The 144,179-nt window shown below is 40.0% G+C and overlaps 1 protein-coding gene across 2 annotated transcripts; it reads left to right on the forward strand.

Annotated features, from left to right (window-relative positions):
• The first annotated feature begins 50,238 nt into the window (after positions 1-50,238).
• Positions 50,239-109,069, forward strand: wnt7bb (wingless-type MMTV integration site family, member 7Bb). Of its 2 annotated transcripts, none has more exons than XM_041795612.1 (4): positions 50,239-50,836; positions 64,647-64,873; positions 99,215-99,486; positions 107,403-109,069. In XM_041795612.1, exons 1-4 carry the CDS (start codon positions 50,766-50,768, stop codon positions 107,880-107,882), a joined length of 1,050 nt encoding a protein of 349 aa, XP_041651546.1. In that variant the 5' UTR covers positions 50,239-50,765; the 3' UTR covers positions 107,883-109,069. The 2 variants fall into 2 exon arrangements, with proteins under 2 accessions (XP_041651546.1, XP_041651545.1); XM_041795611.1 differs by lacking the exon at positions 50,239-50,836 and adding an exon at positions 53,119-53,250.
• Positions 109,070-144,179: the final 35,110 nt, after the last annotated feature.

Raw genomic sequence — 144,179 nt, forward strand, 5'->3', positions numbered from 1 at the left:
AGTGTTGCATAGGAAGGATGAATGTGAGTGAGGTGGAAGACTGCTGAGAGTGCATGATGTCGTGAGAGGGAGCTTCACGTAGCTCACACGAGAAAGAGCTACTAAGATGCGACTGTATAGCTTAGAGTGGAGGGTGCCCGAGCGTGGCAGGTTAGCTTGGTTAGCAAAATGTACATGGTAAGAGGCCTGTACCTCTGAATCACGGAGTCATGTCTAGAACGATGTTGAGATAATCATGGAGCTCATATCCATGAGAAGGAATGGCTGAGCAGAGAGTGTAGAGGTCCAGTGAAAAGCAAAGGTGAATTTTACTGGTGTTGATCTTTAAATTTAGTGAGAAGTGGGTGAGTCGGACTGAAATAAGTTCGTGTTCTCTGCGCTACATTGTTTTATAATGGATTAATGGGAAATTGAGCTAAATCTACATAATAACCATTTCGAGGTAATGAGATTAAGGGTCGAGTGGTGAAAGGATGAGGATAAGGATTGAGGGATGAAGGTAAGGGCTGAGGGCTGAGGGGATGAAGGTAAGGGTTGAGGGATGAAGGGATGAAGGTAAGGGTTGAGGGATGAAGGTAAGGCTTGAGGGATGAGAGGATGAAGAATGAATTTATGAGGAACCAAGCAGAGTCGCATGGATGAGTGAGGTGCACTTATATGCGTTGGGTACCAGAAATGGGTTTAGGTAGAGGCATGGTCTTAGTTCCGGAAATGAGTTCATAGAACTACATAAAAATTTGGTGGCGTAGTGCTGCAGAGATGAGAGTGAACGGCAGAAAAGGCTGGTTGTACAGGTGGTGTTTCAATAGCAAGAATGTAGTTATTGATGGAAGGCAGAAATAAAAACATTTGGGTGTTGGGGAAGGGAAGGGGTGGGGAGGGAGGGGTCGATAGGATAAATCAGTAGGAAATGGAGAAGGTTGAGGATAGCCAGCTTGGTTAATGAATTGCTGGAGCGCCTTGAGCTGCTTAGGGGCTGGCTGTGGCAGAGGGAGAGACAGAGCCACGTTGCTGTTAGTGGCTAAAAGAAGGGTAGAGGAAATGGATGATGGATGCAAGGATGTATGTGCACAGGGATTTTGTGAAGCTTGCAAACACAGGGATGAGACCTGTAGTAGCTTGAGAGACACACAAAGGGAGCAGCCACAGGGGTTAATACAACCAGATCACCAGCAGGGGGAGTGGGTGAAGGAGGTTGTGGCTCCAGGGGCGGCTCCGTGACATCACGCTTGATGACTCTCCCGGTGATTGGCTCTGATGAGGAACCGGGAAGTGCGGGAGCCAGGTTGTTGTTTTGGTTTTTATGGATGAATTGATGGAGGATTGTGAATGAGGAGTCAGTTTCGTTGACGAAGATGCGCCATGTAGACTTGAATGACCGGTGGCTGTGATTGAGAGACCATTCTGGGGGAAAGTGATGTACGTGTCCATACCTTTAATGTCTTGGAGTTTCGTGTCGTACCAATGGCGGAGATGAGGCTCGAGACCTGACGGTAGTCGGAGCAAGTATGTTCAGGGATCTTGAGTTGATGTGCTGGGTTTAAGGCGGGCTGACCATGGATGGCAGGCCGGTCCACCATGACTCCTGCTGTGGTCTGAGTCGGGCTGCATTTCTGTGCTGCTTCGATGAGCAGGGGAAAATGTGTTTGGTAGAGATCATCGTATGAATCTTTGTCTGGATTATGCAGATGGAGTTTGGGATCCATGGTGAGTTCTTGTTTTATTAATGTGTTTTGTAGATACATATATCTTTATTTATCATATATTTATTTATCAGCTGTCGAGCGCTTGGGGTTGAGGCATGGTCTGTCTCTTTGTAGACTCTTAGACAGACGGCGTGATGTGGGTTGGCTACGTTTAAGTAGGCTTGTCAGGTGATTGAAGGTGTGGTTTTGGTGTGGCCTTGCTCCCGAACTTAAGCTAAAATAAATAATAACTCCATTTATTAAGAGTTGGGTTGGTAAGAGAAAGTAGTGTGAAATGTCATTGAAGTCTGTGTAAAGTCAACTAGTATCTGGTTTCTAAAAACACGTTAGAAAAATGCTGTCAAGCGGAGATCAACTGAATTATGATAAGTTCAAGGGTTTGCTAGGAAAGTCCCACCCCTTTAGTGCTGCAACACTATAAAAGCGCTGAGCTTGTAGCCGTCTTCAGCTCTTATATAAGTTCTTAGCATCACAGTTTTATTTACTACCTGTGCCTTTATTCCCAGAGTGCGTTTTCCCTGGATGCCAGAATTTCAAAAATCTGAATTTCACTGTTTGACATTTGAGCACATCTTTCTTGTAAGTATGGACTCAGCCCATTCAACTGACACACCCACAACATCCTACAGCGTAGATTATTGCTCAATTTTTCACAATTATGAATGTTAATAAATATGTAGACATTTCTAAAGACTGAAATTTGGCATGTTGTAACCCAGTCTTTTGTTTAATAAACTTAAAATACCAAATTTTAAAAACATTATCATCCGTAATTAGTACATTTTATTATTATGAACTTTTACTATTGACATACACTATCAGTAAAAGACCAACTCTTATAAACGGTTTTTGTTAGTCATAAACTCCCTGCAAGTTTAAGAGATATTTCTGGATTTTTGATGTTGGGTCTTATGAGGTACTTGGCTATAGAAGTAGCATTAGCTGAGCTCGTAGACTATGCAGTCTCTCAACTCATCTGCAATCATAGTCTTATCATCATCTAAATCACTGAATGGACATTAGTTCTTCATATAGATGAAGTTAAACACTAGCATTAAACCTCCTTTTCTGACTGGCATGGATGCCCTTAATGCAAACACTTTCATTTTCTTTGGTCATAACATCCGGAGGTATTACCGTCACCTTCTGTGAATTCTTACAGAAGAATTTAAATTATACAGCAGCTATATTTGCATCAGTTCAGAGGTACCAGCTTGAGAACCCATGTTAATATAAGTTACTTATAACTACAGAGACTAAAGGTTGCCAAAATAATATCATGATGCAGATTTGTAAAACATAAGTAAACATAAAAAGTCAAGCTTTGCCAGGGCCTTTGTCAAAGGGAGAAGAAAATTTTTGAAATGTTGTTTGTTAAATGTAGGTCAGCTTGATCATTTATGGTAGTGAGGGAATTTAAGTAATGACGGGCTTTTGCCATACACCATTATGCATATTTGTGGCACAAGTTCAAACGTTTGGTTTATAATGGATTGTTGGCTGCATTTTTTCAGGCTGATACTCATTTACACAAACAAATTCATCATTATAAGTTGTTTGCAATCATGTGATCCCAAATGTCTGTTGGGGGTCAGGAAGTGAGGGACAGCCATTAGAAAGAATGGGAACTGAGGAAAGTTAGTACTCACAGTTCTAAATAGACCTGTACTCTGCTATTATCAACAGAAAATTTCTACATACATTGAATATGATCTCTACACTTCACAAAAAATATTTTTTACCACAGTTTAAAATGTTTGCCTGGCATGGAGGTGATCAATGTCATAAATCACCCAGTCCTGCAGGCCTAGCGTTGTCTATTCAGATGAAGAGATTCAAGAGTCTAGAGGAGTCTTGTGCTGAGCTAAGCTCGCTGAACCCCTTTAACATACACAAACAGATCATAGTTTTGTCACAAACATGCTTAAATTGAATCTTTCATGTACTATCAACTAAATAAACCTTGATGATGATGAGCCGTTTATGAAAGAGCTTGTGCTTGAAAATGGCTCTTTAATGTTAACATTCATACAGCCAAACTGTTACCAAAGGAAGAGCTGTTCCAGAGCCAACCAACCAGCTCTACTGAGATGAGTCAAAAGATCTGGATTTCTCAAGAGAAGGATTTCCCGTCACAACGAACGAGGCTGGAGGTTTGTGAAACGGACATCAGCTGAGGAAACACGGGTGGATCAGAGTCTAATGACCTAAACCATGACTAAACAGTATTGGACCACTGGACCGCTTTGTGGAAACGGACTAAACGTGAGTGTTGCGGGCCACTGCTTGTCCAGGCTTTATACAGAGGTTTTGTAAATGTCCAAGTTTTTTTTAATTTTTTCTTTTTTTTTATTGCCTGAATATTTCACTACTTTCAGGACACAAAAGTAGCTTATGAAGTAGGAATGGTTTTTATTTTTGCAAGGCTTAAGACTACTGTAAGTGGATGCTGGTATGACATTATTACAGGTAAGTTCTGCCTGTTAGTTTTACTTTTTTTTTTTTTTTTTTTTTTTTTTTTACACATGTACCTTTTGATTTGCCTTGTGATTTGTGATTGGTCAATACAGCTCAGACTACAAAAGGAAATGATAACATTTAACATGCTGAAAATACTGACCCTGTGTACAGATTCTTTTTTTGGGTAGAATCTAACTAGTAGAATCTAACTAGTAGATATTACAAAGAACTCAAAGAAAAAGCAAATTGGGGAGGCATAATAAGGCAACTAATCTCAGCTAATATGGCTTGTGTTACTTTGCAGCTGCTACCTTGGACTCTCTGAGGTTAAGCTGACTAACAGGCATGATTCACTGTCATCATCAACTATTCTTTTATGTCGGCCCATTTACAATGTGAACAACTGAGGCTTCAGGGGGTGCGATCACGTTACAAAAAAAGAAAAAAATGTTTAAATTACTTTCAGTGATAGATTTTTCTAAAAGCCCAGGTTGGAGTTTTTCAGCCACTTTATGAAATACAACACTTGCATTAATATATAAAGACCCAGAGCGGCACCTTTTGCTGCTCAAACACATTAATACACATCATCAGGGTAAAACTATGACATCTAACAAATCTATCCCAGCAGCTAGAAGCAATAGCACCACTCCTACTATTAATCAGATCAGAATATTATTATTAATGCATGTTATCATCACAAGTTGATGCATGTGCAAGGATTCTGCAAAGCCAACATTTCCGAAAGTTTTCCGTTTGCATAATTTATCTTTCATCAAGAATCTAAAGTTCTGTGGTCTTGAATGTTAAAGGGAAACTGGGTCTGCATTAAATGAACGGCAGTGTTTGGAGAGGAACACAATATTCTCTTGAACCAGTTCTGACTGCTTTAACATTTCACAAGCTTATGTTGGAAAGTACTGGCTCTGATACGGTATGTCACTCATAACAGACCACTGCCAGCAGACTGTTAAACTGGGAGGAAATCTCAGGTCTTGGGGTACATAAAAATAATATGATAGGGATCTATAACTCACCCGTGTCAATGCGAAGGTTATTTGTTCCACTCATCAAACTGCAAAGTGACAGGCAGATACTTCAGACACGGAGGTTGCGAAATGAACCTCTCAGCAGCCTCTCCCCCTCCTGTTGGTCAGCTTGTTTTCCATGGGAAGTCACCAGGAAAGTGTCTGAGGAACCCTGGGAATCATCGCACATGAAAATACAATTTTCAAGTTCATTGAAATTTAAGGCTCAGCATAAAACATTGCCATAAAATCAAAATTCAGAGCACTGCAGGACAGTAATGAATTAAGCTTTGTGCATGCTTTCACATTATCATCACTCTTATTTTAGTATTCCAGCACGTTGAATTATTAACACTGACACAGATGTTCTAAACTGAGCCTAAACTGTGTCACTTTGGCAAGGCTTTTCTGAAGTGGCAATTATTTTACAATGTTTTAACAGTTCTTTGGTGAATCAGCAATTAAAGATGGCAATACTGTTTAATTTCTTTGAAGGACTCAGTCAGTAAAGGACACAGCCCTCTTAAGTGGGGTTTCCATCCAAAAGTAATGAACAAATTAAACCGATTCTTAGAAATTCAGCAAAATAAAACAAAGCTAGCAAATTAGTGTGTGTCTTTTAGTATTCAGCAAGTTTGGACTACTGAGCAACGGTCCACTTCTCGAGGTAGGAAGCTGATAACATTGTCTGTGGTTCAGGAGTGGCTCGACACTAGGAACACGACACTTGTAGCCTATATCTTTGACCCCTCTCTGCCTGGTGCCTCTGGATCCACTGACTCCAGCTTCAGTCCACTCCTTGTGAAGCTTCCTTCACTTCTTGAATCTGCTTTGTTCGACAATCCTCTGAAGGCTGAGCTCGTCCCTGTTGCTTGTGCATCGTTTCTTACCACACTTTTCCCTTCCAGTCAACTTTCTGTGAATATGCTTTGATACAGCCTCTGAGCCTTTTGTAGCTTACCCTCCGGATGTAGATATTTCTGATAGTACTCCAACAGAGAGGAGTGGCGTATGAATCTGCAGTTTCTAATAAAGTGTAGCCTCACAGTGTATTTCTTGTTGTAGCATTACTCAGAAGCTTTGTTTAAAAAAGGACTAGTGTGCTAATGTGTATCGATTTCATTATATTGCTTCCAAAATAAATGAATACAATAGGGCATATATTAATAAGAAGTTTCTGTTATACTGTAAGACCAAACAGTAGTAGGTTGTTTGAAAACATAGTTGTTATCTTAAAAATCATTTTAAGTTTTCTTTGTCGTTTCACTGAAATTATTTGACAGCCATGTCTCATGCTGCGTTCCATTTACCTCAGAGATTGGAAGTCAGAACTGGGAATGACGTCACATTTGTCTGCAAAAATGGATTTCCCAGTTGTCTGCGTTCCATTTGTCATGAGTTGAGAAAAAATTAAAGTCTCCATAGTCGCTTATTTTGGTTGGATGCAGAGCAACTCTATAATGTACAAACCAGCTCCAAAGTTCAATTAAAAGAAAAGGATGTAATTTTTTATTCTTACAATTGAAATGGAAACTGTCAAAAGCTTTATATGCTACATGCACAGTATATGGACTCAAAAGTTACCAAAGATACAACAATTAAAATTGAAATAGAATATTATATGAGCTCACTACATGGAACACAAATGAAAACTCTTGACATTAGTGAATCCCTAAATATGTTTATTTAATTTCTAAGTACCCCATGTATATATGTGTAAAGTGTATTAATTCATATATACACGGATGTATCATTTAAATAATCTCTGTAAGTATGCATGTATGTGCTTCACGTATCGCAAAAAAAGTTGGAAAAATGACGTATGCTGTTCTTGCGTTAGCCTGTAATTGTTTTTAGCATCATTGATCAGTTGCTAGCCGATGAACCTTTTCAACAGCACATTGCGCATTACTTCATGTATTAAAAGACAGTTGCTGCACACGACATGCAACCGCAGGGTAGTGCTGTGTCTTCAATTTCTAAATATGCAATGAGACACATTAAAAGGTTCTGAAAACAGGTCAAAATCAAAGTTTTTACTACACTTAATACTTTGTGCCACCATGTTGTGACGTCGATGTCGGGGTACTCTGTGCAAGACCGAGTTCAGGAGTTGTAAATACAACTTGGAGAGATGTTCCATTTGCCACTTCCGGTCAGAAGTCAGTAGAACAAGTTGGAATACGAGTTACGATGACAAATGGAACACAGCATTACTCTGCATAGTTTTCCCAGAATGCCTTGGGCCATCAAACACTTTCGCACCATGAGTGACGTTATCAACTCAGAAATGTCCTGACTGTGGACACCATTCTCAATGTCATGAGGATAAGGAAATTAATTCAGTGGAAGACTACTTTCTTGGTTAAAGTGTACCCTGCACTCTTTCACTGTAAGACTAAGCAACAGGAGGTGGTTCAAAAAATAAGTTTTACTAACATTAAAATCCAAAACAGCTATTTCAACTTAATTATTCTAAATTGAAAAAGCACATTTTTTAGTTTTAAGTAAACAGTACTCAATCACTTAAAGTTTTTATTGTAATTGCTCTCAAACTATCTGACAATTATTCTTTAATCTGTAGAGTTTTCCCAGAATGCCTTTGGGCCTGTGGGGACCAACCACAACATATAGATAAACACAATAGATGGTATATTGAACACAATGGAAGAGGACTTCCTGATTCAGAGTGCACCTTTCATTTATTGGCACTTGTCGTTGCTGGACTTGGCCTGTGTTGAGTGACATAAATGTTAAAATTATAGTGTGATAGAATTAAGGGGAACTGCAGTGGATGAATAACATGAAGCTTTGAGAAAAATTTTTAAGTCTAGGAAAGTTTAATTTAAAATTTAAATTGAGTTGATAGAACTTAAAATAGCTAAGTACCCACTACTACAAAAGTACAGTTCTTTCAGTTACTTGGATATTTTATTTAATCATTTTCCTCTCATTTTTAGTTCTATTAACTCATCAAGGATTGTAGTGTAGATTATATATCTTTACTTGAGTCTACTCAAAAATGTATTTCCACTACTTAAAAACTTTAACATAATCAGTTTCAACAATCATTTTAAGTATGTTTAACTTGCTCAGTTTTACAGTGTAGAAATAGAAAAAAGATGGGAAATTTGAAATAGAAATATAATCTGGCTTGGAGTCTTGACATAGCTAAGAAGTTAAGTGATGATTCACATAAGCACTTGAAACTAGTAATAAATCTTCATTTTTGCACACGGCCAAAAAAGTAATCCAACTTCCACCTACTATTATAGACCTCTCCTTGGAAAAAAAAACACAAGATTTAATAACTTTTGATCTCCATCTTGTCAAGAATAAGATGAAATAATCTGATGTCAATCAGTCAAAGCCCTTTGGAGTAGCCTTTTAAAATGTAGAACCTAGGAATAGGCCAAAATCCACATCATTTGACATTCAACTATAAATTTCCAACTTTGTGTAAATTTTCACCATGATAAAAGACTTTTTGCTAATCTGGGCATGAAACATATCTATATTACTTCTCATTAATATAGCTCAACTGAATAGAGCAGCTGTACTTTATAATGTCTTTTAAATAATGAGGGAGTTTCTGTGGAGCTATTTTGTGATGCACATACAAGGAAACATTTTGTGCAGTCTCAGTGAGTTTTTGAGCGTATTAAAGCTCTGTTCTGACAGAACTATAATAATTTCTTCATTTCCATCAGGACTTTTGCCGTGGTTGGTGCTCATTCTTGCAAAATTCCCACCAGCTTGCATGGCACACCCTCACAAAGGAGCAGTCTCAATATTAACTTTTCATCTTTGTTGATTCAGTCAAAGATACGATCAACAATGTAAAATTTTGGCCTAACAACTTCAAAACAAATGCGGCTCAGCGATTAACCGTCTTTACAAACACAAACCATTCAGCTGGTATTTGGTCTGAAGTGCTCAGCAGGTCATGTTACATTATAATAGGAGGCGTTAAAAAAACACACGACACCCATAGGTTGAGTCATGTGGCGAAGGGTCATCTCAGGTAAGGTGATCACGTGCACTCCCCTGGCACTACATGTCATCCTATTATTGTGAAGGAAAGCTGGCCCATATGCTCTGTTTTGCAAGCAAGTCAGTCCGACACTGACAAGAGTTCAGAAATTCTGTGACACAAACACAGGCCATGAGACTCTCCTCGATTTACCTGTGACCCGTTTTGTGAGGACAAGTCTGAGAGGATGCTGCCAAGTGTTTTTGTGGAGTGTGTGTATGTGGGCCTCGTTTGTTTTCCCTCAGAGCACAGTGATAGGCTTAGATAGGCTGGCAGACGTGCCTTAACAAGATGTGGGGCAGGCCTTTGATAACACACTCAGATGAGTTGCGTATTTTTGGTCATGGGACCGCATGAACTTGTTCACCCTGTGCAGCAAATGAAAAACATTCGGCTGCAAATTCAAATATCAAAAAATAAAGCAGGAAATTTGTTTTGTTGCTGTTTTTATGTGAATGCATGCAGCATGAATAAAATTGAAGCTCAAGCATGTGTTTTGTAAATTTTTTTTGCATACTCTATTTTGTGCACATATTTCCCTGTGAGGCATGTTTGCATGTGTTAGTGCACAAATGGTTTTTGCATGTGGCATCTAATGTTTACCTCATGTGCCCTGGCCCTGTTGTTTGTCTGGGCATTACCGCATCTGATCCCTGTCAGCTCTTCTTGGATCGCCTCCACTCGAGGGTTTTATCCCTCCAGCTGACCCAGAAGTATCTTCGCCGTTTCAGACCGTCTGTTGGACCTTCCCCACAGCCCTGCTGCGGTTCTCTTACTCAACACAGCATGTGTTATTCATCACCGGTTGTCATGAGTTGTCAGAGGCAGCCATGACAAATGCTGCCTTTTTGTTTATGAAACGATCATGTTGGCCCCAAACTTCAAACCATCATTATCTTCCACGGCTGACTGCGCTGCACTTGCAAAAAACTGTAATGTGGGCATGTGGTGCCATAATTCAGGCGAAGGAGGACGTTTAATTTGTAAAAACAATGAAATATAGCGTTCCTAACTATGTGTAAGGAATCCGGGTGTCATATTGGATCAGGAAATGTCAAAACAAATTCCAAAGACTGCCTTTATTTTACCGACATGAGACTGCAAAATCAGACTCCCTGTTTCAAAATGAAGCAGAAAACTAGTCTTAGCAGTTGTCACCTCTTGGCAGGGTTATTGTTATTCTCGATTTCAATTCATTGACCTTTTTCTTTATTGCAGGTAGTTTTCCACCAGTAAGTCTGGATCTACTCAAGATTTGTCTATTAAAGGAAGTGTTGGTTGAACAGCACTTGCTCACTGAGCTCCTGTTTGTGTTGACTTTGGCGCCACCTACGGACAAAAAGCTGAATTTTAATATGTACATGTAAAAAAAATACCTCCTGCTTTTTTTTACCTGTGCCTTTTTTGCTGGGGATAACGTGTAAAATAAAGCCTGTTTCTCCAATTCATTGCCTTTTCAGATGCATACCTCCCAGTAGATGTATGAGGCATTGAAACCAGCAAACGAATCCCTACACTTCACAACAATGGGATTTTTAACATGGGTTGACCATTTTTTCTGGAGTTGGGTCGATAATTATCACAAAATACTTGGCAAACCTCTTACTAAAGGTCCAGCCAGATGAAGGAAGACAAGAGTCTTGAGCTAAGCCTTGTCTTAACTCTACTCCTCCAGACTTTAGCGCCTCTTTACCAGCTTTTCTCCCTCATTTTAGCTTTGAATGGGAAGTAAATTGACCTTGTGGTATAAGCTACCAAGTGTGTGTTTGGGGGCCAAGAGTCCACCTCTTCTTCCTGAGCTGAGCCAAATGATATGGATGTCTCCATAGACTGATTTCCCTCAAGCACAATCAGGGACTGTGTCAAGCTGAGCCAAACTGGACCACTATGTGGAAGGTGACCATTCATGAGCATTGTCTGACTCTACTCCACTCCAGGCTTTAGATGGAGGCCTTTCATCCATGTCTGCCACCATTTTTCTGTGAGCTTTTTATACATTTTGCCTAGCATATCACTACTTTCAGGAGTCCAACATGGTTTTTTTCCCCCCAGTTTATCCAGTTGGCACAGCCATATACAGCACAAACCTTTGGCATTTTGATAGCACTTCTCTACTTGTGATGGGAATTACAGCTCTTTTTAGTGATTGGGTCATTTGGTTCAGCTTATCAAGTGGGGCTTTTCCATTACATTGAACAGCTTGGGTTTATTAAGTTTGACTCTGCATGGCTAATGACCAGGCATTTTGAGTTGATGACGTAAAATGCTGCTCCACTTTAGTTGCCTTTTTAGTTGTCATACAGTTCACGGATTCTTGTGACAGTAGCTCTAGTAGGTGTTCTATGGTACAGGTCATCCGAGGCAACCTGGATGATGTTGTGAAGCCCCTTGTCGTCAGCGATGTCCATGGTCTGCAGTCTCTGGCGACCTATTAGCAATCGCATTAGTTAGCGTAGATGTCATTTTGGGGACAAGTCCAAGTCTGCTGGACTGTGCTGGTGTAGCCTGGCGTTATGGCTTGATCCCGTGTTGTTGTTAGCGTCTTTGCTAATATTAGCAACATTAGCCATCATTGCTTGATCCCGTGTTGTTGTTAGCATCTTTGCTAGCATAGCAACATTAGCTATCATTGCTTGATCTCATGTTGTTGTTAGCGTCTTTGCCAACATTAGCAAAGATGCGCTTTGCCCAGAGGTTGTACTTCAGACTCGTTGTGCTTCAGCGTAAAGACAGTTCATCGCTGCAGTATGTACTAGGGCTGACAGCTTCAATTCGATTGGTCGATTAATTGATCGAAAAGCTTTAGTTCGACGAAGATCACCCTGGTCAGCGAATCGCCGAAGTACCTCATCTGGTGTACTTCAGTGTGATGGGACGTCTTCTGCAAACAATATTCTGTCTTGTCATTAATGTTTTTGCTGGCTTTTGTGGTTTATACAGAGACCTAGGTGTAAGTTTCAGTTAGTTTTAAAACTTTTGAAAAACTCTTGGGGCTTCAAATTGGAATTTTTAAAACATGTACAGCATATCTTCAGTACTATCTCATTATGTAAAGTACTGTTAGTTAACTTGTTGGGGTCAGGGCTGTAAGAAATTGATTGCTTGATGCCAGTGTTGGTGAAATCAAACAACAAAACAACCCCATTGCCCTAATAGTATGTGACCTAAAAGAACTTGCAGCATGAATCAACACTGATGACTGCACAATACTTTTACTGTATATTTCTTACACCCTCCCACTGCTGCCAGAGATGACAAAAATGCATTGTCCTTTTCCAGGGCCCGAACAATCACTTCCTTTGTCGAGGGACGCTCAAAGTTCAGTCAAGGTCGAGAATTTTTTTTTTTTTGGACTGTAAAAAAAATGCACATACAGCAATGTGCAGAAAAAAACTAATTCACAGGAAAGATATTCATAGAAACTCTTGGAGCATGCTTTTCCTGTCAAACCCTTTTGTCAGTAGTTCAAAACAAGCGCCCTATGTCTGTATTTCTTCTTATTTTTGGATCTTAAATGCTCACAAGTCCAGTGGGTTCACTGCCACAGAGTGGTGCTGCAGATATTTCGGCTGCATGGAGGCAATATTGTCCCTCCCTGCATCAGTCCGTCTTCCTTTAAACCCTCCTCTTTCCCCACCAAGGCTGAATCAGCACCCTTCGGTGTTGCTTTGCTATGGCATCACCACAGATTTGCTTTGGTGACCCGGCCCTTGCATCACAGATGGAGAGCTGTCTCCTCCAATGGCAGACACAGATGGGCAGAGTGGGCGGGAAAAAGATTCAAAACAGTGAGAAAATCACCAATGAGAGAGAAAAAAAGTTTTGCTGAAGTGAGATTTAAGGGGAAACAGGCCTAATAAATCAAAGAGAGCTTCTCTGTAATGTTTTGGCTCATGTTCTCATTTTGACGTTTAAAGACATCTGTGTTCACTTTTTGTGCTGTAAAGACCGCAGCGTATTTGTCATGATGAAATACATGTCGAAAAAGTAAATTCTGAGGCTGTGTGATAACAAAACATGAAGAAAAGGAAGGAGATCAGTGTAATTGGCACATGTGAATATTACTCACTGACTTTGTCTCTGACCCGCATGATTAGAATAAAACTAAATGCGTACACGTGCAGCGAGTGGAGGAGTCGAGCAGTTTATGGCTCTGGGCTCTGCTCTGTTCCAAGGTGCAAATTGGTCTGGACGCAGCAAAGATTGATTGTGTACGGGCAGGAAATGTGCTGCACACTCAGTCAGTATAATTTACTGGGTCACAGCAGCTTGATTCTTATCTTTCTCAAAATCTTTGCAGCATTTGAGGAAAAGATAATCTAATTAGTAACAGTATATTTCATGGTAGTTTGCATCGGGAAGCTTGCTGACCAAGGCTGACAACTTCTGATACTTTGTACAGAAATACCAGATTGAAGATTTCTTAGTTAACTTTTACAAAAGAAGCAAATCTATTCATCACAAGATAATTCTCCTATATTTAAAAGAAAATTTACTGTTTTTTATAAATGAGGTACTTTTTTTTTTCTTTTTTTTACATTTGGACTTGCCATTAAATCCCCCATAGATATTTCGAAAAATACCTATTACAACACTTTAAATGCATAACCCAGGCTAACCAGCTACATGAGTACTCATGCCTGAAAAATATTTGATAAAACGACAAACACTGTTCAGAAAAGGAGAAAAAGGCAAAGGTATAAGACTGTGTACATCTTTCCATACAAAAAGGAACTACATATCCCACAATCCTTTGTGCCTTATTTTATTCATTGCTAATGAAAGCTTTTCTAAGTTTCAAACCATATGATAACCCCTTTTCAACAATTATCTTTATTGTGGTGGTTATATTGGAAATTATAATGTAATATGTCAGCCTTCGTTCACAGGCATGGTGGACATTTCCATGGTAGCCAGAAACACCACCAATCAGAGACATTGCTGTGACACTCAAGGATTGTAGGTATTGTAGTATGTTTTGAAAGGGATTGCGAATATACTCTGTTTTTCTTAAAAAGAGATTGATATCATGTAATCTTTTGTCATATATCATTGTTTCACACTCAAGTGGCTAGTAGTAAGTCTAACTCTGACACTTCTGATAAGATGGCTAATGATCAAATCCACTATGGAAAAAATGATTAGGATTTGTGCCTCCACAACCACACTGTTGAGCCCTATTTCAATTCGCATGAACACATGCAAGTTATCTGCATATTTGTCAAAATTTTGGACCATCAACTTTATTACTGTAAACTCTTTTGTTTATTCTATAATTTTTTACTTATTCATTTACTTATTTACTGTATTTCTTTTGGAAATTCTTTGAGAATTAAGTTTGATATCAATGGTTTTACCTGCAAATTCCACATAGCCCCACCTACACTGCATTCAGAGGTTTGTTACAACCAGCGGCGTATGCCATTTCCCACTGGATGTATTTCTGGAGCGATGCCCAGCAGAGAGTGAGTTCATGAGGGTGTTAAATATCCTGTTTTCTAGAAATGCTGTTTGGTTTCATAAAAATTATATGGTTTACACCTCAAAAATGACAGATGACCTGTGTAATGTGACACAGGATGGGATGCAATGTTGATTCAGTGAACAGTCCCCTCGAATACTGTGTTGGTTTAACAGGTACAGTGCTGAATTGGTTCAGGTCCAACTTGACAGAGAGATGTTTAAAAGTAAAAGTTGGTGACTGTGTTACTTTTTGTGCCACCCGACCCTGTGGAGTTCCCCAAGGTACTGTTCTTGTTCCCATTCTTTTCTCCCTACACCTCCTCCCTCTTAACCTTGCAAAGCAGATGGATTCACCCGTTTCCTTGTTTCTTCACTGGCGAATCCATATTGCAAAGCTCCCGTCTGAACCGTCTGGCCCAGTTAGAAAGTGACAGGACCAATCAGCGACAAGGGGCAGTACTTTCAGGCGCGGTGGAGTCGTGACGTAAGCAAGCAACAACAAGAGGCTGGTGCCATTATGGCGGAAGAGATTAGTGTCGATGCTGCTATAGTTTTATCCAAACTTGCCAACATTTCTTCATTAAAAGGAGAACAAAGAACAGCAGTGAGTTGTTTTCTTTTCAAACACAACAAAAGTCATGTACTGACATGTCTACAGTCGCCATGGTTCGCGTTTTGCAATTCTTTATGGAGTGTGCATGCGCATCTCGGTTGCAGCAACGATGTCACGTGTTTTGTTGCTCTGATTGGCCCATAAAGATGTGACAGACAGAACGTTCATCCAATCACCCTCTGAGTTTTTATTCAAAGGCTCTGCCCTTTCCCAAACATTGTATATCGAAGATGGATGTGTGAATGTCTTCAAGACATTAAAGGCTGCATGACCTGAGCATTTTAAATTTTAGTAAAAAGAAAACTGATCATGAAAACTGAGAATGCACCTCTCAGGGGCCTTGATCTCCTATTACCTTATGTTAAAGTCGCAGTTTTCAATCTTGATGTAAAGGTTGACAATTGTTTTGAAAAATAAATTCTGTTTTTAAATCCAGTTTTCATCATCCAAGGCTTTTATCGGAGATTAAATCAGTTTAATCTTTAGCAACTTCACTGGAGATGCTGATGCTTAAATCAACTTAAAAATGAAACGCAACATCATCCTTTAAAAGTTAGTTGCAGTAATCTGATGTGGAGGTAAACACTTTGTCTCTACAGGTGTAGTTGGTTTTTAAGCAGAGTAAAAGTTAGTTGAGTGTTGTGTTAAAAAAGACTGTGACCATACAGGGGAGACCCCTAATGAAATGCAGCATAGTTATTTAAAAACACTGCAAGGTCTGAAAAGTTTTCCTCCATGCAAACCATGGACATGAATGACATGTCCTCACAGGGGAATAATCAGATCGCTCGGTGCATTCATGATTATTATTCAGTTTGTGTAAGTGGCGTGCACCTCTGTGTATTCCAGACCTTTCATGCGCTATGAGAGGGGACAGTTTTGACGATTCATTCCGGTCCAGATCGGCCTCAGATTGTACAATTAAACGACATATTTACATATGTTTGATGTTTAAGTGCTTTGTGTTTTATGTTCAAACAGTAACAGGGTACAGTAATGCATTTTGACTGGAAGCAGTGGGCACAATGTCTATCTTTGATCAGGCTCTTTTTGAATCCTAATCGGGGTACTGTTACTGTACAGTGATACGCCTGGTGGGACCGGGAGCGTGGGGTGTCCGAGCCAGACGCTGTTTCAATCACACGGCAGGGCTGGAATTGGAGGAGATGTGTTCCTCTGAATCTAGAAAGTGGTGTGCAATCAAGAGTCAAGAAGCCCCCCCACCTCCCACCTCTCCTCCTTTACACACTCACTCACACACATGCACTATCCAGTCAGCAATCCAATCCAGTGTAGTGTTGGCTGCAGTCAGGAAGTGCTAATGAAGTTATTAATGATATTCATGTGTGCAGTGGCGTGCAAGCAGAGCCCGGGCCTCCATTAGCCAGCTGGTAGATCTGTCTCAGCTTTAGTTGATGGTGATTAATAAAGTGTGGGAGAGAAGGAGGAGGGAGAAGCTGTTTTCACACATGCACTCCTGCAAATTCTAGAAAATTTCAGGCAGACTGTCCCTGAAATCTCCAAGTTGGTTAACCACTAAAGGAGCGCTGGTTTCAGGAGGCAAGATATCAAAAGAATGATGGGTACAGTACCTTTAAGAAGTTTTCAACCCCTTGGATTGATTTTACGAATCTGTCATGGTCACTATAATTTTGCGCTTTCTCTTTTAAGGTCAATAGGGGGCGTTAGGGCGCCGCCCCCCCCATGACTCTCCAAAAAGAGAGGACAGATCTTAAGTTCATTGAATAATTTTTTAAACATTTACTTTAAATATCAATAAATGTAAATAAATATAGATAAACTCTATCATGCACTGCATCAAGATGATTTATTAAGAGATCAAAATGTACAATGTGCAATAAATAAGTTAATTACGAACGTTCTAAGCCTTGCCTTTACTTCCTGTTCACTTATTTCCTCCCTGGGGCGCAGGGCTCCTGCACCTGGAGCCTTCCATTCACTGCCATTTTAAGGCTGCTCGTGTGCATTCACTCCTCTTCAGTAGAAGAGATAGGAGCCCCCTGGGCGCAACATGACAGCGCCTTTAAGGGATTACCACTAACCACTCGACAGACGCCAACAGGTGGCAGCAGAGAGATACGCTTCATAATTTGAGACACACAGAGGAAGTCCTGCACCGTCGGGGTAAATACTGGCTTTCTGCCAGGTATTGCGCCTGCGTTTGTTGTTTAGCTCATCAAGAGATGCCAGGAAGACAGTGAAATGCAATAAGAAAACTCAGTGGAGTGTTTAAGAATAAGGTGTTTTGAGACGAGGACAAAGAAGAGCTTGGACCTGACTGGCCAGATATCAGGATGAAGCAACAAAGCTGTAACTAATATTAAGAAGTAAGTAAATCAATCAATCAATAATAGTTTAGTGGGTTTAAGCATTTTTGCTGCATTCAGGTCTGGTATATATATATATTTTTACTCAACCAGTCACTATTGAAGCAGTGACTACTTGCACCTTATGCCTTCTGTAAATTTTTCTATTTAAAATAAACATTCAATCGGCTCTTTAACATAATTTTGTCATGTATTGAGTTGATAATGTGTGATAAGTTAAAAATTTAAGTTGACTGTGATAAGAGCTAGCTACATGTGGCTGCTGATGACCTTTATCATAGCCATCTTATTTTAAAATTTGTTCACCAACCAAACAAATGCAGATGTAAAAAAGGCATATTAATATAACTTAACTCTTGTTGTAGTAACATCTTTTGATGTACCTTACACACATAACTTATCAAATTGGGATTTTTTTGTAGCCCCCCCTGAAAAAAATGCACCAGTCGCCACTGCTAACAGGCTAACAGCAACTGTGAGGATACCAATATGAGAGGCCACCAAGACACCTATGACTACTCTGAAGGAGTTACAAGCTTGAGCAGCTGAGATGGGAGAGACTCTGCATACAACTGGTCCCCAGGTTCTTCACAAGTCAAAGCTTTATGGGGGAGTGGCAAAGAGAAAGGCACTGTTGAAAAAACTCATTAAATCTTGACTGGAGTTTGCCAAAAAGCATGTGGGAGACTCCATGGTCAAGTGGAAGAAAGTTCTCCCAATGGTGTTTTTTGGCCAACAAGACGACCACAAACACACCATCTCCACTGTGAAGCACGGTGGTGACAGCATAATGCTGCAGGGAGGCTTTTTGGTAGCCAACCCTGGGAGGCTTGTAAAGGGTGAGATGAATGCAGCAACATATAGGAAAATCCTGGAGGACAATCTTACTCAGTCTGCAAGAGAACTATGGTCATGGAGAAGATTTATTTTCCAGCAAGACAATGACCCAAAGCATCCAGTGAAAACTACACAGATACGGTTCAAAGACAACAGGTGGATGTTACAAAGTGGTAAAAGTCAAAACTTAGACCTCAATCCAAAAGAGAGTTCCTGTGCAACCTGTATAGCTAATGATTGATTTATAAAATCAATGAAAGGGTAAAACATCCACGGGGTGAAATTTTTTTTTATTGGCACATATATAAAAAAAGACATTTGATTCTCCATAGAGAAAGTAGATATATTCTTTTCAAATATAAACATTTAGTGATGAAAAGCTGAAAAAAATTAGATTAAATGAAAATTAAACATAAAAAGAGTTTTTAACAGTAATAATAAAAACAAGCTTTATCTGTGTTTTTGAAAATGGTGCTTGAAATAACCCCAATAACATTGTTGTCAAGAGCAAAAAATAAGCTGTTTGGGATGTAACTATCAAAACTTCACAGTACAATAATACAACAGTACAAGTTCACAGTGATGTTGGCATTTCTTAAACAACAATTTGATGATTCAACAATTTGAATCTTACAATAAGTGTGAAAAAGGTGTGCATTAGGCTATAATGACATTGCCCATCAATGCAACATATAATTAAACGCACAGTACTTACCGTATCGTCTAAAGAGCAAAAAGAAGATATTGGTGGAAAAAACCTTAATGACCACTTTGATCAAACCAGTTGCCTTCCAGTTACAGAGCATTATTGTCATCACCTTGCAACCTTGCTTGCAGTGATATATTTCCTTGGGCCTTCTCACATCAGCTTTTCCTGCTTTCATACCAAAAATTTACCAGGCATATGCTGGTTCAGCTAGTATCCTTTCAGCTACCCCTTCAACGAGGCACAGGATCCAAGGTCTTGCCAATGATATCAAAAGATGTGCTGAAGAGAAGTTGTCACAAAGGAGTCCAGTTTGTGCATCTGGCCATCATCAAGAGTGTAATAAGACCAGAAGGACCAAAAACTTTCGGATGCATGCTCAGATACCGGTAACACCACACTGACTTCCTCAGCGAGTCCATCGCTCCATGCCTGAGTCCGAGTCTGCAGTTGACCTCAGCCTTGCAGTCAGCAGATCAGTGGATTACACTGCCAAGGTAGGCAACCTGCTCTACAACTTCCACCCTCTCACCATTCACAGGAAAAAATCCAGGAGGGAAGAAAAATGTACCTTTTTTGGGGAGTTTCGTGACCTCATCTCTGTGGTTCAAGTCCAGCTCGCACACAGAAATGGTAGTGCCCCTGAAAGACAAAGTAAGTGGGCTCTTCCCAATTGTTATATAACCATATCAATCAGTAATGGATTAGCAGAGTTAGCACTAGCCTCCTGGCTAACACTCTCCTCCTTGGCCTGGCTCCAGTCAGCTTTGGGGCTTAAAGTTTGCTACAGGTCTTAGCATGGCAGTACAGACTGACATTACTGTCCTGACAGTTCATTTGTTCCAGTGACAACATAAATATCACAAAAATAAAGGCTAAATCTAAAGGAAAAAGGGTTTACATTTGGAAACAAGGAAAAGTAAATACATTGTATATTTTTGTTGCTTGGTGAATATTCAAGTTTAAAATCAAAGGAGAGAAAATGAAGCAGGAAAATACAACTTATGAATGCCTAAAAAACTGGAAGTGCAGCCACATATGATATTGTGATGAAGCTCCAAAAAAAAGTGGTAGTTGTTCCAGGTTTGATTATTTGATGTGGTTTAGAATTGTGTTTGTTATAAGTTCAGAGGTTAAACCACACCTATCACGGCAGACTTACTTTTTCTTTCAGGGTTATGTGATCAGATTCTGTGCACCTCATCTGTGCTGGTCTTCTCTGCAGGATTAAAACATCCAGGGTGTTTACAGTTAGCATTTCTAGCCGTTTTCATCGCTCCTGCAAAAGATGGCAGCAATTAAGATGGCGGAGAGACTCAGGAGGGGGACAGTCAGACCCCGACTCCATGCAGGCCAGATCCACTACTCTGGGTTGCTGGATCTCCTCGCTCCCCGCTGCTGCCTCAATGCTTGTGCAACAACTCCCTCTGCTGGGAGTCTATGCTGGTCATATTTAAGGACTGGAGTCAGTTTAATCTGACTTCTGCAATGTTTAATGCCTAAAAAGAGCCGATCCATGGTCAGACTCTCTTTTAGCAACTTTTTCTGCCTGTTTTGTGCTCAAGTCTGCCTCTCTTAGAGTCCATGTCTCTGCAAATATTCAGTATAAACTCTAGTTAAGCTTCTTCCTCTGTACTTTTGTGTTATTTTTGTTGATGGTTGAATAAGGGAGGCAGAAAGTAGAAGCCACAGGCTCATTGTGCTGCATTTTGTGCAGCATACTTTGTCTCCATCTACTGGGAGGACTCGGCTGTCACTTCAGTTTCTCAGTTTTGTAAATGTCTTCTTAGGGCAGCTAAAAAAGGCATCAACATGTGGATATTTTAAAATAACTTGATGTTAAATATGAAGGTTTAAATCATGTCAGCGATTCTCAGGAATACTGGGCAGGAGAGTTACTATGTCAGAGAGAAAAATGATCTGTACATGATAATGAGCGCTGTATAAATTACAGCAAAAATGCTCATTTTTAACAGAATCTTTGAGAGAAATCACACATAGATAATAATATACTAGACTGATCCTTTGACATATTGCTGTGATTTATCATACCACCCACAGACGGGCAGAGATTCCTAAAGACATCATCATTAGAATGGATTCCTGATGACAGCGGTCAAGTTTGAATATCATACCGGAGTGCCAGGATCCAACCACCCCTTTACCACCAGTATATCCCTCAATACATTTAATCGCTTGGTTATGAATGATTTATCTGTCGGACTGCGTGTGGCGCCAGCACTGTGCACGTTTGGGAGCTATTATTCCGTTCAGGCCAAATGATGATAAAGGAAAGACAAATTTATTGCCCTAGAAAAAGAGGGAATTGCATTGTCCACATTCGCCACTTTCTGTGAGTTTTCTGCACGTCTGCGTCTCTGCCAGCAAGCGCTCGCTACAAATTCCACTGTATTCCAGTAAGTGGTGTCAGACAGCTTTCCTGGGCTTAACGGGAAATCTGTCTTTTGGGGTGCAAGATTATAACCTCTGCAAACCGCTGGTCAATGGAAAAGTCCTAATCCACTCAAAAGGCCAACCACTCCCGGGTGTAATATTGGCTCGGGGAGATACGGAGGTAACTGATTCGACCAAAAACAAATAAATTCTGTGAAGAATAAAATAAATTGTCAGAAGAACAGCATGTGGGGAACGGAAGACCATTACACTCTCTTGTTTTCTTACAGTCACTTTTGGTTACGGCTGAGTTTTGGAGGTCAGAGAACGCCGAAGCTGTAGAGTTTCAGATCACTGCAAACCCATTGACATTGCAACATTTATACGTGTTCATTAACTCATTACAAATTAAAACTAGAGTCAGGCTAACATCTTCCATATAAACGTCTTTTATGAGATTATTCCCACTTATAGCAGCCTCTCATCAAAGCCGATAATGACTTTTACTCCCGCTCTCGGCCTAAATTTTATAAGACAGTCCAAACAAAAGAGATGTCTTTGAATCCTCCAAGAGAATGCATGCAGTAAAAAAGTGTTGCACCGCAGCAAAATAAAACCAAATGCGATCCCTTTCATGTCCCTGCAGCTTTGGTTTATGACTGGGTTTATGCTTCAACTGAAAATATCATTGACATGCTGGTGGAGGCTGAGGTAATGGCTCTTCTTCTGTGTCCGCCAGCCGCTGTTGTCATCTTCACCCAAAATTCTGGCACCAAACAGAAAGGCTACGAGGAAGACGAGAAGAGGAAGAAGAAAAGGGAAGGAGACACCAGTTACAGCAGCTACAGTCCAAAATCAATGGATCCCTTAAATGCCCTTTGACTTCTGCTGTCAAACAACCCAGAATGCTCTCTGTTTTCACTTCCAGTGGAGCTCAGCCTGCCTGCAGGGAGCTCTTGGTTTGGCAGCTCAAGCTGTCACTCTTCTTGTCTCCACGGAAATGTCTTCTTCCTCTTCATGCTGAGGGGAAGCTCAAGGGCAGACAACCAGACCGACAGACAGACAGACAAACCGCAGGCAACCCATGTAGCGCTCGCCCTGGAGTTGAAATAGCAGTCACTTCTCACAGGAAGTCATTGCTCACTGGGATGCTTCAGCGCTCAGACACAACAAAGTGGGCTTTTACAGACCCAAACAGGACAGGGAGGAGAGAGCGGGGTTAACCGGAGGCCAGGGGCAGGATGAGAGTTGAAATGGAGAGTGTGTGTTGACTGTGCATGCAAATTGTGTGGGATTCATGACCTTAGAAGAGCCTTGAAAGACGTGAAGTCGAAGCAAACAATCTTAAAAGGCACATGGCCTCAGATGATGTTTTCATTCAACATTTTTGCAAGACAGCCATTTTTCTCTGACGTCAGACTCTGGGTGGGAAGCTCAGATGCTGTTAGCATGCTGTTAGCATGCTGTACTGCTGTATTCTAAGTCATCAAGTCCGAAAGGCTTGACACTTCACCAAGTCTGAAGTGTCAAGCTGCTGAGCTCCAGGAAGTAGCTGGATACATGTCAAAGTAAAACCAGTTTATTACTATGTAATGTCAATTAAACAAAAATATGTGAGGTAAAATATGTGACTGCATAAATATTCACCCCCTTTAAAGCGTCTGACCTAATTCAACAGAGATCAAGCCAATTGGTGCTCATAGTCTCATAAATGGAGATCACCTGAATGCTATGAATGTGTTCCCAGTGATTTTAGTAGGAAGACACCTTTGTCTGGAAGATCCAATCACTGGTTAATCAATGTTCATTGCTACCATTACATCATGAAGAAAAAAGAACACAAGCAACTCAGAGAAAAGATTATTAAAAAGAGTATAAGCCAGGTGATGGATACAAATAATTAACAAGGCACTGAACATCCCCTGGAGCTCAGTTAAATCCATCATGAAGAATTGGTAGGAAAATAGCACACGTGTAAACCTGCCTAGATCAAGCTGTCCTCACAAACTGAGTGACCGTTCAAGAAGGAGACTAGTCGAAAGAGGCCACCAAGACACCTGTGACTACTCTGAAGGAGATACAACTTTTTGGCCATCAGATAAGATGCTTTGTTTGGAAGATACAGCACACTGCATATCATCACAAACACACCATTCTCACTGTGGTATGGGGATCATGCTGTGGCAGCATCATGCTGTGAGGATGCTTCTTGCATCCAAGGCTTGTAAAGCGAGAGGGTAAAATGAATGCTGCAAAATATATGAAAACCCTGGAGGACAATCTTTATCAGTCTGAACTACGGCTTGGGAGAAGATTAATTTCAGTAAGGCAATGACCTTAAGCATACAGCGAAAGCCAATCCAATAGATTATTTGTGGCTGGACTTGAGAAGGGCTGTTCACGCCTGATCCCTGTGCAACCTGACAGAGCTTGAGCAGTTTTGCAAAGAAGAAAGGAGTACAATTACAGTGTCCACATGTGAAAGCCTGATTGAGATCTATGCACACAGACTCAGTGCCATGATTACAGCCAAAGGTGCATCTACTCAATACTGACTTGAAGGGGGTTTATATTCATGCAGTCACTTATTTCACAATACATATTTCTATCTAATTGACATCACTTTGTAGAAATCTGTTTTCACTTTGACTATTTAAGAGGTAACACTTCAATTTTTCAGACCTTTTAAAAATCTCTCAATCTGAAATTGACATCCTCAGAGCAGACAAAACCTTTACACACCCCAACATTTTTAGAAACCCATAATAGGGACAAGAGCCTGGGCCTCAGATTGTGAGTGAATGATGTAAATGTTGAGTATCTGACAATGGCAAAATCCTTTAAAAGCTTACTTATTTATGAGAAAATCTAAAACAATTAATTAAAAATTGTCAAACACATCAGGACATGTTCCAAAGTAAAACACTATATTTGACAGCCTTTCAGTTAACGTTAGACGAAGGCTAACATTAGCATTCAGCCGATTCTAAACTAATATTATAATTGACTGGTTTGCATACCTTTTCTGTTTTATAGCATACCGCCTTCAAGAAGTTATATATGCCATCAGCCACTCTTTATGAACATGAGCTAGGTAGTAACTGAATACTAACATTTAGGCTAGATTTTCATTATTTGATCAATAGGCTGATGACATGAATAATGGCACTTAAAAAGACTATAGATTTCACCATCTACAGCCCAGAATATCACCAAGAGTCAGAGAATCTGGAGAAATCTCTATAAGTAAGGGGCAAGACCCAAAACCAACACAGAAGCCTGTGACCACTGACACCTCAAACAGCACCCCATCAGTCCGTGATGGATATTGCGACATAGGCTTGGAAACACTTCAGAAAACCATTGTCACTTAACAAAATTTGTCACTGCATCCAAGTTAAGTCTCTACTGTGCAAAGTTAAAGCAATATCTACAACATCTAGAAACACTGCTGGCTTCTCTTGGCCTTTGCTCATCTGAGATAGACTGACCTAAAGTAAAAAAGTGTGCTATGATCTAATGAGCATACATTTCAAACTGATATTTGAAATAATGGCTATCGAGGACTCTGGGCAAAAGAGGAAAGGACCATCCAAACTGCTATTATGGCAAAGTTCAAAAGCCAGCATTTGTGATGGTGTAGGGGTGTATCTGTGCCCATGGCATGGGTACTTTGCACATCTGTGAAGGCATCATTTATACTGAGATTTGCACACAGTTTTTGGAGCAAAATACGCCTCCATCTAGAGGACATCTTTTTCAGATGTATAGTGTATTATGAGGTGCAAAATACAACTACGAAAACTATAACCTGTTGATCAACTTAAGAGGGTGAAAGAATTCCACTTTCATTGCTTCAGTTACCAGTGTCTAAGCTCTCCAGGGCTGCCGAAAAAGGCAGTTCAGTCATGCCTGATGCCATATATTTTACTGTTTTATTGCAAAATGTTTTATTTGGAGAAGGCTCTGCTTAAAAGATGCTCCCTGGGTTAGTCAAGCAGCTTGCTTTGATTTTCCAGGGAGTGCATAGCTAGAAACCCCCAAATAGAAAGATATATTTAAGACACTGCTATTGAATACAATAAAATTAGTTCAAAAGCAATTAATCAATAGTAGCATGAATCTAAATATGAGTGTGCAATAGCTTTATGCAATAAAGGAGGAGGCTGGGGTGGAGGAGGTTTAGGCTTGCCAGCATCAGCGTGATGCATCAATATGTATGCAAGCAGGGATCAGTGAGAAGGATGTAACATTTAAATGGACCGCTGTTTTGAGAGAAAGAGATGTGATTGGCTGTGGGAGCTGGGAGGCGATAATTGGGATTGGCCGATCATGGTTGGGTGTATGACTTCTGTCCTGCATGAACTAACTCTAAGCTTCATTCAGTGGATCCGGAGGAATAAAAACAATACCACTTGGGCCTCAAAAACAGAGAGCCTACTGGGCCTCAGCTGAAGAACCAGCAAGAGGATGAGTTCAGGAGTGGATGGCACCCAGGGGTTAAACCCGGGACATCGAGGTTCACGCTGACCCCTCTGGTGATGTCGTGGACTAATCAGCGAAACACTGAGAGAGAAGGGTGCCCACTTGATAACCCATAAGGTGCCATCATCCAATGGACCATTCTGCAAGTCTCATGTATCCAACCAAGGATCCTACATACCAGTTCAGTCCTCAGAGGGTTACAGGGTGATTTTAGGAGATAAAGTGATGCAAAACAGCAGTAAACGTGCTACTGTCCCAGCTTAAACATTATTCATTAAGGCAATATGAGTGGTTGAAAACTGTCATTTGAATGGGTCATGAGTTCTCATCAAGGAGGTGGTGGTAGGAGCAGAACACAACACATGATAACATCTAGGCTTCCAACCCAGATAAACTGTCAGTGTCTTCACACCAGCATCCCCACACTAGTATCTTTAACTTTTATTGTTCCTGACAATTTAAGCTTTTCCGATTCGATCCCAGAACAATTTGAGTCCTAGCATTTCCTCTCCTCTGTTTCCACTGTCCGACCTCTAAGCCCTACGAGAACCTCCCCAACCCAATTTAGATGTCAGATTACTGTTGTGGAGTCAAACAGGCAAAACAAGCCGTGTGTGTGGCTGTGTAATGGATCCATCCAAACATTCCTTTGTGTACTTGAGGCCCCTGTGAGGTTCAGTGTGTGGCTGACACAAACAAAGAGAACCTGTGTTTGACGAGCAGCTCTGATGCCAGGCTCAACCTGAGGCTGCCAGAGAAGCCCAGGACTCTCTGAACCCACCTGAGGATGGGGGTCCAGTTCAGGCGTACAATACAGACACAAATCACAAAATCAGAGTTGTCTCATATGTAGGATAAAATTACTGGTATTATTTACTTATCACTGGAAGGAATAATAATTATTTTAAATTATGAAAGGATTCTAACATGTTGGATGTAAAAAAAGGACAAAATATGAAACTAGAAAAGCACTCGGAGAGCGCAGACCTCCACCATTAGCCCTATCTCCCAATAGTAAAGAATCCTTTAAAAAAATTCCTGGATCCAGGTGGTGATCTGGATCACTCCCAAAATCTAATCAGTTCTTCCTTATGCCATTTCTGACATTTCCTGAAAATTTCATGAAAATCCGTCCAGAACTTTTTGAGTTATGTTGCTAACAAACAAACTAACAAACTAACAAACCCTCCCGATCACATAACCTCCTTGGCGTAGCTAATTAGATGGGAACCCACCATGCCCATTGTGCTGAGGGACGGCAAATTTGAGTCAGGTTGTGTATCTGTATGATGTAATGCTGGTAAATGATGAAACAAAGATATGGAGCAAACGCTCTCCTATTGCTGGTCCCACCCACAGAATTGGCTGGGCCCCTGAAAAAACCCACTGAATGGGCCCTCCCTAGTTGTGATTTATTGATAGTATTATTGCGCATGTGTTGGATCAGTAGCATTGGTGCTAGCATTCTGGCTAACAGTTACCTCATTTTGGAGCAGGAAACTGTGTCAAGCTATTATTGGATTCTGATGTTCAAATGACTTATTCATGCTAATTTTGAACACCTTTTCATCACTGTTTCCGCCTATTTTGCTGCGTTTGCTTCCAAATTAGTTTTTGCCCACTTTTTAACTGGCTTTCACCATTTTTACTGCCCATTGTTGCCACTTGTTTCCTTTCTAAACCTATATTTTCTGCCCGTCCTTTTTATTTTTTTTAACCTTTTTGCCACTTTTAACCAATTTTTGCCACTTATACCAATCTTTTTCCACTTTTTTTTAACTACTTTTCACCTTTTTACAGCCTCTCTTGCCAATTATTTGCCATTCTAAGCCAACTTCACTGCATAAAAAATACAGAAATATCCCTTTATGAGACCTACTTCCCTTTAACCTATGATTTAATAAATGTGTTGAAGGAATATGTGAGTCAGAGTGGACCTTTGTGGATAGTTTTAGAAGGGACATATTATGCAAAAATCACTTTTTCAGGCTTTTCTAACACAAATATGTGTCCCTGGTCTGTCCACAATCCCCTCAAGTACCAGAAACATCATTCCCTCTCCCCCTCTCTTTCTCCTAATCCTATCCTAAAATCCTATACTGAAGTGTTTTTTCAGCAATAAACTTCACAGGCATGTTTTGGGGACCTCTGAGAACAACATAAACTCGTCTTAAAAGGGTAAAATATGTCACCTTTAAGAAAATCCCTCCAAGCATTACGTAAACATGAAGTCCAATGACACGGATCTTTGACTGATGATCTCCAGGATATAAAGAATTCATCATTTTAGTCAAAGTTGACGTCTGTGCAAAATGTAAAGAAAATCCCTTTAACTGTTCTTGAGTTATATGTATTATATCACAATCAAGGGATCAGCATAGGGTTCAATGTCAGTGGCTGTTTAACTACCAACTACCAACATTTTATAATGTTTGTTGTCTTTGACTTTGTTTGAGTCAGTTGTAATTGATGAAATGTTTGTGTGGTGGTTACTGTGATTGTATAGATTGTATTGTTACGATGTAAACTTCCCACCCCAGGGAAAATAGCTAACAGCTGATACTTTAGTTAATAGGGATCCAAAATAAACAAACTAACTAACTAATGGTTGTTTCATTGCTATCATAAAAAGTGCAAAGAGAAAGAAAACTGTCAGCTGTGTTGTATGATTTGTAAAGGTTACACAAAAATAACAAAATGTGCCAGCTATTTCATGTGTCTCAAACCTGTAGGGAGAAATATAACCATTGCATAACCCCAAAACTTGGAAGCACCACAATGTGATGTGAAGGATGATTGGTCGGGCTAATTGCTCCCTTATATCAACAGCACATCTAGCTTGAATATCAGCCGTCCTGAAAAGAGCTGCATTGTAAGGAAACATTTTTTTATACCGCAGTGTATCAGGCCGGGTTATTAGGCCTTAACATTCAGCTGCCAAACCATCAGAGAGCAGGAGTGAACGCCACAGATGGCCTTTACATATTACATACTGAGTGTTTGATGTCAGGATGGTATATGAAAAGATACTCTGACAGTGCCAAAACAGGAAAACCGCCTTCTTATATCCAAACATATCAGGCCATTGGTATAGAAACCTCAATCTGCCAAACGCAATGTTGAAGATAAACAGCATGGCTGGATGGAGGGGAATGGCAAACGCAGAGATGGAGTGGATGTAGGAGAGAAAAGCACTTTTTGAAAAATGTTTTAGACATTAAGCTGATGCAGTCATGGATAAGGATTTATACTCTGATCATTAGCAGGCTAACACATTATAAAAAAATATAATCCAAGTAGCCCTCAGGGCCCCCTCTTATTGAAGCTGATCTGTATGGAGACAAAAATCCCAAACTGATACCGTCACAGAAATGCGTTGAAAATTAGAAAACATTCTAAACTAGTTTTCAGTAAAACCATAGTGGTAGGTCAAGAAGAGGGGCTGTTGTGTAGAAATGTTATAAGTAAGGGGATGTATAATTGCCCATGACCTTTGACCTTAGACTTCCAAAATCTATACAGTCCAACTTAGAGTGAAGATGACATTTGTGCAAAGTTTAAAGAAAATCCCTAAAGGGTACAAAAGATATTGTGTTTACAACTGACATTGAAAGCAATGGATGAACACAAGACCCACTTACCTTGACCTTTTCAATTTAGTCAGATCACCTGTGAGTCTGAGTAACTATTTGTGCAAACTTTTAAGGAAATCAGGCAGACTTGACATTTGTGCAATGTTTGATTTAAAAAAACATCTGCAAAAGTGATAAGAATGTCCTGGAAAGGATGAGATTAGCAGGAGGCCTACAATGATGTTGACCTTTGAGCTATGACCTCCAAAATTCAACCAGTTCATCCTCGACTCGGTGCAATGTTTTGTAATTTTGTAGAAAATCTGTACATGTTTTGGATTGTTTTCATGGTTCTAGTATCAAACGAGTCCACCAAAGAAGTCTTCTGAGAGGAATCAAGGAAAATTGGAGCAGCAATCTGGCATGCACATTGACACAGACAGACAAGCATGCTGCCAATTATGGTCATAAGATATTCTGTGTAAAGTCTTAAGAAAGGGGAAATATAATGCCTCTTTCATGATGAAAAAAAACTATATTTATCACACTTTGCCGTATTTATTTTTTAACATGTTTAATAAATTTCTATTGCTGTAATGTAGGAGTTATGTATGTTTTTCACTTTGCATTTTTTACATTTCGCTTGCATCGGGCCATTTTTCATGATTTAAATTTTCTCATGCATTAGTTCTGTTGATCACCCTTTACATCTGTGAGTGAGTTTCACACATTTTAAACTAATAAAAAGAGTCAAAAGTATTTATCCTTTCCCTGAAAAGTGGTGATTTTGGAGATAGGAGGTTATGCGCCTAATCTAGGTAATTATGAGTATCGGATTGTGACTCAGTATCTGCACATATTCAATATTAAAAAATCGGATCGGGATCGGAGGCCAAAAATGCTGATTGGGACAACCCTACCAAAAACTGACAGTCTTCCCCTGGAGCTCATTTTGGCCCCATTAACACTGATCAGCTGAAATGCTTCTTCTTTACATTGAATCTTAATTTTCCACTAACGACACCAAAAAATGAAGAGCAGAACTTTATGACAATTTCAGAGGGTGATTGTGATGAACAGCTCTGTCAGTGATATTTAATGGGGCAATGGGAGCAAAAAAAACATATAACAAAGTAGGCGTGCACCACTGCTGCCAAGGAGTTAACCACATAACGCAAGCAAGACAGGCAACTGCTGTCATGTCGAAGCACAGCTCTTCACTATCAGTGGAGCCAGCTACTCTTGCTGAGGCATGTTAGGAGACAAAGAAAGTCTTACAGCATGTTTCTCTGCTAATACATCGTAATTATGGATGAGTCTGAGGGCAATCAGGGTCATCTTACAGATACAACCATAATGAAAACAGTATCATATCAGGACTAAGGTAAAGCAATATCCAATACATGGCAGAAAACGGCATGGTCACAATGACAGAGCAATTTTTCAAAGGTTGGTTTTCTGTCACATTTTTCTGGTTGTTTAATTTCTGGTTATACTGCAAACAATGGAAAAACAGCAGTGAAATCAGACGTTTTTTATAGTGTGGCCAAACCGTGGCCTGACTTTTGCACCGTCCAACTTTTAAGTCCTCTTAGCTTCATTTTAAGAGCGTAAAAAGAATTTACAATTTTAAATACTAACAAAAGCATCCAAAGAGAGTGCCAAGCAGCCTGCAACACTGTCAAAAGAAATGACTTATAAGTCAGTTTTTTGATTAAAACTATAGTTTCAATCATTCCCTGGATCTATTTTTAACTTTAACACTTTAGAACCGCTAGGATCTCTGTAAGCATGAACAAACATCAGGTAAAAGTTACCCATTATTAGAGTGCAGTCAAATTCCCAAAGAGCACTGCGCAAGACCAAATAATCAACTCAAACACTGAACAGCTGATAAACCCCACAGAGAGAACAAGATCACTGTTTGGATGATGATCCTTCACATCCACAGTCATCTCAGAACTGATCACTCAGTCCTGACACATCCCCACCCTGAACTTTATGACAATAACAAAAAAACAACCTCTCATCACTGCACTGTTTATAATACACCGCGTTCCACATTATTATGCAAATCATATTTTTCTCTGATTTTCCTAATTATCAATGCAAATGACAGTCAGAATATTTTTCAAGTCATCAGCCATTAGAGCATGATTCAAATGTTTTTGAACAAACTTCATAATGACAAAAATTATTTAAAAAAAAATAAAAACCTCAAAATGCACTGTTCCACATTATTAAGCACAACAGCTTTTTTAAACATTTTATAGGTTGTAAAGAACTGAAAATGGTCATTTGTAGAAACTGCAGCATCAGGGGGTCATATTTACTGAAATCAAAGCTATTTCAATCAAAAACATCTTAACAGGACAAGTTCATGTTAACACAGGAGCCCTTCTTTGATATCACCTTCACTATTCTTGCACCCATTGAACTTGCGAGTTTTTGGAGAGTTTCTGCTAGAATTTTTTTTGCAGGATGTCAGAATATCCTCCCAGAGCTGCTGTTTTGATGTGAACTGCCTCCCACCCTCATAGATCTTTAGCTTGAGGATGCTCCAAAGGTTCTCAGTAGGGTTGAGGTCAGGGGAGGATGGGGGCCACACTATGAGTCTCCTTTTATGCCCATAGCAGCCAATGACACAGAGGTATTCTTTGCAGCATGAGATGGTACATTGTCATGCTTGAAGAAAATTTTGCTACAGAAGGCACGATTCTCTTTTTGTACCATGGAAGAAAGTGGTCAGTCAGAAACTCTATATACTATGCCGAGGTCATTTCCATTTCTGCTTGTGAGCACTGGTTAGGGGTGGCTGAATAGTAGGTTTATACACGACTGCAAGCCTCTGGAGGATCCTACACTTTGAGGTTGGTGGGACTCCAGAGACACCAGCAGCTTCAAATACCTGTTTGCTGCTTTGTAATGGGATTTTAGCATCTGCTCTCTTAATCTGATGTATTTGTCCGTCAGAAACCTTCCTCATTATGTCTTTATCTGCACAAATCCGTCTGTGCTCTGAATCAGCCACAAATTTCTTCACAGTACGATGATCATGCTTAATTTTTCCTAAAATATCGAATGTTTTCATTACTTTTCCAAGGCATTACACTATTTGACACTTTTTGGCAGCAGAGAGATCCTTTTTCTTTCCCATATTGCTGAAACCTGTGGCCTGCTTAATAATGTGGAACATGTGGAAAAGTGCATTTTGAGGTTTTTGTTTTTAAAAAAATAATAGTTATCATTATGAAGTTTGTTCAAAAACATTTGAACTATACTCTAAGTGTTGATGACTTGAAAAATATTATGACTGTCATTTGCATTGATATTTAGAAAATCAGAGAAAAACATTGTTTGCATAATAATGTGGAATGCGGTGTAATACCGTACATCACGTTCAAGGGTAAGTTTCAGGGCAATCAGAGTCACCTTAAAGATACAACCAAAATAAAAAACAGCACCATATCTGGACCTTGGTTAAACAATATGAAATACAAGGCAGAAAATGGCATGGTCACAATGACAGAGCAATTTTTAAAAAGTTGGTTTACTGTCACATTTTTCTGGCTGTGAAATCTTTCAATGTTGTGAATTTAATAAGTTTTGGTTTTGTTATATTGCAACCAATGGAAAACTGGTGAGACCAGGCTTTTTTGACAGTCTGGCCAAACTCTGGCTTCAACTTAAAAATACATTATGAGAAGTGAGAACACTTTACTTTTACTTTTTTACCTTTACTTTTATGTTCTATCCATCCATCCGTCTTCTATACCACTTATCCTGTTTGGAGTTACGGGGGGCTGGAGCCTATCTCAGCTGTCATTGGGCGGGAGGCGGAGTACACCCTGGACTTGTGGCCAGTCAATCACAGGGCTGACATACAGAGACAGACAACCAGGCGTGCTCACACTCACACCTATGGTCAATTGTTGTTTTCTTTACAAAAATGACAAAAGTCTTGTACTGGCATGTCTACAGGTTCGCGTTACGCAGTTCTCTATGGAGTTTTTGTTCAAAGCCTCTACCCTTTCCCAAATGCTGTATATCAAAGCTTTTCCAGATGGATGTGTGAAACACATCGATCTGGCGTGTCAGGTTAGGTTCAAAGATAGGGATAATTTCTTAGAAAACTTCACAATTCTGTGAATTTTATCTTAATTTCAGTATTCGTAGCAACTCTTGGTATATTCTGAATATGGTCTCTAGAGTTGATTGTCTCTTTTTAACCTCTCCATGACTAAGCAAAACTCTGTGTACCAGCCTCTTCCTGCCTGCAGGTTTATCTTTGTGACCGCCATTGTTAACAAAATGAAATACTGCATGACGTTTATCTCTGACTCTGATCGGAATGATAAAACATGATCAGAAATGTCTCAGCTGCATGTCTGACATTCTGCTTGATTTCTCAATGAACTTGGCCTCTGTTGTCTCAGTGCGACCCGAGGCCAAGCCTTCTTGTTTAGTGTGTGCGTCTTTACAAAAGCGAGCGTCACAGTGTACTCGACTGGCGAGGGGACGGAAGCGCAGGCTGTTTGAGCTGGGCGCAGTGCAAACACAGACAGCGTACGGGTCAGTGTGCGAGACAGAGAAGAGAACCAACGACCCGCTCACACTGCAAACACTCCCAGCTGTTCATAGAAAGGTTTGAATGCGTGAGCGCCCGTGCACTTGTGCCCGTCCATAGCTGAGGTCAGATACAAATATGGAGCCACACCTTGAGTCAATGCTCTCTTGTTTAACTTTCACAGGTATGTAAACTCCCTACGCCAAAGCATGCATTTGATGTATCCGCAAAGTTTACCTAAAAAGGAGAGCAAAGTTAATGCCTAATTCAGTTTTGCAATGTTTTCTCATTCATATTCCTTCCTATTGAGGAAAAAATGCTCCAACATTTACTAGTACAACTCAGCCAATGAGGTCACCAATGCATGATGGTTATTTTAAGAACCATAGGCCATGTTGGAGGGCTAAGAGCACTCAAAATGTCATAAAATGAACCTCAAACTTACTGTTTTATGTCATTTATGCTTATTAATGTTCCTTTTTAGTAGTCTTTCTGAAAACAAAACAGCAATTATCCAGCTGAGTTGTTGCTCCTGGACAAAAGGAGCATTCATGATATTCATATTTCAGATGAGATCTCATCCTAAGTGCCAAACTGACGTGGACTCAGACCTTTTCTTCATATCCTCAGGCTTATTAGAGGTCGGCAGAGTCTTGCTCATGTTCGCTTCACTGCACACGCGGGCTGGGGCCTTTGCTGCAGACACAAGCCATATGTCTGTCAGATTTTAATGTGAATGTAAATGCTGCGACTCCATTCTCTGACTGAGGAGACTCAGTGTGGTTAGTGCATTTCTTTACTGTAACATCAGTCTTTTTTGTTGTTTGTTTTCTGGTGATGAGAGTCATTGTTCCGTCTTTTGGCGATGCCTCTGCTAAAGCTTTGCAAACTTGGCTGTTTCCATGAGAGTTCAGAATAGCAGTACCATTCAAATACTCACGAGAAACACTGCACATGCACCGTAATCAAGGACATTAACATCTATTCCAGCAAACAAGTCCTTTGCAAACTGGTGCTTGACTTTATTACAAGGACCTGCAATTGAACATCCTCAGAACATAAAACTCGGACATGCAAGCAATGTAGCATCACTAGTTTTTTACGCCTCCTTGCCAGCGAAAGCCATGGCCAAAGGTATGTGTTTTTATCCAATCAGCCAACTGTCCATCCATCCATTCTTGTTAATGTGATATCTCAACAATGCTTTGAGATTTTCTTCAAACCTTCGGAATCAGAAAAATCAGAATTGGGTTTTATTGCCAAGTACATTTTTACATGCCTAGAATTTGACTTGGGCTTTGGTGCAAAACAAATAACAAAGAATCCATCCATCTTTTTGCGCTTCTACGGGGTCAGGTTGCAGTGGTAGCAGGCTGAGCAAGTCATCCTTCTCCCCAGCGACACTTACCAACTTCTTCTGGGGGATCCTAAAGCGTTCTCAGACCAGACAGGATAAATAATGCCATCAGTGCATTCTGGGTCTTCCCTGAGGCCTCCTCCTGGCCAGATGTGCCTGGAAGACCTCAAAAGGGAAGCACCCAGGAGGAATCCTAATCAGGTGCCCAAACCACCTCAACTGGCTCTGTTTAATGCACAAGTGCAGCTACTTCAGTCTTAGCTGCCTCTGGATGTTGGAACTCCTCACCCTATGTCTAAGGCTTATCCTATCTCATTCTTTAAGTCATAACCCAGAGTTCATAGTCATAGGTGAGGGTTGGGAGGTAGATCAACCCGTAAACGAAAGCTTTGCCTTTTGGCTCAGCTCCCTTTTCACCAGAACAGTGTGACACAACGCCCACAATACTGCTTACGCTGCACCAATCCTGCCTGTCAATGTGAGGCTCCTTTTTACCCCCACTCTGATTCTGTTGTTTTTCATGGACAGTATCTCGAGGCGCAGCCTGGGGAAGAAGGGTTTCTGATTCAGGGACCTCAGAATTCCATCTCTACTTTTTGCAGATGATGTGGTTCTGTTTGCTTCCTCAGCTGGGGACCTCTAACAGGCATTGGGACATTTTGCAGCTGAGGGCAAAGCAGTTGGGATGAGAGTCAGCAACTCCAAGTCCGAGGCCATGGTGCTCTGCCAGAAAACGGTGGATTGCTCCCTCCAGATGGGGGGTGAGTCTCTGCCTCAAGTGGAAAAGTTCAAGTATCTTGGGGTCTTGTTCACAAGTCAGTAAAGAACATAGAGGAAGGTCTCGGTGATGAGGGTCCCAAGGAGGCTGAAAAAGTGTCCCCAGACTAGGGAGTCACAGTGGGTAATGTAGTAGTGACATGGGGGGTAGCATCCTTCCTGAAATCTACAACCATCTCCACTGTCTGTAGAGCCTACAGCTCCAGATTGTTCCGACTGCCCCAGGCCACCAGTTATCTGCCCCCCACCCATAGGCAGACCTGTCCCCATCAGAAATTAGTGCGATACGGGTCATATCGTCCACAAACTTCAGGAGCTTGTCTGATTGGTTCTGGCTGGTCCTGACTGCTCTGCCGCCAGAGACATGTTTCTCCAGTTTCAACTGCTGCTTCCTGTCAAACAGGAAGTCTGTGGTCCACCTGCAGGTGGGGTCAGGCACACTAAACTAGGTGAGCTTGTCCTGTAGCAGAGTTGGGATTATTGTGTTCAAAGCAGAGCTGAAATCCAGAAATAGGATCCTGGCGAAGGTTCAAATGTCCACATTGACTTAAGGGTGAACTCGTTAGGCATGTTCATTTCTTGTTTGTACACATGATATCTAACAAATATTTCAAGGGATTTTCACCAAACTATAAACAAATGTCCACTCAGGGATAAACTGATTTGATTTTGATACTCAAGGATAGATTAAAATTTTGCACACATGCCCAATCCAAATGAAAGATGAACTGATGGAATTTTGGAATTCATAATTTAGAGGTCAGTGAGCCTCGTGTTCAACCCTGGCTTGTAAACACACCAACTCTAGAATACTTGGAGCAATTTTCCTTAAAATTTGCATACATTTCCACTCAGATTGAAGGATAAACTGCCAAGATTTTGGAGGTCATAGGTTGTATTTGTAGGTCATTGAACCCCTGCTCATTGCTTGCTTGTGAATGTGACTTTTATCAAAATTTCTTTAAATATTCTCTCTGACTAAAAGGAGAAGTGATTTCACTTTCTGGGTCATAGTTCAAAGGTCTGGGTAACTGGGCCTCAGGTTCATCCCTTGTTTGTGAATGCTATATCTCAATGCTTTGAGCTATACCGAGGTCAAAGGTCAAGGTGAAATACCAACCACGCCTTTCTTCTTCATGCACAAAAACACTGCTGTTGCTGTCCTTTTATTGGATACCTCACAGAGGCATATCTTGCCAGCTTTTATGCCTTTAATTGTTGACTTTTAAACCAAGTTGAAACATCCAGTGTAAAAAAATGAAGTCAGCGTGGAATTTTAAATAACTGCAGGTCCTTTAGTGTCCACTTGAGGCTGACTCCAAAAGCCCCAAGAGACCCATCAACATCTGAGTGTAACGGCACTTTTTAATGCAGGAATAAACATGTTTACAGCCTGGTTTATGAAAGATTTTGGATTCTATAGTTAATTCTATCATTGGTTCACAATGTAGGGTGGTTATTTCTTTTACTTACTTATATTTTATAGTTATATTAAGGCTAAAAGACCTGAATAAATTTGCATGATTAGGGACGTGATTGATCTGACTGACAAGTGGATTTGTTGAAGCTGTTTGCCAGGAGGTTTTTGGCCCTCATCAACTCCGGTTTATCAGTTACTAGGTTTAACAAAAGTTTATCTGAGACAGCATTTCCAGTATATCAACCATGTGCTTCAAAGTTTGCTACAGGTGAAATCACAGAGACTACAGTCATGTTCAAGTGGGTATTTAATCTTTTAAGCATTTATTTCTGTTGTATTATTTTTTATAAAAAGCACTTAGAGACTTATTTATTGTATGATTTTGTCACATGGCTTTAGAGGTATTTGCAACATTTGGCTGTTTACATTATGCTATGTGATAACCATGGATAAGCTTGTGTTTCAAAGGTCTGGATAGCGATGAAACCAGATTCAAATGGTGAACTCTGGCAGCAATATAGCTTTTATTACTCACAACCAATAAACTCGGTAAATCCTGGTTTACCATCTGAATTTTTCTGACACTTGGAAGCAGGATAACAAAAACAAAAGACCATAAAATACACAACTGGAAAAATTTGGGAAATCTGTGTCTTAATATACTGTAAAAGGCATCCAGCTTCTAGCGTGAGATTAGTGTGTGTAAAACTACAGTGTCAGTGTAAAGCGAACTGAAGATATAAGGGAGGAAAAATAAGGTCATTTCGCTGTCCTGTTTTGAAAAAGTTCTGATGGCCACTCTTTGGTTTGTTCTGATATTGAGCACATGTATGACATTACGTCTGTGGAAATAAATGTACCGAACTACAGTCACATATAATGAACCAGCTCTAGACACATGGCACAGTAGCAACAAATCCTAATCTCACTCATTCTCAGGCCTCTCCAACTTGAAACTGGACTCTTTTCTTTCCTTTAAGCCATTTCTTTCACGTCACAGAGCCAGCTGTTGAGTAGAGCCTACAGTTTTGGCCTGGTGTCCAAGACTGTCAGATTTAGGTAAATTGATCCTGCCTCCCTGTTCTGTCTTGGAGCCCTGGTCTGATCAGGAAAACACCCATGACAGTTTGGCTAGTGGCCTTGCTGAGAAGCGAGCCCCTTTATGAAAATGGCAACATTGCAAATGAGTGTTTCAAGGTTTTAAACATGAGAGAAAAAAAAATGCTGCTGGTTCTTTGATTTTCAGCTCAAACTTTAAACAAGCTCACCAAGTGGTAAAAGCAGACACTGGTGAGGCCAACCCTCAAAAAAAAAAGCTTTCCATGAAGAGGGCATGGCGCAGCATTTCAGCCTGGACTAATCAGCTGCTAAGAAGCAGGCAGGGACACACAAGGACTCAAATGCAAGCACATAAATGAGCAACTCAGGACCCTGATATATCAGTGAGCATGGTGGGGAATTAATCAGATCACAGCCTGTTTCCTTTTCCCCAGCTGTGACTGAGGAGAAGAGAGGGGAAAGGTCAAACTCATTGGTCAGGACAAGGGGACTGGCAGAGTTGGTTTAACATCCGACCTGGAGGTTAGACATACGAGGAGACGGCTGACATCCAGGGCAAAGAGGTCACCAACGCTCTCTGCAGATCCTTCTGTAGAGAGGGGATGCTTCCTTTTAAACAGTGGTTCTCAACTGTTGGGAAGGGGTCCAAAAGTGGGTCATGGAGCTGTTTTAAGTAAGTCATAAAAAAAATGTTTTCACCTAAACCCCTAAGCAGACAACATCCATATACTCAATTTTGAATCAGTATTGTGGTTTTAACTGCTTAATTTTGGTCGTGTTCTCAAGATCTGAGCTTATATACAGTGTTTTTTTGTATATTTACAACAATGGTTCCAATCATTATACAAATTTAAATATTGATGATTTCATTTATGAAGAGTAAAAAGCCATCCAAACTTACTGACCCTATATAAAAAAGTCATTGCCCTCTAAGCCTGAATTTTGGCCCACTTCTTTGCTGAATTGTTTTAATTCACCCACACTGGAGTGGCTTTGAGCGTGAACAGCCTGTTTAAGGTCATGCCACAACATCTAAACCAGCATCAAAGTCTGAACTCAGACGAGGCCACTCCAAAACCCCTTTTTTTTTTTCAGGCATTCAGAGGTGGACTTGCTGGTATGTTTCAGATCATTGCCCCGCTGCACTTGAGCCTGAGGTCAAGAACTAATGGCAGGACATTCTCCTTCAGGATTTTCCAGTAGAGAGCAAAATTCCTGGTTCAATCAATTACGGGAAGTCGTCCAGGGCCTGAGGCAGCAAAGCAACCCTAGACCATCACACTACCACCACCATGTTTGACTGTCTGTTAGTTTTATTTCAGATGTAACGGGCTGCTCCTTCCAAAGGGATCAACTTTTCGCTTGCCAGTCCACAGAATATTTTCCCAAAAGTCATGGTGATCATCAAGATGTTTTTCAGTAAATGTGAGACGAGCTTTTGTGTTCTTTTTGGTCAGCAGGTCTGGCCTTACAACTCTCCCGTGGATGCCCAGTCTCTTTCTTATCGTTCAATCATGAACACTGGTCAGAAGTGAGTCAAGTGAGGTCGGCAGATCTTGAGATGTTGTTCTGGGTTCTTGTGGGATCTCCTGGATGAGTCGTTGTTGCACTCTTGGAGTAATTTTGATTGGCCAGCCACTCCTGGGAAGGTTCATCACTGTTCCAAGTTTTCTCCATTTGTGGATAATGGCTCTCACATTAGTTAGATAGAGTTCTAAAGCCTTAGAAATGGCTTTGTATCCTTTTCCAGACTGACAGACGTCAGTGATTTTGTTCTCACCTGCTCTTGAATTTCTTAGGTCATGACATGTGTTACTTTGTGAGATCTTTTAGCCTACTTCACCTCTTCAAACAGGTTCTATTTAAATGATTTCTTGATTCAACAGGTCTGGCAGTAATCAGGTCTGTGTGTGGCTAATGAAAGCTAATGAGAGAAACACTCATATCATCCCATTTGAGGTTTACTAAAAAACATTCTAAAATTTTTTCAAATCTTTAAATTGCCCTAAAAATTGGGATAGGAATCTCATTTCTTTGGTTCCTCATTTTGTAAGAGCAGGCATCAGGAGTCTCGCATGGAATTGATGCAAGGTATCATGGGGGCCCGGGATGAGGTGGATAGTTTTTTAGACTGAGGGTTGAATCGAGGGCCCACCCTTTTTTAGATTATCAAGACAGGAAACAAAGAGAAAAAGGACCAGGAAAAAAAGATTAAAAGAAAACCATTTAAGTAACACAATTCAAAGGTAAAATAAAACAAGTATTTAAGAAATAGCCATCTAAATGTCGATAAATATTTGATTGCATTCAGCGATTAATCAAATAAAGCCTAAATACTTTGTTAAGGCTGATGAATATAGAAAGGGGGACTTTCTCAAGCGCCTTGTAGCCGTTTCCCCCTCTTGCCTGGGGCCCAGCGTAGATGTGGTGGACCCAGCCCCAGACGCCACTCCATGGTTTGGCACGCTCTGCACTTCAGCCCTCTCACTGTTTCCAGCTGAACCGGCTCCCATGCAAACACATGGGCAGCCGGTGGGTTTTTCTTATTTAGTTGTCGGTCAAGAGCACTTAATAATATTCAAAAAGACAGTGCGACATATCATCCATCGCTAGCCAAAAATACGATCCCACTTCTCCTTTTTTTCAACACTTTCCCCTCTTGCAGATGAAAAGGAACAGATACACAATGGTGCAATCCTAAAAAAAAAAAAAAAAAAAAAAAACAAAGTCTGGCTGACAGTTTAGAAAGTAATGGAGCAGACTGAGAGGAGGGTAAGAGGACATCGACCGCCTTTCAGGAGGAAATATTTCAAGTACAATGGCCTGTAATGCAGCAGAGAGCTGGAGCGCTGATGTGGCGTATGACTTACTCAGATTGATACGTCCTTGCTGACCCAGATGCTCTCATCCCTTCCTCAGCTTTTTGAAGTTAAATAAACAGTGTGTCACAAGATCCTCCACATACCACCCAAGTGCTACAGTGTGTGAGAGCCTCTGTGTGAGTCCGCACCGCTTGTGTCTACGCTTTGATTTGTGGGTCTGCATGAGTACTTTTCTGTAAGTGTGGACGCGGCCAGACACAATTTGTGTGTTAGCGTGCACAGGAATGCGTATGACATGTCTGTAATGACGATGGCGGGTGACAAATAACACTGACGCACACTGTCCCCGGTCTCGATGCTGCTTTAATAAAAAAGACGTTGTCTCTTTGAACATTTTAATTAAACTAAAACAGGACCATCCCCGCCCAGGCCTCCGCGATGAGCTCTGTACATCTGAAGACAAACAAGACCATCTGTTGCAGGGCAGACTTCAAATACATGTCTCTTTTTATGTCACCATGCGCCTGCATGTTGACTTTCATTATTCCTTAAAAATCCATCTGGAATTTTGATGGGCATGTTTTGCAGGAAAAGGCCTTGAAACCACAACGCAGGGATGTCTTGAAACAAAAGGTCTCTGCGGTTTTGTCTGTTTCTCGTGGTCAACAACAGCCCGGCTCTGTGTGCGCGTATGCGCTCAGATAGCTCATGTCTGTAATTTTAGTTTATGCCATCATTATTACAACACATTTGCCATTTCTTCATGCAGTTTCTTGGATATTTATATGCCCTTTAAAGAAACTGATCAAAGCCTGTAAAATTTAAAGAGGAGATGGAGTTCTTTAGATTTTCTGATTCGTCACAGAGAGGAGAAACGTTTTAGGATGTGTATATTTGGATGCAGAAAGATCTTTTTCTGACAGAAATGGGGCCAATTAAACTTGTGAAACTTACTCAGGATCTCACATTTTCTCATGACTGGCAGAGATTTTTTTCATGAGTACATGTTAGTTTCTCCCGTGAACTATAAACATATATTTTTTTTACTTTTCCATGTCTCTTTAGGGCAGAGGTGTCCAAACTACGGCTTGGGGGCCAAATGCAGCCCATGCTCCATTTTTTTATTGGCTCCATCAAATTTTAGAAATAAAATAAAATATGGCGTGCAGTAGAACAAGAAGCTGTACTGTACTTTTTAGTTCAACACTAGAAGGTGCTGCTGTGTTAATTCTGTAAACAAACATTTTGACAAGAAGAATTTGTCCTTGTTTCATGACCAAGTTAGGATAGTTTAACAGGTAATCATATCGACAAGAGAAATAATTATACATTAACCCTGATTAATGTAAACAAAAGGATTGCAGAGTGCTCCCTTGTTTCGCTATCAGCTATCACGTTTATCATCTTCAAGCACCAACCCTATAAAGTTTGGCAGCTTTAAGCAGTTATCTCTTGTTTCAAATGTGGAGATCAGCTGTCAGTGCCTCCCCTCTGCTGCATGGAACATCATTTTCATTTACACCAGAGGTGGATCCAGTGGTAGCCAAGCTAAGGCCCCCCCTAAAACTTGATCAGCTGGCCATAAATCTTTGGCAGTGGTTAGCCGTTTCTTCACTGATGTGGCTGTTATTTGTCTTGAAGCATACTTAACTAATGACCACATCTCAAACTAATGGTACATCAAATTGGTTTTAATAATTTTAAAAAACTAATGCTGGCGTTAAACCTCACAACTTTTCAAGCCCTTTCAAAGTCGCAGACAAAATTCCAAAGTCGGAGAAAAATCATGAATCTTGTTAAAGTTGCAGGGCGCTCCCGCAGTCTGCTCAGATCTGTGCGCTGCTGTCTGTGTATCTTGTCTGTCAGTTCATTCCAGGCTGATATGACACTTACAGTAAAGCTCTAGAGGGTTTTTACAGTAAAAGCTTGATCAGTTTGTTTCTGTGGTTCTGCTTTTTCAAACAGTGCTTTTATTCTGAAGTGTATCCAGGATTCTTTTTTAAACTTCTTTTACTAACAGGTGAAAAAAAAATGTGTCTCAATTTATTTTCAGTGGCCCTAATCCTATTTGGTAGTTTTTTAAGTTTTAAATACAATAAGAGTAAAAAAAATAAAATAAAAAAAACGCCATCTGATCATCCTGACAGCCAGAGTAGCATAATGTAGCCTTGATTTGAGGGTTTTGGACTGGATTATTAAAATAATTTAAGAATAACCTCAGTGAGAGCAAGCCCACTGCCCTTACGAATGTAATTTGTCAGGATCCATGCGGAAAAATTTACCATATTGTTTGTTTGTTTGTTTGTATTTAAAGCTGTAAATGGCCTGGCACCAGCTTACATTTCCAACCTCCTCAGCCCTTATTCCACTTCCAGACCCCTCAGATCCACAGACATGGGACTTCTGGCTGTCCCTCGTTCCAATCATAAACTTAGAGGTGACCGAGCTTTGGCGGTAAAAGCCCCTAACTTTGGAACAGCCTCCCACCCTTAATCAAGTCTGCCCCCTCCGATGACTGTTTTAAGTCCTGTCTCAAAACGTATCTCTACAGTTTGACTTTTGAGTCCGAAGCCCAGTGACCTGGTCTTAATATTTAACATAGCTCCATCAATTCATTATTATTATTATTATTATTATTATTGTTATTATTATTATTATTATTATTATTATTATTATTATTATTATTGTCTTCTCTTAATCTATTTTTTAGATTTTATTTTCATTTTTATTTGTCGTTTGTTTTGTCATTGTAATAATCTGCGTCACCGTTTATAGTTTTTACATGAGTGCATCCTCACTTTTCTATGTGACTCCCTGTCTTTTACAGCACGTTGGTCAGCTGTTGCTGTTTTAAATGTGCTTTATAAATGAATTTGATTGATTGATTGATATTGCTGTTGAATTTAACAGAAATTTTACTTGCTTTTGTTGATAAATTCAAGCAATAGCAGACCTAATCACACTTTCTCTTACCAAAAGACCCCTGCCCTGTAGAAACTATCTATTAATTGTCTTTATATTTTTGTTAATATGAGCCAATCCAATCATGACAGTCCCAGAGTAGACACAGCCTTGCTTGGCCCCCCCTGAGTTCTTTGGCTCCCCTCCAGGGCTGCCCAGACCCCAGGTTGGGAGCAAATGCACTTCACAATTTTAAAATCCAATTTTGTAAACATGGGAGACCACAGACATTAAGACAGTTTCAACTGTTTGGAACATTACAATTCTTGGCCAGACCATGAAACCACACACCTGTTGGATGTTGTAACAATCTCACAGTTGTGATTTCAGAGACACACAATCTGGAAGAAACTCCTGTGATCAAATGTGACTTCAGAAGAAGAACAAATATGAAGGAATATCGATTTTTTTAGCTTGATGTCTAAGTGCGTGTGTTCTGTTTTGCCGTGAGAAAGAAAATACAAAAATTGTTGAAATTCTGGCTGAGAGGAAGGTGTAGTTGTGTGTTGCACATTTCTACAGCTCACAGACAAAGCAGCAATGTGCAACACGGTGATGCTTTCCAGTCTGCTCACTCTCACTGCAGGCAGTGGTGGACTCAGGATGTTTGTGAAAATAATAAAAAGAGCACCTGCTGTTTGTGGTGGGAAAATAGTGCACAAAACACATATTGCATTTATAGTCAAATACAAGGAAACCTTGGTTAGGATTACATTTTTTATATTTATTAAACCAACTACACTACCGTCAAAAAAAAAAAATCAGAAGAGGAAACATTTACTATTTAAGACTGATGAAGGGCTAGGGCCTGAAACGTCACATGTGTTGATAATCGTCATTAAAAAAAACCTTCTGGTGTGCAGACTTAATTTTTCTGTTTTGCCTGTAACATTTACTATTTAGCCACTTATTTCAAAAGGACGGCTGTCAGTTAATTTAATAGAGAGGAACTTATTGTACTTAATTGCATTTTCTCCACAACCATAGAGGGCACTGTGTCAGATGTGTCCACTTAAAGGTAATCTAGAGGACACATTGTCAAATTTTCTCCACTCAGAGGGTAATCAAAAAACACATTGCTATTTTTTTTTTCCACTTTAAGGGTAATCTACCTGCGACCCCCAACAGGATAAGAGGTGTAAAAATGGATGGATGGATGGGTTATCTAGAGGACACATTGTCAAATATTGTCCTCTCAGAGGGTGAACTAGAGGACACTTAGTCAAATCTTGTCCCATCAGAGGGTAAATTAGAGAGCACTTTATCAAATCTTGTCCACTTAGAGGGTAGTCTAGAGGACACTTGATCAAAGTTTGTTCACTCAGAGGGAAATCTTGAGGACACATTGTCAAATTTTGTCCACTCAGAGGGTAGTCTAGAGGACACTTTATCAAATGTTGTCCACTTATAGAGTAGTCAAGAGGACACTTTATCAAATGTTGTCCACTTAGAGGGTAGTCAAGAGGACACTTGATCAAATTTTGTCCACTTAGAGGGTAGTCTAGAGGACACTTGATCAAAGTTTGTTCACTCAGAGGGAAATCTTGAGGACACATTGTCAAATTTTGTCCACTTAGAGGGTAGTCTAGAGGACACTTTATCAAATGTTGTCCACTTATAGAGTAGTCAAGAGGACACTTTATCAAATGTTGTCCACTAAGAGGGCAGTCTAGAAGGCACTTGATCAAATTGTGTCCACTTGGAGGGCAGTCTAGAGGACACATTGTCAAATCTTGTCCACTCAGAGGATAAATTAGAGGACACATTGTTAGATCTTGTCCACTCAGAGGGTAGTCTAGAGGGCACTTGATCAAATTTGTCCACTTAGAGGGAAATCTAGAAGACACATTGTCAAATTTTGTCCACTTAGAGGGAAATCTAGAGGACACATTGTCAAATCTTGTCCTCTCAGAGGATAAATTAGAGGACACATTGTTAGATCTTATCCACTTAGAGGGTAGTCTAGAGGGCACTTGATCAAATCTTGTCCACTTAGAGGACAGTCTATAGGGCACTTGATCAAATTTTGTCCACTTAGAGGACAGTCTAGAGGGCACTTGATCAAATTTGTTCACTTAGAGGGTAGTCTAAAGGACACTTGATCAAAGTTTGTTCACTCAGAGGGAAATCTTGAGGACACATTGTCAAATTTTGTCCACTTAGAGGGTAGTCTAGAGGACACTTTATCAAATGTTGTCCACTTATAGAGTAGTCAAGAGGACACTTTATCAAATGTTGTCCACTAAGAGGGCAGTCTAGAAGGCACTTGATCAAATTGTGTCCACTTAGAGGGTGGTCTAAAGAGCACTTAATCAAATCTTGTCCACTTGGAGGGCAGTCTAGAGGACACATTGTCAAATCTTGTCCACTCAGAGGATAAATTAGAGGACACATTGTTAGATCTTGTCCACTCAGAGGGTAGTCTAGAGGGCACTTGATCAAATTTGTCCACTTAGAGGGAAATCTAGAGGACACATTGTCAAATTTTGTCCACTTAGAGGGAAATCTAGAGGACACATTGTCAAATCTGGTCCTCTCAGAGGATAAATTAGAGGACACATTGTTAGATCTTATCCACTTAGAGGGTAGTCTAGAGGGCACTTGATCAAATTTTGTCCACTTAGAGGACAGTCTAGAGGGCACTTGATCAAATTTGTTCACTTAGAGGGTAGTCTAAAGGACACTTGATCAAAGTTTGTTCACTCAGAGGGAAATCTTGAGGACACATCGTTAGATCTTATCCACTTAGAGGGTAGTCTATAGGGCACTTGATCAAATTTTGTCCACTTAGAGGACAGTCTAGAGGGCACTTGATCAAATTTGTTCACTTAGAGGGCAGTCTAGAGGACACATTGTCAAATTTTGTCAACTCAGGGTAATCTAGAGGACACTTAATCAAATCTTGTCCACTCAGAGGGTAAATAAGAGAGCACTTTATCAAATCTTGTCCACTTAGAGGATAGTCTAGAGGCCACTTGATCAAATTTTGTCCACTAAGAGGGAAATCTTGAGGACACTTTATCAAATTTTGTCCACTTAGAGGGTAATCTAGAGGGCACTTTATCAAATTTTGTCCACTTATAGGGTAGTCAAGACGACACTTTATCAAATGTTGTCCACTTAGAGGGTAGTCAAGAGGACACTTGATCAAATTTTGTCCACTTAGAGGGTAGTCTAGAGGACACTTTATCAAATGTTGTCCACTTAGAGGGTAGTCAAGAGGACACTTTATCAAATTTTGTCCACTAAGAGGATAAATTAGAGGACACATTGTTAGATCTTATCCACTTAGAGGGCAGTCTAGAGGGCACTTGATCAAATTTTGTCCTCTTAGAGGGCAGTCTAGAGGGCACTTGATCACATTTTGTTCACTTAGAGGGCGGTCTAGAGGGCATTTGATCAAATTTTGTCCACTTAGAGGGCAGTCTAGAGGGCACTTGTCAAATTTTGTCCACTCAGAGGTAAAACTAGAGGACACATTGTCAAATTTTGCCCACTCAGAGCGTAAATTAGAGGACACATTTTCAAATCTTGTTCACTTAGAGGGCAGTCTAGAGGGCACCTGATCAAATTTTGTCCACTTAGAGGGTGATCTAGAGGGCACTTTATCAAATTGTTCACCACTTAGAGGGTAGTCTAGAGGGCACTTGATCAAATCTTGTCCACTTAGAGTGTAGTCTAGAGGACACTTTATCAAATTTTGTCCAGTTAGAGGGTAATCTAGAGGGCACTTTATCAAATTTTTCACCAGTTAGAGGGTAGTCTAGAGGGCACTTGATCGAATTTTGTCCACTTGTTGGGAAATCAAGAGGACACATTATTAAATTCTTTCCACTCAGAGGGTAGTCTGGAGGACACTTTATCAAATCTTGTCCTCTTAGAGGGCAGTCTAGAGGGCACTTGATCAAATTTTGTTCACTTAGAGGGCGGTCTAGAGGGCATTTGATCAAATTTTGTCCACTTAGAGGGCGGTCTTGAGGGCATTTGATCAAATTTTGTCCACTTAGAGGGCAGTCTAGAGGGCACTTGATAAATTTGTCCACTCAGAGGTAAAATTAGAGGACACATTGTCAAATTTTGCCCACTCAGAGCGTAAATTAGAGGACACATTTTCAAATCTTGTTCACTTAGAGGGCAGTCTAGAGGGCACTTGATCGAATTTTGTCCACTTGTTGGGAAATCAAGAGGACACATTGTCAAATTCTTTCCACTCAGAGGGTAGTCTGGAGGACACTTTATCAAATCTTGTCCACTCAGAGGGTAGTCTAGAGGACACTTTATCAAATTTTGTCCACTTAGAGGGTAAATTAGAGGACACATCGTCAAATCTTGTCCACTTAGAGCAGTGTTTCCCAACCATTTTTCCTTGGAGCCCCCCCTACATGCTCCTCAGAAAAGTGGAGCCCCCCTAGGACCCAGGAGAGAAGAAAAAGTGACACACTGCTGCCAAAAATCATCGATTTTAATTGTTCCACTGATAAAACCCTAAAAAAAGTCCATGCATACTTTTCTTAACAAAAGACCTTTGTATGAACTACTTTATAACTGATTTATCATGGTTTTAGTCAATATTTGCAAACCTATTTTTGGCAGCCTCAGAGCAGACAAAGCCCCGTGGTTTCAATCTATTCTTCACTTTAAATAGTGAAAATTATGACTGATTATAAATCTTTATCATGGAAAATGTAAATATATACTGTTTCACCAATAATCTCATCTGACTCCATCCTTGTGGCAGGGGTCACAGGTGTTAACATTTAAAGTATAGAAATAATCAGTCTTTATTCTGTTGATTTTCTTTGCTTTTAAAGCTCAGAGGTGTCAGTAGTGATATCAGTCTGTTTCATCACCACCCAAATCCTCCTGACAGGAGCTTTAACTCCTCTGAACCCTGTGAAAAAGCTGCACAGGAAGCTGTTGCACAAATCTTCCCATTACAACATATCAAGTGGTTGATTTTAATTGATAGTGTCTGGATAAGAGAGAGCTCTTAATTCCATTGTGATAACTCCTTCCGCAGCCCTCTATTAATTTAATATCATAATAAGACACATTAATGCATTTTTATCTCCATTCAGATTAAATCTTTAATGCGGCATTTCTCTGCTGATTGTGAAAGCCCCGTCGTTAAGGGGGGCTGTCTCTGTGTTCTGCCACCAGAGGGAGTCTTCTCAGTCACATAATGGCACCCAAAGGGGTTGTCTCTGTATTCCCAACATCTGCACAGAATTCACATCTCTCTGACTCAAGCCTAAGTAATGGGACTATTAATGTATTGTTTATGCTGTTTTGTTCATGCATTGCTCTGTTAATCACAGTGACTGACAGAAACACTGACAGATATTCATCATGACGCCACTTCAGTATTATTAGTCATTATTAGTCATGCAATGGTAATTTTTATCCATGCAGCTGGAAGGCCATTCCTCGTCTGTTCGGCTTTATGGGGCTTACTGTTGTGGTGAAGCACATCACTGGTGGGGCAATGCCCAGTGTTGCAAGAGACAGGAACCAGTCTAGGCCGGGCTTCAGGCCTATAAAAGGCCATTTCACTCTTTTCAGTTCAGTTTTCTGTACAACAACTGCACGTGCTGAGCTCAGACTTGAAGCCCGTCCCATTCCCTGCAGATCCACGCTGCAGGAGGAGGAGGAAGCGTGGAGCCCTTTTGTTACCTGTGCTAGAGTACCTGGCTGTTGATAGTTAGGAACAAGGACCGGGTCTGAGATGCCTTCAGATAACAGGAGCAGCGTTGTGCAGAGGCTGTGAACAAAACAAGGCTGCCTGCTCACTGCAGTGCTACTTTCTCTACCTGCAAGGCGCAGCAAATGGGAATGTTAATTAGGCTCCACAGTGAGAGTGAGGACGAATAGGAGGCACTTCCTCCAAGAACCCATTCACCTTCCAAGTCCGACCCTCTCTCAAGTTTCATTTTGGACTCCTCAGCCACCTTTCAGTTCGTCCTCCTCAGCATCTCACCTGTTCGGACTGAACCATGGATTGCACACGGTTGAAGATTTCAAACGCGCTTCAGCTTCATGTCGCGGGGAAAGGGCGCTTCACGTGCATCTGGAAGGGTTAGAAAAGCTGCCAATGTGACGGAGACGCGTGACCACTTCATGTTACAGTGCATGGCCTCGGGGAAAAGTGGACACGATCATGCACAAACCCCTCCGAAAGCGGAGTCTCTACGTGTTGCTGTGTTTTGGCATCATCTACCTCAGACTTGGGTGAGTTTTTTGTTACCTGTTTGCACTATTTCCTCCACATGCGCACACCTGAATATCTCATTTCGACATCTTGACATTTAACTCTTAAGAGGAAATCTTCTTACCTCACCATTACGCATGTTAAATCAGCTTTCAAAAAGGTGTATTTAAAAAAAAAACATCCACACTTCTGCACCTGGGCAACGCGCTGTGCGTAAAAGTGTCACATCAGGTTTCATTCCCTCAGACGTTATAATCGGTTCTTGTTCGCTGTCAGGGGAGATTTTAAGTTCACCTCATGAGACTCCTGTTCCTTTGTGGCACAAGATAATTTGAGCCGCTGTCTGCGCAGCAGATCCAGCTCAGCCCTGCTGCATACCTTCATTAATAGCGGCGCACTAAGTTGTATTTCCACATTCCAGCGAAGCAGACGGAGTTTTTACCTGTTTTGCAATCGCTCACCTTGATGCATACAAACACAAGGGCTTCTGTGCGCTTTGTACAGCGGTGCCTTTCACCTATGATCCAATTCTGATCCACAGAGGCACAAAGAGGAATCAAAGGGGATTCTATTCAATGCAAATCCACGAGGAAAATCTTTGTAGTTCACTGTTGGTCATCTTGCATTTCTTCCCAACATTTTGTACACACTAATATTAATCATTTTCTTATAAATCTGGCGTAAAATCTCTTAAAACGAATCAGCAATTATATTTTATAAACTTACCACACTTTTATTACGCCAAGAGGCCTCAGAGGCTGCAGGTGGGCATGCAAATGTGCAAACCTGCAGGGTGGAGATGCAGTGAAGAGTAAACCACTCACACTCTAGTTATAGTTTTCTAAACTTTTCAAAAAAGTCAATACCATGCAACAAACATGTGTCAATGTTTAAGACTTTTTGGATAGCTTTGGCCAATTACGCACGAGTTTATTAAAGGTGATTGGCTAAAATTCACTCCATTACGCAGGCGTTTTTTTGGGGGTAAAATAGGCCAGAAACTTAAAAGTTCCTAAAGTGATTCCAAAGCTTTTTTAAAGCCTAAAGGAGCTACAAAAATCCCTCCCTGAGAGGACCTCGTGTGGAGTGAAGCGTGGAGCTGACAGATGCTCATATCACATGACAGTAGCTCCAGTATGGGGGTGAAAGTCACCCACCTCACCGTGTTTACTGAGCAGTTAGCTCATTCCTTCCATCCTTTTGACTGCGTCCTCCATCTTTCATGGCACCCCCTTCATTTACGCAGACCTGCAGCCTGCAGGTGTTGAGTGAGAGTCACGATGCAGGCCTGATAAAAGCTCCTCCACTCTCCTGGTGTGTGACAAAATCTTAGAAAGTATTTGATTCCTCTGCTCACATCCCGAGTATGATCTATCCCTGTACCCTCACCTTTAAGAATCCTGGCATCTGAGGAGATTATTATCCAAAGTCAGAGCAGGGTCACAAAATGAATATTTGGAAATTACAGGATGATTGCCTTGAGATTGTATCAGAGCGCAGCAGACAGAGCAGAAACATTATAGACGCCTATAGGAATATTCTAGTGCTACCACAGGAAATAATAAGGCCACTGAAACTCATATCTGAACACCACAAACATATTTTATGTCTCTGGGGAAATAGTGAAGGAAACTCGTTTCCAGAAGACATAATAATGTACAGATCCTCAGAAATGTATGAGATTATCATTATGAGAGGTACATCCGTCTTAATATGAAGGCTTTTGTGCGTAAATGTGACACCAACTTGTTGATCCAGAATGACGCATCCTTCCAGAGAAATGTGCTGATTTTTTTGCACATGGATGGAGCTGTGATGATGGTGTGAGGCTCGCGCAGCCAGCGTCTCTGTTTGTTTATTTTTGGCTGGGTGGATGGTGGGGATGGGGAGGTGGCGGTGATGGAGGAGGAGGAGGAGGAGGAGGAGGGCTGGGTGGGTGATAATGAATGAAAACCTCCTGCACGTCCAACGGGGATCAGATCAGTGTCACCCTATTGTCCCGCTGTGGCAAAGTGGGCGGATAGCAGTGTCTCTCTCTGCCCAATGGCAGGCACGACTCTCATGAGAGTGGAGAGAGGCACTTTTCTGCCATGCGAAATCCCTAAAACCATCATCATTCCGGCTCGGGAGCCCACAGTACTGTGCAACAGCCTCCGCCGCTCAGAGATGTCAGAGCCAATCTCAGCGCACACACGGCCCTGGGAGCTTGGAGCAGCGTAGAGACGAGGAGACGCGCAGCACATCTTTTTTTTTCATTTGGGGGGCGAAAACGGACTTAAAACAAGGAATTAAGGGAGTTTTTTTTTCATCCTGTCTGCGCCGTCGATCGTGGCCATTTGCTCAATGTCATCATGATCATCTTCTCGTCGCGCAGTGTACTGCTGTCAGTCTACTATCCGCAGATCTTCCTCATCCTGACGAGTGGCAGCTACCTGTAAGTTTGAGCCAATTAACGGGCTCCTTAATTAACTTCGGAGAGCGCGCGCTGCTCCTCCGAGACGCACGGGTTTGGGGGCTTTGCTTCCGTGCAGCTTTCCTATCGGACAAACGAGCTTTATTCCTCATTTCCTCTCCTCTAAATGAAGACTGACTCCTCATCTGTACGTTTCCATACACGGAGGGTTAATTCAAAGTTTTACGCTTATCAAAGAGGAAGCGAAAGAAGCGTTCAATTTAGGATTATTTAAAAAAAAAAACTATCTAAGCGCGTAAAACTCCACAGCAGACACCAGGCTGGAGAAATTATCCACGTGGGAACAAGTTAATTATCTCGATCTGGTTAATCTGCTGCTGAAAAGGTCTCGTGAGGGATGGTTTGTCTCCAGCTCTCCTATTGCACACTTTCAGAGGAAATATTTAGGTATGAGCTACAGAGATTCATTTTGGCCACAGAGTGGCAGAGATGTTCAAGACAATCGGATGTTGAGACTCCTGAGAGGAGACTGAACACTCCACTGTGGGCGCTTTTTTTTTTTTTTTTTTTTTTTTTACGCATGCGAGCCCCGTTAACCTGTCAGAGCGTGTGAAAGATCATCTCTGCGCATTACCTCATCTCTGCTCCACTCTCTCTGTATTTCGATGTTATCATTTGAAGCCACATCTTTAAATATCTGCCCTGCAACATGCGCGTGATTGACGCTGCGGCTTTGAAATCAAACGAGAATTGCTCTTGCAGGAGAACACTGGCTTTCTGAAGGCTTCCAAAATAATTACTCACCCATGCTGCCTCGCTCCTTTTCCTCTGCTGCCCGGAGACCCCAAACCTGATGCTGAAATAGATGTGGTTTTTGGTTTTCTGTTAAAAGTGGCCTACACTGCTAAGTATAGTGAAGGCGTGCAGATTAAAACATACCATTGTTTGTTTGGATTATTTAAGTATGTTTTCTGTTGAGCATTAACCACATGTTACGTCTCATGGAGCACATTTAGATGTGGAAATCATGCAATAACGCCTTAAAGCTGTTGGACTCTTGTTTTTCATGTTAAACTTGAACATTTGTGGAGCTGTGGGTGACAAATGAGCCGTCAGCAAAATGATCTGACCGTGTAGAGATTTTAAAGTCATTGCACAGCTCAAGATTGAGGAATTTGACTCCAACAATCTCAGCATCTTCCTTTTGTATTGTAAATTCACACTGGCAGGATCCTGCTCTGAATCAAAAAGTCCCCCCGTGCACTCCTCGTGTGAAGTTTGTAAATGAGCAACAAAAGAGGAAAATCACATTCAGCACTAAAATAACTTAATTTCCTCTTCTTGGAAAAAGAGGAGCGTTTATTCACTTGACTAAGTGAAGTTGTGTCTCAGACATTTTTGTGAGTGCATTCCTGGGTAGAGGATGCATGCCTGGGAGCTTAACAGTGTGTCAGTGAGGTTCAAAGTGTTCCATGTGATGGAGTAGGTGGCAGTCAGCACAGTGTATGCCGTAACACACTATGCTCTCTTTTAGGGCTGTGATTGAAGATGGAGGGTGCAGTTTTTTTTTAGTCAGGATTTTCTGAAAAGGTTAAGAACTTGCAGAGGGTTAAGAAATGATCACAAATGATGCAGGATCGACGTTCGCCAGTGTAGCTGAACCCTCAATCTTTGACTAAAACAAGGCTCCACCTCTGCAAAGCATCCCTTCACCTGTCGCTCTGTGTTTAACACAGAACACTGCATGGACATCACACCACACCATCTCACATCTAAGCAAGTCTTTTATTCTAATATTTATTCATGGGCTTTTATGCCTATAGGACAGTAGTGGAAGTTGGAAAGTTGTAAGAGAGTTGCGACTGACATGTGGGAAAGGATCCACAGGCTGGAATCCACTCTGATGCACATCATTCAGTATGTCACACAAACCTGTCTCACTTTGCCCCTCTCTGGCTGCTACTTCTCTGTTAGTTGGATGAATATCAGGATAAGTTCATGAGAGTTACAGTAAGTTTAGATTTTTCAATCCTCTGAGACACCGAGTGATACAAACAGAGCTGCCAGTGCTACTCTCTATCAACCTGCTTCCCCCATCATAATGATCCTTATTGCCTGCAGACGCTGAGCGTCAGTGTGAGAATACAAAAGCCTTTTTTTAAAGTGTTCTGTATGCAAAAGCTGTCTGCTACAGGTTGTTTAAACTTTGCTGGATGGCTGCATAAAGCAACAAATTAAAGCCTGAATAGCTCAAAATTAGAGAAGAAGTGTGAGCGGGGCAAGATGATTTACTGGAGTATCTCAAAATGAAATATTAGAGACTAGATTGCATCCCAAGATACTTAGCAAGTCAAAATTGAGTTTTTTAAATGTATTACTTGTCATTCAGGACTAAGTTTTGCTTTTAATATCTTGAAATATTGCGTTTACCTAGACTCACAAAGTGAATGTGGATTAGATGAAGCATAATGAGATTTTTCACTTGGTTAGATCATTAGTAAATCATGTAGATTATTTTATCAATGAAACAATTCAATTCAATGTGCATTTGGGGGGCTCAGCTTTTCCTAAAACAAAGTAGGGGGTCTCCAAAGAAAGGAGGCTGAGAACCACTGAATTAGATCTTTTTTTTTGGCATTGCATCACAGATCACACCTCACACAATCCTCAGCTCATTTTTTGTTAAACACTAGAACCAGACCAAAATTTACCAGACACTGTTTTTCAATCGTGTCTGACTTTGTGTTGATGAAATTTTAAAGTCTGGCTCCTAAAAGTTTGTTTTGTGTCACCTTATGCCATAGAAATGTTTGCATAACTCCAAATTTTCTAAATGGTCATTCATACCTGAAGCCAAAATGTGGGTAAAATTGCCCCACAAAGAAGCATTGATTTTTCCTTCTGCTTTATTTCACACCAGCAGATAAACAATAGAAATGACCAAAAAAACACCCTCCCTCTGCTGCTCCACTGCCTAATCAACCTTCAACATCGATACCACAGGCAACAAAGACGGTCATTATTGTGAAATGTCAGCAGATTTGCTCAATGCTTTGCGTAAAGAAGGATCTGTTGCAGGGTAAGTTTCAGGAACGCGCGATCAGTCCTAAGACAGTTTTGGATGTTACAGATCATCATCTGGCAGTGATCTAGGTCTCTTTGTGTGGTAAATGAGCTGGTCATTGACTGTGGTTACTTAGTTGCTGTTGATCAGTGCGACTAATGAAAATCAATGCACTCTAATAAGGGTACATGTTACCTGCCTTTGTAATTCCCTTTTTATTGCCTTTTAGACAATTAACAGCAATATAAAAATTACAAAATAAGAAAAACAGTAGATTGATAACTAAAAATGAAAATAAGTAAATAAATATACCAACCATTCAAGAAAAACATAAAAAAATAGATATAAAAGAATATATATATATATAACAAGAATAAGCTCAAATAAACAAAATAATAGTAAGTTAGTAGAAACATTCACAGTGTGGGCATTGGCAGTGTCTCAGTTTCCCTGCGGAGTACATTTCTATAATGAATTTGACTTGTTGGTTGGTGCAAAACAGAGAACATAGAGGATGAATAAAAATATTTATAGGCTTTTAAAAAGTAAAATAAAAAATTAAGGGACAAGACTTACATAGATTTTATAGAAAAAGTATGTAAAAAGGTGCAAAAAGGAGAACCTGTGCAGATTTGCAGGTATACTGGTGAACAGGTTCTTGTGCAGTTTTTCTAAATGAGTTTAGCACACAGGGTGTGTGGTTGTAAACAGGAGAGATAAAGTGGAGTGAGCGTTAATGTAATGTATAATTTGTATTATTCTGCTGGTTCTGGGGCTCAGTGAAAGTCTGTAGAGGGAGGGCCTGAGTATTGTTCGTTAGGCTGACAGCAGAGGGGATTAAAACTGTTCTTGGGCAGGAGGTCTTAGTCCTGATGGACCTCAGCCTCCTGCCAGAGGAGAGGGCCTCAAAAGGTCCAGGGTGAGAGGGGTCAGCCACAATTTTACCTGCCTGCCTCAGCATCCTGGAGGTATATAGGTCATCACCCTCTCTGCAGAGCAGATGATACACTGCAGCCATAGAAGTCCCCGGCAGTTGTAGTGTTAAACTAGAGCTGTAGGTATTTATGTATTAATCACGATGCGATTTAAGTCCATAATTAGTGTATTCATTGTATTCTTTATTGCGCCTTTCAACACTCTGGTTAATGCAGTGTCTCCCTGCAGCCACAGTAATGTTAAATCAGTCCACCACTGCTCCTTAAATTATCATTTCAATTTAAAAACTCAGCTAAGTGGACAAGTCAAAAGTCATCTGCACCTTGTATTATCAAACATTTACCTTTAACTGTTCCCTCATTTCTCTTTCAATCCAAGACAAGTTCCTTTCTTGTGGTAAAATTTTCATAATTTTTGATCTGCCCTGAGTTCCAGATTTTCTGTGAAAATTAAAGTAGGTCTGTATCCAAAAAGAAAGTCGGTAACCTTTAGTTTAAGACTGTACAAAATTTAAACAAGAACGGTTTTGAATGCAAACCTGCAGAATTTCCAAATGCAACAAAAAAACGGATTTCAGTAGATCAACTACTGATATAAAATCAGATTCTGTGCCAGTGTTAAGAGTTGCTTAGAGTTTCTGTTGTGGGTCTGTGTGATCTGTGGTGGTGGGTGAGCTGCCCTGAAGCTGTTGTCGCACATACACAGACACACAGAGCACATGCTAAGCAAACAGAACGCCATTTGTGCACTTTGATGATTTCAGGGATTGAAAGCTTAGCTGTGGAATTCTCTGTTTGCCGTTGTCTCAGGTTAGAGTTGCTCTCAGCAGACGGTGTTTCCTTTAATAAGCAGGTGAATGACATGAGAAAGTGCCAAGAGGGGAGGTCTGTTTGTCAGACTTTATGCTGGTGTTTAGGGTTTAAAAATCGTGCACTGAAATATCCGAGATATAAATAACTCCAATGCGTTTTACTGCCTTTGGATTTATACACACAAACCAGTTTTACTCCCTCTTTACATTCGTTGTGCAAGGCTGAATTTGTCTCCAGTTGCACATTACTCGTCTTAATGAGCCTGACCTTTTTGTTGGTACAGACTTCGTGTCATTGTTGCCATGAACAACCACATATACAGCAGAGGGTCACAGAGGGTCAGAGGAGTTCAAGCTTGTTTAACGGCAGAGAGAGCAAAGAGGGTTTCAGAGCAGCAGCAGCAGCGGGACGATTGTTTACTGCAGACACTCAGTGCACCTGATGCTTTCCTGCTTTTCTTCTGCTGTTGCTGCACATTGACTATACGTATAGATGAAATTTTGAAGGTTCATATGCACAACTTTCTCCTGGAAATGTCTACATTAATCAGAAAAATGACTATTCCTAAGTAAAATATATATATATCTTAGCTGAGTTCCTGTATTGTCTCAGGATTTTCATACAGTTTTCAACATCAGAGGAATCCTTTATTACTACAGTTGTCACGCCCCATGTCTTGTCATAGCGGCCGTCATAACAGAGCCTCTGTGACGACATGATGTGTTTATTGTTGTTGTGGAAATGTTGAATGGTAGGTCAACATAAGGAAGCCTGCTGGAAGCTGCTGTTCTGTTGCTTTGTCTCATTCATGTTTTCTGCTACTAACCTGTGATGGACCGTGATTATTCTCCCCCCTTTTCCTGTAAATTCTGTCATCTGAGCGCCCCTCTAACATTGTGGCCCTACTAGACATTGCCAAGTAAAGCTCTGCCCATCTCAGTTGCTTTCTTTTTGTTTTGAAATGAGGGCTCTGTTCATTTAAATTGATCTCCGTTCAGTGTATCTACCAATCAGTAACCTCACATAGACTGTGTTTGTGAAAGGGCAGAGCCTTAGAAAAAAAACTCGGAGAGTGATTGGATGAACGTTTTGTCTGTCACATCTTTATGGGCCAATCAGAGCAACAAAACACATGATGCCGTAACGCGAACCATGGCGACTGTAGACATGACAGTACATGACTTTTGTCATTTTTGAAAAGAAATGATGGATTCGCCAGTGAGAAACACGTAAACGGGCGTATCAATCTGCTTTGAAAGGTTAAATCAGTAAACCACTGTTTTGGCTTTATGGATGAATTTCATATGATAAGAGAGAAAAGCTGTTTAAGTGGGCATACACAGAGGAGTCAGTCCTTTACACGCTGATGGCAAGTTCTGAACTGTCCAATCACATGAATGGCAAAAATTCCCCAAAACAATCCCAGATTATAGCTGAAGCTGCATGAGGGCTTGTAAGTGTCCGTGACATGGAGCAAGTTTTTTTTCCTTTTATATGCAATTCTATGGTTTGGTGTTGTTTTTGTCATGTCTTTATTGAAAGCCATCAGGCAAACATGGTAAATATTCATAATTTTCCCGATAAAACATTATTTGATGTATGTTGAAAAAGAATATGAGACTCCTAACATTGTGAGGATTAAAGCTTATTGTTAACTCCAGTATAAATCTTGAACTCTTTAATGACTGGCAGTTGATACCATAGTGCTTTGTGAGTAGCTTGCTGTGTGAACCAGGGAGGCTACTTTTAACAGATTTTCTCCCTTGTTCATCTATGAAAGTTAAACTATGGTTTACTGTTTAACAACTTTTGAACCACAAATTATAGCAACTTACTTTTTTCCCTCTTTCAGCCTGCCATTGTGCTGTTCTAATGATGCTATCCATGCCTTCGAAACCAGAAGCTTTTCTAGCAAGCCTGGAGCTTGGGTATTTAAAGATTAAATCCACATCAGTAACTCTGATACTGAAAGATTTTTTCAATCAATTTTCAGCTGTTTCTGCCATTAGCTTATCATGCTACCCACCTTATTTGTTTTCTGAAACTGCTTAGTGTTGGGCTGTGAATAAGCAGTGACAGGCTGCTCCATTGTTGCATCATGCTTTGTCAAACTGTCATGTCTTCACACTTAGATCATGGTGGAGATGACCTGAATAGCTCATAATGGAGAGACAGAGAGTCTGTGATGTGACCCTTTGTGTCACTGCAGACAGGAAATGCTTTCAGAAATGCTGTGCTGTGAGTAATACATAAAAATTTTTGTGTTTTAATTTCTGTTTAGTGTGTCTTTTGTCTTTATAGTCCCATAACTTTTAAAATTCAAGAACCATTACTGCGGCACACATTTCTTACAGCCCATGTTGTCCTGAAAAACAAAAAACTTTCTGAGCTTGATCGGCACCACAGGGTTGATGTTTTACAAGCTTTTTGCGACATTAAGTCCAGGCGAGACAATGGTGAAAAAATGGCTTATGGCTAAAAGGATTAAACAGCCTTCAATTCAACAGAACAAGGAAACAACAGAGGTAGGCAGCGCTGAGCAGCATGTCTATTTATCATCTTTTGTTTCTGTTTTGATTTAGAGCTCCCTGGGTGCAGAATTTAAAAACTGTGTGCTTAAAAGACCAGTGACGCATGGATCAAAATAAATAATGTCCTTTGTCTCAGTTTATGGCTCCCCCTTTACGAAAAAAATGCCATTTGAAATGTTTAGCAAGCTCTGGTGATTTGCAGAGCAGTGGATGCAGTGTTTCTGTAGGTACAGAGGCACGTTTGCATGAGTTTGTTTCCCAGACTGCACTGGGAACACAAAGAGAATGTGTGCGGTCGTCAGCCTGCTGACAGACACTGGTCTCACTGACGTTAGGATTCATTTGAACTTGTTTATTTGAAACTAAGATTTGTTCTTGTGTCTTTGTAAAGAAAGTTAAAAGGCTGGTTAAAAAGGGGGAATAGATTTCTGAGGAGTGATTTATAATCAAAGATCCTATCTTTGTTCTTAGTCAGGGGTCTTCTACAAAGATCTCTGTGAAATCTTTGTTTCAGTTTCTCTTCCTCTGTCTCACCCTCCTCACCCATTCTTCCTTTTTCTCTTTTTTTTTCTGCATTTGCTTTTCGCTGACACACAACTAGCCGCTGTTAGTTTTGCCCCGTTTGTGGTGAAGCCTTTGGAGGTCGACGTCATACTTCAAAGCTGGGGCTCTTTTCTGGCTCTCTGTCCCTGACATGTTTGAAAAGTATGTATCGACATGGTTTTCAGGGCTATAAACAGAGCTGTGGAGAAACTAAGCGCTTTGTTTAGCTGGGCTTCTTAGTGGTTGCAAAGCCATCTTTAACATATGTTTTGATATTATCACACAGAATGATCAAATATGATGAAATCTGAAAAGGACTGGGAAAGAAGTGTGCCATTGACTGTAGCACATTAATAACCTACATATTGAGACGACCAGGACTGGAAAGTGTACATATTTTCCATGCAAACCAATCATAGGATGTGGCTTGAAAAAAGTAGTCCCTCATGAAATTTACAGGCAGCACTTAACACTCTGAATTACTATAAACACAGAAACGCAAATTATGTGGAATAATATTTAGTGTGACATTTGGTTAAAAAGTGGACCCTGAACAAACTGAGCAAGTGTCTGCTGTATGTTTAAAAATGTCAACTCTGACAGCTTTTCATGACACTCTCCTACTATTAACAGACGAAATGCATCTGATCACACAAACTCCAGCCCACAACGACTTTAACCAAGGAGAATTTTTTTACCTGGAAGAAGGCAAAATTGTTTCCCACCTTCCACCTGTCTGTCTGTCTGTCCATTTAAGCCTTAAGAAGACTGATGTATTTTCTTTCAACTTTGCACAACCATCCACTCTGACTCAGGGATGCACTGCATAGATTTTAAAGGTCATAGGTCACACTTGATGGATATTGAGACTCCTTTGCAACCCTTGTTTATGAGGCTTGACTTTGCAGAAATGTCCCATCTGAATCAGGAATAAACGGATGGGATTTTGAAGGTCATAGGTCAAGGTAAAGCGCACAGGACTTTGTGTCCATTCCCATGCTTGTAAAAGTATAGCCTTAAGAGGTCTGAGGGATTTTCTTTGAATTCTACATTGATGTCCACCCTGATTTAAAGATGAACCGATAAGATTTTGGGGGTCAGAGGTCAAAATCATTCCATCATAGTCAGCTCTTGCTTGTGGAGAAGAACACTTTAAAGTATTTTCATTCAGCTTTGCATCAGTGTCAATTCTAACTCAAGAATAAACTGAATACATTTTGGAGGTCACTCACTGGTTTTAGGCTACACAGCGTAACAGATGGACTTTAGAAACTTTCTGGTAAAAAGAGGCCACAAAATAGTGTTTTCCCAAACATACACACTATCACAAATGCGTGAAGTGTTTTCTTTCATACCCAGAAAGCCTCTGTGTTTTTGCCACTATCTTGCAAGTGCATATAACCAGTAGCCAAAGCCTGCGAGCTTTGGGCTCAAGTGCCTGTCTTTGTCATTCCTTAGCATTACCAGGGACCTCTTAAACTCCACCCATCACCTGCTGAACCCCCTGCCCAATGCACTTGCACTTCTCATATGTATACAGCACCTTTTTGAATGCAAACAGCACTTTGGACCATGCACTGGGACTGATAACATTTGTATTGCTTAATTTGTTACTTCATAGTATATTTTTAGGTACTTGGGGCTTGGGTATATCCATTCTTATTTAAGGCTTTTTTTGCACTATGTGGCTCTGGAGTTGCATTGCTTTTTTTTTTTAGTGACAATGACAATGAAGGATTCATTAATTCAGTCATTCTGCTGATTAGATTTTGGAGATCAACGCTCATTATTTTATGATTATGAATTCGAGATCCATACACCTAAGTTCCTCCATATGTTCCTTCAATAACATTCACCTTTAATGTTGAAGAAATGAGATATTCACCAACCAAACTACCGCAAAACCCAACCCAGCCCTTCCTCTCGACCCACTACTGTTCTTTCACTGTCCCAGTTTCAGTCTAATTACAATAATCCTCAGGCTGTCAAGCAATGAAGTTTTTCATGATTAATAGCTCAATTACAATTTATTAATCACAATAAGTCACAGTTTCAACTGCTAGTTTGAAGTTTAATCGTTTTGCATAAAAAAAATCAATCAAATCACGAATGCTCAGAAATGTAGCTTATAATTTTGAATTTAGGATTATTTAGTATTTAAATGAATGCTTCACTGACTCAGAGGTGGGAGAAAGCTTCAGTGCTTATTCAGTGTTTAACACTGTTCTACTTTGAGAAATATGCAAGAATGCATGTACAAAATGACTCACTGGCATCAAGAGGTCCCTAGTTAATGCAGCAGCATTTGGCATTTTACAGGAGTACCTTGTTTACTTGTTTTCTCTGTATGTAACCAAGTTAAGGATAACAATCAAGCTAAGAAATTTTCTCAAGAAACTGTTCTGATATGCCCTTATTTTACAATGTGTACCGTCTTAAAATAAGAGTTATCTTGTTAGGGGAAAAACTACTTTTATTTTTTCACAATGTCTAAATTATTTTTATAGTTTAAAATAAAATGAAATATTTAAGGAGCTGCAGTTTTCTCATTTCACGTCAGTGTGAGAGTTGGGAGATGCTAGCTAAATGCATGAATTAAAAAAATGCATTCATTTAAGTCCTGAATTTCATCATGATTTATGTATTACACTGATGAACAGAAAATATAGCCCTTATAATTGCCATCCATTTCCTTTTGCTGATGGGTTTTTGTCTGGACACTTTCTAGTTGTTATCATTTGTCTGAATATACATTCATATCTGCATACAAACATCTAACCTACTGGGTGAGCTCTGGATACATGAGGCCATGCCATCACAACACTGCAGCCGTGGCTTACAGTCAGCTAATTCCTCTGGATTAATTGGTGTCACTTTACTGGAAAATGCAAGGTTAGCAAGCACAATGGCGGAGGGGGAGCAGAGGAGGAGATGAAGATGTGGTTTACAATGACTCTGATAAAAAAAAGTAATGAAATAAGTTTTACTTTTTGTGGATTGAGCAAAGATATATCATGTGAAATGTGTAAAACATGCTTAAAAGCAGAAAGATATGAGAACTATCAATGAGGCAAAATATGAAAACATCATATTTATTTATTGTGCGTCGTATGATGGTCGCAGTTTTGCCTTGCCTGACTTGGTTTGGTGCAAGGCATCCCCCACCCTCTCTTCCTACATTACCTCTCTCTTTCTCAAGCTGTTCAATACAAATGAAGGCAGAAATCCAATGATATTTTAATAAATAATTAGATCATTTTTCCTAAAACCTTGCAGGATTATCATAAATGGTTAAATGATTTTGATTCAGCTTTAATCCATTCAGTTGTAAATCTTCATGAGTGCAGCTGTCTTTTCAGTTCAGAACGTGCATCAATCACAGTTTGAAATAATTCCTGTCCTGGAAAGTCGCACGCAGTGAGTCAGTCTCGCCGTCCATATGGGGATCTTACTGAGTCTGTGTTTGCATGATCGTCTGCATAAATGTCCGCGTTGCTGGGTGTACATTGATGTTTCATCTCCCCTTTGCAGGGCCCTGTCCTCGGTGGTGGCTCTGGGTGCAAACATCATCTGCAACAAGATTCCCGGGCTGGCACCTCGCCAACGGGCCATCTGCCAGAGCCGCCCAGACGCCATCATTGTTGTGGGCGAAGGCGCTCAGATGGGCATCAATGAGTGTCAATACCAGTTTCGATACGGACGCTGGAACTGTTCGGCTCTGGGGGAGAGGACAGTCTTCGGTCAGGAGCTGCGAGTAGGTCAGTCTGGGTTCTACCACCATGGGAGAGGCCACAGTCTGGGTGTACGTGTGTGGTCTACGTGTGTTTTATGTGTCTGCACCTGTATGGCTGTCTTTGGGGGATTAGCTTTTAAGATTCAGCTGTTGGAGTTGAGATATTTTTTCCAAGGTGAAGCCATTTCTACCAGTAATTACCTATTTTATCAGTTTTCTTTATGCAGAATAAAGGATTTTGTAAAGTATGATCTGATTTAAAGCTTTGATTTCAGATAAAGGCTGGAGAAAAAATTGGGCTTCTTGTTCTGGGTGTTTCTTACGTTATTTTTAGACAATAGAATTTGAAACTATACTGTAGAGAAAAAGCTCCAAATATTTAGAAATCAAGTTTTGAAACAAGAATTGTTTTTTTTTACGGCAGCTGTATCCAATTAAAGATGTTCTTACTGACCAATTAGACAAACTGTTCTTTTTGCCATGGTTAAGTGAAAGAAAAAGTCAGCATACTAGGATTCTTACACCAATGGAAATGATTAAAAAAAGTATTTATTTTGGAAACTGCTGAAAATGTCATCTTTTAAAACAGAGACATCCAGTGATGAAAAACAAAAAGATTCAAAGAGACTCTTTGGATTACATCTTTTAGATTGTTAATATGCATTAATTGTCAGTGATGATGATAACCATGCGTCAGTGTTCTTGCTATGAAATTATTTATGTGAAGATCATGTTTTTTTGTGAGATAAGAGGGGTAGGTTTAAATAAGCTCTAGCTCATAAAATCATGATCAGTGCTGTCAAAAGATAACAAATTTTAATCACAGTTAATCTCAGGATTTCTGTAGTTTAATCTTCCCCTTTTTATTGGATTTTAAAATTCCACTTGTTTGCATTTTAAACTGATTTTTTGTCATTCTGTTTTATACTTTCTCAAACTAACAAACTGATTTACTTCCTGTTTGGATGCAGACCTGCTTTTAGAGGTAGATCAATGATTTTGATAGGAACTACAACAAAAAAGGAACTTGTTATGGACTGAAATGAAATGAGACTTTTAGAATAGGTCAGATGATTTCTGACTTATCCACTGTGCTGTCTGTGATTTTTTTTTAAGTGAACTGAGACATCGAGGAGCAGTGATGGCCTTATTTCACATCCCTGTAGCAGCATGGAGATGCTGATGCTCCATAACGCTGTGCAATTAAAAAAAGCACTAGTTGTGGACCTAGATTAATTGCAATTAACTCAATTCATCTTGAGAGTACTCATTTTGATATAAATCTGAAAGAAATTTCACTTTGATGTTGTAAATTTTTTTGTTCGTTGTGAGTGAACACTAATAAATTTTATTCATTCATTGCAAAAATGCATTTTTGACAGTAACAGTAAAGCAAACTCTGTTTGAGAGCTACTAACAGCAGCACTGTAGTGTATTTAATAAAAATGTGCCCCTTTAATTAGAGCTTACACTTTCAAATCAATCCTAGTTCTCTAGTATAGTTCATAGCAAATTTTATTTTTTCATTAGTTTTTTTTATTTTATCAAATTTTCACTCTTGTTTTCAACTTCAGTTTTGTTAGTTTTTCCTGTTGGTTTGTGAGCTTAGTTCAGTTTTTTTATTAGCTTTAGTGTTAGTTTTTTCCAGTTATACAGGATACCTGTCAGGGTAAAGACCCTAAACCTCCAGAAAAAGCAATCCACATCAAAGACCTTAAATCACCACTGTGTGAAATGTTCTTTAATCAAATCAGGTTATTTTACTTTCTCAAGGCTAGGATCATGCTAGTCAGTATGCTGCTCCCAAAGACTCACACTAAAGATGTTTTCTCCCTAATTTTATTTTAGTAGTTTGTAAGCACACATACAGTTTTAACGTGATTGCATTTTCTTGTAAATCTTTGTTTTTATTTCAGTTTCAGTTAACTGAAATGATTTTTACATTTTTAATGGTGCCTATCTCTCCTCCTTTAAAGGGGTAAAGAGAACATTAGGTTATTGCACAAACCCTTCAGCCTTAAGAATAATGTTTCTCTTGGCTGAAGGTTTTGTGCAATAACTTAATGTTCTCTTTACCTTTTTAATATTTGATCTTTATATTGGATTTATTTTTACTCATTGTGATTTGACACTACCGCTATTTTTTTTATTCAATAGTCTGCAATATATGTGGACTGCTGCTCCTCATTGCTTCTTTATTGATATGTGCTAATCTGTGGATTTGTGTATGTAGGTGGACTGCTATGCTTGTTGTTTGGATCTATAGTTATTATTATTGTGATGGTAGCTGAATGTGTGCAGCACTTGAAGTCCAAGAAAAATGTCCAAAAAGGGGAAAAAAAAGTGTATCATATTGTATTTTAGTCCGTCATTACAGTAAAGTTTGAGTTAACTTTAATAACCTTGGCTAAGAGCTCAGACTTTAGTCCTTAACCATCTTCTAAGTTTACAGAATGAAAATGAAAAAAGACTAAATCTTCAGCCGATGTAGCTCCATTGATTCTGCTTTATACAGCTCAGCATTTTTCTACATTCTGCAGATACGTACAGCAATATTTCAGATAGAACTTTTATGATCTTTTTTAACTTTAATCTGATAATACCACTCCTGCCAGTAATATTGTGCATCCCTATAGATTTATTATATGTGGTTTGAAGTTGCAATAAAAAATACTGTCATACACTTGACACAATCATTTTTCAGCTCACTGAGGGCTTATTTAAGGGAGATTTGAGGGTTTACAAGTAAATGATTGAAAAGTTGCTCTTTCCTTTGAATATTAATATCATCAGTTATCAATCTGCTCCAGAAAGCATGTGTGTTTTCCAGTTGGTTTTTGAATGTGTAATTGAACCCAGAATATTTGGATTTTTTGTGTGTTTGGGGGATGCAAAGAAGGGGGATGTTTTGATTGACATTTGGTCCTAATAATGGAGTTGACAGTTTTAATACCAGTGTATTTCCGATTGAAGAGGGAAGAGTGGTTACGTAACGAGTATTTTGGAGCCATGCTATTGTCTTAGTTTAAAGTAAGTGCAATAGGGGATCAAATATGTGGTACTAGCACCCGGCCCTCTGAGACCCATGAAATATGGCTCTTTACAAGCCAAACCCAAGCTGCACACATCACACAGTCAAAACTCAAACCAGCAACAGGCTTTTTGACTCTCTATTGTATAACCATTTTTGTTGGCACTGATCAAGAGAACTTTATATACGGATGATTCCAGCTCGTCTTAGTTGTACTATTTCACTTTATGTTGTATTTCTCCAGAGCGCTATGGTTTCTGTTGATGTTTGTTCTGCACTGAGGCTGTTGGTTAGCCTTGTTGGCTAGGCTTAAGTAATGGAAAGGCTACCAAGAGGCACTGAAGCACTAAAAAATGAAAACTGAAAAATGTAATCACAGATGTGGAGAAAACTAAAGGCGTAATTCCACTGAAAATTGTCAAAGCAAACGAAGGGACACATCTGTTGTTAATCAGGTGAATTTGGTTGCATCGATGGCTGGCTGTCTCCTGAAAGTGTGCACATACATGCAGAAAAAGCAGACAAACATTTACATTTATGATGCTTTTCTTCAAGAGACTTGGCGTTCCTCAAACCTCTCTGCATTGTTTTTGTTTTACTGGGACTTTTATGTATTTCCTTTTATTTAGAAGACGCTTTGTTGCCATTACGCCGCGGTTGGGCTGTGCGTTTAATCCAGTGGCTCTGTTAACAATCACCCCTCTTAAGGAGTAGCGGAGTTAGCCCCAGCTCCCTCTCCAAATGCTTTTTCTCTTTGTTGTGAATGTGGAGCTTTCTTTTGTAATGGAGCTCATGTTGTTTCCCTCAAAAGTCAACATACCCTCTTCCCTTTCTTTTGGTTTCTTCTTTCATGCCCTTAAAGTATGAGGGAAGAAATGAGGTTGTTGTTCATCACAAGCATCTGTATGATCTTTATTTTCATAGGCCTGATGCTTGTGGTTATACATATTACACTGATTACCCAAAGTACATTATAGAATGAAAAATATAGCAATAAAAATTCACATATTTGAACATGCAAACTGATGAGGCCATTGAACTCTGCGGTCTGCTTTTTTCAGTGTCTGCCTCCCATAATGGCATCATCTGAATTTCATGCTCCCCTTTCATCCCCTTGTTTGGTTTCCATAGTGGATCTGTGCAAATAAATGCTTTATGTGCCCGCACTGAGAACATGACTGGTGGTGTCCAGTTCTGGTTAGAGATGGATGACTATACGGCCGGCCTTGATTGTCCAATAATGACGGGACTTGGTGGCCTTCTTAAATAAGTATTCCAAAGATGACGTCTTCCTTTTGACCAATATGGAAACTGATTTCACTCATTTCCCATGACAAATTTGACAAAACATCATTAATTTGGGTTTATAAGAAATAAAAAACAGGGAATGAGATATATTTTTGATCTACAAGATTATAACAAAAAGCTGCCCCTTTGTTGCCATATCTTAATCACAAAGCAAGTACAGTGGGGTGATTTGCAAGCTGAGTATCCAAGATAGATGTGAAATGTCTGATGAATGGCACAGTTAAACTTCTTATGAATATAATATTTTTATAGCACCTTGACTTGCACTCTGTAGCCTTGTTCTTGATGGTTTGTGAAATATGCAAGAAGGGGGAAATTCCCAACCTTCTCCTTCCTTCAAGCCATCAGATTTACTTCACTGAGAGAAAATGTTGCCTCATCAGTGCCTCTTTACAATGATGGCATATTTAGCTGAAGCCTTGGCTTTAGCTTGTGCATTGCTCAAAAAAGGGTTAAAGCTGCAAAATCAAATAATTCGTTGTCCCTAAAGCTTCAGTCAATAAAAGCGATTTGAGTTCCAGAACACTGATTTAAATTAGTGTTTGCTATCAATAAATTTATTGGCAAAGGATAGATTGCAACAAGAACACACCCATTCAAACATAGTTGTTAGTGATAGAAATGTGTTGTTGATAAATGTGGTTCGGAGCGAGCCAAAAGTTCACAGATGAACGATAAATTAATCTTCTGACTAGAACAGGATTTGGGCAGAAAATAAAGATGTACTGAATTTAATTAAAATGAACTGAGAATCCCTCTATTGGACTCTTATTCTGGACTTTCTGCCCTATAACAAATCACTACTGAGCTATGTTGCTGAGAAAGATAACTACTTCTATGATCAGTCACATTATTGAGGGAAACAGCACAGATTCAGATGGGATCATTGAGCAACAGGAGGCTAAAATGATCTTTTAAAGGTATGATATGTAGAATTTTCACAGAAAAGATGACTATTATGCTACATATATTTTGATTTCAGTTCTTATAGTACCTCAAATATCTTCAATACTTTTAAAAGCCAGAGAAATTCTTGATTTTACGGTTAAAACAGGACGAATCTTGTAATGGTGTCCACCATGGCAGACATGATTTATATTGCTAAAGAAATACTGGATGGTAGTGCAAATACAGCTACATAAGTAATTGTGAATTGCTACTGGCAGCTCTAGTTCTGTTGCTGTATCTAATTCATGTTTTGTGTGTCGTGGCCACACTTTATATTTACAAGCCGAGTAGAGGAGCTCGGCCTACCTCCAGTGTTTACTTCCTGTTTTGAATCAAAGATGCTGTATTTACTAAGCAGCTGGGCACTGTTGTCGTTTCAGAGATGAGTTTGACATAATGAGGGAGAAAAGCTGTTAAATGTGGACTTCCTGGTATGTGTTATGAATGCTGTGCGAGTAGCTTGCAGCATGAACCAGAAGCTGAGCTAGTTGAGTGGGTTGCCTGCTCTGCGGACTGAGGTAAACATTAAACCAAGTATTGTTCCTATGAAGTCATTGGCCTTTAGAGCAGTGGAGCACAGTTGGTTTAGAGTCAGGACCCAACAGCAGCCCCTGTTGACAAAATGGGGCAGTTTTGAAATTTGATGAAACAAAAGATGTGATAAAACAAAGAGAGTGAGACCTGCCCTTCATAATAAAATCTCATCAAAGTCTAATTTCCACTTTTTTTTTTTTTTTTTTAATCTGTGGCACACATTCACGGCCCACTGAAATTGGTTTTACACTTTTGGGTCTTGACCCACCAGCTGAGAACCAAGGCTTCAGACTGTTCTTAGAGACATCTAGAGTTTAACGTCTAAAGTACAACTATATGACAAGATGGAAAGTAACTAATTATATTTATTCAGATTAATGTAATTGAGTCGTTTTTTTGTGTACTTGTATATTTTGAAATGAGTAGTTACTTCTCAGTTGTAACCAGAGTAACTGCTTTTATTTGAGGGCAGTTCTCTTTTAGCTTTTCCACCTCTGTTGACTACACAGTAGCACATAGAGACAATTATTCCATATGACGCCCCAAAACAGCTGTTGTACACAGATAACTGAAGTGTTGATCCAGCATTTTAGGGTCAAATATTTCTGAGTAGTTTTTATCTCCCAAAGTGTAATTTCCTCTCAGTTCTGAGTGAAACGGTCTTCTGTTGTTAGACAAATTTGCACCATGGGTGAAGTTATCCACTGAGTTAGAGTTCCCACCTGTGACCCACCTTGTCACAGATTTTCATGAGTTATGGCAGCTCTGTCTTATTGTAAAATATTGATCACTCTCAAGAGCGTAGTTTAGCTATATATAATGTGGACAAATAAAGACACTTTTAAAGTGTTACATAGAGCTTTGTATGAGTTTAAACAACACTGTCAATGTTGCTGTTTATATTACTGTATCATAGAGGTGTGACTTTACCTGAACAACCTGGTTGGAAATCTATTCTCATGTTGTTCTTGCCAATAAGAAAAGATCAGATTTTACCAAACAACTCATCAGTTGCTACTCAGTACGTAAAGTTAAATGCTTCAACTTTTTGCTTTGTACATTTAAACCAGAGTAACAGTTCTTTTACTTGCATACAACAGTTATAAACTTTTTCCACCTCTGCTATATGACTGTTCACAGCAAAGTTTAGTAGAAAAATAATGCTGTGCATATGTGTAACCACCAGTGTTGGGGGTAACGCGTTACAAAGTAATCCGTTAGAGTACTCAGATTACTTTTTTGGTGTAACGAGTAACGTAACGCATTAGTTTCACAATTCAAGTAATCCCGTTATTAGTTAGATTTTCCAGAATTTCCTATCTCTTCCATGGCTTCATAAAGAGAGAAAGAAAAAAGGAAGCTCTTTGAAGCATCTGCTCTGTTTGTCCTTCTCTCTTCCTGTAGTAACGTTGGCAGTAGTGCCGTGCCAGCGGAAGGTAAACATTCTGTGCCATTGCACGTGCATTGTTAGCTTGTTTAGCCAGCGATATGACAGAGGACTGCATGACACTATGGAATTATCCCCATTATGATGGATTTTTGGATAAAAGGGACAAGAATAGCATCATGGTGAAACATAAGTTTATAAATTCCTTTTGCTTTTATTGAATCAGCTGTGCAGCCGTTTCAATCACGCGCTGTTATTACGCACAGCGTTCAAGTGATTCTGTCTACCTCTGCTCAACTTGTTGAAGATTGTGAGCATGTTAAAGAGCTGTAAAGGTTTTCCTGTCTGTAAGCGGTGTTGTCAGGCTGCAGAGATACAGATTATGGGCTGTAAATGAAGCTGTACACTGGCATGACAGTCTGCACATTCAAATGCAGAGGTGTGGTTTTTATAGTTTTGTCGTGTTTACAACCAACAAGTGGAACGAGTGGAATGAGTGGCTTTTAATATTTAGTAATGCAAAAGTACTCTAACGTGTTAGTTTTAGAAGTAGGTAATGCAGTAACTTAACAAGTTAGTTTTCTAACAAGTTAGTTTCAAAAGTAATGCCACCCAACACTGGTAACCACCTTGGAGCCAAATTGTGGATGTTTGTAGGTTTTTTTACCAGCAAAAAACAGAAAGTAACACAATCTGTGCCGAAGCATGATCAACCCCCAAAGTCCAGTTTGATTGACTTGTTTGACTCAGTACACTTCCTTTGCCTTGGCATGGATGGAAATAGCAGGCTTAAGCACAGTATAGTTGCCTGTGCACTTGCACAAGCATAAATGTGCAATACAGGCCTAACACAGCCTATAATCAAGATGTTCAGTCCTCTCGACAATCATTTAAAACAATGGCAAAAAGCTGCAGCCATGTTCTCTGAGACCATGCTTACTTTAAACGAAACCCTGCATGTGCAATATGCATGTACTCAGGCACGGTTGGAGCTAAAGCATGTAGGTGGAGGCTGTGGGGACTGGGGATGGGGCACAATCATGCTTTAGCATGGTATGGGGCAACTGGGCCTAATATGAACAGAAAGCGAAGGCTGCAGGTGATTGGACTGATTGCAAGAATGATTTATTCCATTTGAGGCTGTATCATCAGAATTTTTGTATATAAATGTAAGGAAACAGATCGATGTATTGAAAGTGGAGATGAACTGGACATTATTGCATTGCTCCTTTTCCTTTCTACACCTCAGTCGTGACGTTTTACATCATGTTGGATCTGTTAAAATTGGTCACAACACATGTTGAGGCAGTGGGGTCACAATCCTAACCACGGGTGGTGTTGTTACAGAACTGACAGTGCTCGTTCTTTTTAGCAGCGTCTCACCAGTTAATCATGGAGACCACAGACACCACAGCTACTGCAGAACTCCCCAGCCGGTTAGACACTGTGGAAAAGTGGGCAATTTATCGTTCACTCTTAACACCTTATTGTCAAAGTGCCATGAGTTTGAACGCAACATTCACAGTTGTGATAGTTTTCCAGAGTCTGCTGCTCATGATTGAAGATGTATCCGTGTTTTCTGACCATGTCTGAGAGTATTATGGAATTCTTTAGCATGGCATATGAAATCATGGAATACACCCCTTCAAACAAAATGTTCCAATCCCTTCTCCCAATCTGCAAATTCCCACATCATCATAATCAAGTAGTGGGGAAAAGCTATTGCCGTTCCGCTCCCATTTAAGTTTTTTATTCAAATCCCCCAAATTATGAACAGTAAACCTTTCCCCCCTCGCTCTGTGATCCAGTCTTACTGTTGGACTGGAGGGAGGAGATGTCGGCATTTTTTCAAGAGCTAAAGATCAGCCGACCGCAAGTCTAATGCATTCTCTCTGTGCAGCCTGAGCTTGGAGGCAGCCTTTCTGTTCTGGAGCTGCTCCATGGTATTACATTTGCTTTCCAAGAGAGCACACATTAATAGTTGGGTTATTGAGCATAACCAAGCCCGAGATATCTCCATTCAGCAGAGGTGATTCTGTTTCAAATGCTGGTCATCTGATATTTCATTCACTCTTCAACTGTGAACAGAAAGTGTTTTCAGTTCAGGCGACTGCTTCTGCTGGCTCTGTCCGGGGTTGTCTGACACTTGGTTGAACACAAGACTTGAGGGAAGATGGATTGATGGAAAAATTAAAGCACCCTCATTTTTGTTTCAGCTCTATCCCTCAACTGTTTCGCAAAGACTGTTGGCTTCCTTGTTGTGCTCTAACTGACAAATTGGAGAACAACACCATAAACTTGCAGTGAGATTTGAAACTGGCAATTTGCTCACGTCTCTGTTTCCTCTGCAAAAGCAGATTTAGCCTTCTTTCTCCTGTGCCCTGCTCTGGTGCTGGCATGACTTGGTACCTCCAGCCTGTAAAAATGTGGAATGAATTATCCTGTGCTAACAGAAACGGGTGTTAGTGAGTGGCTTGTTGCACTCTATTAAGAAGTAATAATAAAATTAGAGACAGATCCATCAGCGAGGCAGGAGGAAAGGAGGGGGCTGTGGGATGAGAATGGCAAAAGTATTCGATCTTCAAATCATAAAACTTGGCCCGGTTTTACAGATGAATCATTCTGTTTGAAATATTTCTGCTGAGACTGATCCCATGACTGTGATTTGTTTTTGCATATTCAAGTGCATTCATCCATGCATGAAGTGCATCGAAAGCCCCATGTGGTTTCTATTCCAAATCTCCAATCATAAGGTGATGTGTCTTGATCAAGCGAGTGATCCTTGCCCTGTGCTTCAACTTTCACACACATGCAGTTTAATATGAACATACTTTTTCTTTCCTGCCCTTTGAACTCATAATGGGCTTCTATGAAGGACACTGCACTTAGTTTTAGAACAAATGTGTTCACTCAACATAAAAAACATCCTCTTTGTCAACTATCCACATCACTTGTGGTGTACCTGAAGGTTCAATTCCTAGCTTTTACGGCAAGAAAGGCCTCCTATTGCTGCACGCTATAGATGTTGGTCTCTGTTGCAACCTCTTTATTTTAAACCAACTGTATATTTTTAGATCAAAACTGTTTAAGTGGAGGGGCAAACCAATCACAAGAAGAGCTGGGTTCTTCTTCAACAGAACCTCAGAACCTTTACAGGAGTAAATAGCGGAGAAAATGGACAGTTACACCAAACAGACTTCTCCTGATCCTGACATAATAATTAGCATTACGATGCCAGAACAAGGCCTGACAGTGACAGCTGACAATGATCCTGATACTTTCATCTACTAACAACTAGCTAATGCTTACACTCACCCATGCTTTGATGATCCTTCAGCTCCCAACTCACAGCTGTCCATACTTACACTTTCATCAAAGCGGCAGCAGTAAGGTTAAGATTCTCCACTGGGACTTTCTTGACTTTAAGGATTTAAATAGAGTCCCCAGTGCCGTATAAGGCTCCAAAGAGATGAAAGCTCATATTTTAAAATAACATTTCAGCTTTTCTGTTGGTGTCAGGGGATGTAAACAAGCATTATTTTAAAGAAATGAAAAATAAAATGCCTGGTGCTGCAGCTCCACATAGTGGTCAATGGTAGAAGCCACTCTTTTGCCCTCCAGGTCCCTGCACACATGACTGAAAGCTTTGACTCTGCTAAATCTAAAGCTACATAGTCGTCAAACAGATGTAGACTATATGGACGTAAGTATTTGGCAACATGTGTCAATTATTGAATTCAGGTGTTTCAATCAGACTCGTAAAAAATCAAGTACCCAGTCATGCAGTCTTCATTTGCAAACATTTCTATTAGATGAGTTGTTCTGAAGAGCTCAGGGTGGGGTGGCTGAGGATCAGCGGTAGTCTGCTATTCTCAGTCACTAGGCTAAATCCTGATTTTCTGCTAGAAACTGCAAGAAACTGACACCCAAATTTCTCCAACTCCATGAATGCATGTGAAATATGCAATATTATGGACATTTTTAAAAAGTTTTATTTGTGGGCTTTATGCATCTATTTGAGAGACAGGACAGTGGATAGAGAGAGAGTAGGGGAAGGAGATGGAAAAGAGCCACAGATGAGATTTGAACCCAGGTTGCCTGCTTCAAGGACAACAGCCTTTGTCCATGGGGTGTGCTGACATAACAAATAGGCTATCAGCGACCCAACTTTGGCCACTTCATGTTCACACTCAAGAGAGGAACATTCCTGCATTCAACCTCTCTATATCAGACTAAACAAAGAAAAAAACTTAACTCCAGAGCTGTAAGGAAAATTCTAGGTGTCCTTTCTGCAGTGTTGAGACCCTTCATAAGTCTTGGGTTGAAGAGTGTTAAATAATACGTTTTTAGAGGTTATTTAAGTCATCAGAATCATACTTTTTCTTCTTAAATTCAAAAGATTAATCTTGTGTCCCATGTGACATTCCTTTACCTAACCACCTGTGATAGATACCCTCCTACTTAAAAACCTGCTCATGAACACCTCACGGCTCTGTTCAGACTGCAGTGCACTTGATGTTGGCGATTAGAGCCTGAAAACGGACACCTTTCAACGGCTACACTCAGCATCAAAGGCTCAACACTGGCCCCCTTGTCATGAAACGGCCTGCTCTGGTTACTTTCTGTTTGACTTTCCAGCCAGTTTGTCACCGTCCTGATTCATGCTTTCAGCTGAAAGAGGTTTCTTGTTGGGTCAGCAGTGAAATATTACAAAAGTTCAATCATGCTGCCTCTGGCTCATTGCACAAGAATAGATGCAGCACTTGAGCAGGTAAGCCTTGCTGCACAGAGGGTACTGCTGTTTATTATTTTAGGAGTGCCCTAACACAGGATTGGTTTTTTCTGTTGTGTGAAGGTGACCAGGTTGACATGCTTAGGTAAAAATGCAGAGACAGTGTTTTGTTCTTGTTTCAATTATAGAAAAAAGCTCCTGCGAAGAGGCCAAGGTATTCTGTATTGCTCTGTGACCTACATCATACCTTTCTCTATTTCACTTTCTCTTTATTTTTCTCTCAGACCAACACAGAGTGTTTGCCCCAAGCTGTGCTTTATGACGACAAACTTTTAGGATGAGAGCAGGATAACAGGATAGGATAATGGGAAGAGACATGTCTGTTTAAAAAGATTCCCAAGTATTCATAAATGGCTGCAAGGTCAGTAGTCCAACATGCAAAATACGATGCTTTAGAAAGTCCTCTATAGGGTTATTTCTGAGCCACTGTCACCAACTACTACTGTAATGAAAATATATGGAGTCAAGTAGGTTCACGGCAACATCTGTTGGTTTATAGTGGTTTATACTTGTGTTAATGGCACCACATACAGTTTGCTAGAGTCATTAGTGTGAAAGAACTTAATCAATTTGCTAGAACTCATTTTATCTTTTTTACACATCTCATGGCCAGATCAGAAAAAACGTTTTTGTATTTTGTCAGATCACACAACAAAAATCTTATTCAAGTGTGATCCCAACCAATTATCCCATGCTGTCATCATGATGTGTAAGCTTATAGGTTGTCTGAGAGGCAGATGAAAAAGTGTAATCATGACTATCTGTGTAATGCTAGCGCCCTTATGCTTTGAAAAAAAACCCTAAAAAAACAAAAAGAATTAATAGAAATAATAGCTAGTGTGGATCCACCCCTGTGTATTCAAAACAGGATTAAATGGACTGGCTATCCTAACAGAACTTAAGGTACTAATGTCAAGAAAATAAATGCCAAATTATACTGGTCAACATACCAGTCTTGTTGAAATGAGGCATTCTGGACATGGCTGATGGTGTCATACTTCCAGAAATAGTAAAATCAAGCAAAGTTATAAATGTAAAATCCCTGGGAATTAAGACATAAAGTTATTCTCTCTTTTAATGATTATTTTTGGGGCTTTTGAATATTTTGATAGGACAACTGAAAAGAGACAGAAAGTATGTCCTTCCTTAGACTTCCCTCACACAGAGAGGGAGAAATGCACTAATATTTTACAGAACACTGATGACAACAGAATGAAGTTAGACCCAAACTGCCCATTATCTTTATGCTAACACATAATTGAAATTGCCATTAAGGTTGTTTTCACCCCTGATAGTCCAGGGGACTTGGTCCGATTTGGAACAGAACACCTACAACCTCTGCCCGCTAGGGGCGCTGTCGCCACGAACAAACGGTGACCAAAGAAAAGAAGGTGTAGAAGAAGACGAAACTCCTTCTGCCAGTCTTTTCTTCCACATAAACAATGGAAAAACACAGAATTCACGCTGTCTTGGGGTTTCTGCTCTTGCATTGGGGCATTAGGAGCAACCAGTGAGACGGTGAGCTGTCCAGCATGTCGTTCTTCACATGAGACGAATAAATCAACACCGAGTACGACGTGTTGCTATGGCTACAAAGACGCAAAATGAGGTACCGACATATATTTGAGTGTATTAAATAAAATATAAATCCGTATGTCATCACATTTTATGCCACTTCCAGCCTTTGGTTCACAAGTTGGTCTGCTTTGCTTTCACACCTTAAGCGAACCGCACCAGGGTTCGTTTGGAAGCGGACTGAGCCCCCCTGTTTTCAAGTGAACCAGAATATGTCATAAGAAACACAAAATGATAAAGCATGTGTCAACTTTGACATTTTATAAATGAATGACTACTTCCTTAATGTAAATCCATGCCCTGCACACATCCCTACACACTACAAGAGCATTTATTGTTCCCAGCTTTTACTATCCTGCCCAACATTTGACAAAGGGCAGTGATCATGCAAGCAGGTCAAAATCTGGCTATATTTGTGTTGTTTCATACAGTCATAAGCATTGCCTTCAAAACTAAAAGTTGCCTATATGTAATTGCGGCCATGTGTTTACACATACAAAATTCAGAAAATATTAAACATTTATTGAAAAAAATAACTTAAAAATCCAACCAGTGCTAGTTTGACTGCTTTTTTGCAGTTTCAGTCCAGACCTTGAATACTCCTTACAGCCCTGAACTTGTCAAACTGACACTACAATGATACCTACATTGTCATATTTTGCCACTGTGCTACATTTAAAGGTAGGGAGATTATAACAGTTGATGAAATGCAAGATTTTTTAATGGCGAAATAGGATGGGTGGAGTGTTTTTCTCATTCTTAATGAAAGTATTACCTCCCAGCCCAATCCTTCCTTTCTTTCCTCCCTTCATCACCCATCTCCCCGAAGAATGCACAGTGCGGTGAAGGCATTGGGTAATCCAGCTGCCAGAAGAACAGGACTGCAGGGGCCAAATCAGAGTGTAGTCAGATAAAGGCAGTTTAAATCAGCAGGTTCATTGAAAACCACTTGTGTGGAAAGAACTCCCAGACAGGCAGGCACGTACTTGATAGGGAGCCGGAGATGCAGGAGTCCTGCGAGCAAAGCTCCCTCATAGAAGAGGGGAAAGGTCAGGAAAGACAGATAGAGTCAGACATAATTCAGCGCTGAGGCCTGGTCTTGTATCCACAACATGGTGGGAGGATGAGTTCATAGAGGATTTGCTTCAGATGGACTTTTTGAGAATTTTGGCTTGGTGTTTCATACTTTATACAGAGATATAATGTCTGTGAACTACACGCATACAGACACATGATGGCTGCTACGTGTCTCATGCACTGGTTAAAGAGACCAGCTGTACACATCCTCCTAAGTGCAGCATGGTAGAGGCAGTGTAGAAGTGGAGGAGGTTTGACAGTCAAAACTGCAGTAGAAATGATGATGGCTGAAAGTTAGAAAGACATACTGATAAATTAAGTCTAAAGTTCTCTACATGTGTACAATATGTTATAGTTACTGCACAGAGACAAACATGTTTTTAAAACTAGCTAGGACAGATACATTAAGTTCTAAAAACCAGTGTTCAAACCTGTTAAGATAATGAAAATAACCACTGACAGTGTAAACTGGTAACTTTAAGTTGAGTTTTTCTCAACTGGTATCTGTGTTTGCATGAGTTTTTCATTAAATTAAATAAAATTAAATTGAATTGTGAAAAAAATTGCAGCTAATGTTAAGCCCAACTTTGTCCAAATAATCTTCAGGTGTGTCAGAAGGATTTTCTAATACTTCCTACTGCATTGTGGCCTCCCTCACCTTGAATCCTAAATATCAAACATGTTTGATATTAAGGATTCTAAGTTGGACTGCCTCCATTGGAATGCCCATATAGCAAGCAGACTGTCACCAACTAAATGTTAAACACTTTTATAACTCAGAAACTCAAAAACAACTCTGCCTTCATCTCAGCCGGGATTTCAACCTCTTTTTCCTCATCTTTTGATATTTGCTTTAACTGTAAAGCACACCAGGAGCTAAAGGCGGTCTTACAGCTAACGACTTTTCCTCTGATTTCAAAGTCGCAGACAAAATTCCAAAGTTGGAGTAAAATCACGTGAGTCTTGGTAAGCCGCAGCTCACTCCTGTTGTCTCAGTCGTTAGGTGTAAGGTGGCCATAAGACACGATTTTTATTGTTTTAAGACGGTCTTCCTTCAGTCTTGGCGTTATGATAACGTCAAACGTGTTTGATACTGTCGTAAGTCTCAAGTCTGGTCGTATGCAAATTGTTTTTCTCAGTGACACGACCATCGTTCACGACCAACGGGAGCCGATGTGTGTAAGCACATTAATTCACTTCATTCTTCAAAATATGAACGTGAGCGTAGATCAGTCTAGAGCCGCTGAATGTCTGCTTATAACTCAAGAGATAGAAAAACTTTTTGTCCAGAGCTTCAGTCAGATCTCTGCACCTGTGTGTTTGTGCACCTTGTCTGTCAGTTCATTCCAGGCTAATGTGACAGGTACAGCAAACCGCCACTGGGATTTTCAAGTAAAGGCCCCATCAGCTTGTTTCTCTGGTGAGGAATCTAATTCTATTCTTGTAGTTAGTGACCCATAGTCTTTGCAAAACTTAGTCTGAGACTAAAAAACAAAACAGCTTGCTGATAAATTGTCTTGAGATGTGAGAGGGTGTCAGATGTCTTTTTAGCCTTTTAAGAGTTTTAGCAAAGTCCTCTGGTGTAAGGCCGGCGTAAGAATTATATTTGCCCTCCATGCTTGTTTTTCTCCTTAAGTCACATTTGATCACAGGACTTTCTGCAAATGTATCCTTTTTTTAAGTTTATTAAATCATGGCAGTACACATTAACTGACATACTGCAATGCATGTCAGTGCACATATTAGCACAATAGCATCTGTCATCCTGAAACAGCACAGAGAAAAACTCAGTTTTACAAGCAACACGGACACATTTGGTACATGGCAAATAAACACAGCACAACAGCAAGCCACATAAAATGCTGGATAAGTCAAAGCCCCTGTGAGTGTGAATGAGAGGGGACAGACATGACATTTAAATGTTTAACAGTTGTCACAATCTTGTGTCTGTACCGTTAATCTGTTCCATGAATGTGTGCCTCTTAGCGATGCGAATCTCTGATTAAATTCACTTTTATCTCTTGGTAAACTGCAGTCTCTTCTAGTTTGTGCTCTGGTATTTATCCCGTTAGTGCGTTACTACAGACAGCAGGAGTCATCTTCTGTGTTAATTCAGAGGATGATAAAATGAGAAATTGTTTCAAACTGTCCTTTAGCCCTTGGTCTCACGCTGTTAAAAATTGTCTACAGTTTGAAAATTGGCTAGCGTGTGGGCAAATGTCGTGTTTAAGCAACTATATTTTCAAGAAAGCTCATGCACAGCCAGATGCTTACGTGAAAGCAATTGTAACTGTAAGCATATCTCTCTTTTTTCTGTTCTGCAGGTGTTTGTCCAGTAAGAAAGACATCAGAGTATGTCTTAAAGGTCTTCATTACTTTCCTGATAATAGCTTGAGGACAAGATTCACCAAAGTGTGATCTTAAGGTCTACATAAGCATTACTCTAAAACAGCCTTTCCCAAACTCCAGCATGCTACATCCCAATTTTAGCCCTTAAAATCTTCTGAGGCCCACCAAAACCCTTGTTCATTGTTATTCAGTGTGAATGCTTGGCTCTCAGATACATCAGAATTTAACACACAGTGTTTGTAGGTAGGCAAAGTACAATTGAGGAGCCACTAGCATTAATGTTTTTAATGAGCTTTCGTTTCTAATATTTATTTCTGTAAATGCTCTGCAAACTCTTCCCAAGGAGCATTAATATCTCCAAAGACACGGATAAATACTTGAAGTCAGGAAGCCAGTGAGATAGTAGAATGTTAACTAATTGTCACCAATTAATCCAACACTACTTAATTTTATGACACGGATCAGACGTCAGACAAAATAAATGCTATAAAGGTGACATGAGTTAACACGTTACTTCTAAGAACCCAAATAATAACAGGTAATCAAGTATTCTGTGATGTTTTTTTATTTCTATGATTGTCAGTTATGGTAAATGATCTCTTTTTTAATATTATTATTCATTTTAAACAGAAGTAGGTGTACAACCTCATGTATTACTAACATAGCATGAATTCAAAATTATGTCCCGTGGTTCTTTCTCAGCAGTATCTAATTCAAAAGAGAGCTTTACAATACATAAAAAAAAAACTCCATATTTCAACTGAATAACAAGGACGAAGAGAAAAAAAAATTCTAGTACAGATATTAATATAACAGTTGAAGCCTACATCTTACAGCATTCAATGCCCCAGCTCTATCTTCAATCACAACACTACCTGCCAGATTTATCCTAGCCACTGAAAGCTCCATTATCAAGATCTCTATTAATGAACTCATCCGCTGCTGTAAAAAAAAGATGCAAGCTGATAGCCACAACAACCTTTGTGGTATTTTAATCATTTTAAGCGAGGGCTTTGGAGATCTACCTTGGTAATTTTTAATAAACTCATGAATGCTTCATCAATCGTTGGGATTTATTTTATTTTTTTATTTATTATTATCAATGAAGTTTGTCCGGGGTGATTTAAGATTTTTTTAAATTTATGAACAGGTATATAATGGACAGATTTTTTAGACAAGTATCAGAAGAAAGCTGCTTTGAAATTATTGCTTAAAACAGGTACAAAACAACAAAAGGAGCCATCGAGGATAATCCTGATTCTGACATTCAATGTGTGACTGATGGCCTTAAATCAGCCATTTGTTTACATTTTCCTGCATATCATTTCACTCCTTATACCATGTCCTACAAGCGTCTCGCTGGAGGATAACAAAACACACACAGATTATAAATTTACTGGCTGAGCTGCTTCCCCTTTCTCGGAATCAGTTGATGGTCATTTGTGGTGAAATCATATCCCCGCAGAATGCGAGTACAACATCGCCGTCCAACCTTAGGCTAATAATGAACGGACAAGAAAATCTATTCAAACGACCGTGTGGTTACACTTGAGCTTTGTTTCCTCATTTTGACAAACTTAACGTAAATTCAAGATGAAATATTAATTTCCAACAGCCGAACTTTTTCAGCGGACTCCTTTTAAATCATGTGGAGATGTCGTCGAAAAAACAACATATGAGAAAATTAAAAAGAAGGTAAGCATGCTTTTATAGAAACAAATTTGTCAGCTGTAGAGTAAAAGAACTGAACTGTGGCTTTCTACATGATAAAACAATCACTTTTTATTACTTAGAAATTAGCATCACATTATTAAAAGGCTATCATCATTAGGGAGTGGAGCTTCTCTGTTAGATATCTGATGAAAAAATGACTGTTAATCTGTTTGACATATGAACTTAGTCAGCTTTTCATGAGTGTTTATGCTTAATAAAGACGGACAAAAAGTCATTTTTCAAATCTTCGCTTTTTCGAAAGCACACATGTGGATACTCTGACACTGGTGAACTCTCCCAGAATCCCATCAATCATCTCACTGCCGCCGAGGTTTCCCCTTTGTGGGATTAATTCCTTGTTGGTTGTACACCCTACACGCACATTGTGGTCATCAACTAGCACAAGTTATAATTCTGGATATTCTGTTATCCAAATGAGATAGAAAACATATTCATCTTAGTCATCATCACTCTCCATAAAGATAAAATATCTCTTATGTGTTGTTGTGCCAAGCTACCAGCAAATGTGCAGATTCACTCCCAGTACTTGATACCATTTGGATTACAGTGTGGAAATGATGCGTGCTTTGTGTTATGCTGGAACGACGGTGGATAAAAGGCCTGTTTTACAGCCCATCACCATGTGGGTAGCAGTAATCCTCTCAGCCCTCCTCTGTGTGAGTCCAGAGAAAACAGAGCGAATCTTTCCTCTAACTTTATCTGATAGGGCATTCTGATGTGTTGTTGTTCTACAGTGTGTGGGCTGTGGTCATCATGGCTCAGTAAAGGTCACCTCTTACTCTTTTTCTCCCAAATGTTTCGCCTCACTTCCCCTGCCCACAACATGTGTCGGTATCTAGGGTGGGGCCTACCGTCCTACGCGACCAAACAGTGCTATCACCGCCAGATCCCCTTCGCTTGTTCATTCATCAGCTCTGTCTGTCTCAGACTGTGTGGGTGTGTCGGGAGCTGGGGTCCCTGTCCTCACCCTTCCATTACCCCTCTCTCTCTCTAGTGCCTTTTTGTACAAGAATTCACATGAATTCCTCAGAATTTCAGACAGTTTAGGACTTGAGGGTCGTAGAAGAATCGTCTTTTTCTCATGTACCACACAGAAGTGGATATCAGTATCAAATATGCAACTCAAAGTGCTTTTTTTTCAGGATGAGTTTGCTGTTTATGATTGTGACAATCTTCAGACAATTTCAGGTCCAACTAGGTCCCTTAGAAAATGCCTTTCTCAAATACCTCACTCAGTAGAAAGCTGTCAGCGTCAAACATGCTCTCGAATTGTGAAATAGTTTTGAGTATGCAGGAAGAAGAGGAGGTGTGATTTTAGCATGATTTCCTGACCATTGTCAGGCAATTTCAGGTCCAATTAGTTTCTTGAGAGCAGTGGTTATCAACTGGTCTATTCACAGGAACCAGTACCAACTTTTGATGACCCAAATTTCATCAACCAACCAGATAACAGTACTGCACAGAACTTAAAGGCATTTTTTTGGGCCAAAAACTGAGGCTGAAGTGAGGTATCGCCCATTGGTACCTGAGGGCATCATCGGGCGGAAAGGAGGATTGACACAACACTGGTAGTGCTCTGGATGTCCTTGTATATTACCATGGGCATGGGACAATTATCTGGTGAAAAAATAACCAGGTCGACACCTCTGGGGCAAAGTCAGGGATGGATGTGTGACGTCAGCTGCTGATCAAAACACAGGTGTGTCAACATACAGTATATCAAGCTTGATGCGTTGTCGCACATTGGGCACATGATGAAAACTCACATGACTGCATTCAATAACTAGAAAAGCACTCGGAGAGTGCAGATCTGGTGAAAGCATTGCCTACCGGTGCCAACAGATGCACTGACAGTCTCACCCATAGTCTCACTGGACGAATGGAAGTCATGGCAGAGGGTGAATATTCCTCTATTCCTCCCAGCATTGTGAGTATTCTCACTACAATTTGCTGTTTTTCTCTCTGTTACACTCCGACTTGTCTCCTTGACCGGGCGTGCGTCTTTCAAACTCTATAAACTCCAAAACTTTGAATATAAACACACCCAAAAATGCTGCTGGGATTGAAGTTACTCATGTCCGCCATCTCCTGGTGTGAAGTGGTAACAGCACAGCCCTCCGCCATTAGCCCTATTTCCCAATAGTAAAGAATCCTTCAAAACATTCCTGAATCCAGACAGTGATTCAGATCACTCCCACAATCTAATTAGTTCTTCCTTATGCCATTTCTGACATTTCCTGAAAATTTCATCAAAATCTGTGCACAACTTTTTGAGTTATGTTGCTAACAAACGAACAAAGTAACAAACTACCAAACGAACAAACCCACCCAATCACATAACCTCCTTGGCAGAGGTAGAAATAAGTGCAGATTGTTCTTTGGATGATACAAAACAAATAATAGAAGAAAGACGGAGCAACTCACCCATTTTAAAAAAGCACCTCAGTCTTTTTCACACTTCTTTGCAAAGCACTTATTTGAGACCTTCTGTAAAAGGCTCAGTGACCCACATCTGGGTCCCCATCCACCAGCTGAGAACCACTGCTTTAGAGAAACCCTTTCTCTAATGTCCCATGCAGCAAGAGATTTTCAGTGTCAGACACTAGCTCACAACCTAAAATATGTTATTGAGTTTTGATTATGAACATATCCCACAGAGCAGAAGATTGTCCTGTTGTACTCCTTATTATAAGTCATCAGTTAAAACGGTGGCATTCGGAAAGTTTTGATTCAAAAGTCTTTGCTAGGAATCTAAAAATATTCAGAGTAACTAGATCTTTCAGTTTAAATTCAGTTGGTGAGAAAAATGCTGAAAACTGAAAAGCCTTTTTTTCCAATTCAGTTTGGACTTTTGGAACAACAAATTGCACAAAGTTCAACAATTGCAGGTTGTGCATCCTTTAAAAATTAAAAAGAAGAAAGACAATCTAGAACTTTACCAAGAATGGCTTTGTAAATGAAGGTCCAAATCAACATCTACTTAAAGAAGCCCAGTTGACTTTAGAATATAAAGTATAATGGGGAGTAAGAAATCCATAGTTTGAGATAAATCTTAGACCCCTATGTCATACACTGTCCAACATGTGAAGACTCTGAGCAGAGGCATTCGTGTACAGAACATCCCCATAATCAAGGACTCTGTATAAAATGCAGACTCAGCTAATCTCTCTTTGACATAGAGAGTTATACAGGACTTAACCTTCAGGTAAACCCTTCAGCTTTTTAGCAACACACTGAATATACTCCTTTAAAAAGGAGTTCTCACCTGGTAGATACCCTAGATATTTAAAGGACAATCCCAACTACGTTTCTTGACCGTATTTTGTAACAATTTTCTCAGGCAATGTTCCTTTTGCTGCTCTTGAAAATGCAAAGAACTTGACTTTAGTTTTATCTGTGTTTAGAACAATTCACCGCTGACAAAGCTGGTCTTGGACTGAATCAAAAGCATGCTGAATATTTGTAAAAGCTTTTGGAGATGAAGGTACACAGCAGTAGATAACAGCATCATCAGCATAAGAGTGGAAATAAGTGTTAAGAATATTTCTTTCAAGGCATTTGATATAAAAAGTAAGTAAGACTGGTTCAAAGACATAACTTTGAGGTACCCCATTGTGGATTTGTAGTACCTCTGATGAAACCCTCTCTAACTGGACAGCCTGAGTAAGATAGTTTGTAAACTATCTGACAGCATGCTCTGTAAACCCTGTAGCTTTAAGACGGTCCAATAAGATATTGTTATCCACAGTGTCCAAGCCTTTAAAAAGAGTCAGACAAAATTGTTTGTTTTCTAAAGCCTCTAAGGCCCCGTCCACACAGAGACGAATTCAGGAGTATACGCAAAAGTTTTTGTCACATCCACACGGAAACAGCGTTTGGGAGGCCGATACTTTTTGGAACTGGGTCCCAGAGTGCACAAATCCGTAGACGACTACTGTTTCATCTCCATGTGGATGGAGATGAAACAATTACGTCACACATAGCGTGCCTCTCTTACGACGCCTGTGCGGGTCCAGCCAAAACAACAATAGTGGATTACAGGGTTGTGTTTGTGCTGCAGAAGCTACTAAGCTTGTTATGGCTTTTACAGCAAAACCTGACAACCCTTTACCAACACCGCGAAACGCATACACCGTATGTTCTTAAATCCAATTCGAAGAACAACCAGAAGGGCAACTAGAAGAAAGTTTGTGTCAGTTTTCTGTGATCATTCTCTCTCTTTTGGTGCATTTCCATAGCAGCAATACAGCGCCACTTACAGGCTTGGCATATGCACTACAGCGTTTCTGCGTCTATGTGGACGGGGCCTAAGACATTGTTCACTTTCAGCAGCAGTTGTAGTGCTGTGTTTTTTCTAAAACCTGACTGAAAGGAAGATAGAATGGAATTAGAAGCCAAGTAGTTTTTCCACTGATCACTGATCAAAGTTTGAAGCACAAACTTGCATGTACAGAGCCTGGGTCTGCTGTGATGGCAACATGGTAGAGAAGGTAAGATAAAAAACATCTGGCATGGTCAGTAGAGAGAGCTGGAATGGAGATGGTTTTGGGACGCCTGAGCTCACTGTTCAGGCCTTGTAAGGTGTTGTGGGACTAAGTGAACGAAACACCTGTGAAAGCAGGTTCCCACTTAACAAACAAGTTGAAGGGCTGGCTTTCTGCTACCCATCGGTCTACAACATTAACTTATGGCCGACTTATGGGGGCCAATATAAACAACAAAAATGGCTTTGGGGATTTTCTCGGTTTGTTGTGATAACTATTTTAAGTCTATTTCTATTTGCCCCTCTCACATGGCAAACATTGTAGGACACTGTCAGTGTGGAATACTTGCAAGTTTCTTGCAACCAACACATTTCTAAAAATTTAGAGCCCTTATGAAGTGTTTCTCTCAGATGTCAAGCAGGAAATTGGAGGTGTCAAACATGCACTTTCAACAATACTCAGTATGATTTGGTAAAGGGTATAGGCTTGGTATAGTGTGCTTAAAATAGTATGTTTTACAAATAGTTTCCTGATCGTTTTTACAGGTCATTTATTTAATCAGGTGTCCAATTATGCAGGAGATTGTTAGTGTTAAATACATTCTTGTTACCCAAAATAAGTTAGTTTAGGCAAGCTGGGAAGTGTTGGTATAGTGTCCAGAAGAAAAGAGAGATAGAGTCTCACATAATAATGTGGTTAATATCACAGGATGTTTCTTCAATGCATGTGAAATAGAAGAAAACAATACAACTAAGGCAAGCAGTGGCATATAACTAAGGAAACTTATAATCAAAGTCAACTTTTGCTCACTTGCTGCTAGTAATGTTACAGGTTATCACCTGCTGTGTTCATACAGCAGCTCATCACAGCTTTTCTGATTTTTTTCAAAAGGAATGCAAAGAAGACATTTTCAGATGCTGAAATTCATCACTAAGCAGGACAATATTGGGAAGTTTTTTTCTGACAGGAGTGCATATGTCAAAGGGGTTTCTCTTTCTCCTGCCCACCCACAGTCTGTCTGCTGACGTGGCCCGGGTCATCCTGGGCTCTGGCCCTCAGGCCCCAATGTTTCGCTCCTCCCCCTCCTGATCGACGCTGTGTTATCAGCGGGATCTGCGTCTGTCTGTGTCTGCCAGTGCTGCTAGACGCAGGAGGAAACAGGATGCGAGAGGATCAACTGTAATCTCACAGCGTGCTTTGTTCCACACAATCCCAGGCCGATCACTGTATTCTCTACACGCAGAGCCCGCCACTGGACATTTACATGTGCCAACAATCACACCGCTACTGGCCCACGTAGGTGAGAGCGCACAGAGAGGGAGAGTTAGTGGTTTAGAGATACTGGTTGGAGGGAGAGGATGTTAAGAGACCGGGGGTTTTATTCGAGGGTTTGCTGAATATCAACGAATCTGGAATTGTTTGGTCTGGTGGTTTCTTTTGTAATGAGAGCAAAAACATATCATCAGTGGCATATTTGACTTGCTGATTATAGTCATGAGGGTAATGATAACTTGAATGATATGATGTGGGATTGATATGTATCTCAGTAAAATGTGTTCCCACTGAAGATGAAAGAGAGTCAAATGAGATTGAAATTTAGGAAAATCAACATTGTCCCTAAATGAACTTGATTACCACATCGAGCACATTCAGGCCTAGATTTTCCATATCTGAGCAGGTGAGGTCCTGATTCGGTCTCTTTATTAGGATAAAAGGGCGGGAGGCAGGATTTGTGCCTGTTTTAGCAAGTCTTGGTATTCAGTCAAAAACCTTTATCTCCACCTCGGGGAGATCAGGGAAGAAAAAGGATGCTTTTGAGATGTTTCTGTCAGCCCAATTTTCTATGCCTGGGAGGCAGCTTACTTCCAATCTCAGCATTTAATACCAGGCACGTTAAACACCCTTATAATTGTTTTAGCTTTACTCCTCAAAGCCTTCCTTATTATAGGAATCAAAGCTCGAGACCCTACAGTGAGCCGCTGTGCCAAAGCGTGTCACTTCCCCTCGAGCTTCATGATGTTAGTACGCTGAGAATGTGCAGCCTAGTTCTGGTAAAACAATATTATTTTATTGTACAGGAACATGGCTGTACTAATTCCTCAAGCTGCAAACCTCACGGACCACAACTTTGTCTATAATTTGCCGGGAGCATATGTTCATAGCAACAAGACATAAAGCGGAACGGAAAACAGTAGTAGAGAGTGCATTAGTCAGTTCAGTGATTGGTATACAAAGCGAGGGGGTTTTCCTCCAACTTTCTTCCCCTTTCGTGGGGCCCTGGAGTCACAGCTCCAGCACCAGCCGGCACGGCATCAGTTACAGCTTGTTTTCAGCATTCTGGGTATCATAACTTCATTCAAGATATGCTGTATTAGGAAAAAAATGCACCCTGTATGCACAAGCCATGATAAAAAAAAAGCTTTTATAGTTTATTAGACACCCATTTCTTTACTGTTTGCTGTCAAATGCAGTGAATTCAGCTCCATGAAGGAGTAATACCAAGTTCTTTGGCTGCTAATCCTTCCCTCTTCATCTTTCCACCTTATAATGTCTTTTGCTGATCATTTAGGAAAAGTCACAGGTGGCCTCCAGGAGTTATAATCAAACTGCGTTCTGTGTATAATACACTGTCAGCTCAAGTGTAAAGCCTTCTGGCCACCAGCAGGTGACACTTTCCCCTTTGTTCACTGTGGTGCCATTTACCCCCATGTCAGGATGCCCGTCTTCTTAATGGACATGAAGCCCTAAAACTGCTGTGTGTCGTCATGTTGTTGAGATGTAATTCTTATGCAATCCAATCCTCTTCTGTCCCCGCGGGGGTGTGAGTGCATGTCCGGGGATGAGGGGGCCGTTAAAAAGCTTTCCCCTTCACTGCTCCACCGACAGGCTTGTCTTGCGTAGAGAGGCCATTCATCTGCACTGCTGGGCTCTGCCGCTGTGACTGTGTTTGTGCATGTGTGTGTTTTCATCTTGTTTGGCCAGCTACTGACAGTATTTCAGCCTCAACTACTTTTTTCAGTTACTCTTCTTCTGCTACATTTCACCACTTATATTTCTTGTCTTTTTTAACCATAACTATCTCTTTTGTTGTAAATATTAGACTGTTTTATAGATACTGCTGCTTTAACTCTGAATTATGTTGTAACACATCTCAGTGGCTGTCTGATAATTGCTATTCATCATCATCTTTCTTCCTCATCAGCTGTACACCAATGAGCCTGGTTATTCTCCAGGTGGCTGTTTAAAGGAACTTCTTCTTTTTCCTTTATGACAAATGGTCCCTGGCTGGCAGGAGATATAGTTGTTCACAATGCTGCTGTAAAGAGTGTTGATATCTCAGTGATATAAATTCCAGAGTTGACCTCACTCCCAAAGTGTCATTTTAACTCCATTCTGAGTTAAATGATCGACAGTTTTAGAGAATTTGACAGTGTTAGCCAGACTGTGTAGAAGAATCTGCCCACTGATATTTCAAATCAATGGGGGAAATGTGGGCAGATCTTTTTCAGCATGCCCTTGGGCAGAGTGTTTACAAGGGTTTTAAATGTTTGTGCTTAGAGGTTGCCTGTTGTTCAGTGATCACTGCTGGGGTAACTTTCATGTTTCTGGTGAACTGTTTTTGTTTGAGATACTTTCGCATCAAGAATGAAGTTATCCACTGAGTTTGCATATCCTACAGATGAGTATTACCTGCCTTTAAGTATGTCTCTCTACTACGTCTATGCAGAGAACACACCACTATATCACAGGTGGCAAAGTCAATAAAGGATGAAAGGTGTGTTAAAATTTGCTCAAACCCCTAGTCATTTATTTTTACTGTGTTCAATACATAAAAATCTTTTTGTTTTATTTTGCAATGAGTTTTTTTCTTTTGTCTTTATGGTTCCATAACTTTTTTTTTTTTAATTCCAGTGGCATTACTGCAGCACACATATTCTTAAAGCCCAGGTTGTCCTGAAAAAAAAAACGAAACAAAAAAAAAAAAACGATGTTTAGAGCTTGACTGCGCACCACAGGGTTGATGTTTTACAAGCTTTTTTAAGACAACAAATCCAGGAGAGACACAATGGTTGAAAAACAGCTTAGGGCTCAGAGGGTTAAAAGTACACTTTAGGGGTGCAGATGGCCTCGTGGTTGGGCCATGCCACATGTACTCGAGTGGCGCAGGTTTAAGTCCAACCTGTGGCTCTTTCACGGTTTGCCATTCCCCTCGCTCTCATCCCTATTTCTAACTCTATCCAATGTCCTAGCTCTATCAATAAAGGAAGAAAACAGCCTCAAAATACTGACTGTGGGCCTGAACCAATAAAAGAAAGCAAGAATTACTTCTACCGACTAGTAATTTTGGTGCTGACCCATTAGGGATTTGAATATAACTGTTTGGTTAGCTAATTGTGTTCTTCTCTTGTATAAACAGAGTGCAGACTGTTTTTTAAACCAGCCATCAGTCGCCTGAGCTGACCTGATACTACTACTAATCATTGTCGCTTATTATTACTAGTTTGAGCTCAGAATGATCACCATAATTATTGTTTCCATGTTTACATCCCACACAGCATGTATTTGCTTGTTGCCCAAGGTCTCTTCTGGATGTATTCGTGAATGCAAGGTGAAACAGCATGTATCCCTGGTCAGAGGGGTTGATTTCTATGATTTCTATAGATGATATGGGAAAAAGCATGGCCTCTGCCTGCGGTTACGCTTGTCATGAGATAACTCTGGTGAAATGTAAAGTACGATTTATGCTTCCAGCTGTCCTTATCTTTGCAAGAACTGCCTTGGATTCACCTCAGCTAATTAGCTGCATAATTTACTCTAGCCAACTTGTGCTTCAGAGCTTATTTTTTGTACAGCTTTAAAGGGATACTTCAACATTTTGGCAAACTTGCCCATTGCCATAATTCCTATAGTCTTAGTAATAGGTTCGTTACCTTTAGTTGTCGGTGCAAGCTATTTTTAGATTTATTTATTTTAGCCAAGTTCGGACCTGCTGTGCCAACTCAATGTTAGCAGACGGTATTCTGGCTTTCCCTCATCAAACTCAACAAATACACAATCCAACAACTCCAAAATGCTCTCGTGGACAAGTTGTGACCTGTACATTCACAACGCTATTAAATAGTCATGGAACATTATGAGACAATGATGTTTTAAAGCTAAATGCAAAGCCGGAACTACACTCCAGACATGGCTGCTGCACTGTGTCACTCAGCCCAGTGGTTTACTCAAGAAATAGTTCCGAGTATTTGCTTCATGTGTCGTAATGTTACATAATTATACGTTATTATTTCATAGCGTGGTGAATGTGCAGGTCACAACTTGTCCATGAGAGCGTTTTGGAGTTATTGGATTGTGTATTTGATGAGTTTGATGAGAGAAAGCCAGAATACCGTCTGCTTACATTGAGTTGGCACAGCAGGTCCGAACTTGGCTGCGCCGATCTAAAAATAGCTTGCGCCGACAACTAAAGGTAACAATTATGGCAATGGACGAATTTGCCAAAATATTGAAGTATCACTTTAAGTTTTAGCATAAAAATCAAGGTTTGGAGCTTAATTATGATGCTACAAAGGAGTTTGACCCTGGTTTTCTTTGGTTTTGTGTGCAGCCAACAGGTTAAAAAGCCTAACAAGTGTATCATGCATTATGGACTCTGTAAATTTAGTCATCATTATGTCCAAGAAATTATAAAAGTATTTAGAGAGTAGGTGTGACATGCAATACAGAGTAAAAGTGCTAGAAATCACATTCCTTCCATTCAGATTTGAACCCCTTACATTTTGGACCAGGAAGTGGACTTCACAGCCACTTTTCCATGTCCACGCTGTAAATTTTCTCCTTTTCCTAACCTGTCAGCATCTTAGCCTAACCATTGCTTGTAAGCAATGAAGAAAGCAAAGCTTGTTGAGGTCAGCAACCATGTCACTACATCAGCTATAGCCTATACTACAGCCGTGCAGCCTGTACAGTGTCGTCGGTTGTAAATCTCCTGTGCTGTGTCATGTGAAATTTGTCCAGTGGTGCGCCTGCCTCCGGCTCTAAACACAGATTGCCGTCTTCGCGGCGAGCCACTACATCCAAAGATTTCTTTTTGCGTCCCAGCTTTCGGCAGATGGTCAAAAGACACGCAGGGCGCTGCAGTAGAGGATGCTGTCCAAAGTGGTGTGGTCAGTGAATGTGAAGGCCGAGGCATCCTGAGTCAGTAGCCTGTGATACATCTTTGGTTTTAGTCTCTGACGCAGGGATACAACAGGATATTTTCTGCTTGTTTTTTGACGTCTGTACCTGTTATGAAAGAAGCCAGCCGGATCCTCTTCCTCCCTTCTTTCTTGGATAGTACAGCAGACACTTGCCACTAAACTCCATTAGACATCTGGTTTAATATTCCCCCATTCTTCTCTCCTGGATGTTTCCAAGTTCATTGAGGTTTTCTGGTCATTCCAATTTTCCACTGGCAGCTAGTGAGGCTATCCCAGGGTGGTTCCTCCTGGAGGGCTGTCAGGACTCTGGGGCCAGCCTCTGCTGCTGTTATGGGTGCTTTTTCCCCTCCACATTTCATCAAGTGCACGGCTGTTAAGTAAAGCCGGGCTTTCCTTTCCTGAGGGTACGGGAGTAAAATGATGTTCCACACACAACATGGAACACACGACAACACAGTATTGTAGTTAAATGTGGTTATCCTTTTTGTGGTCACACTGGCATGTTAGTTTTGTGCAGTGTAATGAACCCTTGGGTCTTTGATTTTGTCTCTTTATGGAGCCAAAATGTATTTTCCACCAAAATGCATTTTGAAAATGGAAATAAGTTTAACTGCAGTTCAAGTAAAACTCCATAAGTTTGGAGTGGATTACTTGGATTTTTGTTGTTGTGTTTTTTATTTATAGAATTTTCTCATATAATTTGGCTAAATTTTGATCAGATATACTGGAGGGACACTGAATGCTCCATAAACAGTGAATCTAAGTGCTAAAAATCTGATTTCTAATGTCTTCTTTGGTTCAATGCACAAAGAAAAAAGTGTCTTTATCACCGCAGTTCCATGGCTTGTGTAATTGGCTTTCATCATGGCCAGGCAGAGCCTTGGCAGTGCCAGACCCACCAGGGGGTGACAACCAGTACAAGTCCCATCATCATCATCATTTTCCCCATGAGTGGCCCAACTCAATGGGCCCAGAAATGGGCATGCATCTATGGCCGGGGGAACCACCCTTTCTCTGGAAACTGCCTTTATCCTGTTTTAAACATTACAGTGACGCTCTGTTTGTGCGTCTCAGTGCAAATGTGTTTTTAACAGCGTGTGAGTGAGGGTGGAGGGAAGTGTGAGTGTTTTGTGTATTTTTATTACGTGGCGGGTCACAGCGTTTGCGTCCATGTGCATGTGGATGTACGTACATCCCCCGTTGTGCGCCTACATTGTGTGAGGTGGGGGCAGCAGGATGTTACCACAGGCTGGTGGGGCACAGCTCTGCAGCTAACCAAGGAGGCAAGCGGTTGTGAGTCAGTCCCCACCAGGCAAACTTGTGGCCGTGGAATTAGCTCTGCAGCACTAGTGCCAAGATAGGAAATTAACAGTGGCTTTGGGTGAAAACGTCTCAGAGAGTTCAGAGACGAGAATAAGAGGTGCAAAAACTCCCTCTGAGGTAAGGAGAGGAAATGGATTAACAAAACAGCTGCAACTGACTGCGTGTAAGCAGCTCAAAGGGACTTGATACTAAGTACTCCTACAAAAGCCTTCATAGAACAAGTTAATACGCAAATATACTGAACACCCCAACACATTAGCTAATTTTATTACTCTGCTTCATGCAAGCAAGGCATGATTAGGCTAAAGTCTGGCAAAAGCTAACCATAATATCTTAATCTCATTGAGTTAGAGGTGAGTCTTTGCCCTGTGTGAAGAAGTTGTCATGAGATTGGCAGGTAGACCGGTGCAGTATCAGCAGTGTTGCAGGTGTTGTACTAGACCGTTTTGGTGAAGAGGGAGCTGAAACTAAAAGACATGCTGTTCCTGCAGATTGGAAAGAGTCAAATGAAGTGGTTCAGGCATCTGATTGGGATGCCTCCTGGTCACCTCCCTTTGGAGGTCTTCCAGGTACATCCAAGGGAGGAGAACTCAGGGCAGACCCAGAACTCACTGGAGGAATCCCCCTGGAAGAACTGGAAAAAGTCCCTGGTGAGAGGGATGTCTGGAATGGCTTGGATGGATGGATGGATAGATGGATGTCTGAAGCTGTTAAATCGATTTGAATAAGCATAGATTTCACACTCATACATTTTTAAACAAACATACTGTATATTAATATTCACAGTCACCACTATTTCAGGTGTTCCCTGTTATTTCCACCTTACTGTTGTACTGTTCTCCTTCACAACTAAAAATTTCCCCATGATTCACTCTTTTTACGGCTTCATGTAAAGCTATATTGCCAAGGGTTGATTATTTATTTCCTGTCATGATCAGTCTTAACTGCTGTAGCTCACTTTCACATATGGATTGTGCCATGTATTTAGACCTAGAGTCTTCTGAAATACTTGTTTAACATGTCTGACTCTGATTTAACTGATGTTATCATATAATTCATAAATAAAGCCTTATGATAACTCTTAATCAGGCAATAAATGTCTGACCTCATCAAGCCCTTATTATAGTTTCTCTGCAGCATACAGCAACATAAAGTTACCCCTGTAGTTTCTGTTTAGATCAGAAGACATACAGTGATTTTTACTGCTAAAGCCATCTGACAAGCTTCCTGGCTGCCCCTTTAAAAGCCTCTGACGAAATGATCCGTCATCAGGGAGCTTTTTGCCCCTTAAAGCAAAAGAAAGGAAAAAAAAAACATTTTTACCTAGAGAAATTCAAATAATTGTGACTGAGTACATTACACAACATACATCAAAAGACTTACAAAACATTGCTCTGTGCATTGTGGTTAGTCTTGTTTCTGCTGCTCGGCCTCTCACAGATTACTGCCAGTTGAAGGGAGAGCGTGGTAGTAATAGCCCAAAGTCTGTTTTGGAGCAAAGGAGGCTTTTTAAGCCAGCCCTCTGCAGCCATTAGGAGGGTAGTACAAGACAACTCTACAGTTTTAGGAAGAGAAAGGGTAGGTATGGCATGGAGGTTGTCATTGACCTCTTGGCAGCATAGTAACTTACATAATTTGGATCTTTTGTCTTAGAACACTGAACTTTAAAAAAAAAGTAATTTAATAGCATTATTATTCAGTTAGTGGCTAAATCAATTAATCTAATCTACTTCTATAACGGTTCAGTTTAAGGTTTTTGTAAAGAGAATCTTAAAAAGTGCTTAACCCTGTCAGGTTGATTTGGGGTTTTGTTTAAATTCCATATCAGTCATATTAAATGTATATTTTGGGGAGCGCCAGTGGCTGAGTCGGTGGTTCCCAAATGGTGGGCTGCACAGAGTACCTTGAAGCAAGCCTATGGGTGCTATTTGTACAACCACATGTTATTATGGCAGCTATACAACCAAGGATACTGTAAAATGTGTTTAGAAGCTATTTTGTTTGAATATGCCTTGAGATTTTGGCTAAACCTTAGGTACAGAAAAAAGAAAGCCACTGATTTAGCACTTTGTGAGATTTTGTTCAAATGTTATGTGTGTATCAAAAAAAATCTGTTGTTTTATCATTATTATTACCACATCACTCCTCACTCTCTCTCTACTCTGCTCCCAGCTCCATCTATTATCTCGTCAACACCAGAGGCAGAAAAGGTCCAAAAGTATCTTTAAATACATATTTGGGATCTATCTTGTTTCTGGATGCATTTTTGGCTCTGTAATACAAAAAAAAAGTCATGTACTCAGCCTTGCACACCTTCTTCCCTTACTTTAAGTAGTAAATATAAAAAAAAAGTCAGTCATTCTTTATATTTGTTTTTTCTTTTGAAGTCACATTTGCTCACACAAGTTTCTGTGAGATCTTGAGTTAGATATCTCCACCATGAAATTGTTACCACAAACAGCAGGTGTGTGGTCTCATGGTCTGAACCAATCTAGGACTCTGGTACAAAAATCGGCTGAAACTGTCCTCATGTCTGTGGCCTCCCACATTTTTTGAATCAGTTTATATTCAGCAATCTTGTAGTGTGTTGCCAGCCTAGATCAGACTTTTCCTAACATCAGGTTTGACTTATGGATGACTGATATATTTGTAGCTCTTCAGACCCCTGAAAGTGTCTTATTTAGATTCAGATTTCTTAGCTTTAAGAGAATGAAACAGTCTTTTAATTGGAGGGCAGCATGGTCAGATGTGTATGCAACTTTAGATTTTATGTATAATCTCAAAAGAACTGAAATATAGCACACAGCTCAGCTAGAAATCTCTCTCATTCAGAAGATAAGATCTTACCTTGTTTAGCCTTTGTTCTTCCTCTCTCCCAGAGTGTCTCCTCTCTTGTTAGCGAGTGCCTGAGTAAGACCTGCAGACCCCAGCTGTTCTCAGTGTGGGCAGCAGCACAAGGTGCTCCTGTAGAGGAATTCAGCACTTTGGACAGCACCTAGACCGGCTCTCCCCACTCTGGAATTCCAACACTGCACTCTCACAGGCTGGGTCCAAGGACTTTGTGGTTTGAAATGAGACCACATTTCTACCAAGGTGCAGAATGGAAGCTGTTCAGGAAGCAGAAGGAAAAAACACAAAGCTTGTCAAGGAAATGAAGCAGACTTGGAATTGTTGTGGTTTTTATTATTTTGAGAAACTTTGTTCAGAATACGAGATATAAAAAGAATGTCTTAACTACACAGATCATCGAAAATTTTTACTCAAACACTTTTGCTTATTCATGATTATGATGTGGGAAAGAAATTGCAGTTTCAAGTGAAAAAACTTGAAAACTTTTCATGCCTTTATCCAATGAGTAGGACAGTGGATAGAGTCGGAGGGAGTGCATGCAGGAAAGGAGCTGCAGGCCAGACTAGAACCCAGGCAGCCTGCATACATGGGGTGCAGTCTAACTGTCAAATGCGCCCCAGAAATATCATTTTTCTCTCAAACACTGTGTTTACACTGGTCTTAAACAAGATTGCCAAACATCCTATACTTGGCTTTACCAGTAAAACAACCCTTTTGAGGTGCACATATCTTATCTCAGGCTTTCTCAAGACAGATCTCTTGTCTTTCTTTTAGGCAGTCGGGAAGCAGCGTTCACGTACGCCATCACAGCAGCAGGTGTGGCCCACGCCATTACAGCAGCATGCAGTCAGGGCAACCTGAGCCAGTGTGGCTGTGACCGGGAGAAGCAGGGCTACTACAATCAGGAGGAAGGCTGGAAGTGGGGAGGCTGCTCGGCTGACATTAAATATGGAATCGAGTTCTCTCGACGCTTCGTGGATGCCCGCGAGATTAAAAAGACTCCACGTCGCCTCATGAACTTACATAACAATGAGGCGGGGAGAAAGGTAAACAGGTCTTGCTTTATTCTATAAGCTTTACATCTGAGTGGTTTCCAGAGATTCTTCAGCAGCTATCCATAGGCAGAAACATACTCTTGTCCATTCTTATGCTACTGCAAGGTTGTCAGTATCTTAAGTATTTTGAAACTTTTCAACACCAAAAATCAATAGTACTGAACGGTACCAAAAACTAAAAATAAACTTTAGATAATCAGTCACATTTCCAATCTAGAGTTGCTACCAGTGAGAGCAGGTAAATAGTCAGACACTAACATTATTATGTCCTTCTAAGGCTCGGTTAAGATGATAAAGTTATGTTGATGATTCTTCCAAACAAAAAAGCTACAGAAGGTGACACAAGGGCTGCTCAATTGTGGAAAAAATTATAATCACGATTTTGGTCGCTGGTGAGATCAAGATTATTTATTAACTTATTCTGCATGTTATTTTCCATCGCCATGGTTCGACCCCTCAAAACCAACGTGGCTCCAAATAACAAGGTTGGAAAGAAGGGAACATGCAGTCCATTTTCCACACATGACAACAACTCTTGACAAAACTAGCACTACTTGGCATGCAATACTTTGATTGTTTGATCTCAACTATCTTGTGTAATAGCTGTGGGAAGTTCAAAACATTTTTGAATTTGACACTTGATAAATTGTTCAAGGCCTTGATGACACTGTGAGAAAACACTGTCACACTGAAAAGTTGCCAATGTGTGGTGACACTCAGACAGCATGCAGGAGTATGTTTCCTTTTTCTTTTGATAACAAAAAATTATGTATTAAAGCACTACTATAAGTTGTAGCTGTGGTATCAAACACAGGGTTCCTACACGCTTTTAAAAAATTATATCCAAGCCCTTTAAGACCTGAACTAAGATAAACTGATTCCACTTTCTGCATAGTAAACGGACAAAAGTGAAAGGCATGAGATTTGTAAATACACCAGACCAGGAATAATTAAATCATTTCTGATTTAATGAACCGTCAATGGTATAGAGCTAATACCATTTTTTTGTTCATAAATGCCCAAATTTGATGATTTCTGGCACATATAACGCCTCTATTCTATCAATTCACACTATATTGATATATCGTAACTAGGGGTGTAAAGGTACATGTATTAGTACCGTATCCATTTGGTACGGGCCTCCCGGTACGGTACAGATGTGTACCGAACAGATACATGTGCAACGAAGCCCATACAAAAACCAGCTGGAAAATCAGCAAACAACTCACTGTCACACTGTCCTGGCAACCACACAACCACAGCAAATGACAGCAACAGCCTGAATATTCCCAGATTAAAGCGTCCTGTTTAGGAACTCTTTGTTTCCCAGTAAAATACAACAGTGGACAAAAACAACAACAGTAGCGCTGACATTATTCAGCAGGTGTGTCGTCCAGCGGATCAATCAAAGCATTTGAAAAGGCTCCACTCAAACAAGAACAGCTCTGTAACAAGGAGAGACAACAAATAGTCTCATCAGCCAGTTATGAATTTACCATAATTTAACATCTTTTTATTATATTAATGGTGCTCTGGTTTTGTGAATCAAATTCATTCTAAACATGGTATCTTCAACTGTCAGCCTCGGAGGAGGGGGAGAGGGGGCTCCATCATGTCTGCAACTGCGTCATAGGTAAAGTTATCCTCAGATTTCACACAGCACTAACCTCTTTATCCACCAAGATGGGCTGTGAAAAGTTCTCCCAAACTCTGTAGTAGGCCCCATTGGTTAAAAATGTAATCCAGTGCTGACGTCCGTGTTGAAATCAGCAGGACAGACGCTGATTAGCATACTGAACAAGCTAACTTACGGTTGTATGATGATGCGTTCAAGTTGGCTGGGAAATGTTAGTGTTGAAAGAATGGGTATAAACATGTCAATATATGAATTAAAATAACCTTGTAATTCAAAAATGTACTTATTTATTGATATTCTTATTAATTGAAGACCTTTTGGAAGGAGGTTGCAGAATTATTAATAATTAAAATGTAATTTATTCAGGCTATTTCTTATAATACAATTTTAAAAAAAATTATAAATTCTGTTATTTATTGGCTTTAATTACTTTACCGAAAAAGTACCGAACTGTGACTTCAAAACTGAGGTACGTACCGAGCCGAAATTTTTCCGTACCGTTACGCCCCTAATCGTAACACATTTTTGCAGGTTTGCTGAGTTGATTCTAAACAGTTTAACAATCAAAAAGCAGAATAATGCTTTGTGTCCAGGAAGACCTGCTAAAATAAGGGTGGGCTGCAAGGATTTTTAAATTGGCAACCAGGTAGCTCAGATGTTACGGAACTGGACTAGTGTTTTACAAAAGTAGTTTTTGAATCACAATCAGTCAGATAAAATCAGAGAGGTGTCTGGCAGTCCTACCCCAGGAAACACTGAACTCCCTGAACAATGGAGAACATTTTGCAACAATTTGTGGAGGAAGATGAGTAAAATCATACAAGGTTGGCTCTAAAAAAGATGGATAAGTGTATGTCTAAGTTAAAGTGCCTTCAAAAATATAAAACCTCTCAATTGTAAAAATCTGACTTTTTAAGCCTTTTTATTGCCTTCAATTCTAAATGTGCAATTTAAGACTATTTAAGACTTCTCAAGGATCTGCAGGAACCATGCAAACAGGCATCGGTATTGTTTGATTTTTACTTGTAATAAAGCAGAGTCTAATATTCAGGGCTGTTAAAACAAACACTCTGACCATTCCTATTTCTAATGAGAATACTATGCTAACATTAGCATTACTCTAATTTTGCATTAGCCCCGAAATCTGTTTAGGTCAGACATAATAATAAATAAAACTACTAACTAATTTATAAAAATTATAAGGTACCAAAATTTTGCAGTTTACTGATTTTCTGGTTAAACTTGGACCTACACAGTTAACAGGGCTGGGCAATTTGGCCTGAAAATAAATTTTCAGATTTTTTTTCAGACCCAATTTATGATTCTTAATCAATTTTCTACAGAGCAAATTTTTGCTAACTAGTAAATCAATCGCAAATCAATGAAGTCAATCAAGTGCCCAGAGCTAAGACTTGACGTAGATCTTACTGTGCAGTGAGAGCTAAAGCTTACAGTTTTTATGGATGATTTTATTTACAGATTCAAATTAAATTAGTTTGTTTACAACGTGCCAAATCATTTACTGTAGTTCAGGTTAACATGGGTAAATCTGAGGGCCACACTAAAGCAGATATTCTTAGTATAAAAGTAAAATTGCTCTTGTATTTAGTTTTTTTAAATTCCCTGACAATAATGATCCTCATTTTTGGCACTAGTTTGGATCAGTGGTTAGAGTAGGCACCCATATGCACAGGCTGTAGCCCTCAATGCACTGGTTGCATGATTGATCCCCGGTCCCAGTGCTGTTTAGTGCACATACCCAAGTTTCCTGTCTCCCTTCAGCTGTCCTATCATAATAAAGGCAAAAAGCCCCAAATACTAATAAGAAATAATCCTCCTTTTAAAAATCAAAACATTTCATGGCTTGACATATGTGTAGGTGTGAAGCATGGATTAACAGATGCTTGTGCTAACGTGTTTCTTTGCAAACAATCTCAGATAAAGAGCTAACAGACACCAGTCATATGACAATGAATTGTGACTGACCAAGTTGCAGAGTGATTGATTACCCAGTTTTCCTTTCAGCAGCTTGTTTTGCTTCAGCCAATTATTGACATTTCTCCCTCCTCTGAGAGGCCGCCTCTGATGTCTGAGACTGTGTTGGCCAAGGGCAATCATTATGGGCATGTTTGTTTGCTATTATACTTCCCAGGACAGTCATGGAGGAAAGAAAAGGGGAACGAGAAAGAGTGTGAGAGGTAAATAAGAGAGAGAAAAAAAATGATGTTATGTTGACAAATGGATCTCATTAATAACTAAGGCTTTATTGTGTCCGCTGGGAGAATGGGGCCATACCAATGGTTGCCAGATGGAGGCCTGCCATCTCCTCTTTGCAGTTCCTTTCATGGAATTATGAAGTGTTAAGTCAGGAACAGGATATTATTGCAGTTCTCTGCACAATACCAAAACATGTCGCTGCCATTTGACTGCATCTATTCAGTGTGGGAAAGCAGGGCGACAATGTGGGTGTTAACACAGCAGACTGATGGGGTCTGATCTGCATGCCAGGGTGCTGGCGTGTTGGACCCTTGGGGTTAAAGTTGGCACTGATGGCTGTTGTCGCTCTGACACTTCAAAACTCAGATATTGCAAGGATCTAAAGAAGTTAAACATCTTCTTTCATCAAACAGGAGGTGACAAAGTTCTCTTTAAGAACTGATACTTTATTTCTAGTTTTTTAAAGGGTTTTGTGAAGTTTTGTGTACTCTGAGTGATTTGACCCAGTTTAAAACTCATCCTAACTACAGTACGTAGATAGATGTTGAATTTCAAAATACTGCAGATGTTTTCAAGGGGTGTTTGAGATGGATCTAAATCTAGATGATAAACATATTGGTTGTTAAAGCTCCCATGTCAAAGTTAGTGATATTCATACAATCTTGGCTAGCCTAGCTTTGCCTTAACGATTTGTTGATGCAGATTGGAACCCATTACTCAATAACATTTCTAAGTCACATGATCAATAGTACTGAGCCAATCAGAGCGACAATAATCAGAGGCGTTTGTGATATTTTAAATCTTCACTGCTCAGCAAAAAATGTAAAACTCCATTTTCACGGGTTACCTGTATTTTTCCATAAATCTGTTAGTCACCCTTTATATTTAAGGTCAAGAAAGCTTTGTGCTTTTAAAAAGCCAAAACTCAAACTCATTTAAAACTTTCTAAATACATTTCAGCTTGATTTTTGTAAAATATTAAGAATTTATAACACATACTGGCTATTTGCCTTAAAGACAGGGATGATAATGATTCTGCACTGATTGACTTAAAAATAACATTTTTTGTATTTGCAGCTTTTAGTTATGTGAGCATGTGGAGGCATGGAGGGTAAACCTTTCAGACCAACTTTGTCATATATGAAAACAAAAGACACCAGTTATCAAAAGTTATATAACTTTAGAGCCATAAATCCTTACAGAAGCTTTCCTAGCGAACGTGAACTTGGATGAATTTTTAGGGACATTTAAGATTAAATCAACACAAGTAAATCCTATATTTAACACCTTTTATCCATTTTTAATCCATTTTTGTTCATGTATTGCCACTAGCCTGAATGCTAAAAAAATCTATACAGTCATATTGTTGCATTGTGGGTGGGAGGGGGGTTAAACTAATGGCGGGCTGTCCCATCATCACATCATGCTTTGTCAAACTGCACATGCTTAAACACACAGATCATTATGAAGACAGTTTGAGTTGCACATAGTAGAGAGAAAGAGACAGAGAGGCCTGATTTGGCCCTCTGTGTCATGATTATTCATAGACCGACTAGATTAATACCTTTACTGAGCAACAAAGAATTTTACGTTGATAAAGCACTTCTTAAAAAGATTTGTTGAACTTTGTTGGTTTTTAAAAATACATAGTTTTTATGCAGATGATTTTCTTCTTTTAAGGCTTTAAGGCAACTTTTTTTTAAAGGACTTCATACTCATTCCATTGCAACCATCTGTTTTAAAACTAAACAATCTCCTGCTTTTTAATATTTAAAAAATATAATTATTACTCAAACTTTAAAAACACTTTTGATCTTTAACCAAAATGGTACCACCAAAAAAGAGAGAGCAATGTGTAAAAACATAGCACAAATATCTTGGCTACAAGTTCTACAGATTTTTAGGCAGTGTGCATGAGTTTTCCTGCAATTTCTGATAACCGAAAAAAAAAAAAAGATTACCAGACATGTGGTGCCTAGGACTTTTTTCTTGTTGACATGGTGTCAGAACAGGTATCACTATCATTTGATTTTTAAGGTATCTGATATTGTGACAAACCTACAATGACAGTGTTAAATGTTTTCTTTTATAATGACCGATAATAAGAATAACTGAAAAAGGAAAACTGCTACAGCAATGAAACTCGTGCTTAAATTAAATGTAAAAGAAAACCAAGTCACCGTATCTCTTTCATCTTGATTTGGGGCTATGTGTTTGACGAGTGATATGTGGATAAGAAGCTGGTCATATTGAACTAATTAGTAAGAGATCACAGGCTTTGATCGACACAGTTTAAGTAAATGTTTCCATGCATCTGTCAGTCCCCCTTATGCCAGGAATTCCTTGTGGTTTTTGTGCTATACATTTTTGGAAATCCTCAATCTGAATCAACATCCGAGGCGAGACTGACAGCTGACCCCGCTTTATGAAGTTGCTGAGCTCATGTTTTTTCAATAAAGCATCATCCTTAAATCACGAAACCAGGACCACATGAGTCCATGCACAAGACAGATATTGATACTGAACAACTCTTGTGTATATTTGGTGAGTGACTGATAGAAATAATGACTTATGCTGCTGGAAAGGCAAAGTGCCAAGGAAAAGCTGCACTGGAAAAATGCCCTGCCATCCAAATTCAGATTTTTGTAACAATGGCCATCCTTCATTCAAGCAAGCCTGGGGTTTATATGAGTCATGTAAGTGTTAATAGACTCTAATCAAACTCTATATACTATTTGGTTTCCCTTTATTTCTTTTGAAAGATGTGCACAATTCCCAATAATGAGCATTCTGACCTTCACTGTCCATGCTAGCAATAACCTCAAATTGATCCAGTTATGGTTACAGGTATTTTTAGGTATAACCTAAAAAACAAACAAAAAACATCGCCTCTTGAAATCAAAAATGTGGCTCATTTTCAAACGTGATGCAACTTTGCTTTATTCTTTTCATCCCCATAGCGTTAAAGCAATCCAATAAATCTCAAGTCCAGCTGTGAACAATCACTTGAGTTTGTCTTTGTTTTGTATTACATATGCAACACTTCTAATGACACAATAAAACTGTTCTAGATCACCCAAGATGATTGATAGCTGCATGAGATTCATGGTGATTCTTCTGTCTTTGATGTGGTTTAAGGAAGGTAGAAAAAACAGGATGGAATATTACCAGTAAGTTTTTTTCCTCTTTCATGCAAATGCCTGCCCTTGTCTGAAAAAAACAGACATGCTTTTATTCTTCAAAGAACCGTGTCTTTCAGCTTTGCAGCAAGACTGCCAATAGCTGAAAGTTTTGGTATTTGTGGCATAAATGCACCGAACCTCAAGAATTAGTCATTAGCACAATCATCAGGAGCATGGCGGCTACTCAGATTGGTTGATCTGATATATTTTCAGAGTGCAGAACATACACACAAGATTTTCTAAACACTTCCTGGTTGATGGCAAACATTGAAAAGTTGAATGCTTTCCTGGCCTTCGACTTTGATAACTCATGGGTTGGGTCGCCTCAAGCTGTACTCCAAGTTACAGCTGGATTGGATGAACACTCAAATAAGAGTTGGTCCCAGGATGACCCCTCAAAATAGGGAAAACCCAACCACTTTTTGCCAATTTATTCATTATTTAATGCTTTTCTTTTGGAGTGGTACAGCTCCAGGAGACTTTTTCCGAGATCTTATAAGCGACATTTACCTACAAATTTCATGTGAAAGAAACCTCTACATATATCCCTTTTGTGTTTCAAAAAGTCAGTGTTGAAAAATGTTGGTATGCCCGTGTCTAAAACGCATAAAATGTTTCCACTTTTGGGCTGCCAGTGGCTCAGTGTTTATGTCTGCATGTCTCAGAGTATAAAGGCTGTCGTCCTCAAAACAGGTGGCCTGGGTTCAAATCCAACCTGTGGCTCCTTTCCTGCATGTCAGTCCAAACACTCTCTCTCCAGACCTTCATTAATTCTAAAAACTGGTTAAATGATAGGGCATGTGTTGTTTTATTGAAGGGTTTGGATTCTTGTCCATATTGTAAAGTTCTTTCTCATCTCTTCTGCTCTCTAGGTACTAGAAGAAAGGATGAAGCTAGAGTGTAAGTGCCACGGTGTTTCAGGCTCCTGCACCACCAAGACCTGTTGGACTACACTTCCAAAATTTCGTGAGATTGGCTACATTCTCAAAGAAAAGTACAACGAAGCGGTGCATGTGGAGGTAGTCCGGGCTAGTCGACTGCGCCAGCCCACCCACCTAAAGGTGAAGCAGACTCAGGGCTACCGCAAGCCCATGGAGACGGACCTTGTCTACATTGACAGGTCGCCCAATTACTGCGAAGAGGACGCAGCAACGGGGAGCGTGGGCACGCAGGGACGCCTGTGCAACCGCACCTCGCCACATACAGATGGCTGTGACCTGATGTGCTGTGGGCGGGGATACAATACACACCAGTACACCAAAGTGTGGCAGTGCAATTGTAAGTTCCAGTGGTGCTGCTTTGTCAAGTGCAACACATGCAGTGAGAGGACGGAGGTGTTTACCTGCAAATAAAGGACGAGGCATTCTCAGTGCCGGGAAGTGAGGCGCCAAGGACCAGCTGAATGAGGAAGACTGAAGCAGCCGAGATAATAGTGTGACAAGGACCAGAGAACGAGGTGGAAACAAAAGAATGGAATTACACTATCAGCTCTTCATGGCAACGTTTTGCACAGCAGAATCTATCTAATTTCTTTTCAGAGAATAAATGCTAAGTATCAGTAGGTAATACCCCAGAACTTTACTGTCACATACAGATGTGCTCATGTACTGATGGATCCATAGTGACATTGGGACTTCATGTAATGAATGAATGAAACCCTTTGTGGGAACTGTGCTTTGCACTCTTGGATTTGCAATAAAATTTCTCAAGAGACTTGTGCATGGAAGGGAAATTCAGTAGCCTGGGAGTTGATCAAATGACATCAGCTGATGTGACTGGGAGAGATTGCTCAAGTCTTTGATTGAAACCTTTAAAGGTTTGGTTGTAATTTCACTAAAGGGGAGCAAAGGCAAATATTGACATGAACGACTCCAAAATAGACTGGGGCTCATGTTGGATGTTTGTAGAAATTAAGAACATTTTGTAATATTGGTGCGTCGGTGTGCGCCAAAACCTGAGTGGAGAACTCTGTTAAACCCTCTGCTGCCAACTGGAATATGGTGGAGTTTGTTAGTTTTCCAGTCACACTGGAACTGTCTGTTCTGAACACTGAAATAAATTGTTTATTTATGTTATAGTATCTTAAAACGAAGCACTAACGGGTAGAGATGTCTTTTTTTGTACTAAGTGTAAAGAAAAATACTTTTTAGAAACTCTGACTGAAAATGTGTGTCTATTAGAAAGTGACCCCGCGATCCTTCAAACATCTCATTTGTTTTTTCTTGAAAAGAAAAAAAAGGCTTCAATGCTGCTGGTGTGTTGACAACAAAAACATCATTACAGTGTGTTTCACATTAAAACACCTTGGTTCTATTTCATGTAGCATAGATTGTTTCCAGTACTTTTCCTAAAAGCGGTATCATCTATTTGGATGCTTTTGCAATTTCAGCTAATAGACGGTAGCAGGGAGATGCATTTAACTGCTAAGATCCTTCATCAATTCATTAAACATTAAACTGATATGTTGCTGGATATGTTGTCGAGTGCTGCACTGATATTTCTACTCAACTACAACTCATGAGAACTTAATAAACACCCATTTGACTCAGTTTGGCACTTCATTGCTAAATTAACTGTTGGAGTCTGCTTATCTTAATATAGATGTGAGTTTTAGAAGGTTACTGCTACACATACTGTAAAAAATCTTATTATTTAGCCTTTAATGCTTGGGAGAGAAGGTTTTTATTATACACATTTCACTTGAAAGCAGCCCTGCATCAGACAAGTTGGCCTCACAGAAAGGGTAATTCTAAACAAGCATTAATAGAAATTGCCATAACAGGCTGACAAATTACATTTTTCTTAAGATAATTTTGACTAAAGAAACTTTATTTTAACTTGAATTTGTAAAACACATTGTCTGGTTGTTAACAGAGTTCAGTTACAGATTTTCTTAAGAGAAGTAAAGTTAGTTTCTTAGCACTTGAGCTGTGGCATCTTCTTCTTTTTTGTGGTTATTTAATAGTGGCTAGCAAAGAGCATTTAGAAGCACTAGAGCCACCATCTGGAGGTAGTACCACATTACAACAAGACACTGTTAAAAGAAGTAGAAAACATTGCTTTAAGATTGAGAAAAGTCATGTGAAATGGAAGATTTCTCATACAAATGTGATAGCTAAGTCTTGGCAGTGACTCTAGGTTTTCTGTGCTCACTTATCACTGAAAAATTCCCGGATTCACATGGTCAGTAATAAAATTATTAGAAGAACTATGCCTGAATAATATTGGAAATCAAACACTTTGGTAGTGTGTGTTGTGTTTTTTTGTTGTTGTTGAAGGAAACCACACCTGATAAATGCAGTCATTTTTAAGTAGGTTTAAATTAAAGCTTCAGTCAAACAATAGTATAGTTTAAGTCATCTGAAAACTCAAATCCTTCTCTGGGTCCAGGCTTCTGACAGCAGCTCTGACACATGCAGGGGAAAGCAATGAGAATTTATTCTTACTGATCCCATACATCTGGTTCAGCTCAGCAATAAGAGCCAGCCCCTGTGACTCCACAACGGCTCCTCATTTGACGCCATTTTGGCTCTCAATAATTGACCAATTTAGCAATAGTTTGACGTATGATGACATATGTGCAAGTATTTTACTCAAATTGTGCTTTTTCATAATTATTTACTAAAATAATCTGTTTCCATAAAAAGTTTTTTTCTTTTTTTTTTTAGCTGTATGACACTCCTAATATAGAATATCAAGAACAATTCGGCAGTATCTGGTGTGCTAGTAGTGGAGTGATGTGGAAAAAAGACCATCCCTATATCCTGTCTATTAAAAATAAATATAAAAAGAAAATTAAAAAACAAGAAAACCAACTGTCAAACAGGAATCACTTCTCATCATTTATATAAAAGAGCTGACTCTTAAATACCAGCTTATTTGTGAATGACACATCACTAAAACGAACCACTAACAGGTCAAGATGTCTCTCATCACAGCAGTGCATGGTTCAGAGCATCAGTCAAGTTTTACTGCCAATAACATTTTCACCTACAAGGAGTCTGACGTGGTATTTATGCAAAATCAATTATCAGAAGATTTAAACAGTAACAGTAAGAAGTTATTATATCTACAGCATTTTTTGCAGCTGTAAACATTCAGCAGCACATTGACTGGTCACAGCACTCCCCAACACCAGGATGAGGTGCTGCTGATATGAAGAATACACTCCTGAAGGACCCACATCTGCAATTAAGCATCATGCCTGGTGTCTGTGATGGTGGCAGCATCATCGTGAGGCATCTGGCTGCAGACCATGGTGGGGCGTTTTGGGCTCATCTGTTGCAGTCCGCTATAATGGGACGACCTTAACTGGGAAGTGATGTACTCACCCTTGTTGGGTTTTTCATCAGTTTGTGGTGTGTTATTTATAATTTCATCCCCATCCCTCTTACACTTACCCTAACCTTTATGGTTTAGTTTAGTTTAGTTAATTAGAATCCCCGTTAGCTGCTGCTTTGCTGCAGCCATTCTTCCTGGGGTCCACAACTGTTTTACAATGTGACAGTGTCAGAACATTTAGTACTTACAATCAACATAACATATAAGTACAGAGCAACATTAACTGACATCTTTTGCCATCACAATTGCCATCATTGACAAGACAGGGTACAGGGGGGACTAACCCTAACCCTCTTCAGGTTTTCCTTAGTTGTGGTGTGTTAAATTCAAATTCATCCCCTTTAGTAAATTCAGATTTTTATTCATAAAATTCTGCTGTTGTGAAAAAGGGCCAACTACTGTAACCTCTGACAATGAGCAAAAAAAAATAAAAAATAAATAAATACCACATTCAGTGCATCATTTTGGTTCCTGCTTGGTTAATGCACACCCATGGTAGAGGTCGCCCCATTGTAGAGGTCTGCAGCCAGATCCTCTTGGAGAGGCCCCATTGAGGAGGTCTGCAACAGATGAGTCCAAAAACAGCCTACCATAGAGGTCTGCAGCCAGATTCTCTTGGCATCATCTGTAGACAAAGAGACACTCCAAATGCACAGAGAAAATGAAAAAAAAATCACAGTTTGGTTTTTATCAAACAGCATACAAGTGGCAACATGACATGCTTAAGGCTGCATGACTAACATTGCACATCCTAAGATGTGACTATTGTGCATGCACACACTGCGACAGCAGCTGAAATAGAAATTATTCAACTCTAAAAAGAACTACTCATAATGTCAGATGGCTTTATTAAAATCAAGGCAATTTGGTACACCCACCTGTTGATTTATAGCTATAATCCTATTTTTGCATTCAACTAAGCTACAGTCAGTTGTGGCACATTTTCAAGGTTAGATGGGGTTTGCAGACTTTAGAATTTACTTAACAGATGAGCTGATACCTTAAAATGCATCATTATTTTGCACATTAGACATAACCACTTAGCTCAGTGATTTCAAGGTTGCTGCATGTTGTGTACAACAGTTTTTAAGTTAATTTATTTCTGACCAGTTGTTAATCATCAATGTTACAAAGAGATCATTTAAGCAGGATGCAATGGCTAAGATAAAGTAACATATATCTAGTGTGCACCGTCATTCTGACGCTATATTTCCTGCAGAGCTACATCAATAAAACTCTAAGGGGAGACAGTTGGGAGTGCAAATCCTTTTGCACATATTTAAAGCTATATGTCTTGTGTTTTAATGATGAATGGTATTATAAAACACACAAGAAGGCCTTCTCTTGAACCCTGAGTAAGGCATCCACATTTTTCATTTCATTGTGCAACGCATGTTGGTACAAGAATGTTCCTGTTCAGCGTGCAGTTACCCGTGTCGACTGTTCCAGCAAATATCCAAAGCTATTATTTTCATAAATTCTCTCCCTTTGTAGAAAAACACACACATTAAATCTGGCCACTGTGTGTTTTAAGATTTGAAGCCAAACTTTATGTGGAAGTCTGTTATACAAACATTCCACCCATGCTTAATATAGAAACTGGCAAATGTGTTGGGGAGAATAAATCATTAAAAAAATCAAAAATAAATAAACCAAGCAGTATGCTGACTTTGACGTTATTTTGTACACAGCAGGTTTTGGTAATGTGCTGCGGTCTTCTGTCTTGATTGTGGCACGCACAGAATAGAAGTCAATAATCTCTCCCAGCATGGAAATGAGGTTCTTCTCCATGTGTGTGTCAAGGGGAGGCTTCATCAGAGAGATGGAGAGGAAAGGAAAAAGTAAGGAGTAACAAGGATTATGGAAAGGGTTGCTATCCATCAAAAAGAAAGCAACCCCCTCCCACACACAAATAAATCCATATTTAACAAGCAAACTGTGATTATTCATGAAGATGGAAGGGTTTTTGCTTCAGAATGAAAAGCCACCATGCTGCTCTTTCAGGATAATTGGGGCTGTCTGACTTGGGTGGTCAAAGCCACCTGTGACAACCACACTCACTGTTTCCCTCATCACTTTGCATGTTTGTTTTCTATTGTGCTTGGAGCTGCAGACAAAATTAGCAGCATATTCTGTAAGGCATTAGGTGGTACAATCCATGATACTCAGGACAAACTGAACAAGGATTTAGGATGGCAGAATAACTGGCTCCACACTTGAGCCTCTCCTCCTGCTTTCTAGGGTTCTTGGCAGAGGCGCTCTGAGTCACTACATGGGAAGAGGACCTTCATGCAAATGATCTGATGTGAATAGGAAGTGGCTCAGTGTGCCTCTTGTTTCTGGACACACAAGCAAGAGTGTAGTTCTTTTGTGCGGGTGTTTTTGAGATGGATGGGATGGCTTGATGAAACAAGGAGGTGCATGTGTAGCCGGAAACCGCGAGTGAAAAGAGTGGTTATTTAGGAGGAGAGCTAATTGAGAGAGGTTTGGTAAAGAGTCGGTACACTATATGAGAAGGCAGCTGAACCATTTCAAAGGCTAATTGCAATGTCTTTAAAAGAAAATATAGGAAAACACTTTCAATTTAGCAATAAACTAACCATCTTATAGCCTTCAAACAACATGCTCTCCACTGTCAAATCCATTCATTGTACAGTTTGTTTATCACAGAAGAAAAAAATACTCAGATCTTACAAGATACATCAATTATTTAAGTCACTGAGGGATTTAAGAATACTCAAATCATTCATAATCGACAATTTTGGACATGGTCACTCATAGCGCGTCCACTGAGATCTTTCTACAAAGTGGCTCTGTGAACGACAGCCATGCCATTTCATTCATTTGCTGGACGCTCCCACTCGTCCTCCTGTATGTGAAAAGCATTGTGGGCGGGCAGCAGAGCAGAAGTAAGATGTGTTTTGTTAGTAGTCTGAAGCCCTGGGGACCGGAACCACATAAGCTCCCCATGCTATGGCCTGGATTGAAAAAATAAATGTGTTTATTGCTAACAAACATTCTGTCATTAAAAATATGACAAAGAAAATCAGACTTGGTTATATGTGGCTTGATTTAACACATCTAATGTTGGGGTGTCAGGGTTAGAGGATTGGGATATATAAATGGAGCTTTTGGTCTGATTCACACTGGGGGAGATGCAACAACTTTTATATGGTGTAGGACAGCGGTTTTCAGCCCTGGGGGGTGCCACAGAACTTTAGGGGAGGCGTTGAACCATAAACCAGAAAAAAAAAGTGATTTGCTTTGCTAACTTCTGCTGTGCATGGAGCAAAATGAACAGACTTATAGTTACTTTAAGGCAGTGATACTCAACGTGTGATTTGTGATTGTTTGTGGCTGTTTTAAATCTTAATTTTAAATATTATTCCTCCAGAAAACCTTAAAAAAGGGAAACTTTTTTTGCCCTTTTTCACAATTTTTTGGCACTTTTCACTCATTTAGGCTACGTTTTTTCATTAAATACCACTTCTCTCCTACTTTTTGCCCATTTTTGTCACTCTTGACAGCTTTTTACTCATTTTTATACTAATTTTTTTTTTGCCTTGTTTCACCTGTTACTCATTTTTTGTCACTTATCACCTATCCTTTTTTTCACTTTTTATCCCCATTTTTGCCCATTTTCACCCATTTTAGCTGTTTTTTTTTTTTTTTAACCATTTTTGCCATCTTTAACTTTTTTATTGCTACTTCAAGCTGTACCACTTTTACCACTTAGATTGTGGCTCTTGCAAAGGTATTTTTCAACAGTTTGGCTCTTTGGTTGAGCAGGGTTGAGTAACTCTGCTTTAAGGATTATCAGAGCAGAATAATCAGGTAGTATTGGCAATAAATTTATTACTGAAACCAAATAACTGATTACCTGGTAAAAACGGATGTTTAAGAACATTGGCAGATCAAAAAAAATCAAAGATATAAAAATGCTAAAAATATTTTAAATTAGACATAAATGTTTGAAAATATGGTTAAGTTTTTGGGTGGGGGTCCACTGAATGAATAATTTTCTCTTTGGGGAGGCTCACTCTCACACAGTTTGAAAACCTCTGGTGTAGGACATGGGCATACCCATCACAAGCTCTAAGATCATTTTAGAGGATATGGCTTGAGTCTGCCAAGACTGTCCATTAACTTAATGCAAATTTAGAACTTGTCCTGATATTATTATTGCTTTTGAGAACCAGGGCAAACTAAAAAAAAACTATGTTGAAAGGACAGCTTTAATTGTTTTAAGCGAGGCTGCGTGAGGTACTTGTCAATAGTAAGTGCATTAGTCACAGGTGACGCCGATCAGCATGGCCCCTTAAATAGTACTCACCACAAATTAAATTTGACTCATATAAAGACTCGGTGCACGGCAGGTTGAAGAACACGCATGACGCATCACAATGTGGTGCTTACTAGGGCTGGGTATTTCCCACAGACTCATGTTATGATGCATATCATGGAACCCAAAAGAAACTTCTTTTGTAGAAATTAAGAGAAAAGGCAGAGCTTTTAAAACCTTGCAAAGCAGATGGATACGCCTGTTTCCTTGTTTTTCACTGGCGAATCCATCTTGCAAAGCTCCCATCTGAACCATCTGGGTCCGGTTAGAAAGTGACAGGACCAATCAGCAACGAGGGGCAGTACTTTCAGGCGCAGCGGAGTCGTGACGTAAACAAGCAGCAACAAGAGGTCGATGCAATTATGACGGAAGAGATTAGCGTGGATGCTGCTAAAGTGCCAGTTTTACCAGAACTTGACGACATTTCTTCGTTAAAAGAAGAACAAAGAACGGCAGTGAGTTGTTTACTTTTCATAAGCCATGTTTTGCATCATTCCTTGGTAGCTGTACATGTGCAGCATGTGTTTTATTGCTCTGATTGGCCCGTAGAGATGTGACAGACAGAACATTCATCCAATCACACTGAGTTTTTTTTAAAGCCTCTGCCCTTTCCCAGAAGCTTAGTATTTAAGGTTTCCCAGATGGATGTCTGAAACAAATCCATCTGGTGTGCCAGTTTAGAGTTTTTAAGGATCCTACAATATCCTGAAATACTCACTGCCTGCATCACAGGCAATGAGTATTTCTTAAGTGCCATCACAGAATTTTGCTACCAAATCCATTCCATAATATTATATTGATGCACATCTTAAGGAGTTCATGACAATACATTTCTGAGCACAGCCATAGTGCTCAAACAAAAGTGGCTCAGTTGTTCTGTAAAACTAACGGTCTGCAGGGAAGTATAAACTAACTTCCATGCTACCACTCCTAGGGGTTTCTCAATACAGAAACCATGCTGACCAGCATCTTCTGTGGCTAATGAGCCATCTCTTTAAGAAATTATGTCAGGTTTCAGGCTAAGGAAAAGGGAACACAGAAAACTGAAGGAGTTTGTACAAAGTGGTGGAACTTACTCTAAAAACATAAAACCACTGAACCAATGAAGTAGCAAAGAACAGGTCATTCCTCCTGTCTGATTTCCTCATTAAGCTGACAAAACTTTTTATTCTTTGCTATGAAGATAATTTACAACATTTGTCTACTGTAGGTAATTGAATGGATGTCAGCCAAGGACATATAAAACTACTCAGAAATTAGAAGCATTGCCTCATGCCAAGTATTTTCTCCTAATTTTCTTCTCAGTTTTGTGAAGTGACAAAAGCACTCCTAAATGCTTTTGAGTTGGCGCCAACTTTCTGCCTCTTCTCCTAATTTGTAACTCTTACAAAATGAGAAGGGAATGCTCAGATCAGAGGCTCAGCCTCAGCGATAAGGCACATCTGAGGGAGTGAGAGAAAGAAAGCAAGGGTGGCAAAACCATAAATCACCCAAATGAAGAGATGAAATTAAAAATCAATGAGTCAGGGTTCTTCTAAGCTTGAGATTATCCAGATACCGAGTGAGAAGAGAGGGACTGTTGTCTTCCAGATGCTGCTCTTCAATTACAGACTTCTCTTGAGTCGAGTAAAGAGATGTTAAACAGTCTTCGGGTGATGGATTATTCGGGGCCAATCCTTTAAGTCTTGTTTGTTATTTCAGGATGTGAAGGCTTTGGCAAAGGTGACACAAAAACATGGAAGTACTACTGTTCCGAGAACATGTCCAAGAAGCCCCTGAGGACAGAATGCAATCAGTCTTTGCGGCTGCAATGATGCAGGTTTAAAACATTGAAATTCTCAAAGCAGAGAACACAATACAGTTTAAGGTTGCCCGCAACACAGCCTGCAGCAATTAAGAACGTATAGTTTTCTTTTTCATGTGATCACTTGGTGTTTTTCTGTGTTCCTTTAACTTTGTTTTGACTGCTTGTCTTAGTGAAAGACCGTCATTTGGAGGTTTTTCTCATCATCTGTTTGATATTAGTGGTGAGGAACATATGGCCATTCAAAGGCAAAACCTTGTGTGACATCATCGACCACAAGGCAAAGTGGGGATCGTCAAGACCCCAAACCGAGGACTGTGAACGCTACCTGACTGTCTCTATCCATCTGCAACTGCATTGTCCCAATAACAGGCCGGCGTAGCTCTGTGTTTCTGGTGCGTGCTTGGGGTTTGTGCAGAACTCTGCGTTGTCTCTTTTGCACAGACGTGAGATCTGAGAGGTCTTCCAATCCATACACATGCAGAACACATAAACCAAACTTGAGTCAACTATCCAACTAAATAGCAACAACTGTGCATGATGATTTCAAGGAACACTTAAAAAGAAGTGTTAACTCAAAGCTCCAGAGAAAAGCTTTTAGCTCAGTGTGAAAAAGACCGAAATGAATACTGATTTCTTTTTATGGCCTACAGAAGCAAATCAGACCATCACAGAAAGAAAATACTGTTTTTAATAGTGTATTTTTAATGTCTGAAACTGGAGCCAGAGGGCAGGTGTTGAACAAAGTTCTAAAGTGAAAAAGGCTGTTTGTTTGTTATTGTTTCTTGGACGATTCAGCTGACAATGCAACGGGCGTAGCTTTGTCCACAGAGGTTGCAAAAGTCAAAACACAGAAAAAGTTCATCACAGGATTGTTGAAGACACGTGTTTTAAATCTGAACCCTCCATTACCCAACTGTTAGCCCTGCAACCAAGAGAGACAGCCCCACCCTCCCATGGACATGGAGTACCAACACAAGATTTGGAGGTCAATAATACTTCAGAGAAACCAGAGCTCATTCTTCTAATGCCTAGTTTCCACTTCTGTATGACAATGATGTCTGTAAATATACAGATAATACATCCTAATGTCGTACCCTAAGAAATGCACTTTTCACAGATGGATAGAAACCTGACAGAAACTACCTGTAGCCAAAAGGAGAAGATAATATTGTCAGTACTTTGCCATGCAGTAGTTTAGAATGCGTTTGGAGAATTACTGAGACAAGAACAGTACTGATATTACATTTCAAGAATTAAGTGAAGAAGTTGGCCATCACTCAAAGGTCTATTTTAATGATAACAATCTGTTTTTCTGATATAATTTAACCTCCTACCTTTTTAACAAACACACATGAAGCCGTTGTTCTGAGCAGAAGTTGGAGAAGGGTGGACTTACATGGATTTGTCTTTTTTTTGTCCTTTGATGTGGATTTTTGTGCTTTTTCCATGGGTAAGTAACCTCTTGATAAATAATTGCATTTCCCCTTGACCTGTTGACTCCAGGCTTGGCTACACCCATCATGATGTTATGTTGTAGTTAAGTGAAATATGGTCTGGCGTCAACACAGAGTATTTTATTCCTAAATTTAAACAAATATTTCTATTTGGTTCCGGCCGGGGGCTCCAGCATGCAGCAAAAATAGGAGGCCTGCTCCAGAGGGCTTCCAACTGCTTTCACTGTGGAGCAGAGAGACCTGCAGAAGCACTCTCACTGAATTAAAAAAACATTCAAAGATGGAGCGGAGACGCACAAAACATGTCTCTGATGGAATTTTGAAGACCCTGCATGTCAAATGAGGACATTGTTACATTCTGACTTCCCTACAACACTGGAATAAATTCTGCTATTAGAATTTTGGAGGAAATTGTACAGAATTCCCCCAAAAGTTCAAGTAATTGGCTTGGAATGTCTTGAGAGTTTTCTATTGTATTTTTTCTGGAAAATAATTCCAAATTTTAGGGAATATGTTTGTATATTTCTAAGTTTGATTTAAAGTTTTTTAGGTTGGGGGGTAAAGGGTGGACAGTGTACCTTGAAATTTGCTGGTAAATTCAAGAGAATTTGGGGAATTTTTGGATTTTTTATAGGAAATTCATTTGGATGTTTTGAGGAATTTGTCTAGAGACATTCCATGGAATTTGGGGGGAAAAATGTTTTTTTAACATCTGTGGAATCTGAATAGAAACTTGGGGGAATTGGCCAGAAATTTTAATGGAATTTTGATGGAAATCTTAAGTACCTCATTAGACCTTTTCAGAAAAGTTTGTTGAAAGTTTACTGAAATTTTTGGTGAAATTTGAATTTTAGGCAGACCTATTATGTTTTTGAAAACTCTGATCATTAAATTTTCCTCAAAAAAAAAAATAAATAAATAAATAAAAAAATAAAAAAATAAATAAATAAATAAAACCTCCAGAATTTTTAGTTGAAATTAAGTTCATACCTGGCCTTACTGACTGAAAATCCTCCTACCAACTGTCTGAAACACATTAAAAATGTGAAAAAAATAGGTGTGTGCCGTACAGTGAGATAAGCCTGTTGTCCTCATACACAGACACCATTTCTGGGGAAAAAAAAAAAAACAACTTCCTTTTCAACAACAGGACTTAGTTTCTATACTTCTCAAGTCCTACTGATAAGTGCATAACAAACAAAAGGAGGTTAATGTATTTCAGACTACACAGATGATCTTACAAGACTTCATATCGACTGATACATCATGCTGTATTTTATATTAAGATGACTTCTATATAACTAGTCATAGCGGAAGCCTGTTAGCTAGTGTGCATCTTGTTCGCTTAGCGAGAACACTGCCATACTGAGATTTGCAGGCACATATATATCACAGAGATTCCCATAGGAATGCATGGTCTTCAGGTTAACTCGCCTCTGTAACCATACATAAATGGAAACAAGGGGGTAAGTAGCTGCACATAGCTGGAACACTACAAAAGAGCTGGGTGATGGGAGCCGGTTAAAAGGAGTTTGTTTTGGTCTGGAGGACTGAGTGCGACATCTGCTGGATCAAATGTTGCTAGCAAGACATGCTACATAACATCAGACTCAGATAGCAAAGCAAAAATTCTGACTACATACATGCATATATAAGCAGACAAGACATTAGTCTGGGGAGCTCTGAATTTGGCATGCACACCTGTTTATGTTGGACTGGAGCACTAAGCAGTGCTTGTAAAATATGAGTGAGGTTAATACTTATGCGGTGACGCCCTAAGGCCTCACAGCTACAATAAGAACAGCATCAGCAGTTTTAGACGACGGGATGGGTCTAACCCCAAGTGCTGCTTTATTTGTGTCTGTGTCATGAATGAGAATATATAGAAATTATTACGCCTTTGTCTGCTCATTTAACCGTCATCCCACTTGTATTTTTCTGAGTCTGTGCATCTGTGCCTGCTTGTGTTAGACAGACAGGTCTCTATGAGAATTGGGTTTTTATGTGGAGGCATTTGGTGGAGGGAGTTCGAGGACAGCCCACACGCGCTTTTGTGCTGCTCAGTGTCCAGTGGTTGGCTCGGCCGCGGCTTCTCCTTGAGGTTATTTTTCTCCTCACGTTTTGTTTTCATGAAGTGAGGTTGGGGTTCTAAAAGCAGACTCCACCTTGGGAAAAACTACAAGACCCTTAAGGGCCCTTTTCTTAGCACCCCTCACCCCACTGTGAGGTGAAACAGAAGACAAATGTTCTGGATAGAGCAAGTTGCAATTTTCACTAAGATGATGCATGAAAAATTATATCTTGGAAGTACACTTTCCACGGCCTGTTGATTTTAACATACACTGAGGCACTGTATTTCCAAGGACTCAGCATGAAGTTTTACAGCTAATTGCTCAGCAGTTTATATTTCTTAACCATGATTCGTCTTTTTTAGCTAATTGAATTTGGCATTTCGTTTTTTAATGCTGCAAATGATAAAGTGAACTTGCTAAAACTGCAAAGAATTAAGCTATTCCAAACCAAAGATATTCAGAAAGACTCAAAGTGCTGTTCCCTAAATGATCTCTTCTGATGAAAAAACATCAATATGCTACACAGCTGAAACCACAGAACTCTACACTCCACAGCTGCCATCTGGAAAATACTGGCATTTTTAATGTTTTGGATAACTGACATGGCACGCAGATATTGTCAACAAGTATAAAAGAAACCTTCTTGAAATCATTTTGTCGCCTCAGGCAACTTCAGGTCATCTTTATGAAGTCTTGGCCTGAACTTGATTACATTTTTACTGCATATTAACAAGATGTAGCACCAGCAACAAGTTGATTACTCTTTCCCATGCTTAAGAGGGACGCTTCAAAATCATGTCAAGAGTAGTCAAGGACAAGCCAATCCTTGTATAAAGCCAGCGCCAGGGAATTCCAGTGCCAGTTTATCATCCTTCCCTGTCTAACCAGTGGAAAGACAAGTGATGAAGGTGAAAAGGTTCCATGATGAGGATGTCATGTACATGGAAAGTTCTGGTGTATCCCCTGCTTTCCACAGGAATGGAAGGTCACTGGGACAAACAGCTCCAACTCATCATGTTGCAACGAACACTGAGGGCTGTTGTTCAAACAAATTATCATACCCCTTTTAATTCTTTCATTAACTGTTTGTGGCAGGTAGTGATGGTGACAATGTTTGCCTAACGTATGAGAAGTTGTCCATCTCCTGCTCTGAGAGATGATGGCTAACTCAGTCTGTCAGCAGAGTGCACCGCATGGAAAGCAACATCAGAGAGACTGGTTGCCCAGCGCTTGTATATTTCTGTCTCCATCTGTGTCACTGGCTGGAAGTGGGCTCATGTACATGCCTTTGAATATGTAGGGCATTGGACACCAGCTCCATGTGGTTTGGGAGAAGTTAAAGGCTGGTTGGGGCTTTAATCCCGCCAACCCTCCTCCCAGTTTTTCCCCTCTTTTTCTTTTCTCTGCGGGTCCTCTTTTCCCCCCCAACCAGTTCCCCATACACCGCACAAGCCCATCAGCACCCCAGCTCCAAAAGACCCTCACTACCCCCTCCACTGCCTCTGCACCATGTAGGCCTTGCCTCGCCACAGTCCTGACGTCCTCTGATGGATGCACGCAGGTCACACTGATGATCCAGAGAAGTCCTTTGGTCCATCACTGGGCCTTTGATCAACATACTTAACCCTTTCTTCCTAGGAACCCCCCTCAGTGGATGAGAATGTAGGGAGATTGAGTTACACAGTACCGGGGAGCGGGCAGGCTGACATCCCTTTGGTAACACATGTCTTTGTTTAAGGAAAAGCTCTGGCACTGACAGTCCTCTTCCAAGCTCCTCTCCTTCTGTTAATACCCAGACGGAGTTACCAAGAAGAAGCTCTGGAGAAGAGATCCAGCTGTTAGTCCCAGAGAAAAATTAGGTCTTGAAAAACTTATTTTGTATTTTATTTATCCATAAAGTTCTGGTTGAACAACTGGTCTGAATCTTGGACCGGTATGTTATACTGTCACAAAATTACATCAAATTTGTTAAAATGAGACATTTACAAATGGACCAAAATGTGTGATTTAAAAAGCTCTCTAACTGGATGGAATTTCTTGCAGTTTATAAATACACCTACAACAAATACAAGTTTGCAACTTTAACTTCAGATAACCTATGACATAACTCTTTCTGCACCACAATTAAGTTTTAGTTATATAATGAGAGTTATATATACACTATATTGCCAAAAGTATTCGCTCACCTGCCTTGAGTCACATTTGAACTTAGGTGACATCCCATTCTTAATCCATAGGGTTTAATATGACGTCAGTCCACCCTTAGCAGCTATAACAGCCTCAACTCTTGTTGCTCCTGAAAAACAACCCCACACTATAATCCCCCTCCACCAAACTTTACACTTGGCACAATGCAGTCAGACAAGTACCGTTCTCCTGGCAACCGCCAAATCCAGACTCGTCCATCAGATTGCCAGATGGAGAAGCATAAATTGTCACTCCAAAGAACACATCTCCACTCTTGTGTTTTACACCACTGCATTCGACACTTTGCATTGCACTTGGTGATGTGTGGCTTGGATGCAGCTGCTCGGCCATGGAAACCCATTCCATGAAGCTCTCCACGCACTGTTCTTGAGCTAATCTGAAGGCCACATGAAGTTTGGAGGTCTGTAGTGATTGACTCTGCAGAAAGTTGGCAACTTTTGCACATTATGCACCTCAGCATCCGCTGACCCTGCTCCCTTATTTTACGTGGCCTATCACTTCGTGGCTGAGTTGCTGTCGTTCCCAATCGCTTCCACTTTTTTATAATACCACTGACAGTTGACTGTGGAATATTTAGGAGCGAGGAAATTTCATGATAGGACTTGTTGCACAGGTGGCATCCTATCACAGTACCACGGTGGAATTCACTGAGCTCCTGAGAGCGACTCATTCTTTCACAAATGTTTGTAGAAACAGTCTGCATGCCTAGGTGCTTGATTTTATACACCTGTGGCCATGGAAGTGATTGGAACACCTGATGTCAATTATTTGGATGGGTGAGTGAATACTTTTGGCAATATATATAAAATGCTGATATATTGTCATTAGGGCTGTGTATCATGATACGGGGTAGTGATACAGATATATTGCAATGTATTGCGATACTATGAGCTAGGTAATATTTTGCAATATTTATAATAGTATTCACATACATTTTTATCTGTATATATATAACTTTCATTTTTAAGTCAATAAATATAGAATAAAAGACAACAGGATCAGGCTATTACTGAAAAAAACAGTCCTGCATCATCTAGCATTTTAACAATCTTTGCACAATCTGAGGATGAGAATTTTCCTCATTTGTTGTGATGACTTAAACTGCATGTAGGATTTTTGAAAAAAAATAAATAAATAAGAAAGCAAAAATAAATCAATACAGAGCAAATGTACTCCAGTCTTTTATATTTCATGTAATATCAGTTTGTATTAGGGCTGTCAATATTGATCAACAGTCCCATTCGGATTTCATTTGTTATTTTTTACAGATTTTGAATTATATTCGAATATTCATGCACATTTTTTTATTAATATGTATGTAAAACGCTCAGTTGCTTTAATCACTGTGTAGTTACACATTTGTCCACTAGAGGACCCTCCAATGTTACATTACAGATTGCAATGAAGAAATAATGAGCTAAAAGCAAACATAGTTAATGTTAATTTTTATGTACTTTTTTAGTGCAAACACAGCCACCTGCACCATTTAGAGGCCTTTAACAGGTATGTTGGTACTGATGGTCAACTTTAAAACGAACAAACGGGTTAGAAATTACATGCCAAACAAAAATAAATTAAATTGCGCCGCTTAGGGCGGTGAGGAAATCATGTTTATAATAAGCAAAACATTTTGAAAAATGTTGGTACTATCTTGTCCCTACATGTTTTTACCTAAAAACAGGAGGCACTCCATGTTTTCTGAATCAAGAGCAGAGCGGTTTTTGCTCACTATTGTCCCAGCCATGGAGAAAACTCTCTACGCACAGATAATGGCGTGCCAGCTTGGACAGGAAAGGATAGCTGGACCGGATCGTTTTCCACCACCACAGCAGGTTACTGTCGATGGGCATCGCGGTTTTACTCTCGTACATCAGCATCTCTTGATGTAGCCAAGCCTCACTTGGCAAATCACTACCAGCGTGTGCACCAAATTGGCAATAAACATCCCCAAACATCTGCACTGGTGGCGCCTGTGTTTTGGTTTGAAAACTTTATTGTTCATCATGTCAAGTCATGTGACGAAACATTTGGTTCCTACACCTAAATATGGGTGAAGCAGAAGCCAAGGAGAGGGGAGAGAGACTGGAGAACGATTATAAACAGCAAAAATATTTTTTAAAAAAGTTCAACCAACACAGGAATAGTAACTTTAGCTTTCGAATAGTAACAAGTTTTTAAATATTCAAATTATATATGAACCCTGAAATTTGTTTCAGCGGCCTTAGTTTGTATATCATTACTAAATGTCAAGGTTTTTGTGGTGGATGACTGTAGGAGACCAGCTAATCCTTATGCCCAGCTTTAAAGACTGGTGGACTGTGTTGTGGGGAGGCTATGACCTAGCATGCTACAGTATTATCATATTATGTTAAATAGATGGTGCAGGTTCTCACAAATAATTGTCTGTGTAATTATGGTTGCACAAGTAGAGACCAGAGGTAGCTTCAACAGGCTCATTTCATGTTAGCTGTAATGCTATCGCTATAATGTCTAGGTCGCAGACTCATCGTGCTGTCTGAGTATTTCATTCTGGCATGGCCTATTTTGTAAACTATTTGACTCTTTTCTAAGTCTGTACTGTCTTTAATGTTTTGGAAGCCAAGATAAGTCCACACATCGGCTGCCTGTTGAGTAGACACAAGTGACTGGCTCACTTAGGCTTGAAGGCTCATTTGATCTCTTTGTCTAAACAGAGGAGAAGAGGGAGGGGTCAAATGCCTGCTGCCAACTAGTGGTCAGAGGTTGATTTTACATTCTTAAAAAACTACTGCACCAACAAAGTAAATTATTTCCAATTAAAATATCGATACAGTATCGAAATATCGTCATATTTTAGTGTATTGATATTTTCTAACATCCCTAATTGCCATATAGACTTTCTGAGCACAGGCCAAGCAAGCACCCCATGAAAAAACTGAGCTCTCAGGACTGTAAGCTCCAGACCAGTAGAGTGGCTCCAGCAGATTCCAGGAGCAACATCTGAGACCTCTGTCCAGAAACAGCTACGATACGGTGCAGAATCCTCATGCTCCCAGGTCTCTGGAAGAGGACCTGAGTTTGAAGGCGACCACCCAAGAAAAGCGTGAGTGGGGAATTTCTAACATTGTGGATTTTTTTGCTCAGACAATAGAAGGGATTTCTATATTTTTTTGCCAAGTGTAAACATGTAAACACGCCTCGTTTGAATGGGCTTAAATTATCTGGAATTACTTTGGACATTTACTTCTAAATGTAAAACCCCTCTTCAGCTAAATATGGTACCAATAACGCCTGAGTGATGAGTAATAAGAGCACTGGAAAGACATGCTGGAGGCTTTTCCTATTCGTCAGTTTCTGTCGACGATGTGAGTAATCATTTCATTTGCAGTGCAATTGTCAACTTGTTGAGCAGGAACCACACTGGCACCAAACAACACCATGCTTCCTCAGCGCAGAAAGCTGTGTGCTACCACAATGTAATTGAATTCAATGCGTCTTCAAAAAAACAGGAAACAGGTTTTTGTTCAAGCCAGAACTTGGCGTTTACAGTTATTTATGCTAATCTCAATGAATTTGCCAGCCATTGAGTAAATAGCTCTTGTTTTTCAATCTTACACCCACTACTATAAAGTACCATATGGGTTATAAATCTCATAAGAGGATAAAAGAACAAACTGGTTCAATTTTATGGTGTGAATTTGATCTTTTGCTTTGAGTATTGTAAACACAAGTTAAATTTATGCTCTGGTATTAGGAAACAAAGCCTTTATTTTGAAATAATTAGTACAATATTTTTCTTTGAAATAGCTCTTTGATGATTTTTACAACATATGAAATGTGGTTTGAAAGAATAGTTGTTCAATATGTTCATTTTAGAATTACCTTACCAGTGTTTGGATATGTTTTATCAATTAGCGGGCTCGGGCAGAAAGCAGAGGGAAAATTAATATGTTTCTAATTCTGAGAATCATGGTTTCTGCATCTGTGTATCATCCTTCCAAAGAAAACACCTACCCTTATATTTCTCTGTTTTAGTGAGCTGAATTGCAATAAAATGTAATCCACAAATACATAAACACATTAGACCTCATTGGGAAGTTCTATTAGGTCTGTCATGGGGAAGCAGTAAAATCCATTTTTAACTCTTGGCAGTTTGCTGCCTTCTGACCTGCAGTTACACCTCTCATCACTCCAGCCATTTAAGCGCACTGCCAGCTCCACGTGGAGTCAGTGCAGACGCTCCTGTCCTGTCATGTGCCATCTGTCTACTTGGCTTTCGCTGGACTTTTCCCATGCGCCCAGGTTGGTGAGGCAACAGCAGCTGTCAGACGGTGGTTGTTGGCGGGGCGTGGTGCCTGACCAGCGGGTCTGACCAGACACTTGTGCTGTTGCGCTGAGCTCCAGGCAAAGAATTGACCCCAAAACCTGCCTCAGACTTCCGGTTGCCATACTGCGGTTGTCGGGGTCCACAACAGCAGGGATGAAACTTGATGGTGTAGACGACCTGGATTTCCTGGGTGTGCATGCCCAGATCAGGATCAGCTAATTCAGACACTAACTTCACAGCTAAACAAACAGTGATTTGTGGCCTGCAGTAATCCTGTTCGTTGGTCACATCCCGTCTCTTCTCTTTCTTAAAATATTCTACTTGAAGTTTCCTCAGAGGGATCTTAAGATCTGGCTGAAGAATAAATAGAGGACACAGCTTGAAGCCGAGTTGGTTTTAGAGGAGTATGAGTGATGACTGTCACTATAGCAACCTCCTTATGTTTTTAGTTTGAAGCTGACATCTCAATAGGCCCTGTTGTGTGCTGATATGTGGGGATAGTAAATGTTGTAAATGTATGAGGTGAGTTATTAGGAAGTCTGTTAATTACAGGGGTGGGCAGAGGTATAAATCTCACAGATTACAGGCTGGATGTAAAAGCAAAACAGTCCGCAAACTCAACACTTGGTACTTTAGAGGCTCCATGATGGAAGTGCGGGATGGCTGCAAAGTCAAGACATTGTGTAGAAGACTCCACTATCAAAGCTGAGCTGAGTCTGCATGAAATTAAAGCTGATGGACATTAATTCACAGAATAGGTAAGGAGTGGTTGTATGTAGTAAAATAACCTGTGAGATTTAGCCCATGCCCTCTTTAAGATATTGGATTGACAATGTGGTCATGACTACAAAGCTTCACCACAACTTTGTTCCTATATTTGCAGATTCGCCTTACATTTTGTCACGTTTTAGCTAATCGACACTTCTATCAAGTCTTGCAGGCTCTGTGATATAAAATGATTTTTATGATGTAAAAACACATCAGTGCTTGCTAGGGAAGAACACAGTCGAAAAGCATGTCAGCATTATGCACCAAATTAAACCAAATTCTGGTGACTTCAACTTTCACCTTGAGGAAAAAAAAACACACCAGCTGGAGTAGCATGCATTCATATCACTAGTTTCAGCTGTTATATAACAATTTTCTTCCTTTTCTGCACAGATGAGTATTGAAAAGTGCTCTCAAACTTTCTAGCAAGTCCCTTTAGTTGGAATATAAATGCACTGTTGAAGTCCATGGTGGGATCAGCAGACCACCACTACTTCTGTTGTAGGTGCACTCGTCATTGTCTTTCCACTAAACAACAGAAAAGTCTCAGTAAGTATCAGATTATCGAGGAGTATTGATAATGGTATCAATATCAATAAAATTGAACAATCTCCACTCCTATTTGTCAGTCATTAATTGACCAGCTAATTTAGCTTAAAGATAGTTGACTAAAATGAAGGTGTCTGTGAAACTTTTCCAGTGTTTGTTTGGGCAGTAGTTCCACAAGAAAAGTAAGACACATTTTTAATAGGGATGCACGATATTGGATTTATACCATGATACCATTATGGATATTTAAATGTGCTTTTTGGACAAGAAATTTCAGTCCTCACTTTAAGGTTTGAGGATGACCAAGGAAACAAACTTTAGTCCTTAAAAACAGTTTAAAGACTGAGGATGAATTAAGAAAAAGACATCAACTGACAAAACCTCCACTAATTTAGTAATTTATATGAACAAAATTTACAGTCCATAAATGCTGAAATACACAAGCAAAATATCGTATGTAAATATCGGAAGAAATTTTGATATCTGCTGATACCAATACCAGACCTATAATATCGTGCATCCCTAGTTTTTTGAAATACAAAGGACAGGAGATGTGACAGGGCCAGAAATTGCATGTTTGTTTATACTGAATAATGCTTTTATCAATTTTGCATGCTTTGTTTTACAGGCCAGATCTACATTGCCTACGATCCTTCAGTTACACTACACCTTTTGTCAAAATAATATCATGCTCTACTTACCTGGGGAGTTAATACAGGGGCTCTCCATAAAATAAATGCAAAACAAGGAAAACAACGAAGTAAAACAACAAGACAAATCTCCAAAAGTAGTATGGGAAGCATGGTCTATGGGCCTATTAAGTCCATCTACTGTAAAATCATCACAAGGCTTGGTCTACTCTCTCTACTTTAAAGTAAAAGAAAGCTTTTTTTTTTCAATAAAGTTAGAACGGCTTGGGGTTTCTTCCTTTAAAAATAAACTACTCTTCACCACCTGGGCTTGTGCTTGTTTATTAGTGGATCAACGCTGGGTCTCGTAGCCTTCATTGTCGTATAGGGCAATAATAAAAATCACTGAGAAAGAGCAGACGTGTGCTGTGAATGAGAAAAAGCATGTGTTATCATTTTGAAAAGACTTTTTTGGTTAGTACAAGCCTAATGTTATTGATAGGAGTAAAGGCCAAATCTATGAAAGTAAAACCAAAATTGTGATAGACCTCAAGTATTTGTAAAATATTTGTGCGCCACTTCTTTTTCAAATATTAAGCCTAATGTGGTTTTAAGGAAAGTTGGCAAACTAAAAAGTGTGAAATGGGTCAAAGCAGAGATAAATGAAGGTTAAAGAGAAGCACAAACAAACACAAACATTCCATATGGGGATGTTTTCAGCTTAGATAATGAGAATGCATCAGGAGGGAGGCTGATGGCTGGAGCTTGAGAGAAAGGTCTGAAGGTAGGAGAGTTGATACACAATGGGCCATGAGAGGCTCTTTTCTTCCCTATGGCGAACCCTTTCACATGTCTCTCCTCCCCAGCTCTGAAAAGGACCCCACATATATCCTTTTCCCCTACTCTGTCAGTTCACTCTCCTTTCCACTCGCTCCTCAACAGCTGTGTCTTGGTGGTGTGTCATTATTTGGACTCATTTACAACCCCCTGCCTATGAAGAGCTTGGTTTTGTCGGGGTTGTTGTGGTAGCTCGCTCACATTTGGTTTCAAATATGTTGCCTGTAAGTTATTTGATGGTTTGGCTGATGACAAGTACTGGTTATACTAATTGGAAGCTCTTAGAAAAAACACAGGCCTTCAATGTGAATGAACACTTGAGTACATTTTTCAAACGTGACGTATGTTTTTGAGCGCTGCTGTTTCGGCATCGCAGGAATGGTTTTCTTAACCATAATATAATGTTTCTGGCACAAAATGTTTGAAAGAGATATTTTCTAATTATGACTGGGGAACATAATCTGTGATCAGATATCAAATGAAACCAACAGGGCATGTTTTTGTGTGGAGAGCAAAACTCCACTCTGCAATTTTGGCGAAGCAATGAGATGTCTCCGACACTCACTGACACTCACTCTGACTCGAAAAGACAAGGCAACGTCTACCACAGTAGGTCTGATATTTTCTGGGCTCTGGATAAACAGGTGCACCACCGCGACCATCATGGAAAGAGACTTATGTCTAGGACTTACCCCGTATCATTCCCAATCCTCAGAAAGACTTTGGGGATTGTGCAAGGAGACAGTAGTGGATAAATCACGTGAAAAAGAGATATGGTATTCTGCTGAAGTTCTGTGCCAGGAGAGCTATAGGGGAGCCACGTGTGGTCAAAGTGGTGAAGGGAGGCCTCACAGTGTTGGAAAGCATGTGTGCTACACTCTACCAGATGTTGCTTCTACTGTCATTTGATTGAGGCAATCAGAGATTTAAGGACTTACCTGCTTCCATTATTACCAGACCAGTAATATACAAACTAACAAACCTCTGTAAGAATATAGGGTCTGACGATTTCTAGAAGGTGAGGAATCTAAAATGAAATCCTTTCCAATGTCTGTACATCTCAGTGTTCAAAGAGCCTTCACAGATGTGCAAGTTACCCATACCAAGGGGTGGAAAGAATTATAACTGAGTGGCTTTTTAAGTTACTCAATAGATCACTGGAGATAACTTAGAGGAGCCGATGTACCACTGTGGAAGGACGATAATACACTGGCGCGGAGGAGAGCGTCTGCAGCCTACTTCAGAGGAGAGCTTGATTGAAGATGCGTCTCAGGTGTGCAGCTCAGTCTCTGCGCAGCAGCGTGGTAACGTTGCCCCTCAAACCAGCACACGGAACAGGAAGTCACCAAAATAAAACCAGAGAAGTGACGATCGCCACAGTGATTCCCTATTCCTTCCCAAAACAGCTGTTGCATTGTACATACAGTTAGGTCACACCTTATAATTATCAACCTGGTTGGAGGTCCATATTCTTTGGTTGCTATTGCACAGTAAGGAAATGTCATATTTCACTGGGACAGCCCTTGGGTATCAAAAGTAGCTACTCAGTGCTTTAAGTAAATTTTTAACCAACTTTGACTTACTTTTTACTTTTACTTGAGTAGATATAAAGGGCAGTACTTTTACTTCTACTTAAGTAAACCTTAACCAGAGTAACTGTACTTTAACTTGAGTGTAATTGCCCGGTAATTTTAACACCTCAGACCACACCATGGGCACTAATAAACCCCCACTCTATCCCAGATGCTTGCTTTTGGGCTATGCGCTGATAATATTCTGGATAATCTATTAACTCTTTAGCCAAGAGGACTCAAGGGCCATTTTTTTCCAAAAACAATTTCATACATGGACTCATTGGACCACAGCACATTTTTCCACTTTAGGTCAGTCTATCTTGAATGAGAGAAGTTGGCAGCACTTCTTACTGTTGTTGATAAATTGCTTTCACTGAATCTTAACTTAGTTTTGAAGATGCAGCAATGTACTGTTAACTGACTAAGGTTTTCCAAAGTGTTCCCAAGCTCACAGCTGATATCCATCACAGAAGGATAGTGTTGGTTTGCAGACTTGGAAAGATCTCTCCAGGTTTGGCTTAATCTTTTGATATTATGGACTGTAGATGGTGAAATCTAAAAAAAAAAGAATTCTTGCAAATGCATGTTGAAAAATGTTATTCATAAACTATTACATGGGTTGCCAATGCAGTCTTTAAAAAGTTGAGAACCTCATGCTACCATTGATTGTAGACACCTGAGCCATTCTTCTATACCCAGTAGTGGTACTATCACCTGTTACCAATTGACCTGGAATATTCCAGGTCCCATTTTTTTGGGACACATTGGCATCAAATTCAGAGTATGTGTAAAGGTCAAATAAGTAAATATTTTTTCAATCAAATGTAAAAATGAGAGTTTACATATCTCCTCTTTGTGCTGCATAAAAATGAAAACAGGTTGAGAAGAAGTTGCAAATCATTGGATTCTGTTTGAAAACACATTTTACACAACGTCCCAACATTTATGTAATGGGATTTGAACTTGTGGTAGACACTGTCAGCAAGGTTAACTTTTACAAAAATTTAATAATGTTTTACTACAAAGTGATGATGATAATGGCAAAGAAAAAGACAATCATTTGCAAGACTTAGAACTAAACTTATTAGCTAGTACAGGCCTGAACTGGCCAAAGAAGTATTACAAATGTCAAAGCTGAACCATTCATTTAAAGACTGTCCAAATACCACGCCACTTTAAATTTGGACACTGGGTATGGCTTACGGAATGCTTTTAGTGGTCAAAATAATTAGTTGCTCTGTAAACACATGAAATTTTTCCTCAAGGATTTCAGTTGTGAAACACTTTACTGCAGTTTATATTCATATTTTAAATGCTTTAGAACTTTGTTTTTGCTTCAAGCTGTGTTTTGTGAATGATAGATTCTGGTGGGCCAGCAGTCTGATCAATGATCATAATATTTTGTGACTGATAAATGTGTTTGATCACAGTAGGAATTGAGCTGTAACACTGTAGAGGAACACAGAGTTATATTACAGGAATTATTTAAGAAGTTGAAATAGATGTTGGATCAGTAATGGCGAGGTATTAGAGGCAATAGTTTGAAAAAGGAAGGGTGCCAAGTTTGGAACAAAACACAGTGACTTGGTAAAGTTCTTTAAGATGTTTTGAGTTCTTGACGATAAGACTTCAGTTCTTCAGAAGACTTCTGTATAATATCTATTCCCATGACCCTAACTGATTGATTGTGGGTTAGTGGCTAGTCGGCTAAAGGTGTGAAGTCAGTGACAGAGTTACTAGTTGGTTGACAATTACTGATTTTTTTTATCATGGCTATTGCTAGGCTGCCAAAGAGCTCTACTACCTGGATGTAAACAGGTACTATGAATAAATACAATGGATGGCATCTTGGAGAAGTTGCGTGGTGTAGCAGTATCTGATTTGGAAAATGGAGGTAAAGCTCAAGCCTTTCACCCCCTTGTTGATTTCTTATTTCTTGCATATTTGTCAGAACTTAAATGTTTCAGATCATCAAACAAATTTGAGTATCAGAAAAAGGTAACCTGAGTAAAAACAAAATACAGTTTTTTAATGATGATTTCATGTATTAAGGGTAAAAAAAACAACCAAACCTACCTGGTCATATGTGGAAAAAATAAATCCCCGGTTGTTTAATCATTAATTATCTATGATTAACCACATATTTTGGAATTATGAGTTCAATATTACCAGCCACACCCAGGCCTGATTACTGCCAGACCTGTTCAAGAAATCACTACAACAGAACCAGTCTGACAAAGTGAAGTAGGCTAAAAGATCTCAAAAAGCAAGACATCATGCCACAATCTAAAGAAATTAAAGAACAGATGAGAAACAATCATTTACATCCATCAGACTGAAAAGGGTTGCAAAGCAAATTCTAAGACTTTGGGACTCCAGCCAACTACAGTGAGAGTTATTATATACAAATGGAAAAACTTGCAGTGGTGAATCTTGCCAGAAGTGGTGGGACTACCAAAATTACTTCAAGAGCGCATTGACTATCAATCCATAACGTCACAAAAGAGTCCAAAACAACATCTAAAGACATGCAGTCTTCACTTGACTCAGTTAAGGTCAGTGAACGTGATTCACCAGGGCAAAAAGGCATCCGTGGGAGAGTTTCAAGGCCAAAACCAATGCTGTCCAAAAACAGCACAAATGCCTGTCTCACATTTGCCAAATGACAATGATCTGAAACACACCAGAAAGTCTACTTCTGAATGGCTTAAAAAAAAATTAAGGTTTTGGAGTGGCCTGATCTTAACTTGAATCTAAATGAGAAGCTGTGGCATGACCTCAAACAGGCCAATCATGGTCAAAAACCCTCCAGTGTGGGTGAATTTAAAAAAAAACAAATTCTGCGAAGAAGGTTGGGCCAAATTTCTTCCACAATGATGTGAAAGACTCATTGCCAGCTATCCCAAATGCGTGCTTGCAGTTGTCGCCTCCAAGGGTGGCACAACTAGTAATTAGGTTTAGGGGCAATTATTTTTTTATTCAGGGCCAGGTAGGTTTGGATGGTATTTACCCTTAATAAAATGAAATCATCTGCCCTTTTGCATTTACTCAGGTCATCTTTGTTTAATATCAAAATTTGTTTGATGATCTGAAACGTTAGAAATCAGGAAAGGGGGAAATTATTTTTCACAGCACTGTAGCTGGTTTGCAAAACTGCCAAGAGGGAGAAAGAAGAAGAGACAGCCGTAGAAACCACTCAGGACAACATTCAGTTATGCCCTGTATGGACATAGTCCATTCTGCGGGGTAGCGGTGATTCAACTGTTAACATTAGCTACATTCTGTAAACCTATTTCACATCGTTTGCCTGCAGAAACTGTGATTCCATAATAAATATGTTGTATTGAATTTTGACTGTTTTCTGCATGTTTTCTTAATTGTTAAAGTGGAAGTAAATCTGTGGTTAATCTGATCTGAAATCATTTGCCTAGGAACATCCCTTACCTAAAAGGATAGAGTTGTTCCTTTAGATACAAACACGATTCAATCATCACAGCAGGAGCCAACTGATGATTACCATGGTGATAACTCATTCATTCAAAAGCAACTGACAAGTCGAACAAAATGCCCTCCAAGCTTCCTTTACATCATTGTAGTAGGAAGGTCATGGCTAATGGTGGAATCAGGGCCTTAAGTCTTCCCTGACTGTGTATGTGAGTGGCCATGCCAGTCATGAGGCCCAGGTCACAACAGCCATTCTAGTCAGCGGTCACCATGGTCCAGTTGTTAATGATTGAGTGTGTTCCTTGCGCTGACACTAAGTGGTGAGTCAGGTCAAACTGCCATTCAGAGGAATTCCATCTTGGACATTCCAATGCCGCTGTTCCCTCAGGTTCACATCACGGTGGGTGCGAGGGAAAAAAGGTCAAACAATGTGATCTGGAATCTGGGAGGGAGTTGGCCTCTGCTTGTTCACAGCTCCTGAGATATGAGTTAAACATGCGGAATGTTAATCTGTCAATGTGTGGTCACGGTGCGTTTTTGTAAGCGGTCGGTGATTTGAATCACGAGGCCCTGCCGTTGTGCCCCGGCCCTCTCCGCCTATCAGGGGCGATTAGAGGTAACCAGACCTGACACCCTGATGGCCATGAGAGGCATCCCTCGCTGGCCAACAAAGCCACATGTCACACACGGCCATCTTGTTTTCTCCCAGCAGGTCTCTGGAATGTAGTCTAACCCATCAGCCTCCTCAATAAGGTCTTTCTACAAATTCAGGGTCAGAGGCTATTGAATCTTAACTCTTCAGGGGGATGCAAAGTAGTCCTCAGCATGTGAAACTATGTAGAACGAATGCATTTTAGCACCCTTTCTTTGCTCCTCAATAGGCCGTCTTCATTGAGACAGCCATTCTGAAGGCTGTCTTGGTAAACTTGTCTTGAAAATGAAACTGTGAAGAAGCTGGAAGACATATGTGATCATCAACTGAAGCTCCAGCAGTGGAAATTTAAATTTTAAAGTGCTCATAAACAGCCAGTATTGTTAAAAATTGTTTGCATAAATTGTATCCGAGACCCTAAACTCTGAGCATACTAGTCATAACCTTCTTTGGTTTCTTGTTTGAAGGAAGTAAAAAATGCATTTTTTAATCTGAGTATGCAGGGATAGATCCATGCCATGTTGGAAAAACATTTGCACCACAGCTCTGGTTTGTGGCTGGCTATTGTACAGGGAGTGGTATTTCACTTATGAAGTGATTCCGTTACAGCTGTCCCCTCAACCATCCCCCCTCTGCACGCACTCACTTACTCCCATTCAACCACACATACACAGGCAGAACCATTTAAACACAGTTCTCCATAAACACGTACAAATCAGTTCCAACGGCTGCTCCAGCAGAACTCAGACATGGACCCAGACCCACAGCGCTCAAAAACAGGTTATTTTAAAAGTGACATGATATGCCAAGTTGCACATCTGCGGGCTGAGTCTGCCAAGCTGCCATGTGAAATACGATCCAATGCTGGTCTGCTTGATTCCAATGAATGACATCCTTACACTCCTATCTGTTGAATAATGCATTCGACTTAAGTCTTCATATAGCAGGGGTCTCTGGCTTGTTGAAGGGAAAAAAATCTTGAAGGCATTATTGTATTTACTTTCTTTGGCAAGGTTTTAACTCATATGGGAGGTAGTTGTGGCTTTTGTGGTCACGTGTTTATTGTTTATGCTTTGTATTTATCCTTAATTAATGCTGCGCTGATGATTGCTGTCACGGACACCAGCAAGCATCAGCCGGGTCTCACGCAATGTGCGGATGATTTCCTCCCATATTCAAGGCCTCAGAGAGGAGCAAAACGCTTCCTCCAGCGTGTCTCTTTAAGATGGAGCAGGAAGACAGATGCTGTAGAAAAACACACACCAAACCGAAGACTGTCAATCTGCTTCCCACTACTCCTCAAGTGCACCTCTTTCTTGAAGTCTTCTTCTTGTTTTAAGCAAGAGCTAAAAGGAGCTAAAAGTTCAAATCAGTGTTTTCCAGCATCACAATGTCACACAGGTTTTTCCCAGATGCAGATGAGTCACTGGGGTCACTGCAAGGTCCACGTGACCCCCCTTCTGTAGAGCAACTCCATCCAACCAGACTCTGTCATAGGATTATTGTTTTCAAATGATCTGCCCGCTGACAAATGATGTGTGACCAATTTATAATAATGCAGCTTGTCCACAATGAGGAATGGAATCCTGCTACTTCATTTGGATGTTGAATAAACATGATGTGCTGAATTAAAGGCGACAGACTCTGATATTGATTTATCTTCTTCATAAGTCAGCACTTGCAGTTGATAGTATCTATAGAAGCCTTCTTATGAGGCAAAACAACCAACAGAATTTCAGTTGCAGCCTTTTACAGAATATTAACTCTAAAAGTATTTGCAACTCTGTTAATCTTCTGCTTAAATTAACTCAAAATATTTAAATGGGAGTTGCTCAGGCCAGAACAGATACTTGTTCCCAAAGTCAATAATGAAAGTAGGTGTGCATAACATCATCAGCATGATTTCAGTTTCGGCACATATCATCTTAAAGTTAAATATCACTATCAGCAGATATGAAAGTTTCTGCCAAGATTTTAGCCAATGTATTGGCCACACTTACTGACAGTATAAATCATATATTGATCTGAAATACCAGCAAAGTATACAAATGTAATATCAGGCATCAGCAGTGGCTTAGGGCACCGTACACTCAGTGAGACCCGTTGTGAGACCTGAACATTTTGAATAAAGCCTTAAACGTTACCCACCAGACTGTCAACATCCTCACTCTACTCTCAGTTCCCACTTGACTCAATCTTTTTTGTGCTGAAGACGCTTGGTCTTATTACATTTAAAAAAGGTGTGTGTATATATATATATATATATCTGCTAAAATATGTTTGGAAATATTAGTGTTTAGATATTGGCAAATTAGGATTTGGGATCAACACTCGACTAACACAACATCAATACTTAATGAGCTTATGAAGTATGTTTTTTAAAGGAACAAGCAGATACGCAATTTACTCATGAAGCAAGCACATTCTACCATAACTTGCACCGTCAGATGTTTGATGTCGTGGTTTCCCGGAGGAAGTGATTAAATAGTGCATGTTTGGCAATTCTTTTCACTTCTGCTATATTCAAGAGCAAAAGAAACGTACAAATACAATCACTGACAGTCAAATTAATCAATTTACCCCCAGACCACCATCTTGTCTAAGTGGGAGTCTTTGAACCCGAAGGTTGAGGGTTCAATTCCCAGCTCTTGCAGTTTGCTCCCATTGCTGTACCACTGGGGAGTAAACATGTATGGATTCATGGATGAATGGGATCAGTTAATGGCCACTCACACAACAACAGCCTTCACCATCAGTGTGTGAATGTGGAATGAATGGGTATTAATGGACAAGTATGACCTACCAAGTCAAACAACTAGAAAAGCACTTCACAAGCTCAGGCCCATTACTGGTTACAAGCCAGCTGATTCTATACACATGTGTGCATGTAACCACAAAAGTAATAGTGTCAAGCTCTCAGTATGTTGCAGTGACTAACTTTCAGGTACTGTTTCTCTCCTGTTTTTATATTTCAGGCATCTGAGCTGCTACTGTTGAAAACAGCCGATTGCATTTTCTTGCATTGTCATGATAAAAGTATTTCACTGACAAACAACTGGGGACATTCAAAGTGGAGAACTTGTCAAAACTAAATTTGTGACATCAAATGGACCAGGCTTTGGCGAAGCAACAACTAAAGAGAACTTTCAATAACATTGTCAGGAATTTCAGTACAGGCACTTGTTTAACCACAGCTTCTTCCAGTCATCATGGACAAGCAAGACATGAGTGTAGACACACCTCCTTCAAGGTGCTCTCACATTAGGTTTGATTATGTTGTGCCACATCATGGTGCAATGCTAACCTTCTGGTTAGCAGGTCTTTCACTAAGAAATGCACGACAGAGAAGGGACTTAAAGTAACTGACTTGTTTAAAAGGAAGTATTTCATTGAATGTCTGATAAGGTAAGGCGCAGGGTAAGCCATTTTCCCAACCATTTCCAACAGATAAAAAACTGAATTTAACATCAAATTTGATTTTCTGGGAAATTGAAGATCAACTTAAATAGTTGGTTATATAACCAAAATACTCATGACATATACAACTGCTGGTAGAAAAAAAACAGCAACAGATGTCAGCAATGGATAGCAAGAGAGAGACATTGTACACAACATAAACACATTTACAGGCAAAGACTGAACTGAGAGAGAGCAGTTCTATACACTTAATATTTAAAACCAACTCTTTGATTCCTTCAGAATCTTCTGGAATAAGATCTCTTCTATGGAGTTTACAATACAAATGTTAGAGACCCTTGTGGCCAACTCAAGCATGAGGGACTGTTTTCTTGAGATGTTGACTCACCCTAAATATACTCTTTTCTATTTTGGTTGAAACGCTTAACATGTCACGGCTGCTCTACCCTATAGAGGAAAACACCGCTACGCTTCATTTTTGCCTGGGTTCAGGATCTCCCCAAGGGACCGAGCTTACGGCTTTCTCAACCCGCCGTATCAGTAGGGCCATCCCAACATGTATAATCTGTAATGCACAGCTGCCTTTTTACTGCACACTACTGTTCTGCCACTGAGGCCTGACAGTGCCAAGGGCTGTGGCGGCATGGGCGGTGCAGGACTCAGAAGTTTGTTTTTGTCTCGTGGGCTCCGAAATCACATCTCACCACCTGAGGAAAGGAGAGCCTGGCTCCTGATTCACTAGTGTGCGGTGGGAGAGTTGAGGAAAGAGGGTGGAACGCTTTTCTATGAAATACATGGACCATGGTGCTTTTGTATTGAGGTTCTTTGTTTCACATGTATCACAGGAAGAACCTAATCTGAGACTAACATTTCTGTTATATCCTTGATTTGAACTCACTTAATTTAGTTTACTGCACTGACAACTTGTAGTCATGTGACTACTATGATGTCACTCACTACAGTAGATGGGGAAAGAACTTGTGTTAGCATAAGGCTACTGCACTATAGCAAAAATTAAGTTTGACGTGTTTTCCAGAGTCATATGAGTAACAAAATACAATTAGCCTTCATAACACAAATGTCAGTGACACTGTTAAATGAAGTGATACCTCGAGAGCATCACAAAAAGAAAAACTTGAGAAGAGCCGACCAAAAGAGGTATTTCTCTGCACACTGACTGTAATCTCAAGCACGCAAAGGCCTTGATGCCAATGTAGCTGTCCTCGTGAGTTTTTCATCAGAATGTCAACGTCTGCTCTTTAGACTACACAAAAGGATATTCACACGTACTTGTTCTGTTTTCAACACTTTGGTTGAAAGTCACCAGTAAGCAGGGTCAAGTTTCAAACATTAACACTGGAATTTCTTTAAGTATTAGCTTACTCAGTGCTTCTGTTGCAAATAAGAAGTTGTGGTGGATAATGCTGTTTAGCACGTCATAAAATAATTTGCAGGTATCTAATACTTGGCAGACATATCTGGGCAGCATCAGAAGTATTGAGCTGTTGTGCTGGACTGTGGTGTGGTGAGGAGGGAGTCGGTCTATGTACCAACCCTCACAGTATGGTAATGAGTTTGAGGTAATAACAGATTTTGGTTGTGGATACAAGGAAGTGAGTTTCATCCAGAGGATGGCTGGACTCACCCTTCACAAAAAAATCATCACTGTTAGTTCAACTTCCAAAGTGTTAAATGTACCACTTTTTAAGAGTTTATATAGTTCTCATGGGTTCCAGGTTAAATCTACACTAAAGCATTAATGTTCTAAATTTACTTTAGTGTTAATCTTTATTCCTCATGGGGGTTTTATTTACAACAACATTATGTTATTTCCTTTCACTCTACATGTAAATTTCAACAATATATAATTCTATTTATTGACATATTGCAATGCACTTCCAGGACTTACTAAAGATTGACGTTTTGTTTTGAACATCTGTGGCAAATTTAGGTGTCTCCTGGCAAATATGGAGCAAAGAGACAAATGCAGTGCTGGGAATCACCTATTGATGAAAACCTGCACATCTACCTACACTATATTGCCAAAAGTATTCGCTCACCTGCCTTGACTTAGGGTGCCTTGACTGAGGGTTTAATATGACGTCAGTCCACCCTTTGCAAAAATAACAGCTTGAACTCTCCTGGGAAGGCTTACCACAAGGTTTAGACTCAACAACGCAGATGACCTGAAGGCCGCTATCAAAGCAACCTAAGCTTCCATTAAACCTGAGCAGTGCCACAGGCCTCCATGCCACACTGCATTGATGCAGTAATTCATGCAAAAGAAGGCCTGACCAAGTATTGAGTGCATAGAAATGACCATACCTTTTAGAAGCCTGACTTTTCTGTTTAAAATATCCTTTTTTTATTGATCTTATATAATATTCTAATTTTCTGAGACACTGAATTTTGGGTTTTCATTATCTGTAAGCTGTAATCATCAACATTTCAAAATATAAAGGCTTGAGATTTTTCACTCTATGTGTAATGAGTCTATATAATATGGGTTTCACTTTCTGAAATGAGTGACAAAAATGATTTAACTTTTTCATGATATTCTAATTTTTAGAGATGTACCAGTATGCTAAGTCTTTTTTCTTCAGAGGCTGCCTTCAAAACATGGCAATCCCCACAGAGCAGCTCAACCCAAACAGGAAGATGAATGTACGCATTCAATCAACCTCAACAGGATGGACAGACTCCTGACTGTAAATCTCTTCACTATGTCAGCATTACATCAAATCTTGTGACACAAGCTACAGGTCACCAGTTGGTCAGAGGTTCATGGAGGTAACATGACACCAAGGACAAAAAAAAAAATTCTGAGGTGGAAAACCACAGGATTTTAATGACAGATCCTTTCAAGAAAACAAACCTTTTCATACCCTAATGTACTCACCCATGGCAGAAGCAAAAAGAAAAAAACATCCCTGCATAATAGCGAATTATACATCCTGGTAACGCCATGTAACTTTGGTCGAAACAAACCTTAGTCTGCAAAATCATCTCCAGACATGGAGTACATGAAATTTGCAGGGTTAAAGATGGGATAAGGAATCCGACACCTAAAAGTAGCTTGGAGTAGAGTCCTTGCTGGCAATAGCATCCAGTAAGTAGCATGTCCCCTTTGCCGTCCAGGCTTGGGGAGAAATATCATGACTTCAGATGATAAAGGTCTCTAATCAAGGCAAACACAAGGAGATCATACCTCCAACAAATACTAAGAGAAGCAAAGCAAGCAAACAGAGGTTTTAGTCACAACATTCAGAAAATCATGAGAGAAGAAACATGAAAAAAAGTCTTTCAGACACAGTTGAGGCTCTAAACTATAAACAAAAGCCCTTCTGCAGACTCAACAGTATAGCAAGTCTTATTTTACTCCACTGAGACATCAGAGCATATAACACTGTAACTGTGGACGTATTTAGTCAAACAGGTCTTCTTTAAGGTGGGATTTGCCTCTGCTGGGTCATGTTGAAAGACTAATTCTTTATTGACAAGTGTGATGAAACAGCCTGGAAAACAATCAGGTTTACATAGACTGGGCCAGGCCAAACCAGGCCAAAGTAGACCCTGTTAGATCCAATATAAAGGAAAGAAAAAGGAGGAGTTCAAACTGTTGGCACATATCTAACCTTTAAATGCTATAGGATGGTTAGAACAAACTTCAGTCTCTGTATAGGAGCCGTTTGGCTTCATGTTTATATGTCATGCTTACTTTAAGAAACGATTATAATGATAGTGTCAGATGAAGGTATATAGCTGCAGAACATGTTGTTGAGACAATAAACCAGTTTTTATTTTCATGAGGAGGAAAGTGCATCTTTCATCACTTCTTCCACAGTGCCCAAGGCTGCTTCCTTCTCCGTGGTGCGGCCTGCAACCGTCCAGCCACACAGGAAGCATCCTCCACTGCTCCCCCTCTCTCTCCCTCCTTTTTCTCTCGGCCTCCTCCTCACTCGCCCATGGTGGAAACTATTAACAGGGCAGGGTTCCATGGAGCAGTGTGGCGAGGTTATCGTTCACACAGCTTTCCCTCTCTCTGTCTGCCTCTCTCTCTCTCTCTCTGTACAGTAATTCTGAACAACACAGCCCAATATAGCGGGGGGAGACTCACTGCCCTCTGTTTTTAAACCTCCACAGCCGCAGGGTAACGATTTTTCCTGATACGCGCGTGGTAAAAATGCGTAAGACTTGACCTTTTTTCTTGGGCCTCAGTGTGTCACAGGCAGGGGTGACATGGGAAGGAAAATGTGATGGCTGGCTGACTGCGAAACCCTTTTTTGAAGTGTCAACATAAAAGTAAAGATGTTGAGAAGAAATCTTTTTAGCATAGTTGAGTTTCAATGAGTAGTTTTTGGAAGCATGCCTGTTTATTTTTTTCTTTGTCAATGAAATGAGAATTATTGTAAGATAACGCAATTCCAGAATTTTAAAAACGGTGGCATGGAAAAATAGTTGCGGTGTTCTTAGTAGGGCTGACAACCTCCAACTGGTTGGTCCATTAGTTGGTCAATGGGCTCTAGTCAAACAAAATCTCATTGGCTTGCATTAACAAGGACAAAGGGAAAGACCCATCAAGCACAGAAAAAGAGGAAAAAGATCCAATCAAAACGGTGGTTTGGAAAAATTTAATTACTTTGAGATTGTTTCACAGTAACTACATCCTAAAAGAATTAAAAAAAAAGCTGAAATCTAAGCATAACTGTGCAGAAAGGTACAGAAGTTTGTTTCATAGCTGCTGCAAGTGTTCGGTTCACTCCATCACAGCCTCTGCAACCACTACCTGTTTTATTCACAGGATGACAAACATCGTTCTTTAACTAGCTGCCCCACAGACGACCATTTCAAAGTGTCAGAGGCAGTAGCAGAGGCAGTTCTCAGTTAAATTGGACTACTTACTGGAAGATGGGGCAGCTTTAGAGACCTGGATGCAGCCGAGGACCTATAAGCTATAACCTATAAGAAGTTGGACGATCGCCGCCATATCTCTGAACGTCTTCTTTGTTGTTTTCGTCGTGTGACACCACCACATTAATAGAGGCAGATAAGCCAAATAAGGAAATACAAGTGGACTAACAAGCACAGCGGTAACATTATATTAATAAATTGATTTATGATCTATATTCACGTGTCACTGGGCACAGACATAATATGTGACAGGAGATTGGCTGGCTGGCCTGACGTCACCGCTATTGCCAGAGGCAGCTCCGCTATGTAATGCAATACAAGTAAACAAGGAATATACA

This window comes from Cheilinus undulatus, linkage group 9 (assembly GCF_018320785.1).
Source record: "Cheilinus undulatus linkage group 9, ASM1832078v1, whole genome shotgun sequence".
Classification (NCBI taxonomy): domain Eukaryota; kingdom Metazoa; phylum Chordata; class Actinopteri; order Labriformes; family Labridae; genus Cheilinus; species Cheilinus undulatus.

What these genes read in the sequence shown, in the direction of transcription:
- wnt7bb (XM_041795611.1), top strand. Translation starts at nt 53,168, where the DNA reads ATGATCATCTTCTCGTCGCGCAGTGTACTGCTGTCAGTCTACTATCCG. An exon ending in CTGACGAGTGGCAGCTACCT is followed by an intron (nt 53,251 to 64,646) that starts GTAAGTTTGAGC and finishes TCCCCTTTGCAG; the next exon opens with GGCCCTGTCCTCGGTGGTGG. An exon ending in CGGTCAGGAGCTGCGAGTAG is followed by an intron (nt 64,874 to 99,214) that starts GTCAGTCTGGGT and finishes TCTTTCTTTTAG; the next exon opens with GCAGTCGGGAAGCAGCGTTC.